The sequence below is a fragment of the Alosa pseudoharengus genome, unplaced genomic scaffold, assembly GCF_046254945.1.
Source record: "Alosa pseudoharengus isolate Yale_2024_CS ecotype anadromous, Long Island Sound unplaced genomic scaffold, YU_APseudo_1.1 YU_APseudo_1.1_scf_18, whole genome shotgun sequence".
NCBI lineage: Eukaryota > Metazoa > Chordata > Actinopteri > Clupeiformes > Clupeidae > Alosa > Alosa pseudoharengus.
Window position 1 is genome coordinate 1,400,965 of NW_027468650.1, and position 144,179 is coordinate 1,545,143.

Genomic DNA, 144,179 nt, shown 5'->3' on the forward strand with positions numbered 1-144,179 from the left:
TGTTTGTATTTACATCGTGTTACATCAAAGTTGATCAAAGATGTGGTGGTTGCTGCTATTTGATGTTGCCCTGATGAACTCGGGAAAGGTCGTAGGTCATACTAACTACATGGTAAGGTCGTAGGTAGGGTTGGGTATCGTTTCAATTTGAACGATTCCAATTCAAATTTCTTATTTCGGTTCCGGTTCCTAACAATTCTCGATTCTGATTTTTTTTTTTTTTTTTTTTTTTTTTTTAAAGGCAGGGTCAAAAAAAGTTTAGGATATTTTAAATGAGCTAGCTAACCAACGGCCTTTCTCAGCGTATCTGCACATTTTCCAAGTGCAAATTTAAAGACTTTTAAGACCTTTTCAAGACATCTAAATGAAAATTAAGACTATACCACGGCAAAAAGATATATATGGCTGTTTATGCAATAGTTTTTTTTTCCTACTAATTTTAACCCCTACCCCATTTTGGATGTCTACAGAAGTTACCAAATATATTTTGGCGAAAGAAAAATTATTGTGTGAATTACCTTCACAGCTATATATGCCCAATTTTAGGGTCTGGGCTGCTTGCTTTTGAAGCTGGCTGTACATATTTGGTTTTGCTTACTGCTGAGGCTGACTTCTTCACCTGTGTCTGTAGTAGCCTAGGGCCACTTGCCAAAGACATGTGCACTGGACTGGATTCCCTTCAATATTTTTTTCAAAGTTAGACTAAGCTATTTACATATTTTAATAAGCCTACTTTATATAATTTACTATGTGCATCTATTGTCCAATATGCACCACAGCAAATTAAAGTTAATCTACTACTTTATATGTTGCATTCCAGTTGTAATTAAACCAACCAAAGCTTGACTGAAACATTGTAAAACCATTGACTTGTTTTAAATTAAGAGACAGGTCCTCCTTGCATGATCCTGCTGAAAACTGCTGGTTTCATCTCAAGCACGCACTTATTATTTAATTTTTTTTATGTAGCAGTTGCCGACATTCAAAAAACATGCGGTTATATTTCACAACTTTTGCGAAGTAGGCCTAGCCTACTGGAAAAACGCTGGCAAGCAAGCTGCTGGCAGATATTACAGGTAGGCTATTATAATTTAGACAGATATTTTCTTCCCTAGGCTAGGCCAGCAACACACGCTGGAAAGATGCAAACAGATCAACTTAACATATACAGTATTTCCTCCTGATTGTGAAGCACTGCACATACAGTGATGGCCAAAAGTATTGGCACCCATGCTAAAGTTGACTGAAAAGAGGAATATAAAATCATCTTTTGGAAATTGATCTTAATGCCTTAAGTGAAAAATGAGGAAATATCTAACCTTTAAGGACACCAATTTTCTTAGTGAATAAATAATGTATCATAAATAAATAAATGTTCTTCCTTAAAATACAGGGGTCATAAGTATTCCGACCCCTATGTTAAATTCCCATAGAGACAGGCAGATTTTTATTTTTAAAGGCCAGTTATTTCATGGATCCAGAATACTGTGCATCCTGATAAAGTTACCTTGGCCTTTGGAATTAAAATAGCCCCACATCACATACCCTTCACCATACCTAAGATTGGCATGATGTTATTTGAGTTAGCCTATTAGCTGGTTTGATTTGCATTGAGCTCAATGAGCATCAAACCAGCTAATAGGCTAACTGAAATAACACCCATCTAACACTAAATCTGCCTGTCTCTATGGGAATTTAACATAGGGGTGGGAATAAAAAAAAAAAGAATCGCAAAGATAGTCCCGGTTCCAACCAATACTCGATATTCGATACCCAAGCCTAGTCGTAGGTCATACTAACTACATGGTAAGGTCGTAGGTCATACTAACTACATGGAAAGGTCGTAGGTCATACTATCTACATGGTAATGTGGGGAAATGTTTGTTTGTGTGGAGACTGAAGTCCAGCACACCGAGGACATCCATGCCTCCCTCTCCCTCTGTCCGCACAGCAGCAGGAGCATCAGGCTGAGTTAAGAGCGTGTTCAGTTAAGAGAATCAGCGCAGAATGGCCCTCACCAGGATCCTGATTGCTGGAGGGCTGCTACTCTGCCTCTACACACTCTGCTCCTCCACAGCAACGCCAGAGCCGTGAGTGTATATATATATATATACATACACACACACACCGCAACGCCAGAGCCGTGAGTGTATATACACACACACACACACACACACACACACACACACACACACACACACACACACACACACACAGCAACACCAGAGCCGTAAGTATACACCCCCCCCCCCCCCCCCACACACACACACAGGAACACCAGAGCCGTGAGTATACACCCCCCCCCACACACACACCGCAACGCCAGAGCCGTGAGTATACACCCCCCCCACACACACACACACACACACACCGCAACGCCAGAGCCGTGAGTATACACCCCCCCCCCACACACACACACACACCGCAACGCCAGAGCCGTGAGTATTACCCCCCCCCACACACACACACACACCGCAACGGCAGAGCCGTGACTATACACCCACCCCCCCCCCCACACACACACACACACACACACACACACACACACACAGCCACGCCAGAGCCGTGAGTATACACACCCCTCGAGGCTAGTGGGGGCATCTATCAGATGGAGGGGGTAGTGGGAACCAATTGAGAGATAAAGGACTATAAGAAAATAGATGCTTTGTGGTTCCCTTTTGGAGGTGGGATGTGTAGTCTTTGGCACGCGGACAGGGTTCCGTGTAGTGCTGGGCGGTATCACCAAAAATGTATATGACGATGATGATGGTTTCACGGTATATGACGGTATTTTTTTTTTCATGCCTAATCAGGTGTTTTCTACTGAACAGAACAGAATTCATGTGGATGTCTTGTTAGCCAACCATGACAGTCAGGATCTCTGCTAGTCGGCTAGTATTGTTCAGTTCATGTCTAGAACATGCTTTACTTGCTACCTGGATAATTTCAGCGAATATTTTTAAGGTGAGATGAATGATAAGCCTACTAGCCAAATAGTTACAGCTGTGGAACAATCTTTATGGTATTCCGTGGTATTCCCCTAAATAAATCCCTTACTTAAGAAGAAATTAAGCCTTAAGGGTCACAAACAGGGGTCCTGTCTGAAACCGTGTCGTGCGGTGCAGCGTTCCAAACGTTGTCTAATCAAATGCACCGGTATGGCGGTATATCAAACATTCATATCATAACGAAAATATACACCGGTATTCTGTGTGAACGGTATACCGCCCAGCACTAGTTCCATGTATACTGCAGGTGTGCTCTCATTTGCAAGCATGAGTGGCATTAAAACATCCCCTTAGTCCTGGGCTTGCCAACCTTTTTTGGCAGGTAAGCCTATTTTGATGTCACAAAATGTTGGTGACCCATACTTATTCACAATATGAGCGCGCATCTCATCTCTGGTGTAACATCCAGTCGAGAGCGATACTTTGATTTTTTAAGCACATCAATCAAATATATCGCGCTGTCTTAAGTTTATTTTTACGTTGCTAGATTGTAATGAACAATCCATACTAGTTTCAAGAGGTTTTTATAAATATATATTCTTATGTAACATGCTAGTACATTTTAAGATGCCTTATACTCAGCCGACCCCATTTGAATTTCAGGCGACATGGGGTCCTGACCCCAAGGTTGGAAAACGATGCCTTAGTCATTTAATGGTCATTTAATCTGTACGAATGCTCAGAGGGAGTGTGGGGAAACACATTGCTGTAATCTGTACGAATGCTCAGAGGGAGTGTGGGGAAACACATTGCTGTAATCTGTACGAATGCTCAGAGGGAGTGTGGGGAAACACATTGCTGTAATCTGTACGAATGCTCAGAGGGAGTGTGGGGAAACACATTGCTGTAATCTGTACGAATGCTCAAAGGGAGTGTGGGGTAACACATTGCTGTAATCTGTACGAATGCTCAGAGGGAGTGTGGGGAAACACATTGCTGTAATCTGTACGAATGCTCAGAGGGGGTGTGGGGAAACACCTTGCATCTCTGTAGGTCGTTCCTGGTGACCTTCCCTGCCCAGATGAGGTCAGCATCCGAAGCCAAACTGTGTGCCAGCCTCCAGAGTCCTAACGAGACTCTGCGCATGTCCATATATCTGACCAGCGGAGACGAGAAGAAGATGCTGCACCAGGAGACCTCAGACACAGACTTCCACCGCTGCGTCCACTTCCAGGTCAGTAGCTCACCTGCAGGGCAGGGGCCAGGTACATACACACCTGTACATACACACCTGGAGAGCAGGGGCCAGGTTATTTAACCAGGTTATTTTTGTTATTTAAAAGGCCCCATCGGTAAATAAAGACTCTGTGCAGAGTATCAAAGTAGAGGTCGAGGGTCGTACATCTCATTGGACTTCAGAGAGTCGGGTGAAGTTCAGGCCAAAACCTGATCCCGTGACCTTCATCCAGACAGATAAACCCATATACAGCCCAGGCCAAACAGGTACGTCCTCCTATAGACGCTTTATACAGCCCAGACCAAACAGGTACGTCCTCCTATAGACGCTTGATACAGCCCAGGCCAAACAGGTACGTCCTCCTATAGACGCTTGATACAGCCCAGGCCAAACAGGTACGTCCTCCTATAGACGCTTGCATATACAGCCCAGGTATGTCCTCCTATTGACGCTTGCATATACAGCCCAGGCCAAACAGGTACGTCCTCCTATAGACGCTTGCATATACAGCCCAGGTCAAACGGGTACGTCCTCCTATAGACGCTTGCATATACAGCCCAGGTATGTCCTCCTATAGATGCTTGATACAGCCCAGGTCAAACGGGTACGTCCTCCTATAGACGCTTGCATATACAGCCCAGGTATGTCCTCCTATAGATGCTTGATACAGCCCAGGCCAAACAGGTACGTCCTCCTATAGACGCTTGCATGTACAGCCCAGGTATGTCCTCCTATACACGCTTGCATGTGGTCGCAGAGTCAGTTGTAAACACCCAGATGGTCCAGTTCGAGGTCTGATTCTAACTCTGATTCTCACTTGCAGTGTATTTCAGAGTGGTTACCATGGATACGGAGTTCATTCCCCTTCAGCAGAAGGTGAGTCCTGCTGAGTTTTCTGACTGTTTGTGTAGTGAGATAGACGTCCTCTAAGGAGCTGTACTGTAGTGAAGTAGACTTCCTCTGAGGTAGACGTCCTCTAAGGAGCTGTACTGTAGTAAAGTAGACGTCCTCTGAGGAGCTGTACTGTAGTGAAGTAGACGTCCCCTCAGGAGCTGTACTGTAGTGAGGTAGACGTCCTCTAGGGAGCTGTACTGTAGTGAGGTAGACGTCCCCTCAGGAGCTGTACTGTAGTGAAGTAGACGTCCTCTAAGGAGCTGTACTGTAGTGAAGTAGACGTCCTCTAAGGAGCTGTACTGTAGTGAAGTAGACGTCCCCTCAGGAGCTGTACTGTAGTGAGGTAGACGTCCTCTAGGGAGCTGTACTGTAGTAAGGTAGACGTCCCCTCAGGGACTTGTGTAGTGAGGTAGACGTCCCCTCAGGGACTTGTGTAGTGAGGTAGACGTCCCCTCAGGGACTGTTGTGTAGTGAGGTAGACGTCCCTTCAGGGACTACTGTGTAGTGAGGTAGACGTCCCCTCAGGGACTTGTGTAGTGAGGTAGACGTCCCCTCAGGGACAGTTGTGTAGTGAGGTAGACGTCCTCTCGGGGACTTGTGTTGTGAGGTAGACGTCCCCTCAGGAACTGTTGTGTAGTGAAGTACTCCCTCTTATTAAGCCTGATAATAAGCCTATCATTGGTCCTTAATGGTGTCTGTTAGTCACTTGGGGCGGAGCAAACCAGAAGTCTGGGTATTTCTCATGTTTCTGATATTCTAATTGACACATACTGCCCATGTTCTGCTCTTGACTTTAAAATAAGAAATGCCAGATTTTGAAGCTGCTCTGCCTCAAGCTCATAACTGCCTACCTGGCATGTGAATTACTTTAGTCAACGGAAATGTACGTGTGTGGGCTGAATCTCTTAGCTGAGTGCTTTTTTTCTCTATTTTTTTGCTCATATTGGGGAGTTTGGCCCTCTCTCAGTTTGTATGTTGAATTACGCCTCAGAGAATGTCTGGCTCCCTCTACTGGTAGGTCCTAGTAACTGTAACTGCCAACGGCTCAGAGCAGTTCAATGCACTGCTATGTAATCGATAGATAGATAGATAGATAGATAGATAGATACTTTATTGATCCCCAAGGGGAAATCCACCATCCATTCCAAATATTCTGGTCTCTGTGTTTAAAAACCAACACTAGAAAGCACTCATCATTTAAATAAAAAAGCACTAATCATTTCTCTTCTGTCTCCACAGTACAGCCTGGTGACACTTGAGGTGTGTACATAACGGTGTTTTATATTATATTTATCTATCTTACGTGCCTTTATGTTTACTCCCCCACACCATGCTGTGTTTCTCCCTCGGAATTATTCTGTAGATTAATACAGTAGTCATCTCATATTCCACTTGAAAATATCCTTTATTAAAGGAGAATTCCGGTGTGATTTTGACCTAAAGTGTGTTGAAACATGATATGAGTGTGAACGTATGTCTCATAGCTCACAAAAATAATTCCGTGGAAATGCATGGATTCCAGTTGCTGCTACTGGAAGCAACTAAATCCATGCATTTCCACTGAATTATTTTTGGAATCTGATCCCTTATCATACCTGTTCGTTTGTACTCGTCGCTCGACTTATCGTGACTAAATTCAAGATGGTGATCGAACGGTAAAATTCCTTAAGGTACTGTCTGTATAAATCGTCTTGTAAATAAACTACCAGTGCTTTTTCAAAGTTCTCCATGTCTCGTTTTAAATGTCAAGGCCCTCATAAGTCTACCAATGAAGTATGGAGCTACTTTGAACCTCGTAAATGGTGTAAAACAGTGATTTATTTGCATGGCTAGGCCGATGCCCGAGGCACCGCAACGAAACACTGTTGGTAGCATTGGCTAACTAGCGCCAGATTTCTGAGTGCAGGGGACAAGCCGAGGTGAGCTATGAGACATACGTTCACACTCGGTATCATGTTTCAACACACTTTAGGTCAATATCACACCGGAATTCTCCTTTAAATTCCTTTATTAAATATCCTTTATTAAATTCCTTTGAACTTGACCATACATATTGTGTGAGTCTAAGGAAAAGGTGCTTGTAGACTGAAATTGCAACAGCAGCACAAGTTTTAGAGTTCTGTTTTCTCAAAATGTGCGGTTTCATCAGAGTATTAAACTCTGTCGCTTGTTGGCTGTTCTCAGGATCCCCGTGGCAACACCATTGGCCAGTGGCTGAACGTGTCGTCGGAGCGTAAGATGCTGCAGCTGTCTCACGCCCTCAACCCAGAGGCTGACCAGGGCTACTACATGCTGTCTGTGACCGGAGAGCAGGGCGCAGGGTCGCACCAGTTTCAAGTGAAACAATATGGTATGTTGTTGTTGTTGTTGTTGTCTAGCGTGACACGTGTGTGTTGTGTGCTGGTAGCCCGGCATGGACAGAGGCTTCTTGTCCCAAAGTGGGCGTGTCCCTTCGTGCTAGTCCTTCTCCAGAGTCCCACTTTCATTCCAAACTGATGTACATTCCACACTCATATTCATGTGCAGATGTACATTCAACACTCATATTCATGTGCAGATGAACATTCCACACTCATATTCATGTGCAGATGAACATTCCACACTCATATTCATGTGCAGATGTACATTCCACACTCGTATTAATGTGCAGATGAACATTCCACACTCGTATTAATGTGCAGATGAACATTCCACACTCATATTCATGTGCAGATGTACATTCCACACTCATATTCATGTACAGATGAACATTCCACACTAGGGATCGACCGATATGTTTTTTTCAGGGCTGATACCGATATCAAATTTTACCAAAACAGGAGGCCGATAACCGATATGTAAAACCGATATGTCGGTTGTCAAAAAGGGAGATAGATAATAAAGGCGATATGCTGCAAAAATTTAATTCAAAAGTATTTAATTATGCAAACTTTTCTTTCTTCTTTTGATACACAATTGTCTATCAACTTGCATCACTTGCAAGTGTATATTCTGTGTATCATGTTAATCCAAGAGCTGAGTGATAGCAATTATTTTCATAGAGTAGGCCTACACAATGGGCTATGTGGGACCTGTCAGAAAAAGGATGCTTTGCCATCGTGTGTGTGAGTGCACGGGAGAGGGAGAGGAAGAGGTGCATGCGTGATGGCAAGTGTTAGGGTTGAATAGTTTAACAAAACCGTTTTAAAATAGTTTGTAGGCTATTTAAGCATGCAATTTGTGTCCATATGCTATAAGCTACACTTTTGAGAGCCTAAAAGGCACGTTAATAGCCAGCTCAGGACGCGATTTAGTTCAGGTCGGATTAAATTACGGCTGGCCCTGGGTGCATGTAGTCTTTTCTGACAGTCCGTTTCAAAAAGGAGCTATTAGACTTTTTGACGTTCGCTATCGCATAATTTAGGACTTGTCTGTAGGCTACTATGTCCGCCGAGGTGTCCCGTTATTCACAATTAACTCACAAGGCGGAGGCAGAGAACTCCCGACGCGCAGCACCCGGGTTTGTAGGCTAACTAGTAGCCTAAACATCACTAACGTGCATCAATCGGGAATTCGCTAAATGAAGGAAGTGGGTGCTTTACTTATTGATCCAGATCAAAGAGACAATAGCTTACAAAGTGGTGTTTTTTTTAACTTCAGTGTAGATGATTGTGATTCATTGCAACTTCAGCAATGTAGGCTACCTTCCTTACCTTCGAAAAATAGCTCCGTACGTACAGCTGAAGCCCAGTCAGTCTGCCTCAGTGAGAATCCTAAACTTTCTCTGTGTTCAGTCTTCGATGCTGATTGGCTGCATTCGTGCTAACTAACAAATCAGACGGTGTAGTGGGCGGGACAATGCTCTTGACCACAGAGTAGCAAATGCAGGGAGTGAGAGACTCTTTACAGAGAAAGTAGCCCGTTTCAATATTTATCCATTTCAATATCGGCTTATCGGTGGAAAAAATGACCGATACAGATTATTATAAAAATGCTAAATATCGGCCCTAATCGGCCAGGCCGATAATTGGTCGACCCCTATTCCACACTCATATTCATGTGCAGATAAACATTCCACACTCATATTCATGTATCTGTACATTCCACACACATATTCATGTGCAGATGTACATTCCACACTCATATTCGTGTATCTGTACATTCCACACTCATATTCATGTGCAGATGTACATTCCACACTCGTATTCATGTGCAGATGAACATTCCACACTCATATTCATGTGCAGATGTACATTACATACAAAAGGTTGTGTATTTAGCACAAGAATATGTCTGTTATAAAGTCATCCATGTATTTAGACATTGGTTGGTTGGAAAACTGTCTTGGTGGACAGCCACCAAATCCATGAAGTGATGAGTCTGACATTTTCACTCGATACACATTTGGCCTACAATCTTTTTAGTTTGTTCTTGTCAGATGAGCAATACTTCAAGATGACACGCTATACAGCTTTGTTTGTGTTTATATATAATATGTTATACATATAAACACAAACAAACCTGTACAGCTATACATATTATATATGTTATACATATATAATATGTATAGCTATACAGGTTTGTCAGTATGTTTTTTAGGATGTTTAAGAATAGTGTAAAGCCAACTGGCACGTTTAGGATAGTTTGGAAGTTTTTTTGTTACCATGGCGTCTCTTCCTCCTTTCAGTTTTGCCCAAGTTCGACGTGACGCTCAACAGCCCAGAGTCAGTGAGTGTGGGAGCAGCAGAGATCCGACTGCAAGCATGTGCCAAGTGAGTGACACGGGGACGGGTCATTCTCAGGAAGTGACATGGGGATGTGTAGAATTCTGGGGTAGACCTCTAAAGTTCATGGCCATGCTGCTGGAGGTCCCACGGCTGCTGGAGGCCTTATGGCACCTGGAGTATCAGGGACCGCCCCCGTGATCACGCTGTTTTCCCCACTGAGAGTGTTCATGTGCTTTGCCGTCAGAATGTGTGAAAAACATGGATGCCACAACAAAGGTTAAAACATACGCTCACTAATCTTCAATACAACTGTGTTTGCTTAAAAATATGGTGGAATATGCAGATTTCAAGTGACAAAAATGGCAAATTCCCAAGTTCACATTAAAATTGCTGGACATGAAAGTTAGGGGTGTAACGGTTCATGTATTCGTATTGAACCGAAACGGTACGGGCGTCACGGTTCGGTGCATGAATTTACACTGAGAATACACGGTATAAAAATACATAAAACTCGTGTGCGGATTAATTAATGTCATGCGCAATTACTGTTAAGTAGCGAGAGTTACGGGAGTTCTTTAGCGACACCTAACGCTAATCTGTAGCCTTGCCTTAGCTCTGAAGCTCTGATTGGCGCCTATGCTTTTTTTGTCAGGTCGTCGGTCGAGTCCGTCAGTCATTAGCAGCACTAAGGTTAGACCCACAAGAGTTAGAGGATCCGCTGGTTTACAGTTCAGTTACAGTAACGTTAGTACAGGCGAAAGAGTGGTGGATAAGATGAAACTGTGTGTCGGCGTTGTTCAGCAGTTGTTGGGTATGTGAGTGGAAAAAATGCTACACATATTCGAAGCCATCACCCAGATGATGTAGGCTACCAATCACTGAAACGAGGGGAAAAAACTTCCCCTGCGCTTCAGCAGCCTTTGGATACACATACAAATAGGGCCAAAACCTATGGCTTAAATTAAATGATTTCGTAATGACAGAAAGCTATGTAAATCGCGTGGTAATTACCTTTATGTTGGGGTAACTTGTAACTTCTCACATGAGGTAGTGTTAAGTGCATAGACAGTAAAATAAAGTGACAACGCTAACCAGGCTAATAAACAAACCATGCTAAAGTGAGTTAACGTCAAAGGGCAAAGTCACGTGACTTCTAGTTGTAGGCCTAGTCTGTTTATGAAATGAAAGGAGCAATTTCGTTTTTTAAAAAAAGGCAAAATAGTGTGATATTTTCACAGTTAGTAGGCTAGATTATTACTTTACACACAATAAAAAAAATAGTGAGGCAAATTGTAGACCCCTTCCATATACAACTAAACACAGATGTTGAAGGTCTTGCTTAAGTGGATTTTTAAAAATCATTTTTCTATGTAATTTGCACTTTCAGAAATAAGAGATGCTCTAGGCCTATTTTCAGTTTTAGAGCTGATTGTCTTATTTTGTTTACAAGTTACAGATGGAGTCTGGGTACTTATTGTACTGTTTACCCTACATCTTACACACTTCAGGCTGTTGCAGATAGCTCAGGGAAGAGACTGTATGACACTAGGTGGTACAGCCTGAGACATGCACAAAAAAAATGCTTTCTGCATTTTTGTTTTGCTTTTCCCTCCATTGTACCGAACTCGTACCGAACCGTGATGTCCGAACCGAGGTATGAACCGAACCGTGACTTCTGTGTACCGTTACACCCCTAATGAAAGTCCACATGGACTACAGATGAACTACGTGATGACAAAAGTGACGACGAGCCCCCAACTGGGCAACTCCGGTGAAGTACAACAATAACATCTTCAAATAAAGTGATCCGGTGAAGTACAGCGGCCATTAAATGGATACATCTTCACACAGTGATCCGGGCTGCATCCCAAAGCGCTCCTCGCTCCTCCTGCTAGTGCCCCGGAAATCGTTGAAAGCTCGATGTCATCGAGGACGTCTCATTTATCTAATTGTTCCAAGCTCGATGTCATCGAGGACGTCTCATTTATCTAAATGCAACCAGAGGAGGAGAGAATGAGGAGAGGAGAGAGGCGACAGCGCCGATACAGCAGGAAATACGAGAGCATCCTATGGGGAAGCGTTTTCGGACGAAATTGTGCGATCATGGTCAAAGTCAAGTCAACTTTATTTATATAGCGCATTTCATACAGAGCTCATTCAATGTGCTTTACATAAACAAAAGCAAACAGGAATAGCTGATAAAAGCATAGAAGGGCAATAGTCAAAGAATAGTTTAAAAAGTAAAGAATAATAAAAAGAAAATATAAAACGCACAAGGTAAAATCATTTAAAAATAAAGAACAATTAATAAGAAAAAAAGTAAAGTAATAAACGACAAGGTAGAATAAATATGTAGAAACAGTTTGGTCTTAAATCTATATTTAAAACTGGCTACAGTTGGGGCCTTTTTTGATGTCAAAAACCAGTAGGTTTTACTAACAGGTTTTTCACCTGGGACCATGGAGACATGTCTGATGGGTATTTAGGTCCGGCTCCATTTACTGATTTAGAAACAAGTAGTAGTGCTTTAAAGTCAAGTCCCTGCACTGGCTTCCAGTAAGTCACAGAATTAAGAATTGGAGTAATGTGGCCAGTTCTTTTAGTTTTTGTTAGAATCCTAGCTGCATTTTTGTATCACCTGAAGCTGTTTGATAGTCTTTTTAGGAAGGCCTGTGAACAGTCCATTGCAGTAATCAACCCTGCTGGAGATAAATGCATGAATGAGTTTTTCTAAATCATGTTTTGACATCAGCCCTCTAAGTTTGGCAATATTTTTGAGGTGGTAAAAAGCTGATTTGGCTATCGCTTTCATGTGGCTGTTGAAATTTAGATCACTGTCAATTAATACACCAAGATTTGTAACCGTACCCTTTGCTTTCAACCCTTTTGTGTCAAGGAGAGTGGCAAAGTCTTTCTTCCTTTTTACCAAATATAATTACTTCAATTTTTTCTTTGTTCAGCTGAAGAAAAATTTGAGACATCCAGGTGTTGATTTGTTCTATACACTGACACATAGATTCAAGAGGACCATAGTCGTTTGGTGACGGAGCTAAGTAAATGTGTGTCATCTGCCATCACCCATCTTGCAGTACAGCTGCAGTTGATGGAGGTTGTTTTCACCTGTTAAGCATTGTGATTGTGTTGGTTTGTAGCCTTTAAGCGTTGTGATTGTGTGGTCTTTTAGCCTTTAAGCGTTGTGCTGTGTGACCTTGTAGGCCGTGACCTTGACCTTGTAGGCCGTGACCTTGTATCCCGTGTTGTCCCTGTTCTCAGATACACGTTTGGGGCGCCTGTGCCAGGGAAGGCTACTCTGTCTTTGTGTCGAGAGTCGGATATCCAAGGAGGCGATGGCGTTGATCCCACACTATCAGTATGTTGGGAAGAACTGGTGGAGGTAAAGATATACTTCCAAACTAAATGATCAACATCCTAGTTATTCACTCTTCTGTAAATGTTGCCTCAATATGATTGATTTCTATATTACCTAAATTAACATTAAAATGTAAAATAACATTTGTTATGTTTGCCACACATTTATTTCATTAAGCATTTAAAATGAAGTTATAACAGTAGGGATTAAAGGGCCAAGTAGACCATACTTGTCAACCCTCCTGTTTTTTCTGGGTTTCTGACCTATTTTAACTTTTTTCCCACTGCCTTCCCATCTTAATATTTTTTTCCCGTAAAATATCCTAATATTTTAATAACATTAGCCCTACCACCGGACCTGTCAGTCTATGTAGCCTACTGTTGTCCTGTTGCTACCCCCTTGCCCTTCCAGCGAAGCAGATGTTTTCAAAGCATTGTTTTGCTTGCTTGAAGGCGACCTAGTGATATTAGTCTATTTAAGATAACAGCGTGGTTGTTGTGAGCATGATTTTGATGCCAATCTGTAAGCCAAATAACGGTAGACCTAGCTCTACACCTTGTTTAGCTAGTGCAGCAGTTTTGTTGTCTGATCTTCCTGTTGCTATCAGCAAGAATTCTATGTTGATGTTCTCGTATTTTGGGTGAGACCAGGGGGATCTCCCTTATTTTCAACGCTCAATGTTTGACAGCTATGAAGTAGACTGACAAACACTTCCTGAGGCTGTGATGCAGGTTTGTGGAGTGTTTAATTGTAACTGTGCTTGTTTTGCCCACAGATGGACAAGTCTGGCTGTGGCTGTTATGCATTCTATATGGCAACATTTACACAGCAAGACTTGAACAAAAAACTGAGAGATATCCTAATATTCAAGGCCACAGTAGTTGAAGAAGGAACAGGTAAGCCAAAGCGACCCTTTTGTAAACTGTTTGTCCACCAAAGGTTCCTTGTCTATATTTCATTTTGTCTTCAGGTATCAGTAATTCAGAGGTCAAAAACATAGATTTGGACTTCTCTCTTGGGAAACTCTCCTTTGTTGATACACCAGACGTAATTGAGGACGGGGCAGTTATGGAGGGCAAGGTAGGTGAAAAGGTCGTCTCTGCAAACACATCTGCCATGCATGCACTACGGTCATTTAAAATTCTTCTCCATCTTTCAAATGCCTCTCCGTAAACTGTAGTCTTATTCCTCCCCTGCACATGGAGCTTGTTCAAAATATGGTGAGGGTTTTTAGTTTTGGTTGAATATAACGTTAGCACATGTCTAGGTCTGTACTTGCTGTATTATTGGGTAATGGGGACTGAGTTTGGGGAAAGTTTCCTCTCTGATGTTTTCTTTGTGTTTGGTTCAAATACCATCGAATGTGACATCATCTAGAATTGCTGACGATACCTTTGAGTTTTGACCACCAGCCTCCGGTATCTTGCCAAACAACCTTTCACTAGACTTATGGACTGTACCTTTTTAAGTATTTTCACATACTGATCTTGGTGCTGTGTGAGTGTGAGGGGAAAGTGATTCAGATACTGACCTTGGTGTTGCAGGATTTGATCGAAAAAAGGAGATTCAGCCAGTTGTCTTGTCTGATCAGTGCTATGAGGTACATTTCTGGAACCAGCGGCAAAGACTAGCCAGCGGAAAGCACAAAGTCACACTGCGTTTCCTTTCTCTACAGATCGATCAAAGCGACCCATTACAATGACACTGGCATCGCTAGGAGGATGGTCCATCTGTTCAAAGGTCCGAGATGGAATGCAGAGCTTCTGCTGAACCTGACCACAGACTCCGCTGGAGTAGCCCAGTTCTCCCTCAACACAGCTCCTTTCCCAGGGGACTTTGAGCTCTTTGTAAGCTGGTCACTAGAGTCAGTTCTCCCTCAACACGACTACTTTCCCAGGGGACTTTGAGCTCTTTGTAAGCTGGTCTTCTGGAAAAATCAGTGAATGCACTGCAGAAAAGCTACGTCTAGTGTCTATGTGGACGTGTTCTGTATAGATTGTGCACAAGCTAATGCTAGTATATTTGAGTCTCTGCGTGTGAGTGCATGATGTGTATATTCTACACAAGCTAGTGCTAGTGTAGTTGAATCTTTGTGTGAGTGTGTCATGTGTATATTGTACACAAGCTCATGCTAGTGTAGTTGAATCTTTGTGTTGGCGTGTGATGTGTAGGTCGTACACAAGCTAGTGCTAGTGTAGTTGTGACGGTGCTTTGTGGAAGATCCAGGCATTCCTCCTTTCTCGTCTCTAATGCTTCTTCCTTTCCAGGCCAGCCTAACTACAGACACCGACACATACAGACCATATAACACCCCATACTATGACTCGGAATCAAAGTCTGTGTCCAGATTAAGAACAGCATCTCCAGACTCGGCGTCATCCAGCTCTCTGTCCATAATAGATGACAAAATAAATGGTGCTCTTCAGTGTGGCAAAGACGTACCCATCACCATTAAGTACACCTTCACTGGGGAGACTTTCAACGCAGACTCTGTGGATGTCATTTATATGGTATGTGGAATACAGGTTCCATTCCAGACATCTAAAGTCATTTGAATACTTTATGTCATTAGTTTTCCTTGTTTGTTGCAGGTTTTATCAAGAGGACAGATTGTTCATCATGGCTTTGCTGAAGCTTCAGTGAAGGGTTCTCCACCAGTAACTCAGGGTGAGGTTTCCTTCCGGTTGTCCGTCAGTGTTGAGATGGCCCCCTCAGTGCAGGTCCTGGCCTACTGTGTCTTACCCAGTGAGACTTTCCTGGCTGACAGCAAAACCTTCTCAACGGAGAAGTGCTTCGTAAACAAGGTACCACACTACAGCATGATGTTGTCATGGTAGCACACTACAGTGCAATGGTGTAATAGGAGCACACTACAGCATGTTGTCATGGTAGCGCACTATAACATGTTGTCGTCATGGTAGCGCACTACAGCATGATGTTGTCATGGTAGCACACTACAGTGCAATGTTTTAATGGTACCACACTACAGCATGATGTTGTCATGGTAGCGCACTACAGCATGATGTTGTCATGGTAGCGCACTACAGCATGTTGTTGTCATAGTAGCACACTACAGCATGTTGTTGTCATGGTAGCACAGTAGAGCATGTCATGGTAGCACAGTAGAGCACGATGTTGTCATGGTAGCACAGTTGAGCATGTTGTTGTCATAGTAGCACAGTAGAGCATGTTGTTGTCATGGTAGCACGCTAGATCAAGGTTGTGGAAAGTTGTCTTTGTCCTCCTCTGCTGCTCTGTGATTGGTTGATAATATGCTGTTGTGTACACAGGTGTCGGTGCAGTTCTCCCCCCCTAAATCGGTTCCTGGAGAGAAGAGCTCCCTGCAGCTGTCTGCTCAGCCTGGCTCTCTCTGCGGCCTCAGCGCTGTGGATCAGAGCATCTACATCCTGGAACCTGGGAAACGACTGAACGCTGACAAGGTTACCAGCACCATGATGACATAGATCTGACCCAGAGGGGACCGGGCCTCTGATGCCCATATGTGTTATTGCCCATTACTGCCTGAAGAGAGGAGGGGGGTGATAATGATGCCTGATGAGAGGAGGGGGTGATGATGCCCATATGTGTTACTGCCCATTACTGCCTGAAGAGAGGAGGGGGGTGATAATGATGCCTGATGAGAGGAGGGGGGTGATGATGCGTTCCTCTTCCCCTCTAGGTTTTTGATCTGTTACCACCGATGGACTCATTTGTTGATTATGAAGTTGAAGATCCAGTAGAGTGTCTGAAAGTGAGACCTCGGAGATCTTCTCCGTACTATCCTCCGAAACGCTCTGCAACTGATGCCTTTGCAGTTTTCCAGGTCTGAAAAATAAGCACTTGAACACAGAATAAGTCCATATCCTAATGTCCATAATATCTGTGAAGGAGGAGTCTATCTGCGTCTGTGTCTGTTTTAGAGGTTGGGGCTGAAGGCTGCAACTAACCTGGTTTTGCGTCTTTGTCTGTTTTAGAGGTTGGGGCTGAAGGCTGCAACTAACCTGGTTTTAGGGACACCAGACTGCTTACTGTACCGGGGGGAGACGTACCACAAGGGATTCCGTAAGAGCACTTAAACATGAAACACACTGTAGACCTTGAATTGAGACACTGTAACCTAATTTAACAATGAGGCTCATTTTACTTGGTGTTTGTAGACCTGACCAATGAGGCTCATTTTACTTGGTTTTTGTAGACCTGACCATTGACCAAGGCCTCTGATTACGTCAGCTGCTCTGGCCTCTTTTTCCTCCGCATGAACGCGTGATGCATGAACATCACCTGCATGTCTTCCATTTCCGCGGCCTTTGATCGATCCATACAGGGCGTATGCTGGAGGGACGGTGTCCCAAACTCTGACGTACTCCAGAGGACAGGACCTCTACAGTCCTGTGTCCATGCCATCGCCATAGCAATTAACACTACACAGTCCTGTGTCCATGCCATCTCCATAGCAATTAACACTACACAGTCCTGTGTCCATGCCATCGCCATAGCAATTAACACTACACAGTCCTGTGTTAATGCCATCTCCATAGCAATTAACACTACACAGTCCTGTGTCAATGCCATCTCCATAGCAATTAACACTACACAGTCCTGTGTCAATGCCATCTCCATAGCAATTAACAATGGCTCCCAAGCCTCTCAGAAGGCCTCCAAGCCATTTGTAAAGCAGAGAGCAGTTTGCTGCTTGCGCTGTGGATGGCAGTAGTAGCACCTTATTTTCAGATCAGCGTAGCATCACAGAGATATATGGCACATTCACTGCCTTCAGATCAGCGTAGCATCACAGAGAGATATGGCACATTCACTGCCTTCAATATCAATGGGATCAGATCTCTTACGAAATTCTTGCCTTTATGTCAGCAATAATTGTTCAGGCGCAAACACAAATTCACCATTTAACAATCGAGGGACATTTTCTAAATCAGTGAACCCCATTTTAATACCTTAATGCTGTCTGTGTCTGTCTGTCTGTCGTTGTAAAGGATTTGGTCAGCGTCAGTAGGTCAGTAGGTATGGGAACCTCTACCTTTCATGTCCACAGATGCAGGTAGACCATTACCTCAAGCCTCTGCTGCTGACGTGGGGGGTTAATCGTGATGAGCACCGGTGCCCTGACAGGTGGGGGGGGGGTGGTGTGAGACTGGACTGGTTACTACAGGACTCTGCTGCACAGGAGCAGAGAGGGCAGTTACTACAGGACTCTGCTGCACAGGAGCAGAGAGGGCAGTTACTGCAGGACTCTGCTACACATGTTGTAGGAGTTTGTTTCTCCTTAATAGGGTATCCCATGGCAAATGCTGCACCAGGTGCTCCAGTGCTGTTGGAAAAACAAAATGTTGGTGTGACTGTTCGTACAATCTTCCCTGAGACGTGGATCTGGGAACTGGCAGAGGTTGGGTAAGTGGCCACGTAGAATCAGGTATCTTGTTTCCAGCACTAGATCCCCATATCCAGCCCCATCACCGTTGCTCTAACGTTGCTCTAACGTGTCTCTTCACAGGGGGTCTGGAGAAACACAAGTCCCTCTCACTGTCCCTGACACCATCACCACCTGGGAGATGGAGGCGTTCTGCCTGTCCCCCCAGGGCTTCGGTCTGGCCCCCCCAGTTCAGCTCACTGTGTTCCAGCCCTTCTTCCTGGAGCTCTCCCTGCCCTACTCCATCATCCGTGGAGAGACCTTTGAGCTCAAAGCAACAGTTTTCAACTACCTGCCCAAGTGCATCATGGTATTGCAACAGATCATGCTCTGAGCATAAGGACTTTGAACCTTCTGGTAGCCAAAGTGTGTTCTGATTGAATTACTTAATTGTGTGTGTGTGTGTGTGTGTGTGTGTGTGTGTGTGTGTGTGTGTGTGTGTGTGTGTGTGTGTGTGTGTGTGTGTGTGTGTGTGTGTGTGTGTGTGTGTGTGTGTGTGTGTGTGTGTGTGTGTGTGTGTGTGTGTGTGTGTGTGTGTGTGTGTGTGTGTGTGTGTGTGTGTGTGTGTGTGTGTGTGTGTGTGTGTGTGTGTGTGTGTGTGTGTGTGTCGATTCCCTCTCTAGCTAACATACCGTATTCGCCCCACAGGGTTACATTGTACAATCATCCGACGATGCTATGAAACATGGTGCCCATGATTTGAGTTGTCCGAACTCTTTTTATATATATATATATATCTGTAAAATACTGTGTACCGTTGCATCTCGTGTGTGTGTTAAACGAGTCCCTCTCTGGTAGGTCACAGTGTGTGTTAAACTCAAATCCCTCTCTGGTAGGTCACAGTGACTCCAACCCCTTCATCAGACTTCACTCTGACCCCCTCCTCTGATGGCCAGTACTCGTCCTGTCTGTGTGCAGATGGGAGAAAGACCTTCAAATGGACACTGGTGCCCTCTGTATTAGGTGAGTAACGCTGAGAGAGTTAAAGGAAAGTGGGTAACTTTATTAGACACTGGTGCCCTCTGTATTAGGTGAGTAACGCTGAGAGAGTTAAAGGAAAGTGGGTAACTTTATTAGACACTGGTGCCCTCTGTATTAGGTGAGTAATGCTGAGAGAGTAGAGACACTGTAGTAGTGGACACTGCTGAAGCTGACCTGGGAAACTTGCCTGCAGGAGAGATGAGCGTGACGGTGAGTGCGGCCACTGGGCCGTCCCAGACTCGGTGTGGCAATGAAGTGGTGACCGTCCCAGAGAGAGGCCGCGTAGACACAGTCACTCGCTCCCTCAAGGTCAAGGTAGGCCTGCCAGTAGTCCTGCACAAGATCAGTCATTTTGAAGTCCCAAGAAAATCTCCAAAGAACCTCTAGAGCTAAAATCACACTTCTAACATCTGTAACTTCTCTTTTGTAAGGCGGAAGGAACTGAGAAGGCAAGAAGTTTCAGCTGGCTCTTATGTCCAAAGGGTGAGCTCCAATCTTCTGTATCTATAGTTCACGTGTTGTCCTTATGCATACTCTATGGAATGCATTAATAGATTCTTGTGTTAAAAGGAAACTGATGCTATTCTTGCATGCACTGTTATGTCCATGTAATTTGCCCAGACCTTTATTCATATTAGACCACTGGCCATTGGCCTGCTTGGCCCTCAACTCAGTTCCATGTTGTATCCACAGGGGGCACCCTGACGGAGGAGGTGGAGCTGACCCTCCCAGGGGATGTAGTTAAGGGATCAGCCAGAGCCTCTGTGTCTGTGCTAGGTACCAACAGTCACATACAACACACGCTTCTTATGCACAGCAGAGCCTTACATTGGCTCACTGACTGCTGAAACCCTAACCATGTTTGTCCATGTTTGTCCAAGAGAGCCTTACATTGGCTCACTGACTGCTGAAACCCTAACCATGTTTGTCCAACACTCCATGCCTCCTGCAGGGGACATCTTAGGTCGCGCTCTGAAGAACATCGACAGCCTCCTGCAGATGCCTTATGGTTGTGGGGAGCAAAATATGGCCATCCTCTCCCCAAATATCTACATTCTGCAGTACCTGCAGAACACTGGCCAGCTCACTGCAGACATTAAGGAGAAGGCCACCAATTTCCTCAGGAGTGGTGAGATGTTCTCTTCCTTTTGACAGTAGAGGGCAGTAGAGGGCACATGTCTATGTTCATTATTATGTATCCATCCTGGATAGTAAACTCCTGAACAAGATTAGAGTTCTGTGTGGTAGGCATGACTAATGACTATTTCCCATTTACCTTTGTAGCACCGGGTTGAACCCCTTTTGCCTTCAGAATTGCCTTAATTCTTAATAGCATACACTACCACTACCTCACAGGATCAAAAGAGTATATATACTTATATATACCCGTCAAAAGTATGGACACACACACACACACACACACACACACACACACACACACACACTACATAGTACAACAATACCTACAACATCCAAACTATGACAGAAGACAAAGCTCTCTAGAAATATATTATTTCCATGTGCCACATTTCATATTCTTCACTGTTTACCTCTATATCAAATTTGTTGATAATTGATAATTTTATTGATTTGATATTATTAAAGCCAACTTCATTCTTTTGAAGCAGTGCCTCCCCATGGCCACGCCCCTGGACACGCCCCTGATCTTTAGTTACTGCCATGTGATTGGCTGAATAGATATCTGTTAATGAGCAGTTGAACACATGTGCCTAATAAAGTGGCTGGTGATTTGGAACATAATGATGCGTAATCAACAGGATACCAGAGGCAGCTGAACTACAAGCTTCCTAATGGAGCATACAGCACGTTTGGAACAGGAGATGGAAACACATGGTGAGTCCATCCTGGTTCACAAAGTAAGACACCTGTAGACCACAAGACTGTTAATGTTGATGTTGTTCTATCACATGGTTTTAATCTGAACATGGTTGATGTAATAGATACTGCATGCTCCGACCACAAATCAGTAACGTTTAATGCGCCGTTTCCCATGATGCAACACATGGCTACTAAAACGTCACAGTGCCACTCAAGGAGGTCCTCCCCCTCTACGGCCTCAAGTGCATCCTCCCCGATCCTCATCTGCACTGAGCACTGAACAGGTGGCTGTTTTTAAAGCTAATTGTGTTTCTGCATTAAAGCGTAACTCACCAAAATGCAACCTAGGGTCGTCTTGTGAATGTACCCGAGTCAAACTTTCATTTAAAAGCATAATTAGGATATAAATATTGTAATGTCCTTTATACTAGAGTTGATGAATCAGCTCTTCAAGAGTTGGTACAAAATGCAACCGCTAGACTGCTTACCAGGACAAGGAAACAGGAACACATCACTCCAGTACTGCCGTACTGCACTGGCTTCCTGTTAAATTTACAATCCAGTATATATCCAGTGTTTTTAAATCACTAAATGAGCGTGCTCCCGGTTATGTCCCAAACATGCTGAACTTTTCCACTCCATCACGAGCACTAGGATCTGCATCCCACGCAGAGCTGCAGAGCCCGAGCGAGGAGCGGAGCGGATGGAATTTTGTTGGAGCGCGTTTTCATTTGGAGGCCGGAGCGGCCCCTCTGTTGTGCTCCAATTTCGCTCCGATTCCGCTCACACCAAGAGTCTGAGGCATGCCCAAATCCACCCAGATTTCATGTCTTCGGAATCAAACCAAGACCGTTATATAGATATTGGCCATAGTAAGTTCATTAGGGATGGAGTTGCTAAATATTTTAGAAAGAAAACTGAAAGTCATAGCCTAGGGCCTGCTGTACAAGCGTACTATTCCTACAAAACAACTAGATGCTAATAATGTAGAGCAAGAACAACCATGTGGTGGTTCCAGTGAGTAAAGATTCATTTTGGAATTTAAGGAGATGTGGAATTTTGCAGAAACATGAGTTACGGAGAGCAAAAACGTGAGCAATTAGAATATGCTTCATATCAAGTAGCCTAAGGCTGAAGTATAACTTGGATGCTAAACCTGTATTATTTAGGCAATTAATCCCACTGATCCTTTTAGTTTTAGGTTTATGTGTATTGACGTTACCAAGCTTGTTCGTTGTTGCACTGTCGGTGTTGCATTATCTTTTACAATAAATGTTCTATGAGTGACATTGCCGTTGCTCTTAGATCTTTGGGATTTACGTTTTCTAAGGTGACAATTCGGCTTGTAGATTATTTCTCCCTCTTTTAAATTGGAGCGAGCGTGGAGCGATTTCACTGGAGCGGGAGGATTTTGAAGTGGAGCGAGATTGAGCGGAGCGACCTGATGTGAATTTGAGCGAGGAGCGGCCGAGTGGACAGCCACCTGAGCGAGGAGCGGCCGAGTGAACAGCCACCTGAGCGAGGAGCGGCCGACTGGACAGCCACCTGAGCGAGGAGCGGCCGAGTGGACAGCCACCGGAGCGAGGAGCGGCCGAGTGAACAGCCACCGGAGCGAGGAGCGGCCGAGTGGACAGCCACCTGAGCGAGGAGCGGGATATTCGCACCGCTCAGCTCCACTCACTAGCTCTGATTCCACGCACGCCTGGACACACCCCCTTCCCGCAAACAGAAAGGTGACTGTGCTCTCAGTATCCATGCAACGCCTCTGGAACAGCTTACCACCGGAACTCTAATCGGCATCACCTGTGACAGGTTTTTAGTAAAGATTTAAAAACAATCTCTTCAGCCCCAGCTGTGGCGCAACTGGCTGGGGCACCTGCACCGTACGGTGGCGGCCCGGGTTCGATTCCCGCCCCGTGGTCCTTTCCGGATCCCACCCCTGCTCTCTCTCCCATTCACTTCCTGTCACTCTCCACTGTCCTATCATTAAACGCATAAAAAGACAAAAAAATTAATTATATAATTAAAAAAAAAACATCTCTTCAGACTTGCTTTTAATAGCCACTGAGCCCGTGGAACTATGGATTTGATGCCACTTGTATTTTGTCTGTATATTTATACGTCTGTCTCTCTCTTGTTTTGTTTTTGTCTGGAGGTGTCAGCTGTAGTTGATGCTTGAATCATCTTTTAAACTCTGTCTTTTTTAACTGTGAAGCACTTTGGAATGTAATGTGCTATAGAAATTAAAATGACTTGCATACAATGCTTAGACCACAGCTCTTACCTCTGGACAGAAGCAAACTCAGCGTTGTGTCCATCTCTTCTCCCAGGCTCACTGCATTTGTGTTGAGGTCGTTTGGAAAAGCAAAGTCCTTTATCTACATTGATCCAAAAGTTATAACGGATGCGAGCACTTGGCTTGGAGGAAACCTTCGACCAGATGGTGTTTTCAATATGCAGGGGAAACTCTTCAACAACAGAATGAAGGTCTGACCTGTATGATACTACTCATAAACAAACTCCTTATTTGGGATGGATGCTGAATTTTCAGTGTTGATGAGGGTTTTTCATTGTTTTCTAGGGGGGTGTAAGCGATGATGTAACAATAACAGCTTACATCGCTGCATCAATGCTTGAGCTGAATATGAGCACTGTTACGGTAGGTAAATCTGTCTCAAACCATCTCTATCAAAGGTTTCATTCAGATGCTTTATCTTTTCCATAGCTGTCTGAACATGACTAGAAAGTCATACCCCTTTGTACCACTCATGAGAAATATAACCTTTGACCAGAATGTTTAAAAAAAGAATCTATTTTTATTACTTCAGCAAGAAACCATGAGGTTCCTGAAGTCCTCCGCCAATAACCGCTCCAACACCTACACCACCGCTCTGCTGGCCTACACCTTCAGCCTCGCTGGGGAAGCAGACCTCCGAGCTGAGCTGCTGAAACACTTGGACAGTGTAGCGACCTCTGCTGGTAGGACACATTGTGCAGTGTGCCAGAACCGACATTGATGAGCAAACACGTGCACCTGCTCCCTTCATCTCCTACGGCTCATGTCTTTATCTCATATACGGCTCATGTCTTTATCTCATACGGCTCATGTCTTTATCTCATATACGGCTCATGTCTTCATCTCCTAATCTCATACGGCTCATGTCTTTATCTCCTACGGCTCATGTCTTTATCTCCTACGGCTCATGTCTTTATCTCCTACGGCTCATGTCTTTATCTCATACGGCTCATGTCTTTATCTCATACGGCTCATGTCTTCTCAGGGAGTCTCCTGCACTGGTCTCAGTCCTCATCAGAGCAAGCTGATTCCCTGGCGGTGGAGACGAGCGCTTATGTGCTGTTAGCTGTTCTCACCAAACCCGCGCTGACGGCTGCAGACTTGGGCTATGCTTCCAGGATCGTCAACTGGCTGGTGAAGCAGCAGAATCCGTATGGAGGCTTCTCTTCCACACAGGTGCTCCACACACCTTTCTTTTCTAAGCTTCGTGTGTGTGTGTGTGTGTGTGAGCTGGTCTCCAGCTTCAGTGTTTGCCCGTGCTGACGGCTGTGTGTGTGTGTGTGTGTGTGGGTGTGTGTGCTGACGGCTGGGTGTGTGTGCTGACGGCTGGTTGTGTGTGTGTGTGTGTTCTCTCAGGACACGGTGGTGGCGCTGCAGGCTCTGGCTCTGTACGCCACCAAGGTCTTCAGCCCACATGGGTCCAGCACAGTGACCGTGCGGTCAGCAGGGGGCGACACACACCAGTTTGATGTGAACCAGCACAACACACTGCTGTACCAGGAGGGGGCGCTGCGCCACGTTCCTGGGAAGTACAGAGTGGACGTGAAGGGCTCTGCATGCGCTTCTGTGGGGGTCAGTGGAAAAGAACTTCTCCTCTGTTTCTAAACTATTGATGATGGATACTCTGTCCGTGACATTTCTTCACATCTCTTCTGTAACAGGTCGCGCTCTTCTACAACATCCCCACTCCCAGTAAACATACAACCCTGAGCATTACGACTCAAGCCAAGCCTCTGACTGAGGGACAGTGCAACAAGGCCAATGGGCAGCAGGCCTTCAGCCTCCACATCACAGTCCAGTATGTGTGTGTGTGTGTGAGCTGGTCTGTGCTGACGGCTGTGTGTGTGTGTGTGTGTGTGGGCAGCAGGCCTTCAGCCTCCACATCACAGTCCAGTGTGTGTGTGTGTGTGTGTGAGCTGGTCTGTGCTGACGGCTGTGTGTGTGTGTGTGTGGGCAGCAGGCCTTCAGCCTCCACATCACAGTCCAGTGTGTGTGTGTGTGTGTGTGTGAGCTGGTCTGTGCTGACGGCTGTGTGTGTGTGTGTGTGTGTGTGTGTGTGTGGGCAGCAGGCCTTCAGCCTCCACATCACAGTCCAGTGTGTGTGTGTGTGTGTGTGAGCTGGTCTGTGCTGACGGCTGTGTGTGTGTGTGTGTGTGAGCTGGTCTGTGCTGACGGCTGTGTGTGTGTGTGTGTGTGTGTGGGCAGCAGGCCTTCAGCCTCCACATCACAGTCCAGTGTGTGTGTGTGTGTGTGTGTGTGAGCTGGTCTGTGCTGACGGCTGTGTGTGTGTGTGTGTGTGTGTGGGCAGCAGGCCTTCAGCCTCCACATCACAGTCCAGTGTGTGTGTGTGTGTGTGTGTGTGAGCTGGTCTGTGCTGACGGCTGTGTGTGTGTGTGTGTGTGTGTGTGTGTGTGGGCAGCAGGCCTTCAGCCTCCACATCACAGTCCAGTGTGTGTGTGTGTGTGTGTGTGTGAGCTGGTCTGTGCTGACGGCTGTGTGTGTGTGTGTGTGTGTGTGTGTGTGTGAGCTGGTCTGTGCTGACGGCTGTGTGTGTGTGTGTGTGTGTGTGTGTGGGCAGCAGGCCTTCAGCCTCCACATCACAGTCCAGTATGGAGCTCCATGCAGCGCCTGCTTCTGTTCTCTTTGACTGAACTAGTCTGACCGCATCCGTTCTAATAGTTATTCCTCCTTTCTTGTGCAGATACACATCTGTTCTAATAGTTATTCCTCCTTTCTTGTGCAGATATAACGGACCACTGCAGAGCACCAACATGGCGATAATAGATGTGAAAATCTTATCTGGGTTCACTGCTGACACTGAAAAAGTAAGTTGTCCAATGTCCATCCTACGTCTGTGTGCACCATCCATAATGTTGCTGATGGAGGCTGTGTGTGTGTGCACCATCCATAATGTTGGTCTGTGTGCACCATCCATAATCTTGCTGATGGAGGCTGTGTGTGTGCACCATCCATAATGTTGCTGATGGAAGCTGTGTTGGTGTGTGTGCACCATCCATAATGTTGCTGATGGAAGCTGTGTTGGTGTGTGTGCACCATCCATAATGTTGCTGATGGAAGCTGTGTTGGTGTGTGTGCACCATCCATAATGTTGCTGATGGAAGCTGTGTTGGTGTGTGTGCACCATCCATAATGTTGCTGATGGAAGCTGTGTTGGTGTGTGTGTGCACCATCCATAATGTTGCTGATGGAGGCTGTGTGCACCATCCATAATGTTGCTGATGGAGGCTGTGTTGGTGTGTGTGTGTGCACCATCCATAATATTGCTGATTGAGGCTGTGTTGGTGTGTGTGTGCACCATCCATAATGTTCTGTGTTTTAACAGCTTCAGGGCAGCAGGTTTGTGGACCGAGTCGACAGGAAAGATGACCACATCCTTGTGTATCTGTCAGAGGTAAGGCCATCTGTAAGAATCCTGGTTTTCACTGAAACATGCTGCACCTACTTGCGCTCTGGCCATCTGATGTGATGTGATGTGTTTCTTTTGATTTCCAAACAGGTTCCAAAGGATATACCTGTTCACTGCGAACTGACCATCCGACAGGATTTGCCAGTCACCAACCTGAAGCCAGCAGGGGTCAAGGTGTATGACTACTACCAGACCAGTAAGACTCCATAGACCAAGACCAGCATTACATATATGTATAATTACATTGCCATGGATACAGCAGTGCTAGTAAGCCCCTGACCAATGAAATCTCTCTCTCTCTCTCAATCAGGTGACCAAGCTGAGGCTGAGTACTCCTCCCCTTGTGCAGGTCAGTTAGTCTGCCGAGTCCTCTAAAGAACGATCACAACAACAGGTCCCAATATTCTATTTAACGTGTGTGTGTGTCCTCCCCTTGTGCAGGTCAGGGGACAGCTGAAGGAAGAGGTCATTAAGTGGAAATTATTTTGACATTTCAACCCTTTAACTTGCTGTTGTGTTGACATGATGATTTTGATTGTATATCTGTAATAAATACTGCTATCCTAGCATTTGTCTCATGTTCATACTGTTCGGAGGATTGTCAGTTGAAGACAATGTTTATGAAAGAATATGAATGAAAACAATATTACCGTACATCCCTGCTGAAAGAAACAGCTAGAAACCAGCTTATGCTGGTTTTAGCTGGTCTTTGCTGGTGTAGCTGCTTGGGCCACCAGTTGTATATGCTGGCGTGACCATCTGAGGAAGCTGGTCATGCTGGTGTGACCAGCCTGTCTTGTGGGATACAGCTGGTGCAAGATGGTCGTGCTGGTGACCAGCCTGTCAAGCCGGTCATGCTGGTTTGCTAGAATGACCAACATAAGCTGGAATGGCCAGTTAAACCAGCACTATAGACCAGTAACACCAGCTAAAATGACCAGCTTGAGGTGGTACGACAAGCAAAACCAGCCGAATTACCATCATAAGCTGGGAAAACCAGCCGAAGGTATGTTTTCGCAAGAGTTTTGCTGGTCTAGCAGGTCAACCATCATAGGGTGGTCAAACAAGCTGGTTAACAAGCTGGTCAACCAGCAAACCACCTTTAGCTGGTCAGGCTGTTTTTTTTTTTCAACAGGGATGTAGAGCTCAGCATTGTCATTTTATGAAGGAATATGGTTGAAAACAATATCATGAAACAAGGAACATTGTTATATATGGCTTCACGGCATCCTGATAAAAAAAACCCCATAATATCCACAAGTGGTGATCATCAGGGACTTGAGATGATATCAAAATGTATCAGTAGCAGCTCCCGCTACGGACAGGTGGTTTTTATTATGATTTTAAATTTGCCTTGCAACTTTAGCTTAATAGAAGAGGTTGAGAAGAGGGCAAGTGTGCCGCGCTGCTGAGAAGTGGCTTTGACGTCACGTGACATGGCAATGTTTGCAGTGATTTGGTATTTTCTTCAAGCTGTGGTTCCTAGGTTTAAGAAGAAACACATTAACAGCAAATCTACTCCTTCCCATTGTACTTGGTACAACTCCTTTTAACCTGGATCTTTGTTTAACCTTCTATACTAATGAGCCCATGAGTGCATTCACATCTTTATTTGTAACCTGGGGTACTTCTATACTAATGAGACCACAGAAAATTTCGACGACACACAGTGCACAGCTACAGTAGTCCCTAGATGCAGAGGCGATTCTAGAGTCTGGGGGCCCCAAGCAAAAATTTCAAGGGGGCCCTACCGGCCAGTGTTGATCACCATTATGTTAGGCTATAAATAATCTGATACCAACAGAAAATGTATTAAATAAAACCTTTTTTTTTTTATTCCAAATGTTCCAAACATGAAAAACTTCTTTGGATAAAGTCCTATCTTTTATTCTTAAATAAGCTACTTGGTTGACCCATCTCCTGACAATGTTACAATGTGTATTGTTTGCTTACAAGAATTATTAGCATGCAGAGTGAGAAGCGAACTAAAGGAGTTGGAGCTGGGAGAAAAATAGCTGGGCCTATAAACAGGATTTGAAAGAAAAAATTGCGTTCATCTTACCCGGTTTCACAAATGCAAAACCTGTGTATCAGATATGCAACAACGCTGTCACGATAAATAATATCATACCACACTACAAAACGCAGCTATTTGCTCCAAACAAGCACAAAGGCGCAATATTGAAGCGCTGGCCAAGGGCTATGCAGAGCTAGCAGGATCCAGTGCGATCTGGTGTTCTTTCTCATATTTGTTAAGCACCAACTCACAGTCTGATTGGTGAATAGGCTATTTGTAAATCAATATCGTAAAATAAAAGATGCCAGAATAATTTGACTGGGCCAAACAAATATCAGTGGCGGCAGCTTTGGCCGCCTGTTGCCGACCCATGTCGTAGATTATAGTTTAAACTCGAGGTGTGTCAATGATATTTTAATTCCATGTCGACTGAGCCGACAGGGATTTTATTTTTTTTTAAGTATAACGCCCATTCAGCCAACCGGGAGTTTAGAACTGCGTTAGTGTATCTTCATGACTAGGCTAAGGCTTACAGGAGGAAGGCAGACAGAAGTATAGCCTAGCCCAGGGGTCCCCAACCTTTTATGTACCATGGACCGGTTTGATTTCTATTTTTTTTTCACGGACCGGCGGGGGGGGGTTCGGGGGTTCCATGTTCCATATGTGTTGTGCATGCATTACTTGAAAAGAACTAGCTCCAGTTATGTATGAACAGTGAAGGTAACGATCTCTTGTGAAAAACGTGAACTTGAAGAAGTGAAAATTGAACAATAGGCTATGAACTATGAAAATTGAACAACTTGAAGCTACATCTATAAGCGTGAACATGCTTAACAAAATATAGGAACAAAACATGGGAACTAAACGTGCATTACGAATATAATCAGTGGGAGCCCCGCTTGTTTCCCTGCAACAAGAAGCTTCCATCTGGGGGTGATGGAAGACAGTGACACCCTCAGTGTGTTTGAAATGTCCAGTCGATTGCGCAATTTGGTCTTAGTTGCAGTCATTGCCGAAAACCCGGCCTCGCATAGATACATGGTGGGAAACGTTTTTAGCGCTTTTACGGCTATCTCGGGATATTCTGCTTTGGTTTTGATCTAAAAACCCGCCAGAGAGGTTTCCTTATACACACTCTTAAGACCACCGTCATTTGCAATTTCGATCAACTGCTCTTCCTCCTGCGCTGACAAGTTAGGACTATTCGGGATATTGACAAATGGGTTGCGGACCCACTCATTGGTTTGCCGTGGATCTTTGGAGGATGGGAAGTAACGCTCAAACTCATTTCAAAGCGCAACAAGGTGATTGCGCACCAGCTGCGAGAGAAAGGGCCCTGCCTCAGTCTCTCCCAAAACCCCCACTACTGTTTGGAACATATTAAATACACCCCGGTCCACTCGTCGTCCCCACAAATCAAGCTTGGCTTTAAATGCAGTGACTTTATCTGCCAGTCGTCATTCTCCCCTGGAGTGACAGGTTGAGGTCATTAAGCAACCCGAATATGTCACACAGGTAAGCGAGTTTTGACACCCAGTCCTCATCACTAAAATGTGCAGCTAACGGTGACTTTTTTTCTGTAAGAAATCTCTGCAGCGGCTCTCGCAACTCAAACACTCTGGCCAGTGACCTGATAAAGATGCTTGTTTTTTGTTGCTCATTCTAGCAGTTTAGCTAACTTCGTGTGACACTACCGTTCGCCAAGAACTGATCAAGTGAAGTGAGCTGACCTGAGGCCGCGCAGCGCTGAAGGCAATACTGTATGTAAAAGGGTTGAAGGCGGGACAGACAGACGTAAGAAAATAGACCTTGCAAAATGCAAACATGCGTGCAATCAAACAACTGCATATAGGCCTATTCCATGTAAAAACGTCACATTATTGCGAATTAAATTTAGTTTAGTTTGCATGCATTTTTTTTTTAACTCATGTCGTAGGCTACGGCCCGGTTAGGAATGTCCTGCGGCCCGGTGGTTGGGGACCGCTGGCCTAGCCTACTGGGTGTCTGTGTCAGTTTGAGGATAAACGATGCATCAAAGAGTCAAAATATTGGCAGCCAAAGAGAATTGTTGATAACAGAACAAGTGACGGTGTAAAATTAAAAATCTTTGGCGGCACAAATTAATGTGATTAAAAAAATTAACGTGTATGATTGATCCTTACTCAAACTCATACTAACACGTTATGCTGACAGCCCTAATACAAACATAAACTTAACCATCTCCTTGCTTAACTAGTTGTAACTGTCGCTAGCTAGCTGAAGTATATTGTCGTATAGATGTAGCAAACCATGTTCAATCTTTCTGCCAATTAACATTAGCCTACTGTATAACTTCATTGAGTAAATGTCAAATTCCGATGTTGATCCGTCATCACTGCACCCTCGTTTGACGTTTACCACAGTAGCCTAAATAAGTGTGGATTCTTTGAACTCTTTTGAACACAGATCATAGCCTAGGGCCTACATGTACAGATGTACTGTTTGTAGCCTACAACAGGACAGGAGCATGCAAAATCTCGCTTGTCCCACCGGCAAACACCTTGAGACCAGGTCAGGGGCCCCCTAGCGGCTCGGGGCTCCAAGCAGTTGCTTGGTTTGCCTGTTGACAAGGTGCGCCTCTGCCTAGATGGTGCCCTCATAACTGTCAAAAAGTTGAGTGTGGAATGGACATTTTTTGCCCTCAACGGCTGCCATCTTGGCCACAGAGCAGAGGAGGAGGAGCGTTTTCAAACTTGTGGTGATTGCGGTGGAAGCTGGAGCAGCAGCAGTGGGAAACACACTTTACAGTAGAAGTATACTCTTTTGATCCCTGTAGAAGTATATATACTCTTTTGATCCCTGTATAAGTATATATACTCTTTTGATCCCTGTAGAAGTATATATACTCTTTTGATCCCTGTAGAAGTATATATACTCTTTTGATCCCTGTATAAGTATATATACTCTTTTGATCCCTGTATAAGTATGTATACTCTTTTGATCCCTACATAAGTATATATACTCTTTTGATCCCTGTATAAGTATATATACTCTTTTGATCCCTGTAGAAGTATATATACTCTTTTGATCCCTGTAGAAGTATATATACTCTTTTGATCCCTGTAGAAGTATATATACTCTTTTGATCCCTACATAAGTATATATACTCTTTTGATCCCTGTATAAGTATATATACTCTTTTGATCCCTGTAGAAGTATATATACTCTTTTGATCCCTGTAGAAGTATATATACTCTTTTGATCCCTGTAGAAGTATATATACTCTTTTGATCCCTACATAAGTATACGTATGTATACTCTTTTGATCCCTGTAGAAGTATATATACTCTTTTGATCCCTACATAAGTATACGTATACTCTTTTGATCCCTGTATAAGTATATATACTCTTTTGATCCCTACATAAGTATATATACTCTTTTGATCCCTGTAGAAGTATATATACTCTTTTGATCCCTACATAAGTATACGTATACTCTTTTGATCCCTGTATAAGTATATATACTCTTTTGATCCCTACATAAGTATACGTATACTCTTTTGATCCCTGTATAAGTATATATACTCTTTTGATCCCTGTATAAGTATATATACTCTTTTGATCCCTGTATAAGTATAAGTATATATACTCTTTTGATCCCTACATAAGTATACGTATACTCTTTTGACCCTGTATAAGTATAAGTATATATACTCTTTTGATCCCTGTATAAGTATATATACTCTTTTGATCCCTGTATAAGTATATATACTCTTTTGATTCCTGTATAAGTATATATACTCTTTTGATCCCTACATAAGTATATATACTCTTTTGATCCCTACATAAGTATACGTATACTCTTTTGACCCTGTATAAGTATAAGTATATATACTCTTTTGATCCCTACATAAGTATAAGTGTATATACTCTTTTGATCCCGTGAGGGAAATTTGGTCTCTGCATTTATCCCAATCCGTGAATTAGTGAAACACGCTCGGCGCAGTGAGCTGCCTGCAACAACAGCGGCGCTCGGGGAGCAGTTGGGTGGGGTTGGGTGCCTTGCTCAAGGGCACTTCAGCCGTGCCTACTGGTCGGGGTTCGAACCGGCAACCCTCCGGTTAAAAGTCCGAAGCGCTAACCAGTAGGCCACGACTGCCCCCTAATCCCGACGCAGTGAGCTGCCTGCTACAGTGGCGCTCGGGTTTACAGGTGTACACACAAGTTAGAACACAGTACGACTATGTCACTGTTGAATAGAGGACACCAATAAGGTTATATTTAAATGTGATTGACATTTCCGTTAAGTGCACGAGTTGGTGTTTGATTGAAGTCTACGCTATCTTGTTGAAGTTCATACGCTATGCGAGCTAGCACACAGTGTACTGATGGAAGTACGCCATCTGAGATGGACGCTGTGTGAAGCCCCGCCTTCCTCCGTGACCCCAAGGGCACAGGTGAGCTCAGGTGCTGCCCAGGGAGGCACAGGGTCAACACGACCACTGAGGCACGGGGTCAACACGACCACGGAGAGAATATTCTGGGGCCCTCACACAACCCTATGGACATACCACAGGTCATTATGGACCCAGGCTACACAACCCTATGGACATACCACAGGTCATTATGGACCCAGGCTACACAACCCTATGGACATACCACAGGTCATTATGGACACAGGCTACACAACCCTATGGAAATACCACAGGTCATTATGGACCCAGGCTGAGGGCTAGGAGCTGTTGGTGCATCTCATTCCCTAGAGGTTGGAAATCCAATAACTGCTTTGCTGCTGTACCCACAGCTGGACACAGCATTCTCATGTAGCAACATTAGTTACATTACTGAAGACACAACATTCTTATTCAGTTCCATCTCTAGAAGTCCCCTGAACATTCTAAAGGGTATGAGAGGCGGGGCCTGTTGGTCACATGGCACTCAAACTAATCAGAGGACTGAATATGATTGGATAAAGGCCTCAAGGCGCTAAGTAGAAATACAGATACGCTCTATAGGGGGCGCTAAGTAGAAATACAGGTACGCTCTATAGGGGGCGCTAAGTAGAAATACATTATAAGCTCTATAGGGGGCGCTGAGTAGAAATACAGATACGCTCTATAGGGGGCGCTAAGTAGAAATACATTATAAGCTCTATAGGGGGCGCTAAGTAGAAATACAGATACGCTCTATAGGGGGCGCTAAGTAGAAATACATTATAAGCTCTATAGGGGGCGCTGAGTAGAAATACAGTATAAGCTCTATACACAAATCCGGCGAAACACGGAAGTAAAGCAGCGCCGCCATTACTGCGTTGCCTTGCTGCTAAGGAAGTAGCAAAATAATGTGTTGGTCCCGTAGGCGGCTGTAGCAGACGTTAGCTGTAGATGCGAAATCTTCTTCTTTTTCTTACTTTTTATTTAGTACGTATGCTGTTCAGTGATGCCGGGAAAAGCGTGTTGTGTGGTCGGCTGTTTTAACAACAGTAGGAATATACAGACCTAGAAGTAAACCGTTTGTGAAATTCACAAACCTTTGTTGCACATTGAGTGCCCATGTTTACAGGCTTACGGATTACACAGAGTTCCTTGTCGAGTGGAGGACCAAGATGTGCGTTAAAAGTGGATGAAATACATACGATTAATAAAATAATCCTGAATACCTGTAAGAACATGTATTTTACTGCTACAAGTGGTCGTGGCTAATAGTTATTTGCAACTTCTGAAGCTTGTGAACATATTAGCAACACAGCTACTAATGATAGCATTCGGTTTATTGTTGTCATTAATTAATACACGTCTTAATACATTATGTTGTCAATAAATTACCTTAATCGGTAAGTTTTGGCCACTGCCTGACATCATCTACCCAATGTTCCCTTTCACCTGACATTTTTTCATGAGCAGGATCTCCTATTTGATATTCTCTGACAGGATGCTTTCATTGAAAAGCCATTAGCAAGTGTCACACCATCACACTCGGCAGGCACGCAGTAATGGCGGCAGGCAAGATGGCAGCGCCCATAAAGTTTGCGGCGGATTGGTGTATAGGGGGCGCTGAATAGAAATACAGATACGCTCTATAGGGGGCGCTAAGTAGAAATACAGTATAAGCTCTATAGGGGGCGCTAAGTAGAAATACAGATACGCTCTATAGGGGGCGCTGAGTAGAAATACAGTATAAACTCTATAGGGGGCGCTAAGTAGAAATACAGAATACGCTTTATAGGGGGCGCTAAGTAGAAATACATTATAAGCTCTATAGAGGGAGCTGAGTAGAAATACAGTATAAGGTCTATAGGGGGAGCTGAATAGAAATACAGAATACGCTTTATAGGGGGCGCTAAGTAGAAATACAGTATAAGGTCTATAGGGGGAGCTAAGTAGAAATACAGTATAAGGTCTATAGGGGAGCTGAGTAGAAATACAGTATAAGGTCTATAGGGGGCGCTGAGTAGAAATACAGTAAAAGGTCTATAGGGGAGCTGAGTAGAAATACAGTATAAACTCTATAGAGGGGGCTGAGTAGAAATAGGCTACAGATAAACTCTACCATGTTACAAAAAAACTCGAAACAAATCATACTGGTCCTAAAAATAAAGTATGATCACCAGAAGCAACAGTGGTGACCCCAATGCATATCATACGGAAGCCATTCCACTAACTTTCCCATGGGGACCGAGATACCTTTTAACATTTGTTAAATGAACCTTACATTTTTCAGTAGCCATACATGTGTAGATTTGAACAAAATCTAGTTTAGTTCTTACCGGGGCTTTTACTGCCTGAAATATCCGATTTTGTTTACCACGCTCGGAGTTTAGTGCTGGGCTGGTGGGTACTTATTCCCAACCTTTCTCGCTGCACATCAACGGTTAGCCCGAGAATTCTCGTCATCGCAATTCAAAATTCCACTGGAGCTCCAAGTGGATTTGTACGCAGCCTTACAACACTGTTTACAGCTCTTCGAGTCACGGTAAAATGTAATTTTTGGTACATACCGTAAAACTCCAAATAATAGCCCGGGCTTTTATTTTCCCAAATCGCCAAACTGCACCGGCTAGTATTAGAGACAGGCGTCTATATGAGACAGGCCTTTAATTCCCTTTACACAAAACTTTTCCTCTGCAAAGATGGAAAATATTATCGAATTAATTATTTCAAACACACTGAATGTCTACCTATATGACTGCTATCTGATGACAATTACGGATCATTCATTTAGTGTTGAGATGTTGTTCATTGAGTGAGATACAGTAAGATCCAAATAGCAGGGATAGCCAGAACAGATGTAACACGTTTTAATTACGTAATTTACAAAGAGATTGCATCACACTGAAAGCTCATATTTTGTCACTAGCAAATAGCCTATATCGGTCCTTTGTCAAATACAGTTGCATTATCAGCCCTGACCAAAACCGTTCAGGAATTATTTACTGTATGCAAAAGTGAAACGTGCTTAATGTTTAATTCTCCCTCCTTTTCGGCACGAATGAAACAGCATGAGCGGTGCATGAACCATATTGTTTCTCCCGTTTTGTATTTGCCAAATTTGACAACAGTCTACATTCAAATCATAGCCTACTGTACTGTACGGGAACATATTTTTGACCAGGGGTTCTGAATAACAAAATAATCATGGATGTCCGACAATTTCTCCCCCAGCATATGATTCGAATTTAGACAGCTAAATACGCCATTTCACCGCTGTGTATGAGTAGGTCTAAGAGTGAGAAGTTTTATAATGCCCTGGGCCGCCACATTCCACTGCAACTATGCGCAGCACTTGCCACTCCGACTCATCAATAAAAAACTGTGCGCGCACACAGCAGTCCCATAGAAGCGCACTTGACTTTACATCATTAACCTATTTCAGTATATAGCCAGAGAAAGTCCGTAGACGGGCTCTGATATAGCCTAGTCTAAGGTAAATTCCTTTTCTGACTTCTTTCTCTGTATCGCCATGGCATTTAGAATAAAGAATAACGTTCGCGAACCGTTCTGGTTTTGTTGCCAGCATGAAACAACCCAACCCAACATGAAAACACGCTTACCATCGGCCTATCCGCAAATTTTAAACACAAGTGATGAATTGAACGATGACAAAGTCGGACATATAGGCATAGTTCATATTGAAAAAAAAAGCTATACAATTTGGAACTCTAGCTTTTCACCGCAGTCTTTTAATGCCATAATCATAACGTGCGCAGTCTGCGCCATACTTAAGCCCAAATCACACCCAAGATTCGCGACGAGATGAGCAGCAACTTGATGCAACATTCTAAAACCTTGCAACTGTGACCAGACAAGGTGAATGCTTTGCGACGGCTTGCAACGACGTGCAACATCTAATTCACACTGCTGTAACCTCCTTTCTGTAACGGTTTCGTGTCATTGCGAATCTTTAAACAGACGATCTGACGGGTTTTAGAAGATTAAATACAACCCGAAACTAAAAAACAGACCAGGCCTCTACTGGAGACCGGCCTTTAACCCAAACCTGTAGCCACGCCAGGCGTTTAAAAGAGACAGGCGTCTCTTAGGGACTCGGCCATTATTTGAAGTTTTACGGTAGCTAATTTAGATAAACTTATGGTGTGGGTCCTTGCGTTTCTTTAGGAATCCGCCGTCTTGGTTTGTATAGAAATCAATATTAAGTGACATACACGTAAGAGGTGACGTTCCTAAAGATTTTTTCTAAAAAACGAGCTATGGAAAATCCATAGACAGCAAAAATCCCATTAATTTTGCCAAACTGTAGGAACGCAACCAGTAGGGGGCGATGAGGTTACTTTTCCTCCCCATGTGCCCCTGTGTTTTGTGTCTGGCACCAGAGACAAATTAACTCCTGCAAGCTCATTTCTCAGTCCAGCAGGGCCCGTAATTCACAAAGAATTTTAAGGCTAAAACAGAGCCCATCTACGGAGAGCCTGGCCACTCCAAGTCCAATTGTACTGAATTTTGGTTGAATTTGAGTTTTGAATTTCTTGAATCAATAAAGTATCTATCTATCTATCTATCTAGTTCCACTGGGGGCGATCGCCATGAGTGCAAAATGAATGGGAGTCTATGGAGCTAGGCAGCTAAATTTGTCTCCTTCACCTGATTGTCGTTGAGAAATCTCAGATTTGATTGTAGTTTTTACAACAACATGGGTTATAGGTTGAAAGTACTTGTCCTTTCTATTTCTTACAGGTTGGGTCGTTGTTGCCCATAACACGCTAGCATTGTGCTAATGAATGACATCATTAACACGTTTGAAAGGCTTTTTAGAACAATTAAGTGACTTTAAACAATATAATAGTCAATAGTGTGTAGGCCTATTTTATTTGCCCCCCCCCCCGAAATATAACAAAAAATGATTTCATATCCCGAGAAAAGTGGATTTTGAGGGGTACAGCTCCATAGACCTCCATTCATTCTGCACTCGTGGACGAGCACCCTCACGTGGAACCAGAGAAGGAACTGCAACCAGTTCAGAAACCGGAAGTTTCGCCTTATTCACCCAGCCGGCGGCGGCTACACTTGCCAGTTTGCAAACAGAGTGCATTACCACCATCTGCTGGACTGAGGCGTAGTGGCAAGTGTACCCTGTAGCCTCGTTCTGGCCGCCGGGTGAATAAGGCGAATTAGACATTCTCTAAAAAATAATGGGCGTGTCACTCGTAGGCCTAACTTTAGGACTCCTAATTTTTTTGACTCACGGCTCGTGTCCATTATTGCGGCGCGTAGACGCTTGCAGACGCCTCGCCCTCCCTCCCGTCGCCGCTTGTGGGCGTGTATAGGCTAAAGTGTATGCTTTTCAAGTTGTTTTTATTACACAATGCCAGCTAACGTAGGCTACTAAAGTGGAGGTAGCCTACTACTGTTAACATATTTTATTGAAACACTCAGAAATAGCACTGACATGTTCCTCCAAAGCACATTCTGGGCTGTATTTTGGGCCACCAGCGCATGGCGTAATACTCGTTATTCACCCGCGGAAAGTTGAATTCGGTATTTTGCACGTTTATTTTTTAAGCATTGCGCCCAGGGGTGTGGCAATTAACAACCTAGGGAGGGACCTAGCGCGTTGTCTAAAAATCGCTATCATACACCACCTAAACCTGGTCAGAAGTCAATGGCGAGTTGTTCATATGCTATTTTAAGAGCGCATGTCAACAGTCATATTGGCAGGTGCACGCACCATCCTTCTATCATTCATGAACGCACACCAGCGCACGTCCATGCAAAGCATTACAAATTGCACGATTACAATGGGAAACATAATTAGAACAAAGATATTACGAAATACTGTAAATCTCATAATGAGTAGTTATTCACCATCATTTGCAAATTGGTAATGACGGTTAAAAGTGATTAGGGGAGAGGCGAGAGACACGTATGGAGCACAGCTGAAGACGCACTGTCACGAGATATAAGCAACTCCTCTGCAGGATAAATGTTGTTTTATCAGTCATTTGAGCAATATTAGGGTAAGTATTGCTTTTTCCAGCCTATGTTTTCGGTGGTAACCCATTGTCAGTCAATAGTGACAGTAACTGCATATAACTGTCTTGTCGTTGACTGACTCCTTGGTGAAGTTAGTTTTTACTTTGCCAATGAGTTCAAATAGACGAGTGCAAATGCGTGAGGGCTATGCTAGGTTTTAGCATGGTTTAAGAATGACTATTCTATACGGTCTCGCAAGCAGCCACCTTCAAATGAGCCTTTGAATGCCAAAATACCGATGCATTTATTTGACATATCGCGCGTTGCGCCGTTAAAGGGAATGACAGATGTCATTCTCATTGGTTTAAAATGATGTTACGCCCCAGACACACCCATATGACTGATTAAAAGACCTAGGAACACCTTGTTACGCCATGCGCTCCACTTTTGATAGCGAAACTCCTCCCAATGTGAACTGGACAGCCTACTAAATTTGAATAGACTTTTGACGAGTCTTCTGTCTTGGTTCAAGTTGCCAACAAGGTCTTTTTTGATAGGGTGCAGTGGCGAACTTGTTCTAAACTTAACTTCTTCGCCACTATATAGCTTAATATATTTTCATAAAACCTACACGATTATCAGGCGAAACAAATCTTTCTGGCAGGCTATTGTTCCGGACCAGAAGACTAGAGCAAAGGACAGAACTTGTTTACCGAAGATGTACTTTAATTGGCTAACCGCCTCGCGTTAACCGCTCTCGTTTGCATAAAGTTCAGCTGAGCCAAACTTCCTGACGCGCCGCCTCGAATGGCCGCGCCGCCTTCCCAAGGTGCATTGCAGAAGCGTAAACCACGCCTTGCCGCTCTCCATAGGAAATCAATGGGCTATGTGCGGCGCGGTGGGCTATGTGCGGCGCGGTGGGCTTTGCCGCGATAATGGACACGAGCTGTAAGAGTAATTCACGAAGCATTTTAACCCTAAATGCAGCACCTAAGTCTGGGACAGCTTAAAAGAAGATGAGAGGACTCCTAGACCTAATCCTGTAATGTCTTTTGGTTGTTGGTGGCGCATCCCTTAGTTACAATGCACAATTATTCCCTCGCAATTGAGTGCTCTGCAAAACAAATACATTTCATACCTGTGTAGCAGCATGTAGCCTAGCTGCCTGCCTGGCTAGGTTTACAATGAAATCCAATGTCTGAACATATTTAGCAGTTGGCCTGTCGGCTAGCTGAAAAGTTTGAGTGTTTAACTTTAAACCATAGGTTCTCAAAGTGCGGCCCGGGGCCAATGGCGGCCCGCGGAAACATTTCTGGCGGCCCGCGATAACATCTTTGCAAATTCACAATTTCGTCGCCGTTTAAAAAAAAAAAAAAAAAAACATAGTCCAGTATTTATTTTGAAATTGAAATGAAGTTGTATGGTCTGGACTATGTTTTTTTTTTTTTTTTTAAACGGCGACGAAATTGTGAATTTCCAGAGCGTGTTACTCCACACTTGGCGATCGACTCCTACGGACTTTCCCCTAAAGATGGCAGCAAAGATGGCAACATTTCCGGAAAGGTACTGGCTTGATGAAATTTATTCTGGACTCTCTATCCAACCACATAAAGACCTCGGGATACTTCGGTTTGGCTTTAGGGACCCTCTACTCACTACCACGTAAGTGTTATGTTGTTTGGAACTGTAGAAGAGGTATAAAAATAGCGTTTTGTAGCGGCGAAATAATATGCCCTTCTCACTTCCACGCTAACGAGTTTTGACTAAAAACGGTAAAATCGAACTTTCTCAAAACACATCCGAATGACATGATTTTGATGTCAACTCAACGTATGTACTCCCAATCATCCGTAAATAAGTCCTTTAAGTAAAAGACACCACCACTGAATTGATGAAAGAATTCTCATTCTATTTTTCTCTTTATTATTTCATTACATCTAAGAAATCTCTTTGCTCTGAGTAAAGCATTCCTGTGTGAATTAACTGATCTTTTCCTCCAAAAATCTTAATGTAGCCCCTTGTGTTAGTGTTACCATTTACTTTGAGATCACCAGGTCCCATTGTCTGAAAAACACCCAAAACTAATAGGCCTACATTTCTATAGCTATTCTCCACTTTGGGGGTGATGTTTTGGTGGTTGAAATTTTCACCCCATCCCAAAATTGATCACTTAGTCATCATGGATGTGATCATGGATCACTATTCTCCAAACATGCACAACTCAGCTTAACCTTTATAAGGGCACACCTGGACAATGAATTTAGCTTTCGCTGGATTTTTTTTGACCCAGGGACATGGCCTGAGATTGAATGACACCATGTCCATTTCAATTGTGGGGCTGAGAAAATTATTCCTTTGGGATGTTTTTCAACCAGGGGGATCTGCTGACTTTCTCAGAGTAAACGGTAACACTAAAACAAGAGGCTACATTAAGATTAGGAGGAAAATATCAGGCAGTGTGCCGAGAGACCTGCCCCAATAGTAAATAAGTTAGTAATAAGTATAGATACTCTTTTGATCCCGTGAGGGAAATTTGGTCTCCCAATCCGTAAATTAGTGAAGCACACAGAGCACACAGTGAACACACAGTGAGATGAAGCACACAATGAGCACACAGTGAGGTGAAGCACATACTAACCCGGAGCAGTGAGCTGTCTGGAGCGGCGCTCGGGGATCAGTGAGGGGTTAGGTGCCTTACTCAAGGGCACTTCAGCCGTGGATGTGGGCAATGGGCATGGGAGAGCAGTGCTCAACCACTTCCCCCGCCCACATTTTTTCTACTGGTCGGGGATCCAACCGGCAAGCCCGAAGCTTGTCTTAGGCTATCATAAAAAAGTTGCATTGTTTGCATGATAAAATGTAATCAGGTAATCCCCAACAATGTAACTGTAGTCTGATTACACTTTTTTTTTTATTGTAATCTGGGCTGATTATAGTTACTTGATTGTTACATGTAATCCGTTACTACCCAACCCTGGCTGCACGTGGCATTTTACATTAAGTCGTCCACTCTCAAGTGAAGGGAATACATTTCTTACACATCAGACAGCCAGTAAGTCTCGCAGAGAAGGACGTTGCTGAGCACGCCCACATTCCGTTTTTCTAATGTGGCGCAGGTGCAGCACAGCACCGAACACTTATTTCTTGGCAGACGCGGTCCCGTTCCCCAACGCCGCACTCTCTACAGGTGAGACTCTCTACACGTTCAACTTAAGGCTCTGCCGCGGTGCGACGCCAGCCTCATAGTTATTGGAGCCTACTCAGGTAAAGCATAGCCTCTACTTCAGACTCACTCGGGAAAAGTCGGTAAATAGTTTGATAAAACAATTCACATTGTGGATTTCATACTTGTGATATGTAGATGGAATGGACGCATTAACATTAATCTTAACATTATCTGGACCACAAACGAGCTCTTTCCTTTATAATTTACATTAAATCCGTCCAAATGTTTGGGACAGTTGCGTTGTGTTCAGCCGCGCAAGAGGAGCGATGTGGAGGCGTTTACCTGCATGCTGGTTAAAACTCTGCGTCCTCAGACTGCGCAGCAAAGCCTGCCCTCCGCAAACATCGCGCACATGTTGAGATGGGGTGGGGGCAAGGAGATTCAAATGGAGAAGTTTATGTTTGCGAGCTTTAACAATTTAAAACCCAACGGTTTATCCATTGTGGCTACTTTTATCTCTGCAGAATCTTTAAAAAGTAAGCTACTACCAGTCAGCCATTCAAGTCCTTTGTGTATCTTTGTTACAATCCTGGTCCTTTTTGGGACAAAAGTATTGATCATAGGCCAAGTCATCCCACGCAGCTATTGATATCTGACGACATGCTGACAGGGATCCGATTGGTATGATTGCATTCATTCTTTCCTTAGGTGTGAACAAACATTACACTACCAGCACACACACGTTTATTACATTAAGCACATTGGAGGCTCTACTTATTTACCATGATTCCCCTAACCCAGTGATTTTCAACCAGTGTGCCGTGAGGGATCAGGTGTACCGCGGGAAATTGTCCAATTTCACTTAATTGGTCCTAAAACATTAACTATTTAGTTGTTGCAAAGTAGGCTAAGATATTGTTGAGTAGGCTATCTGTGCCTGCAATGTAGCCTTGAGAACTGGCGATGAAAAATAGATATTAGAAAGCTAGATACCATTCGGCTCCAGAACGTAATCATGGTGGCGGCAACAATCAAGGCCAATTGAGCAACAGGTGTCTCTGATTGTCGGCAAGTGTTGCCCAAAGACAATAAGGGCCCGTCTACACGACTCTGGTTTTTTGAAACCGGTGAATTTATTTGATCGGTTAATTATTTCACACAAGCATACGGGTATTTGCGAGGTAACCAGGTAGGCTACGCCATGTTTTTGGAGGTGCAAACAAACGCTGCATTGCCATTGAGATCACATAGTAAAGGAGCTGGCTCAAAGGTTATAAATGTATTTTGTCGTGTTTAGTTGTATAATGAAAGCATAGCTTTTATAGCCATCCATGCGTCTTTCCTTCTGGCTCTTTGGCTATGAATTTGGTAACTATAGCGGACTATCTTTAGAAGGTGTCAAATGTTGAGTTTCTCCAGTCTAGATTTTTTTGACGTTAATCACTCCTATGATGTATTTCTATTGTCTATTCAAAGTAAAATGATGATGAAAACAATCTTTAAAGAATCTTTCCCAAATCTTGTCAAAGTTGTTTTTTGTAAGGTGGCCATTAGGTGTTTGCCTCAAGCAATATGACGGCCGATGAGAGCGATAGATAAGTAGGCCTATACTTGAAAAGCAAAAAATGCAGAATCTGAACTGATCTGTAAACAAATGAGATTACACTGTGTATTCTGTTACATTTTTGGTTGATGGTGTGCCGCTGGATTTAAAAAAAAATAAAATGTAGCCTACCATGGCTCAAAAAAGGTTGAAAAACCCTAACTGCAATCCCAAATGTATTGGTATGCTGTGTTAGTAAAAGGTAGATGGGTAACATCGTGTTTGTATTTACATCGTGTTACATCAAAGTTGATCAAAGATGTGGTGGTTGCTGCTATTTGATGTTGCCCTGATGAACTCGGGAAAGGTCGTAGGTCATACTAACTACATGGTAAGGTCGTAGGTAGGGTTGGGTATCGTTTCAATTTGAACGATTCCAATTCAAATTTCTTATTTCGGTTCCGGTTCCTAACAATTCTCGATTCTGATTTTTTTTTTTTTTTTTTTTTTTTTAAAGGCAGGGTCAAAAAAAGTTTAGGATATTTTAAATGAGCTAGCTAACCAACGGCCTTTCTCAGCGTATCTGCACATTTTCCAAGTGCAAATTTAAAGACTTTCAAGACCTTTTCAAGACATCTAAATGAAAATTAAGACTATACCACGGCAAAAAGATATATATGGCTGTTTATGCAATAGTTTTTTTTTTCCTACTAATTTTAACCCCTACCCCATTTTGGATGTCTACAGAAGTTACCAAATATATTTTGGCGAAAGAAAAATAATTGTGTGAATTACCTTCACAGCTATATATGCCCAATTTTAGGGTCTGGGCTGCTTGCTTTTGAAGCTGGCTGTACATATTTGGTTTTGCTTACTGCTGAGGCTGACTTCTTCACCTGTGTCTGTAGTAGCCTAGGGCCACTTGCCAAAGACATGTGCACTGGACTGGATTCCCTTCAATATTTTTTTCAAAGTTAGACTAAGCTATTTACATATTTTAATAAGCCTACTTTATATAATTTACTATGTGCATCTATTGTCCAATATGCACCACAGCAAATTAAAGTTAATCTACTACTTTATATGTTGCATTCCAGTTGTATCTAAACCAACCAAAGCTTGACTGAAACATTGTAAAACTATTGACTTGTTTTAAATTAAGAGACAGGTCCTCCTTGCATGATCCTGCTGAAAACTGCTGGTTTCATCTCAAGCACGCACGTGTTATGAACGCACTTATTATTTATTTTTTTTTAAGTAGCAGTTGCCGACATTCAAAAAACATGCGGTTATATTTCACAACTTTTGCGAAGTAGGCCTAGCCTACTGGAAAAACGCTGGCAAGCAAGCTGCTGGCAGATATTACAGGTAGGCTATTATAACTTAGACAGATATTTTCTTCCCTAGGCTAGGCCAGCAACACACGCTGGAAAGATGCAAACAGATCAACTTAACATATACAGTATTTCCTCCTGATTGTGAAGCACTGCACATACAGTGATGGCCAAAAGTATTGGCACCCATGCTAAAGTTGACTGAAAAGAGGAATATAAAATCATCTTTTGGAAATTGATCTTAATGCCTTAAGTGAAAAATGAGGAAATATCTAACCTTTAAGGACACCAATTTTCTTAGTGAATAAATAATGTATCATAAATAAATAAATGTTCTTCCTTAAAATACAGGGGTCATAAGTATTCCCACCCCTATGTTAAATTCCCATAGAGACAGGCAGATTTTTGGATTTTTGGATGGATCCAGAATACTGTGCATCCTGATAAAGTTACCTTGGCCTTTGGAATTAAAATAGCCCCACATCATCACATACCCTTCACCATACCTAAGATTGGCATGATGTTATTTGATTTAGCCTATTAGCTGGTTTGATTTGCATTGAGCTCAATGAGCATCAAACCAGCTAATAGGCTAACTGAAATAACACCCATCTAACACTAAATCTGCCTGTCTCTATGGGAATTTAACATAGGGGTGGGAATAAAAAAAAAAGAATTGCAAAGATAGTCCCGGTTCCAACCAATACTCGATATATTCGATACCCAAGCCTAGTCGTAGGTCATACTAACTACATGGAAAGGTCGTAGGTCATACTAACTACATGGTAAGGTCGTAGGTCATACTATCTACATGGTAATGTGGGGAAATGTTTGTTTGTGTGGAGACTGAAGTCCAGCACACCGAGGACATCCATGCCTCCCTCTCCCTCTGTCCGCACAGCAGCAGGAGCATCAGGCTGAGTTAAGAGCGTGTTCAGTTAAGAGAATCAGCGCAGAATGGCCCTCACCAGGATCCTGATTGCTGGAGGGCTGCTACTCTGCCTCTACACACTCTGCTCCTCCACAGCAACGCCAGAGCCGTGAGTGTATAAACACACACACACACACACACACACACACACACACACCGCAACGCCAGAGCCGTGAGTGTATATACACACACACACGCGCACACACACACACACACCGCAACGCCAGAGCCGTGAGTGTATATACACACACACACGCGCACACACACACACACACCGCAACGCCAGAGCCGTGAGTATACACCCCCCTCCCCCACAGATCACCTCTCATACCTCCAGACAGATCACCTCTCATACCTCCAGACAGATCACCTCTCATACCTCCACACAGATCACCAGAGGGTAATGGGAACAGAGGGTAGTGGGAACCAATTGAGAGATAAAGGACTATAAGAAAATAGATGCTTTGTGGTTCCCTTTTTGAGGTGGGATGTGTAGTCTTTGGCACGCTGACAGGGTTCCGTGTATACTGCAGGTCTTCTTTGGCATGCTGACAGGGTTCCGTGTATACTGCAGGTCTTCTTTGGCACGCGGACAGGGTTCCGTGTATACCGCAGGGGTTATTTGGCACGCGGACAGGGTTCTGTGTAGTGCTGGGCGGCATGACCAAAAATGTATATGACTGTATTTTTCAAAATTCGGTTTCACGGTATATGACTATTTTTTTTCCCATGCCTAATCAGGTGTTTAGCATTTTCTACTGAACAGAACAGAATTCATGTGGATGTCTTGTTAGCCAACCATGACAGTCAGGATCTCTGCTAGCCAGCTAGTATTGTTCAGTTCATGTCTAGAACATGCTTTACTTGCTACCTGGATAATTTCAGCGAATATTTTTAAGGTGAAATGAAAGATCGCCTACTAGCCAAATAGTCACAGATGTGGAAAAATCTCTGTGGAAACTATAGAAATTTCGTGCCGGGAAATCCCTTAACGTTTTTCCTTAACTAAGGAAACCATTTAAGGTATTCTGTGCAACACCCTTAAATAAATCCCTTACCCTTTACTTTTAGGGGGCAGCTGTGGCCTACTGGTTAGTGCTTTGGACTTGTAACCGGAGGGTTGCCGGTTCGAACGCCGACCAATAGGCACGGCTGAAGTGCCCTTGAGGAAGGCACCTAACCCCTCACTGCTCCCCGAGCGCCGCTGTTGTTGCAGGCAGCTCACTGCGCCGGGATTAGTGTGTGCTTCACCTCACTGTGTGCTGAGTGTGTTTCACCAATTCACGGATTGGGATAAATGCAGAGACCAAATTTCCCTCACGGGATCAAAAGAGTATATATACTTATACTTATACCTAAGGAGAAATTAAGCCTTAAGGGTCGTTGAACATTGAAACAGGGGTCCTGTCTGAAACAGTGTCGTGCGGTGTAGAGTTCCGAACATTGTCTAATCAAATGCACCGGTATGGCGGTACAGTATATCAAACATTCATATCATAACGAAAATATACACCGGTATTTGGTGTGAACCGGTATACCGCACAGCACTAGTTCCATGTATACTGCAGGTGTTCTATCTCCTCATTTGCAAGCATGAGTGAGTGGCATTAAAACATCCCCTTAGTCATTTTAATGGTCATTTAATCTGTACAAACGCTCAGAGGGAGTGTGGGGAAACACATTGCTGTAATCTGTACGAATGCTCAGAGGGAGTGTGGGGAAACACATTGCTGTAATCTGTACGAATGCTCAGAGGGGGTGTGGGGAAACACCTTGCATCTCTGTAGGTCGTTCCTGGTGACCTTCCCTGCCCAGATGAGGTCAGCATCCGAAGCCAAACTGTGTGCCAGCCTCCAGAGTCCTAACGAGACTCTGCGCATGTCCATATATCTGACCAGCGGAGACGAGAAGAAGATGCTGCACCAGGAGACCTCAGACACAGACTTCCACCGCTGCGTCCACTTCCAGGTCAGTAGCTCACCTGCAGGGCAGGGGCCAGGTACATTACATTACATTACATTTGGCTGACGCATTTTTAGCCAAAGCGACTAACAACATGGTAAACAGTTTAAGTTTTAGAGCAATTCTCAACAATATTAGGACAATTTAAAAAACATTAGAGTACAGTAAGAATAAGTGCATCAGTGAGTGCTGTTTTTAACAGTTTTTAAAAACTGTTTTTAACAGTTACGTGTCAGTTTAAGACGGCTGGTGAGTGCTAGGATCAGCAAGACTTGTTGTAAGTGTTGCTATGAGAGGAGATGTTCTCTAAAGAGCTGGGTCTTCAGGAGTTTTTTGAAAATGGAGAGGGATGTCCCTGCCCTTGTAGGAACTGGCAGTGTGTTCCACCAGCGAGGAACAACAGATGAGAAAAGTTTGGATTGGCCTGAGCGTACCGGAGGTAGAGCTAGACGTCGTTCGTCTGAGGAGCGCAGCGGTCTGGAGGTAGCGTATGTCTGTATGAAGGCATTCAAGTAGGGGGGAGCAGAACCGGAGACTACTTTGTAGGCAAGCGTTAGAGCCTTGTATTTGATGCGGGCCGCCATAGGTAGCCAATGTAGCTGGATGAGTAGCGGGGTAACATGTGCCCTCTTGGGTTGGTTGTAGACCAGGCGCGCCGCCGCGTTCTGGATCATCTGAAGTGGTTTCACTGCGCAGGCTGGGAGACCTGTCAGGAGGGCGTTGCAGTAGTCGAGTCGTGAGATGACTATTGCCTGAACCAGAAGTTGGGTGGCATCTTGATTTAAGTAAGTCCTGATTTTCCGTATATTGTAGAGTGCGAAACGGCATGACCAGTATCCTGTACATGCACACCTGTACATGCACACCTGTACATGCACACCTGTACATACACACCTGGAGAGCAGGGGCCAGGTACATACACACCTGTACATACACAACTGGAGAGCAGGGGCCTGTACATACACACCTGGAGAGCAGGGCCCAGGTACATATACACCTGGAGAGCAGGGGCCAGGTACATACACACCTGGAGAGCAGGGGCCAGGTACATACACACCTTTACATACACACTTGGAGAGCAGGGGCCAGGTACCCCCACACCTGGAGAGCAGGGGCCAGGTACCTCCACACCTGCAGGTCCAACTACAAGCACAGGTAGACTGGGCCACAGCGTGCTCTCCTCAAGCTCCAGATAGCAGACCGGATGAAGTGTGTGTGTGTGTGTGTGTGAGAAATGAGCAGGCGATTGTGCTGCCCCCTTCTGCTTATATGTAGAGTGGCCACTCTACCTGCTGTAGGTTAGCCAGTGATTGTGGTCACTCTACCTGCTGTAGGTTAGCCAGTGATTGTGGTCACTACCTGCTATAGGTTAGCCTGTGATTGTGGTCACTACCTGCTGTAGGTTAGCCAGTGGTTGTGGTCACTACCTGCTCTAGGTTAGCCAGTGATCTTGTGATCTTGTGTTTACAGGCCCCATCGGTAAATAAAGACTCTGTGCAGAGTATCAAAGTAGAGGTCGAGGGTCGTACATCTCACTGGACATCAGAGAGACGGGTGAAGTTCAGGCCAAAACCTGATCCCGTGACCTTCATCCAGACAGATAAACCCATATACAGCCCAGGCCAAACAGGTATGTCCTCCTATAGACGCTTGATACAGCCCAGGTACGTCCTCCTATAGACGCTTGATACAGCCCAGGTACGTCCTCCTATAGACGCTTGATACAGCCCAGGTATGTCCTCCTATAGACGATTGATACAGCCCAGGTCAAACAGGTACGTCCTCCTATAGATGCTTGCATATACAGCCCAGGTACGTCCTCCTATAGACGCTTGCATATACAGCCCAGGCTAAACAGGTACGTCCTCCTATAGACGCTTGCATATACAGCCCAGGCTAAACGGGTACGTCCTCCTATAGACGCTTGCATGTACAGCCCAGGTACGTCCTCCTATAGACGCTTGCATATACAGCCCAGGCTAAACAGGTACGTCGTCCTATAGACGCTTGCATATACAGCCCAGGTATGTCCTCCTATAGACGCTTGCATATACAGCCCAGGCTAAACAGGTACGTCCTCCTATAGACGCTTGCATATACAGCCCAGGCTAAACAGGTACGTCCTCCTATAGACGCTTGCATATACAGCCCAGGCTAAATAGGTACGTCCTCCTATAGACGCTTGCATGTACAGCCCAGGTACGTCCTCCTATAGACGCTTGCATATACAGCCCAGGCTAAACAGGTACGTCCTCCTATAGACGCTTGCATGTGGTCGCAGAGTCAGTTGTTGTACACACCCAGATGGTCCAGTTCGAGGTCTGATTCTAACTCTGATTCTCACTTGCAGTGCATTTCAGAGTTGTTACCATGGATACAGAGTTCATTCCCCTTCAGCAAAAGGTGAGTCCTGCTGAGTTTTCTGACTGTTTGTGTAGTGAGGTAGACGTCCTCTAAGGAGCTGTACTGTAGTGAAGTATACGTCCTCTAAGGAGCTGTACTGTAGTGAAGTAGACGTCCTCTGAGGTAGACGTCCTCTAAGGAGCTGTACTGTAGTGAGGTAGACGTCCTCTAAGGAGCTGTACTGTAGTGAAGTAGACGTCTCCTCAGGAACTGTTGTGTAGTGAGGTAGACGTCTCCTCAGGGACTTGTGTAGTGAGGTACTCCCTCTTATTAAGCCTGATAATAAGCCTATCATTGGTCCTTAATGGTGTCTGTTAGTCACTTAGTGCGGAGCAAACCAGAAGTCTATTATCTATTATTATTCTAATTGACACATACTGCCCATGTTCTGCTCTTGACTTTAAAATAAGAAATGCCAGATTTTGAAGCTGCTCTGCCTGAAGCTCATAACTGCCTACCTGGCATGTGAATTACTTTAGTCAACGGAAATGTACGTGTGTGGGCTGAATCTCTTAGCTGAGTGCTTTTTTTTTCTCTGTATTTTGTTGCTCATATTGGGGAGTTTGGCCCGCTCTCTCTGAGGCGTAATTCAACATACAAACTAAATGTCTGTGGCTCCCTCTACTGGTAGGTCCTAGTACCTGTAACTGCCAACGGCTCGGAGCAGTTCCATGCACTGCTATGGAATCGATAGATAGAGAGAGAGAGATAGATAGATAGATAGATAGATAGATAGAAACTTTATTGATCCCCAAGGGGAAATCCACCATCCATTCCAAATATTCTGGTCTCTGTGTTTAAAAACCAACACTATAAAGCACTAATCATCATTTAAATAAAAATAAAAAAGCACTAATAATTTCTCTTCTGTCTCCACAGTACAGCCTGGTGACACTTGAGGTGTGTACATAACGGTGTTTTATATTATATTTATCTATCTTACGTGCCTTTATGTTTACTCCCCCACACCATGCTGTGTTTCTCCCTCGGAATTATTCTGTAGATTAATACAGTAGTCATCTCATATTCCACTTAAAAATATCCTTTATTAAAGGAGAATTCCGGTGTGATTTTGAACTAAAGTGTGTTGAAACATGATAACGAGTGTGAACGTATGTCTCATAGCTCACAAAAATAATTCCGTGGAAATGCATGGATTCCAGTTGCTGCTACTGGAAGCAACTGAATCCATGCATTTCCACTGAATTATTTTTGGAATCTGATCCCTTATCATACCTGTTCGTTCGTACTCGTTGCTCGACTTATCGTGACTAAATTCAAGATGGTGATCGAACGGTAAAATTCCTTAAGGTACTGTCTGTATAAATCGTCTTGTAAATAAACTACCAGTGCTTTTTCAAAGTTCTCCATGTCTCGTTTTAAATGTCAAGGTCCTCGGAAGTCTACCAATGAAGTATGGAGCTACTTTGAGCCTCGTAAATGGTGTAAAACAGTGATTTATTTGCATGGCTAGGCCGATGCCCGAGGCACCGCAACGAAACACTGTTGGTAGCATTGGCTAACTAGCGCCAGAGTTCTGAGTGCAGGGGACAAGCCGAGGTGAGCTATGAGACATACGTTCACACTCGGTATCATGTTTCAACACACTTTAGGTCAATATCACACCAGAATTCTCCTTTCAATTCCTTTATTAAATATCCTTTATTAAATTCCTTTGAACTTGACCATACATATTGTGTGAGTCTAAGGAAAAAGTGCTTGTAGACTGAAGTTGAACTGGTGCAACAGCAGCACAAGTGTTAGAGTTCTGTTTTCTCAAAATGTGCGCTTTCATCAGAGTATTAAACTCTGTCGCTTGTTGGCCGTTCTCAGGATCCTCGTGGCAACACCATTGGCCAGTGGCTGAACGTGTCGTCGGAGCGTAAGATGCTGCAGCTGTCTCACACCCTCAACCCAGAGGCTGACCAGGGCTACTACATGCTGTCTGTGACCGGAGAGCAGGGCGCAGGGTCGCACCAGTTTCAAGTGAAACAATATGGTATGTTGTTGTTGTTGTTGTCTAGCGTGACACGTGTGTGTTGTGTGCTGGTAGCCCGGCATGGACAGAGGCTTCTTGTCCCAAAGTGGGCGTGTCCCTTCGTGCTAGTCCTTCTCCAGAGTCCCACTTTCATTCCAAACTGATGTACATTCCACACTCATATTCATGTGCAGATGTACATTCAACACTCATATTCATGTGCAGATGAACATTCCACACTCATATTCATGTGCAGATGTACATTCCACACTCATATTTATGTGCAGATGAACATTCCACACTCATATTCATGAACATTCCACACTCGTATTAATGTGCAGATGAACATTCCACACTCGTATTCATGTGCAGATGAACATTCCACACTCATATTCATGTGCAGATGTACATTACATACAAAAGGTTGTGTATTTAGCACAAGAATATATCTGTTATAAAGTCATCCATGTATTTAGACATTGGTTGGTTGGAAAACTGTCTTGGTGGACAGCCACCAAATCCATGAAGTGATGAGTCTGACATTTTCACTCGATACACATTTGGCCTACAATCTTTTTAGTCTATTCTTGTCAGATGAGCAATCCTTCAAGATGACACGCTATACAGCTTTGTTTGTGTTTATATATAATATGTTATACATATATAATATGTATAGCTATACAGGTTTGTCAGTATGTTTTTTAGGATGTTTAAGAATAGTGTAAAGCCAACTGGCACGTTTAGGATAATAACGTTTTTGGTTACCATGGCGTCTCTTCCTCCTTTCAGTTTTGCCCAAGTTTGACGTGACGCTCAACAGCCCAGAGTCAGTGAGTGTGGGAGCAGCAGAGATCCGACTGCAAGCATGTGCCAAGTAAGTGACATGGGGACGGGTCATTCTCAGGAAGTGACATGGGGACGGGTCATTCTCAGGAAGTGACACGGGGACGGGTCATTCTCAGGAAGTTCATGTGCTTTGCCTTCAGAATGTGTGAAAAACATGGATGCCACAACAAAGGTTAAAACATACGCTCACTTATCTTCAATACAACTGTGTTTGCTTAAAAATATGGTGTAAGACGCTGGTGAAAGGATATGCAGATTTCAAGTGACAAAAATGGCAAATTCCCAAGTTCACATTAAAATTGCTGGACATGAAAGTCCACATGGACTACAAATGAACTACGTGATGACAAAAGTGACAACGAGCCCCCAACTGGGCAACTCCGGTGAAGTACAACAATAACATCTTCAAATAAAGTGATCCGGTGAAGTACAGCGGCCATTAAACGGATACATCTTCACACAGAGTGATCCGGGCTGCATCCCAAAGCTCTCCTCGCTCCTCCTGCTAGTGCCCCGGAAATCGTTCAAAGCTCGACGTCATCGAGGACGTCTCGTTTATCTAATTGTTCCAAGCTCGATGTCATCGAGGACGTCTCATTTATCTAAATGCAACCAGAGGAGGAGAGAATGAGGAGAGGAGAGAGGCGACAGCGCCGATACAGCAGGAAATACGAGAGCATCCTATGGGGAAGCGTTTTCGGCCGAAATTTGGCGATCATGGTCCAAGTCAAGTCAACTTTATTTATATAGCGCATTTCATACAGAGGTCATTCAATGTGCTTTACATAAACAAAAGCAAACAGGAATAGCTGATAAAAGCATAGAAGGGCAATAGTCAATGAATGGTTTAAAAAGTAAAGAATAATAACTAGAAAAGCATTTCCTGAAGGAAATGCAGTGCTTGAAAATGCAAAAATATGAGGTAAAATTAGCCTGGGTGTTCCCATGCTGCCTTGCGTGCGATTTGATTCACGCTGCTAAGGCAGCCTGGAGACCATGGAGCAAAATTTTCGCCTGAGATAGGAGACCAATCACAGAACAAGGGGGAAAGCAAGACGATGATGACCTATGCACAGACGCATTTGATAGACATCCGTGGCACCCAATAAACGGATCTGGGCATTTTTTTCAAATACGAGAAAATGAACGTTTGGTTCCCAGACCACGTCTCATTGAGAAGTGGTGGCGCTAGCCAGGCTAAGCTAAAATATCATACAGAGTAAAAACAAACTATATTGGTTGCTAGGTAGATGAGGTTTAATATAGTTGGAATGACGGAACAGTTAAATAGGTGGATAGTTTATATGGTTAAATTATTTGCTAGGTAGATGAGGTTTAATATAGGTGGAATGACTGAACAGTTAAATAGGTGAATAGTTTAAATGGTTAAATTATTTAGGTAGATAGTTGACGATAACTAACAGTTGGAATGGCTCTAATGTTTCCTAGCAGTTATGTTAAAGGAGAATTCCGTTGTGATATTGACCTAAAGTGTGTTGAAACATGATACCGAGTGTGAACGTATGTCTCGTAGCCCATCTCGGCTTGTCCCCTGCACTCCAAAATCTGGCGCTAGTTAGCCGATGCTACCAACAACTTTTTCAATGGTGGTGCTTCGGCATCGGGCTAGCCGTGCAAATAAATCACTGTTTTACACCATTTACGAGGCTCAATGTATCTCCACACTTCATTGGTAGACTTCCGAGGGTCCTGACATTTAAAACGAGACATTGAGAACTTTGAAAAAGCACTGGTAGTTTACTTACAAGACTATTTATACAGACCGTATCTTCACGAAGTTTAGCGTTTGCAGCCATCAAAAATAATTCTGTGGAAATGCATGGATTCCAGTTGCTGCTACTGGAAGAAACTGGAATCCATGCATTTCCACAGAATTATTTTTGGAATCTGATCCCTTATCATACCTGTTCATTCTTACTCGTCGCTTGACTTATCGTGACTAAATTCAAGATGGCTGCAAACGCTAAACTTCGTGAAGATACTGTCTGTATAAATCGTCTTGTAAGTAAAATACCAGTGCTTTTTCAAAGTTCTCAATGTCTCGTTTTAAATGTCAGGGCCCTCGGAAGTTTACCAATGAAGTGTGGAGATACATTGAGCCTCGTAAATGGTGTACAACAGTGATTTATTTGCATGGCTAGCCCGATGCCGAAGCACCACCATTGAAAAAGCTGTTAGTAGCATCGGCTAACTAGCGCCAGATTTTGGAGTGCAGGGGACAAGCCGAGATGGGCTATGAGACATACATTCACACTTGGTATCATGTTTCAACATACTTTAGGTCAATATCACACCGGAATTCTCCTTTAACTATGTTAAAGATAATAATGCTAACCAAGTTACTTAGTTAATTTAGCTAATGTTTTCTAGCAGTTTTTTTAAAAATGTTAATGTTAATGCTGTTAACTATGCTAACTATGTGACTTAGCTAACTTAAGCTAATAATTTATAGCAGTTGTGCTATAATATTAAGAATGCTAACCATGGGACTTAGCTATTCATATTTAGCAGTTATGTTAACTATGTTAACATGCTAACTATACTAACCATGTGACTTAGCTAACCTAGCTAATCATTTTTAGTGGTTATGTTAACTATGTTAACTAGCATGTTAACATGTTAACTATGTTAACCATGTGACTTAGTTAACTTAGCTAATCATTTTTAGCAATTTTGTTAAAAATGCTAACAAATTTAGCAATGCTAACTATGCTAACCATGCTAACTAGCTACAGTAGGTAGGAGTCATAGTTGATGACAAGTGTTGACATAGTTGATGACAAGTTAAAAGTTGTTGATAGACAGCTAGTTTAATAGATAGATAGTTTAATGATAGTTTAAAAGTTGAATGTAAAAAGTTCAGTAGTTTAATGGGTTACATTGTTTAACAGTGGATTATTGTAGTGAGGACTTATTTTGACAGTTTTGGGCAGAGGAAACAGTTGAATAGGATGTGTAGTGTTAATTGACCCAGATTGTATGCTTAAAGCCTGAGGCTGCAGGTGGCCTGAACACCTGCCATAGGATTCTAATTGCTTAACGGCCGTATTATGATGTCATAATCGGCAATGTTAAGTCTATGCAGATTTTTTAGAAGTTTTTCTTTAATAGTTTAAAAAGTATAAAAGTTTCAAAGTTGAAAAGACATAGCAGCTTGGTCCGTTTGAAGACCTACGTTACGAAGTTTGAATGAAGTTTCTAAGTTAAACTGTTCAAGAGAAATAGCGTACGGAAAAAGTGGTAAGCAAATAATAATAATAAGAAGTTGTTGCCTAGGAAGAACAGTACAGTGCATTTTCATGCACTGTAATAAATATGTAGAAACAGTTTGGTCTATATTTAAGTCTATATTTAAAACTGGCTACAGTTGGGGCCTTTTTTGATGTCAAAAACCTGACAGTAGGTTTTACTAACAGGTTTTTCACCTGGGACCATGGAAGCATGCCTGATGGGTATTTAGGTCCTGCTCCATTTACTGATTTATAAACAAGTAGTAGTGCTTTAAAGTCAAGTCCCTGCAGTGGCTTCCAGTAAGTCACAGAATTAAGAATTGGAATAATGTGGTCAGTTCTTTTAGTTTTTGTTAGAATCCTAGCTGCACTTTTGTATCACCTGAAGCTGTTTGATAGTCTTTTTAGGAAGCCCTGTGAACAGTCCATTGCAGTAATCAACCCTGCTGGAGATAAATGCATGAATGAGTTTTTCTAAATCATGTTTTGACATCAGCCTTCTAAGTTTGGCAATATTTTTGAAGTGGTAAAAAGCTGATTTAGCTATCGCTTTCATGTGGCTGTTGAAATTTAGATCACTGTCAATTAATACACCAAGATTTGTAATCGTATTCTTTGCGTTCAACCCTTTTGTGTCAAGGAGAGTGGCAACCCTAAGTCTTTCCTCCTTTTTAACAAATATAATTACTTCAATTTTTTCTTTGTTCAGCTGAAGACAAATTTGAAACATCCAGGTGTCGATTTGTTCTATACACTGATACATAGATTCAAGAGGACCATAATTGTTTGGTGACGAAGCGTGTCATCTTCCACACCACCCATCTTGCAGTACAGCTGCAGTTGATGGAGGTTGTTTTCACCTGTTAAGCATTGTGATTGTGTTGGTTTGTAGCCTTTAAGCGTTGTGCTACTGTGTGGTCTTTTAGCCTTTAAGCGTTGTGCTGCTGTGTGGGCTTTTAGCCTTTAAGCGTTGTGCTGTGTGACCTTGTAGGCCGTGTTGACCTTGTATCCCGTGTTGACCTTGACCTTGTAGGCCGTGACCTTGTATCCAGTGTTGTCCCTGTTCTCAGATACACGTTTGGGGCGCCTGTGCCAGGGAAGGCTACTCTGTCTTTGTGTCGAGAGTCGGATATCCGAGGAGGCGATGCCGTTGATCCCACACTATCAGTATGTTGGGAAGAACTGGTGGAGGTAAGGATATACTTCCAAACTAAATGATCAACCTCATAGTTATTCACTCTTCTGTAAATGTTGCCTCAATATGATTGATTTCTATATTAACTAAATTAACATTAAAATGTAAAATAACATTTGTTATGTTTGCCACACATTTATTTCATTTCTGCATTTAAAATGAAGTTATAACAGTAGGGATTAAAGGGCCAAGTAGACCATACTTGTCAACCCTCCTGTTTTTTCTGGGTTTCTGACCTATTTTAACTTTTTTCCCACTGCCTTCCCATCTTAATATTTTTTTCCCGTAAAATATCCCATATTTTAATACTCTCATAACATTAGCCCTACCACCGCACCTGTCAGTCTATGTAGCCTACTGTTGTCCTGTTGCTACCCCCTTGCCCTTCCAGCAAAGCAGATGTTTTCAAAGCATTGTTTTGCTTGCTTGAAGGCAACCTAGTGATATTAGTCTATTTAAGATAACAGCGTGGTTGTTGTGAGCATGATTTTGATGCCAATCTGTAAGCCAAATAACGGTAGACCTAGCTCTACACCTTGTTTAGCTAGTGCAGCAGTTTTGTTGTCTGATCTTCCTGTTGCTATCAGCAAGAATTCTATGTTGATGTTCTCGTATTTTGGGTGAGACCTGGGGGATCTCCCTTATTTTCAACGCTCAATGTTTGACAGCTATGAAGTAGACTGACAAACACTTCCTGAGGCTGTGATGATGCAGGTTTGTGGAGTGTTTAATTGTAACTGTGCTTGTTTTGCCCACAGATGGACAAGTCTGGCTGTGGCTGTTATGCATTCTATATGGCAACATTTACACAGCAAGACTTGAACAAAAAACTGAGAGATATCCTAATATTCAAGGCCACAGTAGTTGAAGAAGGAACAGGTAAGCCAAAGCGACCCTTTTGTAAACTGTTTGTCCACCAAAGGTTCCTTGTCTATATTTCATTTTGTATTCAGGTATCAGTCGTTCAGAGGTCAAAAACATAGATTTGGACTTCTCTCTTGGGAAACTCTCCTTTGCTGATACACCAGACGTAATTGAGGACGGGGCAGTTATGGAGGGCAAGGTAGGTGAAAAGGTTGTCTCTGCTAACACATCTGCCATGCATGCACTACGGTCATTTAAAATTCTTCTCCATCTTTCAAATGCCTCTCCGTAAACTGTAGTCTTATTCCTCCCCTGCACATGGAGCTTGTTCAAAATATGGTGAGGGTTTTTAGTTTTGGTTGAATATAACGTTAGCACATGTCTAGGTCTGTACTTGCTGTATTATTGGGTAATGGGGACTGAGTTTGGGGAAAGTTTCCTCTCTGATGTTTTGTTTGTGTTTGGTTCAAATACCATCGAATGTGACATCATCTAGAATTGCTGACGATACCTTTGAGTTTTGACCACCAGCCTCCGGTATCTTGCCATACAACCTTTCACTAGACTTATGGACTGTACCTTTTTAAGTATTTTCACATACTGATCTTGGTGCTGTGTGAGTGTGAGGGGAAAGTGATTCAGATACTGACCTTGGTGTTGCAGGATTTGATCGAAAAAAGGAGATTCAGCCAGTTGTCTTGTCTGATCAGTGCTATGAGGTACATTTCTGGAACCAGTGGCAAAGACTAGCCAGCGGAAAGCACAAAGTCACACTGCGTTTCCTTTCTCTACAGATCAAAGCGACCCATTACAATGACACTGGCATCGCTAGGAGGATGGTCCATCTGTTCAAAGGTCCGAGATGGAATGCAGAGCTTCTGCTGAACCTGACCACAGACTCCGCTGGAGTAGCCCAGTTCTCCCTCAACACAGCTCCTTTCCCAGGGGACTTTGAGCTCTTTGTAAGCTGGTCACTACAGTCAGTTCTCCCTCAACACAGCTCCTTTCCCAGGGGACTTTGAGCTCTTTGTAAGCTGGTCACTATAGTCTTCTGGTCAAATTAGTAAATGCACTGCAGAAAAGCTACGTCTAGTGTCTATGTGAACGTGTTATGTATAGATTGTGCACAAGCTAATGCTAGTATATTTGAGTCTCTGCGTGTGAGTGCATGATGTGTATATTCTACACAAGCTAGTGCTAGTGTAGTTGAATCTTTGTGTGAGTGTGTCATGTGTATATTGTACACAAGCTAGCGCTAGTGTAGTTGTGACGGTGCTTTGTGGAAGATCCAGGCATTCCTCCTTTCTCGTCTCTAATGCCTCTTCCTTTCCAGGCCAGCCTAACTACAGACACCGACACATACAGACCATATAACACCCCATACTATGACTCGGAATCAAAGTCTGTGTCCAGATTAAGAACAGCATCTCCAGACTCGGCGTCATCCAGCTCTCTGGCCATAATAGATGACAAAATAGATGGTGCTCTTCAGTGTGGCAAAGACGTACCCATCACCATTAAGTACACCTTCACTGGGGAGACTTTCAACGCAGACTCTGTGGATGTCATTTATATGGTATGTGGAATACAGGTTCCATTCCAGACATCTAAAGTCATTTGAATACTGTATGTCATTAGTTTTCCTTGTTTGTTGCAGGTTTTATCAAGAGGACAGATTGTTCATCATGGCTTTGCTGAAGCTTCAGTGAAGGGTTCTCCACCAGTAACTCAGGGTGAGGTTTCCTTCCGGTTGTCCGTCAGTGCTGAGATGGCCCCCTCAGTGCAGGTCCTGGCCTACTGTGTCTTACCCAGTGAGACTTTCCTGGCTGACAGCAAAACCTTCTCAACGGAGAAGTGCTTCGTAAACAAGGTACCACACTACAGCATGATGTTGTCATTGTAGCACACTACAGTGCAATGGTGTAATAGGAGCACACTACAGCATGATGTTGTCATGGTAGCGCACTATAGCATGTTGTTGTCATGGTAGCGCACTACGGTGTAATGGGAGCACACTACAGCATGTTTTTGTCATGGTAGCGCACTATACCATGTTGTTGTCATGGTAGCGCACTACAGTGCAATGGTGTAATGGGAGCACACTACAGCATGTTGTTGTCATGGTAGCGCACTATAGCATGTTGTTGTTATGGTAGCGCACTACAGTGCAATGGTGTAATGGGAGCACACTACAGCATGTTGTTGTCATGGTAGCGCACTATAGCATGTTGTTGTTATGGTAGCGCACTACAGTGCAATGGTGTAATGGGAGCACACTACAGCATGTTGTTGTCATGGTAGCACAGTTGAGCATGTCATGGTAGCACGCTAGATCAAGGTTGTGGAAAGTTTTCTTTGTCCTCCTCTGCTGCTCTGTGATTGGTTGATAATATGCTGTTGTGTACACAGGTGTCGGTGCAGTTCTCCCCCCCTAAATCGGTTCCTGGAGAGAAGAGCTCCCTGCAGCTGTCTGCTCAGCCTGGCTCTCTCTGCGGCCTCAGCGCTGTGGATCAGAGCATCTACATCCTGGAACCTGGGAAACGCCTGAACGCTGACAAGGTTACCAGCACCATGACGACATAGATCTGACCCAGAGGGGACCGGGCCTCTGATGCCCATATGTGTTACTGCCCATTACGGCCTGAAGAGAGGAGGGGGGTGATAATGATGCCTGATGAGAGGAGGGGGGTGATGATGATGCGTTCCTCTTCCCCTCTAGGTTTTTGATTTGTTACCACCGATGGACTCGTTTGTTGATTATGAAGTTGAAGATCCAGTAGAGTGTCTGAAAGTGAGACCTCGGCGATCTCGGTACTATCCTCCGCAACACTCTGCAACTGATGCCTTTGCAGTTTTCCAGGTCTGAAAAATAAACACTTGAACACAGAATAAGTCCATATCCTAATGTCCATAATATCTGTGAAGGAGGAGTCTATCTGCGTCTGTGTCTGTTTTAGAGGTTGGGGCTGAAGGCTGCAACTAACCTGGTTTTGCGTCTTTGTCTGTTTTAGAGGTTGGGGCTGAAGGCTGTAACTAACCTGGTTTTAGGGACACCAGACTGCTTACTGTACCGGGGGGAGACGTACCACAAGGGATTTGGTAAGAGCACTTCAACATGAAACACACTGTAGACCTTGAATTGAGACACTGTAACCTAATTTAACAATGAGGCTCATTTTACTTGGTGTTTGTAGACCTGACCAATGAGGCTCATTTTACTTGGTGTTTGTAGACCTGACCATTGACCAAGGCCTCTGATTACGTCAGCTGCTCTGGCCTCTTTTTCCTCCGCATGAACGCGTGATGCATGAACATCACCTGAATGTCTTCCATTTCCGCGGCCTTTGATCCATACAGGGCGTATGCTGGAGGGACGGTGTCCCAAACTCTGACGTACTCCAGAGGACAGGACCTCTACAGTCCTGTGTCCATGCCATCGCCATAGCAATTAACACTACACAGTCCTGTGTCCATGCCATCTCCATAGCAATTAACACTACACAGTCCTGTGTCCATGCCATCTCCATAGCAATTAACACTACACAGTCCTGTGTCAATTGTGGGTTAATCGTGATTAGCACCGGTGCCCTGACGGGGGTGAGACTGGGGAGGGAGCAGAGAGGGCAGTTACTACAGGACTCTGCTGCACAGGAGCAGAGAGGGCAGTTACTACAGGACTCTGCTGCACAGGAGCAGAGAGGGCAGTTACTACAGGACTCTGCTGCACAGGAGCAGAGAGGGCAGTCACGTGATCCGTTGCCCAACTGAATTGTGGGTCCGTCGCGTCGCGTTTCTCCCGCCGCTCGCGTTGAGGAGTTCAGCTGTTGCTGCACCGACAGAAGGCACCGGCCAATCAAGCCAATCTACGGACGCACCAACCAATCACATTACGGCTTTACTTTAAGTCATTTGCATAGCTACCGTCGGGAACACCCACTGGAATGCGTTGACTGAACGCAGCTGTGTGTGGGAGCCGTTACTGCAGGACTCTGCTGCACATGAGTTTGTTTCTCCCTGATGGGGTATCCCGAGCTGGCCTATGAGTTTGTTTCTCCCTGATGGGGTATCCCGAGCTGGCCTATGAGTTTGTTTCTCCCTGATGGGGTATCCCGAGCTGGCCTATGAGTTTGTTTCTCCTTAATAGGGTATCCCATTGCAATTGATGCTGTACTACGTGCTCCAGTGCCGGAAAATGTTGGTGTGACTGTTCGTACAATCTTCCCTGAGACGTGGATCTGGGAACTGGCAGAGGTCGGGTAAGTGGCCACGTAGAATCAGGGATCCTGTTTCCAGCACTAGTCTCCAGCCCCATCACCATTGCTCCCCATATCCAGCCCCATCACCATTGCTCCCCATATCCAGCCCCATCACCATTGCTCCCCATATCCAGCCCCATCACCGTTGCTCCCCATATCCAGCCCCATCACCATTGCTCCCCATATCCAGCCCCATCACCATTGCTCCCCATATCCAGCCCCATCACCGTTGCTCTAACGTTGCTCTAACGTGTCTCTTCACAGGGGGTCTGGAGAAACACAAGTCCCTCTCACTGTCCCTGACACCATCACCACCTGGGAGATGGAGGCGTTCTGCCTGTCCCCCCAGGGCTTCGGTCTGGCCCCCCCAGTTCAGCTCACTGTGTTCCAGCCCTTCTTCCTGGAGCTCTCCCTGCCCTACTCCATCATCCGTGGAGAGACCTTTGAGCTCAAAGCAACAGTTTTCAACTACCTGCCCCAGTGCATCATGGTATTACAACAGTTTTCAACTACCTGCCCCAGTGCATCACGGTATAGCAACAGATCATGCTCTGAGCATAAGGACTTTGAACCTTCTGGTAGCCAAAGTGTGTTCTGATTGAATTACTTAATTAGCTGTGTATGTGTGTGTGTGTGTGTGTGTGTGTGTGTGTGTGTGAAACTCGATTCCCTCTCTAGCTTTTTATTTCAACATACCGTATTCGCCCCACAGGGTTACATTGTAGAATCATCCGACGTTGGTATGAAACATGGTGCCCATGATTTGAGTTGTCCGAACTCTTTTTTTATATATATATATATATATATATATATGGCTCTGTTCAATAATATACTGTGTAATTCAATTCAATTTATTGTGCTTATAGAGCGCCAAAACATTACACATGCATCATGGCGCTTTACAGAATGTAGGCAATCAGAGAAACAGGACAGAAAGAAAAGAAAGAGAGAGAGGCCCATGGGTAACAGGGAAAAACTCCCTAGAATTGGAGATACATATAGGAAGAAACCTCGAGCAGATCCACGACTCAAGGGCCTGACCCATCTGCCTAGGGTCAATACAGGACAGTAAGGTCTGTGTACATGACAAATGCATATGATAGTCAGATGTAGAGAATAAGACATGGTGTTAAAAGCACTTGAGCTAGTGCTTGAGCTTGAGCTGTGTACCGTTGCATCTCGTGTGTGTGTGTGTGTGTTAAACGAGTCCCTCTCTGGTAGGTCACAGTGTGTGTTAAACTCAAATCCCTCTCTGGTAGGTCACAGTGACTCCAACCCCTTCATCAGACTTCACTCTGACCCCCTCCTCTGATGGCCAGTACTCCTCCTGTCTGTGTGCAGATGGGAGAAAGACCTTCAAATGGACACTGGTGCCCTCTGTATTAGGTGAGTAACGCTGAGAGAGTTAAAGGAAAGTGGGTAACTTTATTAGACACTGGTGCCCTCTGTATTAGGTGAGTAACGCTGAGAGAGTTAAAGGAAAGTGGGTAACTTTATTAGACTCTGGTGCCCTCTGTATTAGGTGAGTAACGCTGAGAGAGTTAAAGGAAAGTGGGTAACTTTATTAGACTCTGGTGCTCTCTGTACTCTGTGAGTAACGCTGAGAGAGTTAAAGGAAAGTGGGTAACTTTAGTAGACACTGGTGCTCTCTGTACTCTGTGAGTAATGCTGAGAGCGTAGAGACACTGTAGTAGTGGACACTGCTGAAGCTGACCTGGGAAACTTGCCTGCAGGAGAGATGAACGTGACTGTGAGTGCGGCCGCTGGGCCGTCCCAGACTCGGTATGGCAATGAAGTGGTGACCGTCCCAGAGAGAGGCCGCATAGACGCAGTCACTCGCTCCCTCAAGGTCAAGGTAGGCCTGCCAGTAGTCCTGCACAAGATCAGTCATTTTGAAGTCCCAAGAAAATCTCCAAAGAACCTCTAGAGCTAAAATCACACTTCTAACATCTGTAACTTCTCTTCTGTAAGGCTGAAGGAACCGAGAGGGTTCGAAGTTTCAGCTGGCTCTTATGTCCAAAGGGTGAGCTCCAATCTTCTGTATCTATAGTTCACGTGTTGTCCTTATGCATACTCTATGGAATGTATTAATAGATTCTTGTGTTAAATGGAAACTGATGCTATTCTTGCATGCACTGTTATGTCCATATAATTTGCCCAGACCTTTAAACATGTTAGACCACTGGCCATTGGCCTGCTTGGCCCCCAACTCAGTTCCATGTTGTATCCACAGGGGGCGCCCTGACAGAGGAGGTGGAGCTGACACTCCCAGGGGATGTAGTTAAGGGATCAGCCAGAGCCTCTGTGTCTGTGCTAGGTACCAACAGTCACATACAACACACGCTTCATATGCACAACAGAGCCTTACTTTGGCTGGCTGACTGCTGAAACCCTAACCATGTTTGTCCAAGAGAGCCTTACATTTGCTGACTGACTGCTGACACCCTAACCATGTTTGTCCAAGAGAGCCTTACATTGGCTCACTGACTGCTGAAACCCTAACCATGTTTGTCCAACACTCCATGCCTCCTGCAGGGGACATCTTAGGTCGCGCTCTGAAGAACATCGACAGCCTCCTGCAGATGCCTTATGGTTGTGGGGAGCAAAATATGGCCATCCTCTCCCCAAATATCTACATTCTGCAGTACCTGCAGAACACTGGCCAGCTCACTGCAGACATTAAGGAGAAGGCCACCAATTTCCTCAGGAGTGGTGAGATGTTCTCTTCCTTTTGACAGTAGAGGGCAGTAGAGGGCACATGTCTATGTTCATTATTATGTATCCATCCTGGGGGTCGTTTCTAGAAAGCGTCGTTTGCTAACTTGCGTCGCAACCTTGGTAGTACGCTCCATCGTTCTTGGATTTGGTGTTTCTAGAAAGGGTAGTTCGAACTCTCAATTGCAAACAAGGACGCAAAGTTTGGTCGTTTGAACTACTGCCCCTAGGCAGTCGCACTTGTGTCGTTCCTTGGTAGTTCCTGTTGGTGTCCAGAGCGCCTAACCAAAAATCAATACCGCCTAAACAAAAATTGCGAAGTGGATGTTTATCTCGTGACTCAATGATTGATATATCCTGTTGCTTAATTTTGATTAAGACACTGACTCCCCTACTTGGCTCATTCTTGCTATTTATGTTAATTCGAGTATTGCCTTGCCTTTAGTATTATAATCTTCATAGACTCTTACAACAGCAGTGATAAATGGTGTAGTGGCTAGAGCAGAAGACTTGTTATCCCAACGTTGTAGGTTCGATTTTCTTATGATGTGAGATTGTCCTCTTGCTTCTCGCTACCTGCAGGTGAACTGTGTGATACGTAGATTAAATTGTTTTTGACTGATGTCTTGTACCTATGGTCTCTCGATGTAGAGTAACTATATACATAAATATGTATGGTCAAATCCTATTGTTGTGTCTCGTAGGCCTACTCTTACTCAGAGATGAAAAGAAGAGGATGCGAACTCCGGCCGAGCGCGCAGTGCACCAACGCGCTGCCGTTAAGCCACGAGACAGTTAATAACCTATGGGATACCCAGATATTTGTCCAGGCTATATATTTTTTCCAACACAGATATTTAACACAAATAATGACTCATATGGGTCTGCTTAAGTTAACTGTTTTATATGCTTGCAATAGGTTTAGGTTTTGGCTGATGGCAATGCCAGCATTAATCACTCGGTTTAGATTAGATAAATGTCGACATAGGCCGTGACAGAACATTTCTAGGGGGTGGGGTATTACACGTTTCCACTGTTTCCACCAATGATGTGTATCGCTGCATCATCAACAACGTTGTTGGAACTACGGTGTTCGAACTTCGGAGGTAGCGAATTGCGACACAGGTACGATGCTTTCTGGAAACAGGTGTAACCGTGTCGTTGTTTGGTCGCAAGTTGCGTCGTACCATGGTGGTTGAGCAACGTCGTTGCTAACTTTTCTAGAAACGACCCCCTGGATAGTGAACCCCTGAACAAGATGGCACCTCTAACTTTAGAGTTCTGTGTGGTAGGCATGACTAATGACTATTTCCCATTTATCTTTGTAGCACCGGGTTGAACCCCTTTTGCCTTCAGAATTGCCTTAATTCTTTATAGCATACACTACCAGTCAAAAGTATGGACACACACACACACACACACACTACATGGTACAACAATACCTACAACATCCAAAGTATGACCGAAGACAAAGCTCTCTAGAAATATATTTCCATGTGCCACATTTCATATTCTTCACTGTTTACCTCTATATCAAATTTGTTGATAATTGATCATTTTATTGATTTGATATTATTAAAGCCAACTTCATTCTTTTGAAGCAGTGCCTCCCCGTGGCCACGCCCCTGATCTTTAGCAGATCTCGATCACGTCTAAATGCATTGAGTTGCTGCCATGTGATTGGCTGAATAGATATCTGTTAATGAGCAGTTGAACACATGTGCCTAATAAAGTGGCTGGTGATTTGGAACATAATGATGCGTAATCAACAGGATACCAGAGGCAGCTGAACTACAAGCTTCCTAATGGAGCATACAGCACGTTTGGAACAGGAGAGGGAAACACATGGTGAGTCCATCCTGGTTCACAAAGTAAGACACCTGTAGACCACAAGACTGTTGATGTTGTTCTATCACATGGTTTTAATCTGGACGTGGTTGATGTAATAGATACTGCATGCTCCGACCACAAATCAGTAACGTTTAATGCGCCGTTTCCCATGATGCAACACATGGCTACTAAAACGTCACAGTGCCACTCAAGGAGGTCCTCCCCCTCTACGGCCTCAAGTGCATCCTCCCCGATCCTCATCTGCACTGAGCACTGAACAGGTGGCTGTGTTTAAAGCTAATTGTGTTTCTGCATTAAAGCGTAACTCTCACCAAAATGCAACCTAGGGTCGTCTTGTGAATGTACCCCGAGTCAAACTTTCATTTAAAAGCATAATTAGGATATAAATATTGTAATGTCCTTTATACTGGAGTTGATGAATCATCTCTTGCAAGAGTTGGTACAAAACGCAACCGCTAGACTGCTTACCAGGACAAGGAAACAGGAACACATCACTCCAGTACTGCCGGCCGTGCACTGGCTTCCTGTTAAATTTACAATCCAGTATATATCCAGTGTTTTTAAATGACTAAATGAGCGTGCTCCCGGTTATGTCCCAAACATGCTGAACTTTTCCACTCCATCACGAGCACTAGGATCTGCATCCCACGCAGAGCTGCAGAGCCCGAGCGAGGAGCGGAGCGGATGGGACTTTGTTGGAGCGCTTTTTCCCCTCTGTTGTGCTCATGTCATGTCTTCGGAATCAAACCAAGACCGTTACATTTTTAAAGATATTGGCCATAGTACGTTCGTTAGGGATGGAGTTGCTAAATATTTTAGAAAGGAAACTGAAAGTCATAGCCTAGGGCCTACTGTACAAGCGTACTATTCCTACAAAACAACTAGATGCTAATAATGTAGAGCAAGAACAACCATGTGATGGTTCCAGTGAGTAAAGATTCATTTTGGAATTTAAGGAGATGTGGAATTTTGCGAAAACATGAGCGTTACGGAGAGCAAAAACGTGAGCAATTAGAATATGCTTCATATCAAGTAGCCTAAGGCTGAAGTATAACTTGGATGCTAAACCTGTGTTATTTAGGCAATTAATCCCACTGATCCTTTTAGTTTTAGGTTTATGTGTATTGACGTTACCAAGCTTGTTCTGTCGGTGTGGCATTATCTTTTACAATAAATGTTCTATGAGTGACATTGCCGTAGCTCTAAGATCTTTGGGATTTACGTTTTCTAAGGTGACAATTCGGCTTGTAGATTATTTCTTCCTCTTTTAAATTGGAGCGAGCGTGGAGCGATTTCACTGGAGCGGGAGGATTTTGAAGTGGAGCGAGATTGAGCGGAGCGGCCTGATGTGAATTTGAGCGGAGGAGCAGAAGAGTGGACAGCCACCTGAGCGAGGAGCGGCCGAGTGAACAGCCACCTGAGCGAGGAGCGGGATATTCGCACCGCTCAGCTCCACTCACTATCTCTGATTCCACGCACACTTGGACACACCCCCTTCCTGCAAACAGAAAGGTGACTGTGCTTTCAGTATCCATGCAACGCCTCTGGAACAGCTTACCACCGGAACTCTAATCGGCATCACCTATGACTGTTTTTAAATCTTTACTAAAAACCCATCTCTAGTCTTCAGCCCCAGCTGTGGCGCAACTGGCTGGGGCACCTGCACCGTACGGCGGCGGCCCGGGTTCGATTCCCGCCCCGTGGTCCTTTCCGGATCCCACCCCTGCTCTCTCTCCCATTCACTTCCTGTCACTCTCCACTGTCCTATCATTAAACACATAAAAAGACCAAAAAAATATTTAAAAAAATGTAATATAATAAAAAAAAAACATCTCTTCAGACTTGCTTTTAATAGCCACTGAGCCTGTGGAACTATGGATTTGATGCCACTTGTATTTTGTCTGTATATTTATACGTCTGTCTCTCTCTTGTTTTGTTTTTGTCTGGAGGTGTCAGCTGTAGTTGATGCTTGAATCATCTTTTAAACTCTGTCTTTTTTAACTGTGAAGCACTTTGGAATGTAATGTGCTATAGAAATTAAAATGACTTCGTACAATGCTTAGACCACAGCTCTTACCTCTGGACAGAAGCAAAGTCAGCGTTGTGTTCATCTCTTCTCCCAGGCTCACTGCATTTGTGTTGAGGTCGTTTGGAAAAGCAAAGTCCTTTGTCTACATTGATCCAAAAGTTATAACGGATGCGAGCACTTGGCTTGGAGGAAACCTTCGACCAGATGGTGCTTTCAATATGCAGGGGAAACTCTTCCACAACAGAATGAAGGTCTGACCTGTATGATGCTACTCATAAACAAACTCCTTATTTGGGATGGATGCTGAATTTTCAGTGTTGATGAGGGTTTTTCATTGTTTTCTAGGGGGGTGTAAGCGATGATGTAACAATAACAGCTTACATCGCTGCATCAATGCTTGAGCTGAATATGAGCACTGTTACGGTAGGTAAATCTGTCTCAAACCATCTCTATCAAAGGTTTCATTCAGATGCTTTATCTTTTCCATAGCTGTCTGAACATGACTAGAAAGTCATACCCCTTTGTACCACTCATGAGAAATAGAACCTTTGACCAGAATGTTTAAAAAAAGAATCTATTTTTATTACTTCAGTAAGAAACCATGAGGTTCCTGAAGTCCTCCGCCAGTAACCGCTCCAACACCTACACCACCGCTCTGCTGGCCTACACCTTCAGCCTCGCTGGGGAAGCAGACCTCCGAGCTGAGCTGCTGAAACACTTGGACAGTGTAGCGACCTCTGCTGGTAGGACACATTGTGCAGTGTGCCAGAACCGACATTGATGAGCAAACACGTGCACCTGCTCCCTTCATCTCCTACGGCTCGTGTCTATCTCATACGGCTCGTGTCTTTATCTCATACGGCTCGTGTCTTTATCTCCTACGGCTCATGTCTTTATCTCATACGGCTCATGTCTTCATCTCCTAATCTCATACGGCTCATGTCTTTATCTCCTACGGCTCATGTCTTTATCTCATACGGCTCATGTCTTTCTCATACGGCTCATGTCTTTATCTCATACGGCTCATGTCTTTATCTCATACGGCTCATGTCTTCTCAGGGAGTCTCCTGCACTGGTCTCAGTCCTCATCAGAGCAAGCTGATTCCCTGGCGGTGGAGACGAGCGCTTATGTGCTGTTAGCTGTTCTCACCAAACCCGCGCTGACGGCTGCAGACTTGGGCTATGCTTCCAGGATCGTCAACTGGCTGGTGAAGCAGCAGAATCCGTATGGAGGCTTCTCTTCCACACAGGTGCTCCACACACCTTTCTTTTCTAAACGTCGTGTGTGTGAGCTGGTCTCCAGCTTCAGTGTTTGCCCGTGCTGACGGCTGGGTGTGTGTGTGTGTGTGAGATGGTCTCCAGCTTCACAGTGTTTGCCCGTGGTTGCAAAGGGGCGGAGAATTTCTGGTAAATTTCCCGTTTATTCCTGTTAATTCCCATATATTCCCGTTAATTCCCATGGAAAGTTTCCAACTTTGAAAATTTCTGGAATTTTGCAACCCTACTGATGGCTGTGTGTGTGTGTGTGTGTGAGCTGGTCTCCAGCTTCACTGTTTGCCCGTGCTGACAGCTGGGTGTGTGTGTGTGTGTGCTGACGGCTGGGTGTGTGTGTGTGTGTGTGTGTGTGTGTGCTGACGGCTGGGTGTGTGTGTGTGTGTGTGTGTGCTGACGGCTGGGGGTGTGTGTGTGTGCTGACGGCTGGGGGTGTGTGTGTGTGTGTGTGTGTGTGTGTGTGTGTGCTGACGGCTGGGGGTGTGTGTGTGTGTGTGCTGACGGCTGGGGGTGTGTGTGTGTGTGTGTGTGCTGACGGCTGGGGGTGTGTGTGTGTGTGTGTGTGCTGACGGCTGGGGGTGTGTGTGTGTGTGTGTGCTGACGGCTGGGGGTGTGTGTGTGTGTGTGTGTGTGTGTGCTGACGGCTGGGGGTGTGTGTGTGTGTGTGTGTGCTGACGGCTGGGGGTGTGTGTGTGTGTGTGTGTGCTGACGGCTGGGGGTGTGTGTGTGTGTGTGTGCTGACGGCTGGGGGTGTGTGTGTGTGTGTGTGTGCTGACGGCTGGGGGGGTGTGTGTGTGTGTGTGTGTGTGTGTGTGTGCTGACGGCTGGGTGTGTGTGTGCTGACGGCTGGGTGTGTGGGTGTGTGTGTGCTGACGGCTGGGTGTGTTTGTGCTGACGGCTGTGTGTGTGTGTGTGTGTGCTGACGGCTGGGTGTGTGTGTGTGTGTTCTCTCAGGACACGGTGGTGGCGCTGCAGGCTCTGGCTCTGTACGCCACCAAGGTCTTCAGCCCACATGGGTCCAGCACAGTGACCGTGCGGTCAGCAGGGGGCGACACACACCAGTTTGATGTGAACCAGCACAACACACTGCTGTACCAGGAGGGGGCGCTGCGCCACGTTCCTGGGAAGTACAGAGTGGACGTGAAGGGCTCTGCATGCGCTTCTGTGGGGGTCAGTGGAAAAGAACTTCTCCTCTGTTTCTAAACTATTGATGATGGATACTCTGTCCGTGACATTTCTTCACATCTCTTCTGTAACAGGTCGCGCTCTTCTACAACATCCCCACTCCCAGTAAACATTCAACCCTGAGCATTACGACTCAAGCCAAGCCTCTGACTGAGGGACAGTGCAACAAGGCCAATGGGCAGCAGGCCTTCAGCCTCCACATCACAGTCCAGTATGTGTGTGTGTGTGAGCTGGTCTGTGCTGACGGCTGGGTGTGTGCGTGTGGGCAGCAGGCCTTCAGCCTCCACATCACAGTCCAGTATGGAGCTCCATGCAGCGCCTGCTTCTGTTCTCTTTGACTGAACTAGTCTGACCGCATCCGTTCTAATAGTTATTCCTCCTTTCTTGTGCAGATACACATCTGTTCTAATAGTTATTCCTCCTTTCTTGTGCAGATACACATCTGTTCTAATAGTTATTCCTCCTTTCTTGTGCAGATATAACGGACCACTGCAGAGCACCAACATGGCGATAATAGATGTGAAAATCTTATCTGGGTTCACTGCTGACACTGAAAAAGTAAGTTGTCCAATGTCCATCCTACGTCTGTGTGCACCATCCATAATGTTGCTGATGGAGGCTGTGTGTGTGTGCACCATCCATAATGTTGCTGATGGAGGCTGTGTTGGTGTGTGTGCACCATCCATAATGTTACTGATGGAGGCTGTGTGTGTGTGTGCACCATCCATAATGTTGCTGATGGAAGCTGTGTTGGTGTGTGTGCACCATCCATAATGTTGCTGATGGAAGCTGTGTTGGTGTGTGTGCACCATCCATAATGTTGCTGATGGAGGCTGTGTGTGTGTGCACCATCCATAATGTTGCTGATGGAAGCTGTGTTGGTGTGTGTGTGCACCATCCATAATGTTGGTGTGTGTGCACCATCCATAATGTTGCTGATGGAGGCTGTGTGCACCATCCATAATGTTGCTGATGGAAGCTGTGTTGGTGTGTGTGTGTGCACCATCCATAATGTTGGTGTGTGTGCACCATCCATAATGTTGCTGATGGAGGCTGTGTGCACCATCCATAATGTTGCTGATGGAAGCTGTGTTGGTGTGTGTGTGTGCACCATCCATAATGTTGCTGATGGAGGCTGTGTTGGTGTGTGTGTGTGCACCATCCATAATGTTCTGTGTTTTAACAGCTTCAGGGCAGCAGGTTTGTGGACCGAGTCGACAGGAAAGATGACCACATCCTTGTGTATCTGTCAGAGGTAAGAATCCTGGTTTTCACTGAAACATGCTGCACCTACTTGCGCTCTGTCCATCTGATGTGATGTGATGTGTTTCTTTTGATTTCCAAACAGGTTCCAAAGGATATACCTGTTCACTGCGAACTGACCATCCGACAGGATTTGCCAGTCACCAACCTGAAGCCAGCAGGGGTCAAGGTGTATGACTACTACCAGACCAGTAAGACTACTCCATAGACCAAGACCAGCATTACATATATGTATAATTACATTGCCATGGATACAGCAGTGCTAGTAAGCCCCTGACCAATGAAATCTCTCTCTCTCTCTCAATCAGGTGACCAAGCTGAGGCTGAGTACTCCTCCCCTTGTGCAGGTCAGTTAGTCTGCCGAGTCCTCTAAAGAACGATCACAACAACAGGTCCCAATATTCTATTTAACGTGTGTGTGTGTCCTCCCCTTGTGCAGGTCAGGGGACAGCTGAAGGAAGAGGTCATTAAGTGGAAATTATTTTGACATTTCAACCCTTTAACTTGCTGATGTGTTGACATGATGATTTTGATTGTATATCTGTAATAAATACTGCAATCCTAGCATTTGTCTCATGTTCATACTGTTCGGAGGATTGTCAGTTGAAGACAATATGTTTATGAAAGAATATGAATGAAAACAATATTACCGTACATCCCTGCTGAAAAAAACAGCTAGAAACCAGCTTATGCTGGTTTTAGCTGGTCTTTGCTGGTTTTCTTCCAGCTATTGCTGGTCTTTGCTGGTGTAGCTGGTTGGGCCACCAGCTGGATATGCTGGCGTGACCATCTGAGGAAGCTGCTCATGCTGGTGTGACCAGCCTGTCTTGTGGGATACAGATGGTGCAAGATGGTCATGCTGGTGACCAGCCTGTCAAGCCGGTCATGCTGGTTTGCTAGAATGACCAACATAAGCTGGAATGTCCAGTTTAACCAGCACTGTAGACCAGTAACACCAGCTAAAATGACCAGCTTGAGGTGGTACGACAAGCAAAACCAGCTGAATTACCATCATAAGCTGGGAAAACCAGCCGAAGGTATGTTTTCGCAATAGTTTTGCTGGTCTAGCAGGTCAACCATCATAGTGTGGTCAAACAAGCTGGTTAACAAGCTGGTCAACCAGCAAACCACCTTTAGCTGGTCAGGCTGGGTTTTTTTTCAACAGGGATGTAGAGCTCAGCATTGTCATTTTATGAAGGAATATGGTTGAAAACAATATCATGAAACATGGAACATTGTTATATATGGCTTCACGGCATCCTGATTAAAAAAAAACCCCATAATATCCACAAGTGGTGATCATCAGGGAGATCTCAAAATGTATCAGTAGCAGCTCCCGCTACGAACAGGTGGTTTTTATTATTAATTTTTTTTATGATTATTTTAAATTTGCCTTGCAACTTTAGCTTAATAGAAGTGGTTGAGAAGAGAAGAGGGCAAGTATGCCGCGCTGCTGAGAAGTGGCTTTGATGTCACGTGACATGGGAATGTTTGCAGTGATTTGGTATTTTCTTCAAGCTGTGGTTCCTAGGTTTAAGAAGAAACACATTAACAGCAAATCTACTCCTTCCCATTGTACTTGGTACAACTCCTTTTAACCTGGATCTTTGTTTAACCTTCTATACTAATGAGCCCATGAGTGCATTCACATCTTTATTTGTACTTGGGGTACTTCTATACTAATGAGCCCACAGAAAATTCCGACGACACACAGTGCACAGCTACAGTAGTCCCTAGATGCAGAGGCGATTCTAGAGTCTGGGGGACCCAAGCAAAAATTTCAAGGGGGCCCTACGGACCAGTGTTCATCACCATTATGTTAGGCTATAAATAATCTGATGCCAACGGAAAATTTATTAAATAAAATCCAAATGTTCCAAACATGAAAAACTTCTTTGGATAAAGTCTATCTTTTATTCTTAAATAAGCTACTTGGTTGACCCATCTCCTGACAATGTTTATTGTTCGCTTACAAGAATTATTAGCATGCAGAGTGAGAAGCGAACTAAAGGAGTTGGAGCTGGGAGAAAAATAGCTGGGCCTATAAACAGGAATGGAAAGAAAAAATTGCGTTCATCTTACCCGGTTTCACAAATGCAAAACCTGTGTATCAGATATGCAACAACGCTGTCACGATAAATAATATCATACCACACTACAAAACGCAGCTATTAGCTCCAAACAAGCACAGAGGCGCAATATCGAAGCGCTGGCTGAGGGCTATGCAGAGCTAGCAGGATCCAGTGCGATCTGGTGTTCTTTCTCATATTGTTAAGCACCAACTCACAGTCTGATTGGTGAATAGGCTATTTGTAAATCAATATCGTAAAATAAAATATTTTAAAAATTAGGACTGCCAGAATAATTTGACTGGGCCAAACAATATCAGTGGCGGCAGCTTTGGCCGCCTGTTGCCGACCCATGTCGTAGATTATAGTTTAACTCGAGGTGTGTCAATGATATTGTAACAAACTGCTAGGTTGTCTCAAAATGGTCTTTATTGGTTACGCACCAAAACACACGAACGTCATTAAACAGGCAACACAAGGGAGGTCAATTAAACAAGCACGATACACAAACAGGGTAGTCACATACAATACACGGGGTAAACACATGAGGTACAACATAAAGAAAGACTATACCAGCTAACACATACATGACAAGGTAAACGCCATTACTCATACTAAAACCAACATCAACATTACACACACACACACACACACGCACAGCATTATGGGAGTACAGTCATAACAGCTAGGCTCAGATCATTACAATATTTTAATTCCATGTCGACTGAGCCGACAGGGATTTTATTTATTTTTAAAAAGTATAACGCCCATTCAGCTGACCGGGAGTTCAGAACTGCGTTAGTGTTTATTATCTTCATGACTAGGCTAAGGCTTACAGGAGGAAGGCAGACAGAAGTATAGCCTAGCCTACTGGGTGTCTGTGTCAGTTTGAGGATAAACGATGCATCAAAGAGTCAAAATATTGGCAGCCAAAGAGAATTGTTGATAACAGAACAAGTGACGGTGTAAAATTAAAAATCTTTGGCGGCACAAATTAATGTGATTAAAAAAATGAACGTGTATGATTGATCCTTACTCAAACTCATACTAACACGTTATGCTGACAGCCCTAATACAAACATAAACTTAACCATCTCCTTGCTTAACTAGTTGTAACTGTCGCTAGCTAGCTGAAGTATATTGTCGTATAGATGTAGCAAACCATGTTCAATCTTTCTGCCAATTAACATTAGCCTACTGTATAACTTCATTGAGTAAATGTCAAATTCCGATGTTGATACGTCATCACTGCACCCTCGATTGACGTTTACCACAGTAGCCTAAATATGTGTGGATTCTTTGAACTCTTTTGAACACAGATCATAGCCTAGGGCCTACATGTACAGATGTACTGTTTGTAGCCTACAACAGGACAGGAGCATGCAAAATCTCGCTTGTCCCACCGGCAAACACCTTGAGACCAGGTCAGGGGCCCCCTAGCGGCTCGGGGCTCCAAGCAGTTGCTTGGTTTGCCTGTTGACAAGGTGCGCCTCTGCCTAGATGGTGCCCTCATAACTGTCAAAAAGTTGAGTGTGGAATGGACATTTTTTGCCCTCAACGGCTGCCATCTTGGCCACAGAGCAGAGGAGGAGGAGCGTTTTCAAACTTGTGGTGATTGCGGTGGAAGCTGGAGCAGCAGCAGTGGGAAACACACTTTACAGTAGAAGTATACTCTTTTGATCCCTGTATAAGTATATATACTCTTTTGATCCCTACATAAGTATACGTATGTATACTCTTTTGATCCCTGTAGAAGTATATATACTCTTTTGATCCCTGTATAAGTATATATACTCTTTTGATCCCTGTATAAGTATATATACTCTTTTGATCCCTGTATAAGTATACGTATACTCTTTTGATCCCTGTATAAGTATATATACTCTTTTGATCCCTGTATAAGTATATATACTCTTTTGATCCCTGTATAAGTATACGTATACTCTTTTGATCCCTGTATAAGTATATATACTCTTTTGATCCCTGTATAAGTATATATACTCTTTTGATCCCTGTATAAGTATATATACTCTTTTGATCCCTACATAAGTATACGTATACTCTTTTGATCCCTGTATAAGTATATATACTCTTTTGATCCCTGTATAAGTATATATACTCTTTTGATCCCTACATAAGTATACGTATACTCTTTTGATCCCTGTATAAGTATATATACTCTTTTGATCCCTGTATAAGTATATATACTCTTTTGATCCCTGTATAAGTATAAGTATATATACTCTTTTGATCCCTGTATAAGTATAAGTATATATACTCTTTTGATCCCTGTATAAGTATAAGTATATATACTCTTTTCATCCCTGTATAAGTATATATACTCTTTTGATCCCTGTATAAGTATATATACTCTTGATCCCTGTATAAGTATAAGTATATATACTCTTTTGATCCCTGTATAAGTATAAGTATATATACTCTTTTGATCCCTGTATAAGTATAAGTATATATACTCTTTTGATCCCTACATAAGTATACGTATACTCTTTTGACCCTGTATAACCCTGCTGAAAAAAACAGCTAGAAACCAGCTTATGCTGGTAGCTGGTTTAAGCTGGTCTTTGCTGGTTTTCTTCCAGCTCTTGCTGGTCTTTGCTGGTGTAGCTGGTTGGGCCACCAGCTGGATATGCTGGCGTGACCATCTGAGGAAGCTGGTCATGCTGGTTTGACCAGCCTGTCTTGTGGGATACAGCTGGTACAAGATGGTCATGCTGGTGACCAGCCTGCCAAGCTTGACATTGTTGGTGTAAGATGGTCATGCTGGTTTGACCAACATAAGCTGGCACGGCCAGTTAAACCAGCAGTGTAGACCAGCAACACCAGCTATAATTACCAGCTTGAGGTGGTACGACAAGCAAAACCAGCTGAATTACCATCGTTAGGTGGGTAAACCAGCTGAAGGTATGTTTTCGCAAGAGATTTGCTGGTCTAGCTGGTCAACCATCATAGGGTGGTCAAACAAGCTGGTCAACCAGCAAACCACCTTTAGCTGGTCAGGCTGTTTTTAAGTATAAGTATATATACTCTTTTGATCCCTGTATAAGTATATATACTCTTTTGATTCCTGTATAAGTATATATACTCTTTTGATCCCTGTATAAGTATAAGTATATATACTCTTTTGATCCCTACATAAGTATACGTATACTCTTTTGACCCTGTATAAGTATATATACTCTTTTGATTCCTGTATAAGTATATATACTCTTTTGATCCCTGTATAAGTATAAGTATATATACTCTTTTGATCCCTACATAAGTATACGTATACTCTTTTGACCCTGTATAAGTATAAGTATATATACTCTTTTGATCCCTACATAAGTATAAGTGTATATACTCTTTTGATCCCGTGAGGGAAATTTGGTCTCTGCATTTATCCCAATCCGTGAATTAGTGAAACACGCTCGGCGCAGTGAGCTGCCAGCAACAACAGCGGCGCTCGGGGAGCAGTTGGGTGGGGTTGGGTGCCTTGCTCAAGGGCACTTCAGCCGTGCCTACTGGTCGGGGTTCGAACCGGCAACCCTCCGGTTAAAAGTCCGAAGCGCTAACCAGTAGGCCACGACTGCCCCCTAATCCCGACGCAGTGAGCTGCCTGCTACAGTGGCGCTCGGGTTTACAGGTGTACACACAAGTTAGAATACAGTACGACTATGTCACTGTTGAATAGAGGAGCCAAATAAAGTTATATTTAAATGTGATTGACATTTCCGTTAAGTGCACGAGTTGGTGTTTGATTGAAGTCTACGCTATCTTGTTAAAGTTCATACGCTATGCGAGCTAGCACACAGTGTACTGATGGAAGTACGCCATCTGAGATGGACGCTGTGTGAAGCCCCGCCTTCCTCCGTGACCCCAAGGGCACAGGTGAGCTCAGGTGCTTCCCAGGGAGGCACAGGGTCAACACGACCACTGAGGCACGGGGTCAACACGACCACGGAGAGAATATTCTGGGGCCCTCACACAACCCTATGGACATACCACAGGTCATTATGGACCCAGGCTACACAACCCTATGGACATACCACAGGTCATTATGGACCCAGGCTACACAACCCTATGGACATCTCATTGACATTGGTGCATCTCATTCCCTAGAGGTTGGAAATCCAATAACTGCTTTGCTGCTGTACCCACAGCTGGACACAGCATTCTCATGTAGCAACATTAGTTACATTACTGAGGCCCTTCGCTGGACACAGCATTCTCATGTAGCAACATTAGTTACATTACTGAGTAGAGTTCTCAACGGGTCGGGTCGGCCCGACAAACCCGACGGGACCCGCAGGTTCGGGCCGGGTTCGGGTCGAAAATATAAGCAAATGACTCGGGTCAGGTCGGACCTTGGGCTTAATCTTTTCTGCTCAGTGAAAAAAAAACATTTATTAATCATCGCAGCTGTTCACCGTAAAGAAAGTCTGCTGCTGCGTGCAACGTGCATCATGGAGAGGGGCAGGGGCAGACGCTGCGTGCACGCCTTTAGCCTGGAGAAGAAGATGGAGTTGGTGAAGAGTAGGCTGAACTTGCCGCAGGTGAATTCACCGTCGCTACTACAGGAGTGGGGAAATCAGAGGTCTGGAAAGTGTTTGGAGTGGTGCTGGATTCTGATGAAAATTCTGCAGGTTATGTGCAATGCTCAAAATGCAAGGTGCTGATTAAATATGTGACCCTGCAAGGCGAAACCAGTCGCTTTGGTAAAATTTACAAAATTAAGTTATTGTGCTCACATTAACGGCCATGAACTAAGCTTTCCAACGGTATATCGAGGGTAGGCCTATTGCAAAAAGTATCGCTAAGATAACCGCATCCAAAGTTGGCATGGTTCTTCCGTCACGATACGCCAGAAGAGGAGAAAATTACCGTTTTAAGTAAATTGTCACGCTAATGTGTTGAATCTTCACCTAAATAAAGTCAGGGTTTAACAGTCAAAACGTAGCCTATGTTTTACGTCGGGCCGCGGGCCGGGTTCGGGCAGATAATTCATGTTGATGTGTCGGGTTACATCGGGTCCGGGCTTTAAAAGCCACGGGCCGGGTCGGGTCGGGTTGTAATTTTCAGGCCCGTTGAGAACTCTATTACTGAGGCCCTTCGCTGGACACAGCATTCTCATGTAGCAACATTAGTTACATTACTGAGGCCCTTCGCTGGACACAACATTCTTATTCAGTTCCATCTCTAGAAGTCCCCTGAACATTCTAAAGGGTATGAGAGGCGGGGCCTGTTGGTCACATGGCACTCAAACTAATCAGAGGGCTGAATATGATTGGATAAAGGCCTCGGGTGCCACATTTGAACGGAAGAGTGTATAGAGCAGCAGAATGAGCAAGAACAATTAAAGGGATTATCATCAAGAAATACAGTATAAGCTCTATAGGGGGCGCTAAGTAGAAATACAGATACGCTCTATAGGGGGTGCTAAGTAGAAATACAGAATACGGTTTATAGGGGGCGCTAAGTAGAAATAAAGTATACGCTCTATAGGGGGCGCTAAGTAGAAATACAGATATGCTCTATAGGGGGCGCTAAGTAGAAATACAGATACGCTTTATGGGGGGCGCTAAGTAGAAATACAGAATACGCTTTATAGGGAGCGCTAAGTAGAAATACAGTATAAGCTCTACAGGGGGCGCTAAGTAGAAATACAGATACGCTCTATAGGGGGCGCTAAGTAGAAATACAGTATAAGGTCTATAGAGGGAGCTGAGTAGAAATACAGTATAAGGTCTATAGGGGGCGCTAAGTAGAAATACAGTATAAACTCTATAGAGAGAGTTGAGTAGAAATACAGTATAAGGTCTATAAGGGGAGCTGAGTAGAAATACAATATAAACTCTATAGAGGGAGCTGAGTAGAAATACAGTATAAGGTCTATAGGGGGAGCTGAGTAGAAATACAATATAAACTCTATAGAGGGAGCTGAGTAGAAATACAGTATAAACTCTATAGAGGGAGCTGAGTAGAAATAGGCTACAGATAAACTCTACCATGTTACAAAAAAACTCGAAACAAATCATACTGGTCCTAAAAATAAAGTATGATCGATCACCAGAAACAACAGTGGTGACCCCAATGCATATCATACGGAAGCCATTCCACTAACTTTCCCATGGGGACCGAGATACCTATCGTAAACATGCTAATTACCAACCATTTCGTTCGAAAATTCTAAAACAACAATGTTTTTTAATACTTCAAAATAACATTTGTTAAATGAACCTTACATTTTTCAGTAGCCATAGATGTGTAGATTTGAACAAAATCTAGTTTAGTTCTTACCCGGGCTTTTACTGCCTGAAATATCCGATTTTGTTTACCACGCTCGGAGTTTAGTGCTGGGCTGGTGGGTACTTATTCCCAACCTTTCTCGCTGCACATCAACGGTTAGCCCGAGAATTCTCGTCGTCGCAATTCAAAATTCCACTGGAGCTCCAAGTGGATTTGTACGCAGCCTTACAACACTGTTTACAGCTCTTCAAGTCACGGTAAAATGTAATTTTTGGTACATAGCTATTTTAGATAAACTTATGGTGTGGGTGCTTGCGTTTCTTTAGGAATCCGCCGTCTTGGTTTGTATAGAAATTAATATTAAGTGACATACACGTAAGAGGTGACGTTCCTAAACATTTTTTCTAAAAAGACTCCCTAAGTTATATGTTTATTATTAATATATTGTTTCTTATTCTTTAATGTACATTTACTTTTTAACCGCCACAAAGTCCTTTGAGAAGAAAGTGCTGCAAAGAAATTGCAGGATTCTATGGCTGTCACCAAACCACGCCCAGTTTACCTGCTGGGAAACCCCGTAGCTCCAGAGCAGGGGCTCAGACTAGATAAATTGTTTGCTCGCCCTGCATTCACTCTTTTGTTCATCAATCCAGCACTCCAGTGTGTCCTGTGTCGTGTGCGTCTTTTGAGTTAACGTAAGTTATCATTTAATGACCTTCACTTTGACTTATGTGATGTTTATGAGTTAGCTCTGCCAGCCCATATTGTGTAAAGTTAAGGTCTTTGTTTGTTGGTTCAATGTGTTTGTGTTTGAGTCCCATGTGAGAGATGGGATGATGCTGGTTGATTTGGGATGTCAAGTATTGTTTAGTTGTACCTTATATAGCCATATGATTTAGTTTATTGTTTAAATATCAATTGTTTGTTTGTGAGTTGGGATCTGTACTGATTTCTCCCTTCTCTGTTTATTTCCTCTTTGGTGCAGCACACACGCAAACCCCAGTGAAGAACAAAGAACTAAATTGAAAATCAAAATAAACTGCTTGTGTTGCACCGAAACCCTGCCATCTCCGTGTCAATCACTCCATACCAGTGAGCCTTCTAACCGGGGCTCTGCCTGCTCACCACACACTCACTCTCCTCGACCCACATCGCCCCCTACAGTTCCTTCAATGGTCCTTCGAGCCGGAGGACTGAGTGAGTGATACCATGGCAGGCAATGGTATGGAGTTACCAGAGGGAGGTGCAATGGATAGGAACACTCCTTCAATCAAGTCCCAGAGTGCATCAGAGACCACCAAGTCTGTGCGAGAGAGGCGCCAACCGGACCGCTATGGCTTCCCGGCTCCTGAAAGGGAACTCTCCAGTAAGCCCAAGAGCCTCACTCATCACAGCCAAGCAGCCGAACCATGTCCTATCACGACTGCTGCTGCGCAGGCAGCTACCCTGGGACACCCCGATCAGCAGCCTGAGGAGGAACTGGGCACTTCCTAAGAAGATTAGGTTCTCTATCGCCAATGCCTTTACTGCCCCGGTCCTCAATTTGGCTGAGCATTCTTGTCATGCCTCTGACCTGCAGAGGGAGTATTCCCACTTGAGAGGCTTACCTTTACCGGACTTTGTCCATGCTCGGCCATTAATCCTAATAGGCTCAGATCATTCCCATTTGTTGGTGCCCAAAGAGCCTGTCCGCATTGGACCTTATGGGGGACCCATCGCTGTCCATACTGCTCTGGGATGGGCTGTCCAAGGCCCAGCCAATGCCTTACCTCGATCTCCCACTTCAGAGGCACAAGCCTTGTTCACTCTCTGTGACCGTGTATCATGCCCAGCTACTGCGGAATTGATGGAAAATGTGGAGAGACTGTGGAGGCTGGATTCCTTCCCACACCGTAAGGACAAGGAAGTAACCCGATCTAAACAGGATCATTATTGCCTGGAATTGCTTGAGACTAAGACTGCCGTCAACAAAGTAGGTGAGGTCTTGCGGTATGCTACCCCACTGCTCAGAGCACCCAACAGTCCACAATTATTCTCCTCAGTCCATACCTTGTTGCCATGGCTCCGGGGAACTGAGCGCAGACTGAAGAAGGACCAAGAGCTAATTGAGATCTACAACCAGGAGATCCAGAAGCTTGTTGATATGGAGTATGTAAAGGAGGTGGATCCCAAAGATGACCAGCCAGGGTCAGAATCTTGGCTAGTTCCACATCACGTCATCAAACAAGCCAGTGGGAAACATCGACTGGTTTTCAATTGCTCTTTCCAACTTCGTGGTCTTAACCTGAATCGCGGCCTCCTTCCTGGCCCAACTCTCGGTCCCTCTCTTCTTGGCGTGCTCCTCCGTTTCCGTGAGCATAGTTTGGCCATCAGTGGTGACATAAAGTCTATGTTCCACCAAGTACATCTACTCCCTGCTGACAGACCACTACTCAGGTTTATCTGGCGGGCCATGGCTCAGGCAACTTACCCAAAGACCTATGAGTGGCAAGTGTTACCTTTTGGCACAACTTGTAGCCCTTGTTGCGCCATTTACGCCCTACAGCGTCATGCCAAAGAGCACCCGGAGAGTGACCCTGAAGTGTTGAATTCTGTCCTCAGAGCTTTCTATGTTGATAATTGCCTGCAAAGCTTCGACACATCAGCCGCTGCCAAAACCCTGCTGGACAGACTCCGGGCCACACTGTCCAAAGGGGGATTCGAAATCCGCCAGTGGGCAAGTAATGACTCCAGGGTGGTTGAACACCTCCCCCCTGAGGCAAGATCTATGAGCACTGACTTGTGGCTCTCACAAGCAGGCGTTGATCCCCAAGAATCCACCTTAGGCTTGCGTTGGAGCTGCCTTCCTGATAGCCTGGGATACAAGCACCGGGTGACGGCCATCAAGATTCCCACACTCCGCCTCATCTACCGCACTCTTGCCAGTCAGTATGACCCATTAGGATACATCTTACCTTATACCACCCGGGCCAAAGTGCTGGTACAGGATTTGTGGAAAACCAAACAAGGCTGGGATGACCCCATCACTCCATCCGAACTGGCTGATCAGTGGCTGAAGTGGGAAAGTGAACTGTCTGTCCTCCCAAGCATCAGACTGCCTCGCTGTTATGTGCCCCCTTGTGCCGACCAGTCGGATGTGTACCGAGAGCTTCATGTCTTCTGTGATGCCGCAGAACGGGCCTATGGCGCTGTGGCTTACTTACGTGTCCATGACGACCAAAATCACATTCATGTGGCCTTCATCATGGCCCGCTCCCGAGTGTCACCAAAGAGACAGTTGTCGATGCCCCGACTCGAATTGAGTGCTGCCTTATTAGGGGCACAGTTAGCCACTACCTTGAGGTGTGAACTCACCTTACCCTTGGCCCGAACGATCCTTTGGAGCGATTCCACCACAGTGCTGACTTGGTTGAAATCCGAGTCATGCCACTACAAGGTTTTTGTCGGCACCCGGATCGCAGAGATCCAGGAACTCACAGACTCTGATAAATGGAGGTACGTTGACAGTCCAAACAACCCAGCGGATGCCCTGACCCGAGGCAAGAAACTGTGTGACTTGGCTCAACCCAACTGCTGGACGACGGGGCCGCTCTTCCTGCAGAAGCCTGAAAATTGCTGGCCTGTTGCACCTGATGTTGCCCACTCATCACCACCCGCAGACAGCACGGAATTGAAGAAAGCTGCTCTGTGCCTGAATGTCTCTGCTACTGTCAGTGCACTGCCAGATGCCTCCCAGCATCAAAGTTGGGGTGACCTTATCGCCGCCACTGAGCAGGCATTGACACAGTCCAACAAATCCTACACAGCAGCAGCTGAAGCCTTGCTCCTGCAGCAAGCCCAGGCGTCATGTTTCCCTGAAGAACTTGACGCACTCCAGAAAGGGAGACCTCTGCATAGGCACAGTCGTCTCCTCTCACTGTCTCCGGAACTGGATCCAGATGTTGGGCTGATGAGAGTAGGAGGAAGGTTACGTCGAGCCCAGGACCTGGATCCCGACGTTATTCACCCAATTATCCTGGACCCGAAGCATCCAACTACACAGCTCATCATTAAGGACTATGATGAGTCCCTGCTGCATCCGGGCCCAGAAAGGGTCTTTGGAGAATTGAGACGCAGGTATTGGATCGTAGGAGGAAGACCAGCCATCCGTAAACATCAGTACAGCTGTAGGGAGTGTCAAAGATGGAAATCCTCTCCTGAAGTGCCAAAAATGGCCGATCTACCACCAGCGAGGCTGCGTCTTTTCAAACCACCATTCTGGTCCACTGGTGTAGACTGCTTCGGACCTTTTGTCATCCTCCATGGCCGTAGAACAGAGAAGCGATGGGGAATCATATTTAAGTGCTTAACTACTCGTTGCTTGCATCTTGACCTGCTGGGAAGTCTGGATGTTGATGCCTTTCTCCTAGCTCTCCGTCGTTTCAGATCACGTCGTGGCCAGCCCTTTGAGATCTGGGCAGATAGAGGAACGAACTTCCGCGCTGGGGACAGAGAGCTGAGGGAATGCTTCCAGGCGATGGAACCCAAGCTCCAGGAACACTTGGCCAATCAACAGATTTCATTCAACTTCCATCCACCAGGGGCTCCACACTTTGGTGGAGTCTGGGAGCGTGAAATCCGATCAATAAAGAATGCCCTGCGAGTGATTCTGGGAAAGCAAACCACTTCCGAAGCTGTCCTCCAAACTGTTTTGATCGAGGTAGAAGGCATCATGAATTCAAAGCCTCTAGGCTATCTTTCCTCAAACGCCGCTGATTCTGATCCGGTCACTCCCAATTTGCTCCTGATGGGGCGGCGGGATGCCTCTCTACCACAAGCCATGTTTGCCAACAGTAAGCTCCTTGGGCGAAGAAAGTGGCGTCATAGCCAGATGTTGGCTGACCACTTCTGGACGCGGTTCATTCGTGACTACTTGCCTAACCTACAACCCAGAGGAAAGTGGCTGAAGGAAGTCCAGAATCTGGAAGTAGGGAGGACTGTTCTGATTCTTGACCCACAACTGCCTCGGGCCTCTTGGCCGACAGGGCGCGTCACAGCTGTCACGGCCGGTAGAGATGGGCGTGTCCGATCCGCTGATGTCCAAGTCGGCAGTCAGACTTACACCAGACCAGTGTCACGTCTGATGATACTTCCTGAGCTGACTGATGACTGAGTCTTTTCCGGGAGGAATTGACTCCAATTCCGGGCGGCTATGAAAAGACTCCCTAAGTTATATGTTTATTATTAATATATTGTTTCTTATTCTTTAATGTACATTTACTTTTTAACCGCCACAAAGTCCTTTGAGAAGAAAGTGCTGCAAAGAAATTGCAGGATTCTATGGCTGTCACCAAACCACGCCCAGTTTACCTGCTGGGAAACCCCGTAGCTCCAGAGCAGGGGCTCAGACTAGATAAATTGTTTGCTCGCCCTGCATTCACTCTTTTGTTCATCAATCCAGCACTCCAGTGTGTCCTGTGTCGTGTGCGTCTTTTGAGTTAACGTAAGTTATCATTTAATGACCTTCACTTTGACTTATGTGATGTTTATGAGTTAGCTCTGCCAGCCCATATTGTGTAAAGTTAAGGTCTTTGTTTGTTGGTTCAATGTGTTTGTGTTTGAGTCCCATGTGAGAGATGGGATGATGCTGGTTGATTTGGGATGTCAAGTATTGTTTAGTTGTACCTTATATAGCCATATGATTTAGTTTATTGTTTAAATATCAATTGTTTGTTTGTGAGTTGGGATCTGTACTGATTTCTCCCTTCTCTGTTTATTTCCTCTTTGGTGCAGCACACACGCAAACCCCAGTGAAGAACAAAGAACTAAATTGAAAATCAAAATAAACTGCTTGTGTTGCACCGAAACCCTGCCATCTCCGTGTCAATCACTCCATACCAGTGAGCCTTCTAACCGGGGCTCTGCCTGCTCACCACACACTCACTCTCCTCGACCCACATCGCCCCCTACAGTTCCTTCACTCTATAGGGGGTGCTAAGTAGAAATACAGAATACGGTTTATAGGGGGCGCTAAGTAGAAATAAAGTATACGCTCTATAGGGGGCGCTAAGTAGAAATACAGATATGCTCTATAGGGGGCGCTAAGTAGAAATACAGATACGCTTTATGGGGGGCGCTAAGTAGAAATACAGAATACGCTTTATAGGGAGCGCTAAGTAGAAATACAGTATAAGCTCTACAGGGGGCGCTAAGTAGAAATACAGATACGCTCTATAGGGGGCGCTAAGTAGAAATACAGTATAAGGTCTATAGAGGGAGCTGAGTAGAAATACAGTATAAGGTCTATAGGGGGCGCTAAGTAGAAATACAGTATAAACTCTATAGAGAGAGTTGAGTAGAAATACAGTATAAGGTCTATAAGGGGAGCTGAGTAGAAATACAATATAAACTCTATAGAGGGAGCTGAGTAGAAATACAGTATAAGGTCTATAGGGGGAGCTGAGTAGAAATACAATATAAACTCTATAGAGGGAGCTGAGTAGAAATACAGTATAAACTCTATAGAGGGAGCTGAGTAGAAATAGGCTACAGATAAACTCTACCATGTTACAAAAAAACTCGAAACAAATCATACTGGTCCTAAAAATAAAGTATGATCACCAGAAACAACAGTGGTGACCCCAATGCATATCATACGGAAGCCATTCCACTAACTTTCCCATGGGGACCGAGATACCTATCGTAAACATGCTAATTACCAACCATTTCGTTCGAAAATTCTAAAACAACAATGTTTTTTAATACTTCAAAATAACATTTGTTAAATGAACCTTACATTTTTCAGTAGCCATAGATGTGTAGATTTGAACAAAATCTAGTTTAGTTCTTACCGGGGCTTTTACTGCCTGAAATATCCGATTTTGTTTACCACGCTCGGAGTTTAGTGCTGGGCTGGTGGGTACTTATTCCCAACCTTTCTCGCTGCACATCAACGGTTAGCCCGAGAATTCTCGTCGTCGCAATTCAAAATTCCACTGGAGCTCCAAGTGGATTTGTACGCAGCCTTACAACACTGTTTACAGCTCTTCAAGTCACGGTAAAATGTAATTTTTGGTACATAGCTATTTTAGATAAACTTATGGTGTGGGTGCTTGCGTTTCTTTAGGAATCCGCCGTCTTGGTTTGTATAGAAATTAATATTAAGTGACATACACGTAAGAGGTGACGTTCCTAAAAATTTTTTCTAAAAAACGAGCTATGGAAAATCCATAGACAGCAAAAATTCCATTAATTTTGCCAAACTGTAGGAACGCAACCAGTAGGGGGCGATGAGGTTACTTTTCCTCCCCATGTGCCCCTGTGTTTTGTGTCTGGCACCAGAGACAAATTAACAACAGCAAGCTCATTTCTCAGTCCAGCAGGGCCCGTATTCACAAAGAATTTTAAGGCTAAAACAGAGCCCATCTACGGAGAGCCTGGCCACTCCCTATTAAGTCCCATTGTACTGAATTTTGGTTGCAGTTTTGAATTTCTTGAATTTGAATTTGAGTTTTGAATTTCTTGAATTTCCCCTTGGGGATCAATCTATCTATCTGTCTAGTTCCACCAGAGTTCCACTGGGGACGATCGCCATGAGTGAAAAATGAATGGGAGTCTATGGAGCTAGGCAGCTAAATTTGTCTCCTTCACCTGATTGTCGTTGAGAAATCTCAGATTTGATTGTAGCTTTTACAACAACATGCGTTATAGGTCGAAAGTACTTGTCCTTTCTATTTCTTACAGGTTGGGTCGTTGTTGCCCATAACACGCTAGCATTGTGCTAATGAATGACATCATTAACACGTTTGAAAGGCTTTTTAGAACAATTAAGTGACTTTAAACAATATAATAGTCAACAGTGTGTAGACCTATTTTATTTGCCCCCCCCCGAAATATAACAAAAAATGATTTCATATCCCGAGAAAAGTGGATTTTGAGGGGTACAGCTCCATAGACCTCCATTCATTCTGCACTCGTGGACGAGCGACCTCACGTGGAACCAGAGAAGGAACTGCAACCAGTTCAGAAACCGGAAGTTTCGCCTTATTCACCCAGCCGGCGGCGGCTACACTTGCCAGTTCGCAAACAGAGTGCATTACCACCATCTGCTGGACTGAGGCGTAGTGGCAAGTGTACCCTGTAGCCTCGTTCTGGCCGCCGGGTGAATAAGGCGAATTAGACATTCTCTAAAAAATAATGGGCGTGTCACTCGTAGGCCTAACTTTAGGACTCCTAATTTTTTTGACTAAGAGTAATTCACGAAGCATTTTAACCCTAAAAGCAGCACCTAAGTCTGGGACAGCTTAAAAGAAGATGAGAGGACTCCTAGACCTAATCCTGTAATGTCTTTTGGTTGTTGGTGGCGCATCCCTTAGTTACAATGCACAATTATTCCCTCGCAATTGAGAGCTCTGCAAAAAAATATATTTCATACCTGTGTTGCAGCATGTAGCCTAGCTGCCTGCCTGGCTAGGTTTATAATGAAATCCAATGTCTGAACATATTTAGCAGTTGGCCTGTCGGCTAGTTGAAAAGTTTGAGTGTTTAACTTTTAAACTAACATAATGTAGTCTATTTGGTGGTGTGTGTATGTGCCCTGACTAAGTTCGTGTGGCATATAAATCACAATTCGTGTTGATACAAGTACCAATGCTAAAAGTAGCTCCTAACTGGCGAATTCAGGAGCAACTCCTAAAAATAACGGGTAGTCACTCCTAACTTTAGGACTCTATTTGTTTTGCAGAGCTCTCCATTGCGAGGGTATAATTGTGCATTGTAACTAAGGGATGCACCACCAACAACCAAAACCATCATTGCATGTAATGTAAACTAAATGTAACTCATGGTAAATCAAATTAAATTGTGCGTCAAATTGTCTTTGTACGTGTTTTCATACAGATTAATTTAAAACATGTTGCAAAGCTGCTTCAATCTGTAGTGTATTTCATTATGCTACTAGGCTATTTGCTTAGTACTCTATTCATTTAGGCCATTTATTCCTCATCTTCTATCCTTCACAGTACTTATAGCTAGCAGGTTATCCTGCTACAACGAGTGTGGTGTAGTGGTGTGTTAGTGGTGTGTAAGTGGTGTAGTGGTGTGTTAGTGGTGTGTAAGTGGTGTAGTGGTGTGTTAGTGGTGTAGTGGTGGTGTAGTGGTGTGTAAGTGGTGTGTAAGTGGTGTAGTGGTGTGTAAGTGGTGTGTAAGTGGTGTAGTGGTGTGTAAGTGGTGTGTAAGTGGTGTAGTGGTGTGTAAGTGGTGTAGTGGTGTGTTAGTGGTGTGTGTGCTGTGGTCAGGGTTGGGTCAGATTACTTTGAAATGTAATCCATTACTGACTACAAATTACATGGCAATTTTTGTAATCAGTAACGTAATCAGTTGGATTACCAAAAACATGGAGTAATCGGATTACTTTAGGATTACTTTTAGATTACTTCAATAAATATGTCCCTTAAGGAAAAGACACCACCACTGAATTGATGAAAGAATTCTCATTCTATTTTTCTCTTTATTATTTCATTACATCTAAAAAATCTCTTTGCTCTGAGTAAAGCATTCCTGTGTAAATTAAAGCAACACCAAAGAGTTTTTTGTACCTTAAAATAATGTTTCCAAAATCGTTTCAGTGGTTCATCAACTTGTAACAGGGTGAACGGCACTTCTGCATTCGCTTCACAGCCCTCTATCGGCTATAACCACACTATTTAAGTTTGCCCGATCGGGTAGCTGATCTGTAGTTCGATGGAATGAGACATAAGAAACTATAAATTTGACTTGCATCTGATGTCGCAATACATCGTACTTTCATAAATCGTGCAACATATTCTACCTTGTCTATGGACATCGTTATTTGCAAAGCCGGTGCTGGATAAACAAATAGCATGCGTGCGACAGAGGGAAAGTTCTTTGGTGTTGCTTTAACTGATCTTTTCCTCCAAAATCTTAATGTAGCCCCTTGTTTTAGTGTTACCATTTACTTTGAGGTCACCAGGTCCCATTGTCTGAAAAACACCCAAAACTAATACATTTCTATAGCTATTCTCCACTTTGGGGGTGATGTTTTGGTGGTTGAAATTTTCACCCCATCCCAAAATTGATCATTTAGTCATCATGGATGTGATCATGGATCACTATTCTCCAAACATGCACAACTCAGCTTAACCTTTATAAGGGCACACCTGGACAATGAATTTAACTTTCGATGGATTTTTTTGACCCAGGGACATGGCCTGAGATTGAATGACACAATGTCCATTTCTATTGTGGGGCTGAGAAAATTATTCCTTTGGGATGTTTTTCAACCAGGGGGACCTGCTGACTTTCTCAAAGTAAACGGTAACACTAAAACAAGCGGCTACATTAAGATTAGGAGGAAAATATCAGGCAGTGTGTCGAGAGACCTGCCCCAATAGTAAATAAATTAGTAAATAAGTATAGATACTCTTTTGATCCCGTGAGGGAAATTTGGTCTCCCAATCCGTGAATTAGTGAAGCACACAGAACACACAGTGAACACACAGTGAGATGAAGCACACAATGAGCACACAGTGAGGTGAAGCACATACTAACCTGGAGCAGTGAGCTGTCTGGAGCGGCGCTCGGGGATCAGTGAGGGGTTAGGTGCCTTACTCAAGGGCACTTCAGCCGTGGATGTGGGCAATGGGCATGGGAGAGCAGTGCTCAACCACTTCCCCTGCCCACATTTTTTCTGCTGGTCGGGGATCGAACCGGCAAGCCCGAAGCTTATCATATAAAAAGATAGCTAGGCTATCATAAAAAAGTTGCATTGTTTGCATGATAAAATGTAATCAGGTAATCCCCAACAATGTAACTGTAATCTGATTACACATTTTTTTTATTGTAATCTGGGCTGATTATAGTTACTTGATTTTTGTAATCTGATTACATAATCCAGATTACATGTAATCCGTTACTACCCAACCCTGGCTGCCAGTGATGGACTGGGATTAAAAAACGGCCCTGGCATTTTCACCAACCAGCGGCTCACACGGGGACGCGCATGCACAGATATAACTTCACATGCACGGATATAACACGTTTGTAGCCCCATTGGTGATGAACTTTAACTTTAATATGCATAAAGACTGAACCAAGAACATGGATCAATTCACAACTCCAAAAAAATGAATGCAATATGAAATATGAAAATGAAAAAAGAATAGCCTAGAATACATGGATTTCTATGCAACGTCACGAAAACATGCGTGCGCAAGAGGCAGAAAGCACCATAGAACATAGAGCAGTGCTCTCCAAGAAAAGAATAAAATGAGCTTTTGTGCTGAAAACTGCACCAATTCGAAATCACGATGGTTAGAGAATGTTCAATATGTTCAATATCCCTAAAGGAATGCATGTCTTCAAGGTTTAACTGCTGGAGAAGGAAATAGCAACAGATTGCACAATTCTTGCAGGTAGCACATTTCTTGCTCACCAGGTTTATTTCTGTATCTTCCTATATCTCCGCGGCATCATCAAAGTCCGACGCTTTGACTGTATACTCGTTTAGAGGAGACTTTTTCAGGCTGTCCCAGTGCGTATAGCGAGGTGTGTCAATTCCGACTGTAGATTTTCAACCATAGCATCTTCACTGAATTTAAGCAGACATTCTCTTATGTTTCGAAGTGCATTTGGGGGCAGTTTATTAGCTTTTATAAGGGGACAATTCCGAGGATCAAGGCATGCTAGATCGGCATACAATTCCCCGTGCTGAAGGAAGTAGACGCATTCGGTTTTTAAATTCCCAGAAGTCATTCCTTCATGTACCTTTTGTAAACCAATAATAAAATAAAAGATACAGGCATATTTATTGTATTTCAATGTATTTCAAACAATGCACTTTTTAATCATTTTATTGTATAAGGTTACAAAAGAATGTAGACTGATGTAAATATCGAGGGTCACCATGACTGTAGTACAGAGACTCATATCTGGTATAAATACTGATTAGTTTCCCACTGTAGAGGAGGAGGAGAGAGAGATAAATTGCTGATTCGAAGCCGTTTAACACCATTGATGTTTGATAGTGGGCCGAGAGATAATGTGAAACCGGCCTTGCAATGAATGGGCCGCACAAACCCGACAAGCATGCCGCTCCGTGATTGGCCGGCTCAAACGGCCCTCGAGAGGCCGCGGCCCTTCTGGCATCTGCCCAAATGCCAGACCGTCCAGTCCGTCACTGATCGTTTAACTGGTCCATTCAATCCCCTAACATTCCATGAAACAAAACGTACTTGAGAGTTACAGTTCAATTTATCAGAAGCAGCCATAGGAGTATAATGGCGTACGGTAATGTTTTAAAGCTATAACTTGCTTGGATAGGGAGTTAAAGAGACATGAGAATGGTGTACGGTAATGTTTTAAAGCTATAACTTGCTTGGATAGGGAGTTAAAGAGACATGAGAATGGTGTACGGTAATGTTTTAAAGCTATAACTTGCTTGGATAGGGAGTTAAAGAGACGTGAGAATGGTGTACGGTAATGTTTTAAAGCTATAACTTGCTTGGATAGGGAGTTAAAGAGACGTGAGAATGGTGTACGGTAATGTTTTAAAGCTATAACTTGCTTGGATAGGGAGTTAAAGAGACGTGAGAATGGTGTACGGTAATGTTTTAAAGCTATAACTTGCTTGTATAGGGAGTTAAAGAGACATGAGAATGGTGTACGGTAATGTTTTAAAGCTATAACAGAAGTGCTTGGATAGGGAGTTAAAGAGACGTGAGAAAGGCGGTGAAATACATAAGGCTGGGGTAAATAGGGCTTGTGTCCTGGGCGGGAGGGACAAAAGGGGAAAAAAAACAAGAAAGAAAAACAACAACAACTAGAAAAGCATTTCCTGAAGGAAATATAGTGCATGAAAATGCAAAAAATATGATGTAAAATATCATATAGAGTAAAAACAAACTATACTGGTTGCTAAGTAGATGAGGTTTAATATAGTTGGAATGACTGAACAGTTAAATAGGTGGATAGTTTAAATGGTTAAATTATTTAGGTAGATAGTTGACGATAACTGACAGTTGGAATGGCTCTAATGTTTGCTATAAGTTATGCTAACTATGTTATCAAAGATAATAATGTTAACCAAGTTACTATGCTAACTAGCATGCTAACAATGTTAAAATGATAATTTTTAGTAGTTATGCTAACTAGCATGCTAACATGTTAGCATGCTAACTATGTTAAACATGTTACTTAGCTAACTTAGTTAATCATTTTTAATAGTTTTGCTAAAAATGCTAACTAGCATGCTAACATGTTAGCATGCTAACTATGCTAACCATGTTACTTAGCTAACTTAACTAATCATTTTTAACAGTTTTGCTAAAAATGCTAACTAGCATGCTAGCATGCTAACTATGCTAACCATGTGACTTAGCTAACTTAGCTAATCATTTTTAGCAGTTTTGTTAAAAATGCTAACTAGCATGCTAACTATGATAACCATGCTAACTAGCTACAGTGGGTAGGAGTCATAGTTGATGACAAGTAACAGTTAGAATGGCTGAACAGTTAAAAAGTTCAGTAGTTTAAAGGGTTAAATTGTTTAACAGTGAAATATTGTAGTGAGGACTTTATTTTGAAACAGTTTTTGGCAGAGGAAGCAGTTTAACAGGATGTGTAGTCTTAATAGGGCCAGTTTGTATGCTTAAAGCCTGAGACTGGCAGTTGAGATCCAGGTGGCCTGAACACCTGCCATAGGATTCTAATTGCTTAACGGCTCTATTGTGATGTCATCAGCCCATGTTAAGTCTATGGGGAAATTTTGAACAGTTTTTAATTAATAGTTTAAAAAGTATAAAAGTTACAAAGATGAAAAATACAAAGCCCACATGTCCTAAGTAAGACCTACGCAACGCAGTTTGAATGAAGTTTCTACGTTAAACGGTTGAAGCTGCATTAACTGCGTTAGAAGAAGAAGAATAATAACTAGAAAAGCATTTCCTGAAGGAAATACAGTGCATGAAAATGCAAAAAATATGATGTAAAATATCATACAGAGTAAAAACAAACTATATTGGTTGCTAGGTAGATGAGGTTTAATATAGTTGGAGTGACTGAACAGTTAAATAGGTGGATAGTTTATATGGTTAAATGATTTGCTTGGTAGATAAGGTTTAATATAGTTGGAATGATTGAACGGTTAAATAGGTGGATAATACTTAACTTAGTTAACTTAGCTAATGTTTTCATATTTAGTAGTTATGTTAACTAGCATGTTAGCAATGCTAACATGCTAACTATGTTAACCATGTTACTTAGCTAACTTAGCTAATAATTTGCTAAAAATTCTAACTAGCATGCTAACACATTAGCATGCTAACCACGTTACTTAGCTAACTTAGCTAATCATTTTTAGCAGTTTTGTAAAAAATGCTAACTAGCATGCTAACATGTTAGCATGCTAACTATGCTAACCATGTGACTTAGCTAACTTAGCTAATAATTTTTAGCAGTTTTGTAAAAAATGCTAACTAGCATGCTAACATGCTAGCATGCTAACTATGCTAACCATGTGACTTAGCTAACTTAGCTAATCATTTTTAGCAGTTTTGCAAAAAATGCTAACTAGCATGCTAACATGCTAGCATGCTAACTATGCTAACCATGTGACTTAGCTAACTTAGCTAATCATTTTTAGCAGTTTTGCAAAAAATGCTAACTAGCATGCTAACATGCTAGCATGCTAACTATGCTAACCATGTGACTTAGCTAACTTAGCTAATCATTTTTAGCAGTTTTGCAAAAAATGCTAACTAGCATGCTAACATGTTAGCATGCTAACATGCTAACTATGTTAACCATGCTAACTAGCTACAGTGGGTAGGAGTCATAGTTGATGACAAGTAACAGTTACAATGGCTGAACAGTTAAAAAGTTCAGTAGTTTAAAGGGTTAAATTGTTTAACAGTGAAATATTGTAGTGAGGACTTTTATTTTGAAACAGTTTTTGGCAGAGGAAGCAGTTGAACAGGATGTGTAGTCTTAATAGGGCCAGTTTGTATGCTTAAAGCCTGAGACTGGCAGTTGAAACAGGTGGCCCGAACACCTGCCGTAGGATTCTAATTGCTTAACGGCCGTATTGTGATGTCATAATCATAATGTTAAGTCAATGGGGAAATTTTGATTCGTTTTTAATTAATAGTTTAAAAAGTATAAAAGTTACAAAGTTGAAAAATACAAAGCTCACATGTCCTAAGTAAGACCTACGTAACATAGTTTGAATGAAGTTTCTACGTTAAACGGTTGAAGCTGCATTAAGTGCGTTAGAAGAAGAATAATAATAACTAGAAAAGCATTTCCTGAAGGAAATACAGTGCATGAAAATGCAAAAAATATGATGTAAAATATCATACAGAGTAAAAACAAACTATATTGGTTGCTAGGTAGATGAGGTTTAATATAGTTGGAGTGACTGAACAGTTAAATAGGTGGATAGTTTATATGGTTAAATGATTTGCTTGGAAGATAAGGTTTAATAAAGTTGGAATGATTGAACGGTTAAATAGGTGGACAATACTTAACTTAGTTAACTTAGCTAATGCATTTTTAGTAGTTAGCAATGCTAACATGCTAACTATGTTAACCATGTGACTTAGCTAATCTAGCTAATCATTTTTAGCAGTTTTGCTAACTATGCTAACTAGCATGCTAACATGTTAGCATGCTAACTATGCTAGCATGCTAACTATGCTAACCATGTGACTTAGCTAACTTAGCTAATCATTTTTAGCAGTTTTGTAAAAAATGCTAACTAGCATGCTAACATGTTAGCATGCTAACTATGCTAACCATGTGACTTAGCTAACTTAGCTAATCATTTTTAGCAGTTTTGTAAAAAATGCTAACTAACATGCTAACATGCTAGCATGCTAACTATGCTAACCATATGACTTAGCTAACTTAGCTAATCATTTTTAGCAGTTTTATAAAAAATGCTAACTAGCATGCTAACATGTTAGCATGCTAACTATGCTAACCATGTGACTTAGCTAACTTAGCTAATCATTTTTAGCAGTTTTGTAAAAAATGCTAACTAGCATGCTAACATGTTAGCATGCTAACTATGCTAACCATGTGACTTAGCTAACTTAGCTAATCATTTTTAGCAGTTTTGTAAAAAATGCTAACTAGCATGCTAACATGCTAGCATGCTAACTATGCTAACCATGCTAACTAGCTACAGTGGGTAGGAGTCATAGTTGATGACAAGTAACAGTTACAATGGCTGAACAGTTAAAAAGTTCAGTAGTTTAAAGGGTTAAATTGTTTAACAGTGAAATATTGTAGTGAGGACTTTTATTTTGAAACAGTTTTTGGCAGAGGAAGCAGTTGAACAGGATGTGTAGTCTTAATAGGGCCAGTTTGTATGCTTAAAGCCTGAGACTGGCAGTTGAAACAGGTGGCCCGAACACCTGCCATAGGATTCTAATTGCTTAACGGCCGTATTGTGATGTCATAATCATAATGTTAAGTCAATGGGGAAATTTTGATTAGTTTTTAATTAATAGTTTAAAAAGTATAAAAGTTACAAAGTTGAAAAATACAAAGCTCACATGTCCTAATTAAGACCTACGTAACATAGTTTGAATGAAGTTTCTACGTTAAACGGTTGAAGCTGCATTAAGTGCGTTAGAAGAAGAATAATAATAATAATAATAAAATGCCTTGGAATAACAGTACAGTGCATTTTCATGCACTGTAACTAGAAAAGCATTTCCTGAAGGAAATACAGTGCATGAAAATGCAAAAAATATGATGTAAAATATCATACAGAGTAAAAACAAACTATATTGGTTGCTAGGTAGATGAGGTTTAATATAGTTGGAGTGACTGAACAGTTAAATAGGTGGATAGTTTATATGGTTAAATGATTTGCTTGGAAGATAAGGTTTAATATAGTTGGAATGATTGAACGGTTAAATAGGTGGACAATACTTAACTTAGTTAACTTAGCTAATGTATTTTTAGTAGTTAGCAATGCTAACATGCTAACTATGTTAACCATGTGACTTAGCTAATCTAGCTAATCATTTTTAGCAGTTTTGCTAACTATGCTAACTAGCATGTTAACATGCTAACTATGCTAACCATGTGACTTAGCTAATCATTTTTAGTAGTTTTGTAAAAAATGCTAACTAGCATGCTAACATGCTAGCATGCTAACTTTGCTAACCATGTGACTTAGCTAACTTAGCTAATCATTTTTAGCAGTTTTGTAAAAAATGCTAACTAGCATGCTAACATGTTAGCATGCTAACTATGCTAACCATGTGACTTAGCTAACTTAGCTAATCATTTTTAGCAGTTTTGTAAAAAATGCTAACTAGCATGCTAACATGTTAGCATGCTAACTATGTTAACCATGTGACTTAGCTAACTTAGCTAATCATTTTTAGCAGTTTTGTAAAAAATGCTAACTAGCATGCTAACATGTTAGCATGCTAACTATGCTAACCATGTGACTTAGCTAACTTAGCTAATCATTTTTAGCAGTTTTGTAAAAAATGCTAACTAGCATGCTAACATGCTAGCATGCTAACCATGCTAACTAGCTACAGTGGGTAGGAGTCATAGTTGATGACAAGTAACAGTTACAATGGCTGAACAGTTAAAAAGTTCAGTAGTTTAAAGGGTTAAATTGTTTAACAGTGAAATATTGTAGTGAGGACTTTTATTTTGAAACAGTTTTTGGCAGAGGAAGCAGTTGAACAGGATGTGTAGTCTTAATAGGGCCAGTTTGTATGCTTAAAGCCTGAGACTGGCAGTTGAAACAGGTGGCCCGAACACCTGCCATAGGATTCTAATTGCTTAACGGCCGTATTGTGATGTCATAATCATAATGTTAAGTCAATGGGGAAATTTTGATTAGTTTTTAATTAATAGTTTAAAAAGTATAAAAGTTACAAAGTTGAAAAATACAAAGCTCACATGTCCTAATTAAGACCTACGTAACATAGTTTGAATGAAGTTTCTACGTTAAACGGTTGAAGCTGCATTAAGTGCGTTAGAAGAATAATAATAATAATAATAATAATAATAATAAAATGCCTTGGAATAACAGTACAGTGCATTTTCATGCACTGTAACTAGAAAAGCATTTCCTGAAGGAAATACAGTGCATGAAAATGCAAAAAATATGATGTAAAATATCATACAGAGTAAAAACAAACTATATTGGTTGCTAGGTAGATGAGGTTTAATATAGTTGGAGTGACTGAACAGTTAAATAGGTGGATAGTTTATATGGTTAAATGATTTGCTTGGAAGATAAGGTTTAATAAAGTTGGAATGATTGAACGGTTAAATAGGTGGACAATACTTAACTTAGTTAACTTAGCTAATGCATTTTTAGTAGTTAGCAATGCTAACATGCTAACTATGTTAACCATGTGACTTAGCTAATCTAGCTAATCATTTTTAGCAGTTTTGCTAACTAGCATGCTAACATGTTAGCATGCTAACTATGCTAACCATGTGACTTAGCTAACTTAGCTAATCATTTTTAGCAGTTTTGTAAAAAATGCTAACTAGCATGCTAACATGCTAGCATGCTAACTATGCTAACCATGTGACTTAGCTAACTTAGCTAATCATTTTTAGCAGTTTTGTAAAAAATGCTAACTAGCATGCTAACATGCTAGCATGCTAACTATGCTAACCATATGACTTAGCTAACTTAGCTAATCATTTTTAGCAGTTTTGTAAAAAATGCTAACTAGCATGCTAACATGTTAGCATGCTAACTATGCTAACCATGCTAACTAGCTACAGTGGGTAGGAGTCATAGTTGATGACAAGTAACAGTTACAATGGCTGAACAGTTAAAAAGTTCAGTAGTTTAAAGGGTTAAATTGTTTAACAGTGAAATATTGTAGTGAGGACTTTTATTTTGAAACAGTTTCTGGCAGAGGAAGCAGTTGAACAGGATGTGTAGTCTTAATAGGGCCAGTTTGTATGCTTAAAGCCTGAGACTGGCAGTTGAAACAGGTGGCCCGAACACCTGCCATAGGATTCTAATTGCTTAACGGCCGTATTGTGATGTCATAATCATAATGTTAAGTCAATGGGGAAATTTTGATTAGTTTTTAATTAATAGTTTAAAAAGTATAAAAGTTACAAAGTTGAAAAATACAAAGCTCACATGTCCTAAGTAAGACCTACGTAACATAGTTTGAATGAAGTTTCTACGTTAAACGGTTGAAGCTGCATTAAGTGCGTTAGAAGAAGAATAATAATAACTAGAAAAGCATTTCCTGAAGGAAATACAGTGCATGAAAATGCAAAAAATATGATGTAAAATATCATACAGAGTAAAAACAAACTATATTGGTTGCTAGGTAGATGAGGTTTAATATAGTTGGAGTGACTGAACAGTTAAATAGGTGGATAGTTTATATGGTTAAATGATTTGCTTGGAAGATAAGGTTTAATATAGTTGGAATGATTGAACGGTTAAATAGGTGGACAATACTTAACTTAGTTAACTTAGCTAATGCATTTTTAGTAGTTAGCAATGCTAACATGCTAACTATGTTAACCATGTGACTTAGCTAATCATTTTTAGCAGTTTTGCTAACTATGCTAATTAGCATGCTAACATGTTAGCATGCTAACTATGCTAACCATGTGACTTAGCTAACTTAGCTAATCATTTTAGCAGTTTTGTAAAAAATGCTAACTAGCATGCTAACATGCTAGCATGCTAACTATGCTAACCATGTGACTTAGCTAACTTAGCTAATCATTTTTAGCAGTTTTGTAAAAAATGCTAACTAGCATGCTAACATGTTAGCATGCTAACTATGCTAACCATGTGACTTAGCTAACTTAGCTAATCATTTTTAGCAGTTTTGTAAAAAATGCTAACTAGCATGCTAACATGCTAGCATGCTAACTATGCTAACCATGTGACTTAGCTAACTTAGCTAATCATTTTTAGCAGTTTTGTAAAAAATGCTAACTAGCATGCTAACATGTTAGCATGCTAACTATGCTAACCATGTGACTTAGCTAACTTAGCTAATCATTTTTAGCAGTTTTGTAAAAAATGCTAACTAGCATGCTAACATGCTAGCATGCTAACATGTTAGCATGCTAACTATGCTAACCATGCTAACTAGCTACAGTGGGTAGGAGTCATAGTTGATGACAAGTAACAGTTACAATGGCTGAACAGTTAAAAAGTTCAGTAGTTTAAAGGGTTAAATTGTTTAACAGTGAAATATTGTAGTGAGGACTTTTATTTTGAAACAGTTTTTGGCAGAGGAAGCAGTTGAACAGGATGTGTAGTCTTAATAGGGCCAGTTTGTATGCTTAAAGCCTGAGAATGGCAGTTGAAACAGATGGCCGAACACCTGCCACAGGATTCTATTTGCTGTGATGTCATAAAGGGCAATGTTAAGTCAATGGGAAAATTTTGATAGTTTTTAATTAATAGTTTAAAAAGTATAAAAGTTACAAAGTTGAAAAATACAAAGCCCACATGTCCTAATTAAGACCTACGCGTCAATGTTTGAATGAAGTTTCTACGTTAAACGGTTGAAGCTGCATTAACTGCGTTAGAAGAAGAGGAATAATAAGAACTAGAAAAGCATTTCCTGAAGGAAATATAGTGCATGAAAATGCAAAAATATGATGAGTTCATATGGTTAAATTATTTGCCTTGTAGATAAGGTTTACTATAGTTGGAATGACTGAACAGTTAAATAGGTTGATAATTGAAATGGTTAAATTATTTAGGCAGATAGTTGACGATAACTAACAGTTGGAATGGCTCCAATGTTTGCTAGTAGTTATGCTAACTATATTAAAGATAATAATGTTAACCAAGTAACTATGCTAACTAGCATGCTAACAATGTCAAAATGTTAACTATGCTAACCATATGACTTAGCTAACCTAGCTAATCATTTTTATTAGTTATGATAACTATGCTAATTAGCATGCTAACATGTTAATTATGTTAACCATGTGACTTAGCTAACTTTGCTAATCATTTTTAACAGTTATGTAAACTATGCTAACTAGCATGCTAACATGCTAGCATGTTAACTATGCTAACCATGTGACTTAGCTAACTTAGCTAATCATTTTTAGCAGTTTTGTAAAAAATGCTAACTAGCATGCTAACATGTTAGCATGCTAACTATGCTAACCATGTGACTTAGCTAACTTAGCTAATCATTTTTAGCAGTTTTTTTAGCAGTTTTGATAAAAATGCTAACTAGCATGCTAACATGCTAGCATGCTAACTATGCTAACCATATGACTTAGCTAACTTAGCTAATCATTTTTAGCAGTTTTGTAAAAAATGCTAACTAGCATGCTAACATGTTAGCATGCTAACTATGCTAACCATGTGACTTAGCTAACTTAGCTAATCATTTTTAGCAGTTTTGCAAAAAATGCTAACTAGCATGCTAACATGTTAGCATGCTAACTATGCTAACCATGTGACTTAGCTAACTTAGCTAATCGTTTTTAACAGTTTTGCTAAAAATGCTAACTAGCATGCTAACTAGCATGCTAACATGCTAGCATGCTAACTATGCTAACCAAGTTACTTAGCTATCTTAGCTAACTAGCTACAGTGGGTAGGAGTCATAGTTGATGACAAGTAACAGTTACAATGGCTGAACAGATAAAAGTTCAGTAGTTTAAAGGGTTAAATTGTTTAACAGTGAAATATTGTAGTGAGGACTTTTATTTTGAAACAGTTTTTGGCAGAGGAAGCAGTTGAACAGGATGTGTAGTCTTAATAGGGCCAGTTTGTATGCTTAAAGCCTGAGACTGGCAGTTGATGCAGCTGGCCCGAACACCTGCCATAGGATTCTAATTGCTTAACGGCTCTATTGTGATGTCATCAGCCCATGTTAAGTCTATGGGGAAATTTTGAACAGTTTTTAATTAATAGTTTAAAAAGTATAAAAGTTACAAAGCTGAAAAATACAAAGCACCCATGTCCTAAGTAAGACCTACGTAACATAGTTTGAATGAAGTTTCTACGTTAAGCGGTTGAAGCTGCATTAATTGCGTTAGAAGAAGAATAAGAAGCCTAGGAAGAACAGTACAGTGCATTTTCATGCACTGTAATAATGTTAACCAAGTAACCATGCTAACTAGCATGCTAACAATGTTAAAATGTTAACTATGCTAACCATATGACTTAGCTAACCTAGCTAATCATTGTTATTAGTTATGATAACTATGTTAATTAGCATGCTAACATGCTAATTATATTAACCATGTGACTTAGCTAACTTCACTAAACATTTTTAACAGTTATGCTAACTAGCATGTTAACATGCTAACATGCTAACTATGCTAACCATGTGACTTAGCTAACTTAGCTAATTATTTTTAGCAGTTTTGCCAAAAATGCTAACTAGCATGCTAAAATGTTAGCATGCTAACTATGCTAACCATGTGACTTAGCTAACTTAGCTAATCATTTCTAGCAGTTTTGCAAAACATGCTAACTAGCATGCTAACATGTTAGCATGCTAACTATGCTAACCATGTGACTTAGCTAACTTAGCTAATCATTTTTAGCAGTTTTGCAAAAAATGCTAACTAGCATGCTAACATGTTAGCATGCTAACTATGCTAACCATGTGACTTAGCTAACTTAGCTAATCATTTTTAGCAGTTTTGCTAAAAATGCTAACTAGCATGCTAACTAGCATGCTAACATGCTAGCATGCTAACTATGCTAACCCTGTTACTTAGCTAACTTAGCTAACTAGCTACAGTGGGTAGGAGTCATAGTTGATGACAAGTAACAGTTACAATGGCTGAACAGTTAAAAAGTTCAGTAGTTTAAAGGGTTAAATTGTTTAACAGTGAAATATTGTAGTGATGACTTTTATTTTTAAACAGTTTTTGGCAGAGGAAGCAGTTGGACAGGATGTGTAGTCTTAATAGGGCCAGTTTGTATGCTTAAAGCCTGAGAATGGCAGTTGGTCCAGGTGGCCAGAACACCTGCCATAGGATTCTAATTGCTTAACTGCCGTATTGTGATGTCATAATCATAATGTTAAGTCAATGGGGAAATTTTGATTAGTTTTTAATTAATAGTTTAAAAAGTATAAAAGTTACAAAGTTGAAAAATACAAAGCTCACATGTCCTAAGTAAGACCTACGTAACATAGTTTGAATGAAGTTTCTACGTTAAACGGTTGAAGCTGCATTAAGTGCGTTAGAAGAAGAATAATAATAACTAGAAAAGCATTTCCTGAAGGAAATACAGTGCATGAAAATGCAAAAATATGATGAGTTCATATGGTTAAATTATTTGCTTGGTAGATAAGGTTTACTATAGTTGGAATGACTGAACAGTTAAATAGGTTGATAATTGAAATGGTTAAATTATTTAGGCAGATAGTTGACGATAACTAACAATTGGAATGGCTCCAATGTTTGCTAGTAGTTATGCTAACTATGTTAAAGATAATAATGCTAACCAAGTAACTACGCTAACTAGCATGCTAACAATATTAAAATGTTAACTATGCTAACCATATGACTTAGCTAACCTAGCTAATCATTTGTATTAGTTATGATAACTATGCTAATTAGCATGCTAACATGCTAATTATGTTAACCATGTGACTTAGTTAACTTCGCTAATAATTTTTAACAGTAATGCTAACTAGCATGCTAACATGCTAGCATGCTAACTATGCTAACCATGTGACTTAGCTAACTTAGCTAATCATTTTTAGCAGTTTTGCAAAAAATGCTAACTAGCATGCTAACATGCTAGCATGCTAACTATGCTAACCATGTGACTTAGCTAACTTAGCTAATCATTTTTAGCAGTTTTGCAAAAAATGCTAACTAGCATGCTAACATGCTAGCATGCTAACTATGCTAACCATGTGACTTAGCTAACTTAGCTAATCATTTTTAGCAGTTTTATAAAAAATGCTAACTAGCATGCTAACATGTTAGCATGCTAACTATGCTAACCATGTGACTTAGCTAACTTAGCTAATCATTTTTAGCAGTTTTGCTAAAAATGCTAACTAGCATGCTAACATGCTAGCATGCTAACATGCAAACTATGCTAACAATGCTAACTAGCTACAGTTGATGACAAGTAACAGTTACAATGGCTGAACAGTTAAAAAGTTCAGTAGTTTAAAGGGTTAAATTGTTTAACAGTGAAATACTGTAGTGAGGACTTTTATTTTGAAACAGTTTTTGGCAGAGGAAGCAGTTGAACAGGATGTGTAGTCTTAATAGGGCTAGTTTGTATGCTTAAAGCCTGAGACTGGCAGTTGAAACAGGTGGCCCGAACACCTGCCATAGGATTCTAATTGCTTAACGGCCGTATTGTGATGTCATAATCATAATGTTAAGTCAATGGGGAAATTTTGATTAGTTTTTAATTAATAGTTTAAAAAGTATAAAAGTTACAAAGTTGAAAAATACAAAGCTCACATGTCCTAAGTAAGACCTACGTAACATAGTTTGAATGAAGTTTCTACGTTAAACGGTTGAAGCTGCATTAAGTGCGTTAGAAGAAGAATAATAATAATAACTAGAAAAGCATTTCCTGAAGGAAATACAGTGCATGAAAATGCAAAAAATATGATGTAAAATATCATACAGAGTAAAAACAAACTATATTGGTTGCTAGGTAGATGAGGTTTAATATAGTTGGAGTGACTGAACAGTTAAATAGGTGGATAGTTTATATGGTTAAATGATTTGCTTGGTAGATAAGGTTTAATATAGTTGGAATGATTGAACGGTTAAATAGGTGGATAATACTTAACTTAGTTAACTTAGCTAATGCATTTTTAGTAGTTAGCAATACTAACATGCTAACTATGTTAACCATGTGACTTAGCTAATCTAGCTAATCATTTTTAGCAGTTTTGCTAACTATGCTAACTAGCATGTTAACATGCTAGCATGCTAACTATGCTAACCATTTTACTTAGCTAACTTAGCTAATCATTTTTAACAGTTTTGCTAAAAATGCTAACTAGCATGCTAACATGTTAGCATGCTAACTATGCTAACCATGTGACTTAGCTAACTTAGCTAATCATTTTTAGCAGTTTTGTAAAAAATGCTAACTTAGCTAATCATTTTTAGCAGTTTTGTAAAAAATGCTAACTAGCATGCTAACATGTTAGCATGCTAACTATGCTAACCATGTGACTTAGCTAACTTAGCTAATCATTTTTAGCAGTTTTGTAAAAAATGCTAACTAGCATGCTAACATGCTAGCATGCTAACTATGCTAACCATGTGACTTAGCTAACTTAGCTAATCATTTTTAGCAGTTTTGTAAAAAATGCTAATTAGCATGCTAACATGTTAGCATGCTAACTATGCTAACCATGTGACTTAGCTAACTTAGCTAATCATTTTTAGCAGTTTTGTAAAAAATGCTAACTAGCATGCTAACATGCTAGCATGCTAACTATGCTAACCATGTGACTTAGCTAACTTAGCTAATCATTTTTAGCAGTTTTGCTAAAAATGCTAACTAGCATGCTAACATGTTAGCATGCTAACATGCTAACTATGCTAACCATGCTAACTAGCTACAGTGGGTAGGAGTCATAGTTGATGACAAGTAACAGTTACAATGGCTGAACAGTTAAAAAGTTCAGTAGTTTTAAGGGTTAAATTGTTTAACAGTGAAATATTGTAGTGAGGACTTTTATTTTGAAACAGTTTTTGGCAGAGGAAGCAGTTGAACAGGATGTGTAGTCTTAATAGGGCCAGTTTGTATGCTTAAAGCCTGAAACTGGCAGTTGATCCAGGTGGCCCGAACACCTGCCATAGGATTCTAATTGCTTAATGGCTGTATTGTGATGTCATAATCATAATGTTAAGTCAATGGGGAAATTTTGATTAGTTTTTAATTAATAGTTTAAAAAGTATAAAAGTTACAAAGATGAAAAATACATAGCACCCATGTCATAAGTAAGACCTACGCAACGCAGTTTGAATGAAGTTTCTACGTTAAACGGTTGAAGCTATATTAAGCGCGTTAGAAGAAGAAGAAGAATAAGAATAAGAAGAAGCCTAGGAAGAACAGTACAGTGCATTTTCATGCACTGTAATAAAATGCCTTGGAATAACAGTACAGTGCATTTTCATGCACTGTAACTAGAAAAGCATTTCCTGAAGGAAATACAGTGCATGAAAATGCAAAAAATATGATGTAAAATATCATACAGCGTAAAAACAAACTATATTGGTTGCTAGGTAGATGAGGTTTAATATAGTTGGAGTGACTGAACAGTTAAATAGGTGGATAGTTTATATGGTTAAATGATTTGCTTGGTAGATAAGGTTTAATATAGTTGGAATGATTGAACGGTTAAATAGGTGGATAATACTTAACTTAGTTAACTTAGCTAATGTTTTCATTTTTAGTAGTTATGCTAACTAGCATGTTAGCAATGCTAACATGCTAACTATGTTAACCATGTGACTTAGCTAACCTAGCTAATCATGTTTAGCAGTTTTGCTAACTAGCATACTAACATGCTAGCATGCTAACCATTTTACTTAGCTAACTTAGCTAATCATTTTTAATAGTTTTGCTAAAAATGCTAACTAGCATGCTAACATGTTAGCATGCTAACTATGCTAACCATGTGACTTAGCTAACTTAGCTAATCATTTTTAGCAGTTTTGCTTAAAATGCTAATTAGCATGCTAACATGCTAGCATGCTAACTATGCTAACCATGTGACTTAGCTAACTTAGCTAATCGTTTTTAGCAGTTTTGCAAAAAATGCTAACTAGCATGCTAACATGCTAACTATGCTAACCATGTGACTTAGCTAACTTAGCTAATCATTTTTAGCAGTTTTATAAAAAATGCTAACTAGCATGCTAACATGCTAGCATGCTAAATATGCTTACCATGTGACTTAGCTAACTTAGCTAATCATTTTTAGCAGTTTTGCAAAAAATGCTAATTAGCATGCTAACATGCTAGCATGCTAACTATGCTAACCATGTGACTTAGCTAACTTAGCTAATCATTTTTAGCAGTTTTATAAAAAATGCTAACTAGCATGCTAACATGTTAGCATGCTAACTATGCTAACCATGTGACGTAGCTAACTTAGCTAATCATTTTTAGCAATTTTGCAAAAAATGCTAACTAGCATGTTAACATGCTAGCATGCTAACTATGCTAACCATGTGACTTAGCTAACTTAGCTAATCATTTTAGCAGTTTTGTAAAAAATGCTAACTAGCATGCTAACATGCTAGCATGCTAACATGCTAGCATGCTAACATGCTAGCATGCTAACTATGCTAACCATGCTAACTAGCTACAGTGGGTAGGAGTCATAGTTGATGACAAGTAACAGTTACAATGGCTGAACAGTTAAAAAGTTCAGTAGTTTAAAGGGTTAAATTGTTTAACAGTGAAATATTGTAGTGAGGACTTTTATTTTGAAACAGTTTTTGGCAGAGGAAGCAGTTGAACAGGATGTGTAGTCTTAATAGGGCCAGTTTGTATGCTTAAAGCCTGAGACTGGCAGTTGAAACAGGTGGCCCGAACACCTGCCATAGGATTCTAATTGCTTAACGGCCGTATTATGATGTCATAATCATAATGTTAAGTCAATGGGGAAATTTTGATTAGTTTTTAATTAATAGTTTAAAAAGTATAAAAGTTACAAAGTTGAAAAATACAAAGCTCACATGTCCTAAGTAAGACCTACGTAACATAGTTTGAATGAAGTTTCTACGTTAAACGGTTGAAGCTGCATTAAGTGCGTTAGAAGAAGAATAATAATAAAATGCCTTGGAATAACAGTACAGTGCATTTTCATGCACTGTAATAATAACTAGAAAAGCATTTCCTGAAGGAAATACAGTGCATGAAAATGCAAAATTGCAAAGATGTGAAATTGAATACAGACGTAATGTAAGAGATTCGATTTCATAATATAGTTCATGCACTAACTAGTACCAATGAGGGAGTAAGTGAAAGAGAGAAATTTAGTTTAAACATCCAATGTCATTTTCCTTCATATGGTATTGAATGAGATGTCACGGTTCGGACAGACAACCAGAGGACCACAATTGTGTCACACCAGAAAATTTATTGAACTTCAGGGGAAAGGGAAGTAGGGAGTGAGTGAAGGCTCCAGGGGTTCCCGGGGTTCCCGGGGTTACAGGGGTTCCATCCAATGTGCTGTGTCTGTGTCCCCCCCCAGTGGCAGCGAGGCGGTCCTATGAAGCCGGTTGGTGGGTGGTCCAGAAGTCCTGGGGGGGGGGGGAAACAGGTTTAGGGTGTGAGCTTTGCAGACGATCTGTCAAAGGAGAGCTGAAAGACAGGGCTTTAAATACTGGGAGAGGTTTAGTGGGTAATGCGGCGCAGCTGGCAGAGTAATCAGAGCAGAGCACAGACAGGGCTTTAAATTCTGGGAGAGGTTAGTGGGTAATGAGGCGCAGCTGGCAGAGTAATCAGAGCAGAGCAGAGACAGGTGGAGCTAGTTAGGCTGAGTAGAGAGAGTGGTGAGCAGAGTGGAAGATAATGGAAACCAATTAAGTTTAGACAAACTTCTGTTTCAAATTGTCAGCGTGTAAAAGGTTTTATGTTTAGATCCCTCCAAAATCATTAGCCTCAAATTCAGGCAGAGACAGTTCATAGAGCACAAATCTATACAAGTAAAATAGCCACTGGAGTGTGAAGTCTTTGACCTTCGATTAAATAGCATTATAATCCTGATCTCAATCTTGATATTGAAAACAAGCAGTCAAAGGTCTATTTCATTATTCAGTTCAGCTAAAAACAGTAAAAACAGTATAAAAACCTGACATTGTCCCAGGTCTGGATGTAATATGTATAAATAAACATCAATCTTAAATATTACTATCAGGCAATACTCTCAAGCACTGTAAAGCTTTAAGTGGGCGAAGATGGAGGAGAATGTAAAATATAATTTGGTGGATATTAAGCTCATGGGGAAGCTTAAATATGCTTAGCTATGATCCAGGTAGACATGCTAGTGGTCTCAGTAGTACAGTCAGGTTTATATTAACCCACCACCACCCCTCCTCTTTGGAGGACAGCTTTATTGTTTCAGTAGCCCAACTTTGAATTATTCAATGTCCATTTGTTCATCTCCCGCTCTAAAAAAGTAAAAGGTTCTTGGACGCTACACAATCTGAAATCATTGGTCGATATATTGTACCATTTGATCTAAAGTAAGTCATTGAAATTCAGTTTTTTGTCTGGGAAAAGTCATGGAATTTTATATTTGACTATGGTACAACCCTGATTTTGGTAACCTGTTTACATTGCACAATTGTTAATCACTTTTTGACAAAAAATGTACATCATATTTCATTAATGTTTTCCCCTCATTCTAAAGTTGATATATAACGAATTAGAGCAGTGTCAAATGATGTATTGAAATTAATTAAGAATACAGAACACAGGATCGATCATGATAACTGTAATATGTTTGTAGAACACCTGAATGGGCACAGTGCTGAGGATCAGAGATAAAGATGTTGTCCAACAATGTGTTCTTCTCAGTGGTGGAGGTGGTAATGAGATTTGTGAATCCTTTAGACTGGAACAACTCATAGATTGGCTTCCTTCCATTGGTCAACATGTCCTCATTAAAATCCCCACAGACTATAACTGGACTATCAGCAATAACATGTAAAGACTCCAGTAAATTACTGAGATTTGGCAAAAATAGGTTTGTGTTGTAATCTGGTGGTCTGTAAATCACTGCAATTAGTAGTGGAACTGGAGCAACAACTTTCAATACTAGGAATTCGAGATCAGTCACACCCTGTATGTATGGCACATGATGGGCTTGAACAAGGTTTTTTACAAACATAGCAACTCCCCCACCATTTTTCTGTGCAAAATGCGAAAGAGTAGAGTATGACACATGTCTGTTGCGCTTATACATTTGATAGTTTTCCAACTGGATATTTTCTGGGACAAATGTGCCAAAAAGGTGTGTTTCAGTAAAACACAAAATGTCTGCGAGGCACAGTTCATGATGTCTCTTCACATCATCAATGTGGGCTGACAGTCCTTCGGTGTTGTGATGGATTAGTGTTAAAGATGGTGATCTCAGAGTGGGGAGGCAGTGAAGAAGGGGCATGGCTTTTCCAAATTCAACTTTTTGCATACTGTCCACAGAAACTGTGACTTCTGGATCAGCATATATTTGGTTTTCATCAAAATCAACTATGCGTAGACCATGTAGTGAGGTAGTTCTGCTGAGAGCAACGTATGCCATACCAGGTTCAAATATACGCTGCATTGAGACCACTGCAGAAACTGTCGTCATGCCTTGACATTTGTGTATGGTACAACCAAAGGCTAGAGTCATCGGAAATTGGTGACGAACTACACCCTTTTTACTAAGAGGTTCCTCTACTCTTTCAATATATACCAAATTGTCTGGTCCTTCTGGTCCCTTATTGCGATGTCTTTGCCCTGCATTGGGACTGTCCAGTTCAACACCAAGCATTTTTACAACTGATCTCCCATCTTGGACGTGATAAACAATTTTACCAATCTTTCCAAATGAACCATTCACCAGTCCATCTTCCACATCTATGTTTCTCATGAGCATCACACGTGCACCGTTAGCAACTTGTAGTCTGTCTGGTTAATCCTCTTTACGTCCTTCAAAAGGTGCTCTCTGCCTTTCCATCTGACCAGTTCGTAGATCTTTCTTATAGTCATGTGCATCAATGTTGACCAGTTCAGAGTATAGAGTAGATATTGTGTTTGCATTGTGTTGGTTTACTTGTTTATTTGTAGCAAAAACATGCAGAATGTCTTTGGGACAGTCATCAGGTTGACATATGGCCTGGCCAAGTAGAGCTCTGTCTGCTTCAGATAATGCCTCTCCTTTACGTTTCACCCTTATCCTGTTGAGCAGCTCAGCAAATGGCACATCGTCTTTCTGGCGCATGATTTCTGTGAGAGTGACTACTTGGAATCGATCCTTCCAGATATCAAGAACATGATCTTCAAACACACAGAGAGGTTTGGCTTTACCGGGGGGACTTATCTGGTTGAAATCACCACAGGCCAGGATTGAGACTCCGCCAAAGGGTTTCTTGCTGCCTTTGATTTCTTGCAGTCTCCAATTGACATATGCAAAGAGTGATTTTGATATCATGGACACTTCATCAATGACAATTATTTCAACATTGGACAAGGTTGCTCTCACTTCATCTAGACGGTTTCCAAGACACTGGTAAGGTGGTTTAAGGCTTCTTGGCAGTTTCAGGACAGAATGCAGTGTCTTGCCAGATATGTTAAAAGCTGCTGTGCCAGTAAATGCTGTGAGAAGGACGGTGGGCATGGACATGTCTCTTTCCTCTGTGATGCGGGGTAACTTCCGGAGTATCTTTGATGCCTTTGTGTAGATGCATTTGATAAGGTGAGATTTGCCAGTTCCAGCTCCACCAGTGACGAAGTAAAAAAACTGATCGGCACTCTGTCCACACACACGTCTTATGCACCACTTACGCACTGTATAGAATATAGATGCCTGTGTTTGATTTAGATTTTGATACATGTTACGGACTACAGTAGGGTCTATTTGAGGAGCCTCAAACATTGGTGCTGCACTTCCTCTGTCTGTGGTACTTGAGCTATATTCAGGAATGTCATCCCGTTCATTCATTTCGTCTGGATTTATTTCCTCACGCTCAGAAATGCACTCAAGCCGAAGAAGCTCTGTCTCAGGTGCAAGTGTTGTCCATGCATCCTCCATAGGTCCATTTTCTTCTATGTTCTCAATAGCTTTCTCTATTGCATCACTGTTCTTTTCAAATTGTGACCTGTTCTCCTTGACAACAGAAACTACTCTCTCATTATAGTCTCTTCCAGGAAGACGTATAGAACCTGATGTGTAAAATGACTCATATGTTGGAAAACCTCTGGGTTTCAGCTGTGAATCTGAACGATAAGGGAGGTACAGCTTGAGCAATGTGCCATAGAATTTCTCTGGAGCTTTTTGCTCAGAAAATCGAGCGTATCTGATAATGGCAGGCTTTCCTTTCGTTCGCTTCTGAATGAAGCCCATTTCATTTTGAAGTGGCAAAACCTTTTTTCCTTGTTTCTGCCTTCCATACACAATTCTATAAGTGGAAGCAAACTCTGCCATAAACATTGTCGCAAACTCTGGTGTATCTGGTCTGTTTTTGTATTTGTCTGCCATTCCGGACATCCAAACATTCTCTGAATCAGGGATTCTGTCACTCAGGTACCTTAAAGGGACGCTCATTTTCAAAGCATTGTCATCAGTGGGTATAAATATCACGTTTCGAGAGCAAGACTTCAGTTTCAAGCTACAGACTCGTGCAACAGCCTCTTGAACACTAACCTCTCTGTTTTTGGAGTATGCTTGCATGATTTGTTTCATTTCCTCACAGTCAGAGGTATTGGATTGAGAAGTATCAGAGACAACTCTTTTCAAATACTCACTCATCTCATGTTCAGCTTTGGAAATGTATGACAAGATGTACATCAGACAGGAATAAGGGTTCAGGATGAACTGAATATCAATGTTTGCATTCCAGGCCCTTAACAAATGTTCATTATAGCCATTAATCCAGCAGTCCTTTGGTTGGCGCTTCATTACTAGCACACTGGATGTTGTTAATGAACTGACACAGTTTAGGTATTCCTCATAGCTTAAGTTGCATTGGGCAAGTAGCTGTGGAATGCTTTCAAATGATGTTGTTGGATTATTCAGCAATTCCCATAAAGGCCTCAGCTTAGTTTTGGCATCTTCAGGAGACATGGAAGAACGGTCATGATCAGATTCATCGTCAGATTCGTCCATGAGCTCTGCTGGCATTGGGCGTGTTATAAATGTGCTCTCGACAGGCTGTTTCGGAAATCCAAACCGACAGTGCTTATTTCCTTTCTTACATGACTTGGAGTGCCTTTTGCTGTGGGTTTGCACCTCTGTCACTATTTTGAAAAGCTCAGGGTCTGTATTTGGGTCAGGCAGCTGACATGTTATGTACTTGTCCACAAATTCACACACTTTCTCATCTGGGTCCTCCTCAAATACAGGCGCGTTCTTACACCAAACCAACATATGTATATGAGGCGAACCTCTAGCTTGATACTCCACTCGAAAAAAATAGTCAATGACCTCACCGATGGGCTGTGCTGGTGACAAAAGTAGGTGTCTGAGAAGTGCATCAACACGCTTGTCAAACATGCGCATGGTGGTGACAGGATTACTACGTAAAATCTCACATTTTGATGCCCAGTCGAGCTCAGAAAAGTCAACCTGCTCTCCTTGCTGTGCCTTTATTGTTTGTATGACCTCTGGCCATCTCATTTCAGCAGCACTAAATGTACAGAAGAATGTTGGGGTACCCAGCTGGCGAAGCATTGCAAAGAGGTCTCTGAGGGTTTTTTCCCAGTAGGCAGGTGTTCCTCTCAAAGGTTGCATGAATCGAGTGGCATCTCTGTTGCGTACCAGTTTTTCCACTTCACGTTTGTCTTGGAGCATTCTTGCAGTGATTTTGCGTCCATCTCTGGTCATAGGTTTTCCTTTACGCAGTTGAATAGACATAGAAGACTTTGCCAAATGCATTTCTGTGATAAATTGTGAGAAAAAAATGTAATTGGAGTCGAGAGCAAATCGATTGTCAACACAAAATAGACGTGCATTGAAATATCTGCTTGGCGATAATTTCATTGGTCTTTGTGTTTCATCCAAAGTGTTCATTCCAGTGGGGAACTGAACAGGGAAAGCCATTGCCTCTAGTTTAGGAACTCTGAAAAAACTCACTGGTCTGTTTCCTTCAGCTGGTGCCACAGTGAATATACCTTCACCAAATGTTATCATTTCCTGTGCAATATCAGCTGGCTGTAAGCATGAATCTATAGAGCATCCACCATTTTGCTGACTTGTGTCCTGCTCAGTGTCAAGTGAATCTTGGTTATCATGTAACTCATGGGTTTCATTATTAAACTGATTGCCTTCACTATTTATTTCTGAATGTCCTGGGTCAGTAATGTCACACTCATCCACTGCATCAGTCTCCATTAGATCAACCTCCCCTGCAGCACTGACATCATTTTCATCTGTCAAGCTACTCATTCCATCCTCAAAAGCTTGTGTTTCATTAGTTATGGTTATGTCCTTGTACTCTGAATGCATATCTTTCAGTTTTGATAAGGCATGTAATACTTTGGTCATGTCTACAGTTTGGAACTGGTAATGCCCTGTATAATTCATTCTTCTTTTCAACTTCACTTTCAAAAGCTGCGACTGGCTGCTAGGTCTAGGCAAAGCATTGACTGTTGATTCAATGTCTGAAGGTACGCAAACAATTCCACCATGTATTAATTTCTGCTGGCCTTTGGGAAGACTGATTATTTTTGCAAATGGTATGTACCGTGCTATGATGTGCCTTTCAAGTATATTAAGATTACTGAGCTCTGGAGGAATTGGTGATAGCTCTAACATATTGTTTACAGCAATGGCTGGCATTTTCCCCATCTTCAAGTTTTCATCACAGCTGTAACAAATCCACTCTGTCTTTTCATCTGGTGCACAACATGATTCAAGTGCACTGCACTGCTCGCTGCATGTATGTAAATATTTGCCTGTTAAGCATCGATCAACCATGGCTCGATTCTTTTTATAACATTCATGATTGCACTCTTTTACCTGATTATAAAACAAAGCTCTGTGACACACTGTGCAAACAAACGTAGGGCCGTTCTGTACATCCATTCGAAAAGATGCGATGGCATCATGCAAAATGGTGCTTTCTGTTGGTGTTGACTGTTGTTCAACCTCATGCTCTGATTGAAGTCCAGACAGGCGTGTAAGATTTCGATATTTACGTTGTATATGTAAAGCACAACGCATTTTGTGAATCATTCTCTGGAAACTGTTATTTAGGCCCACACCTGCATTCTTCTTTTTTTGTAGAGAACGATAATGCCTGAATAAAGGGTCATTTCTGTATCTGTCAGTGAAGGTTTCCTTTTTTTTCTGCCTGTATGTTGGATCATTTGCATAGTGATGTTTCATGGTCAACTTCTGTCTTGAACGAAAATTCGGATCTTGGAAGTATCGCTGCATGTCAGTCTTCTTGGTGCATCGATACGTTATATTCTCGGAATAATGTTTCTGCATGTGACTCTTCTGTTTTAATCGATAGGTCATATTATGGGCATAACGATTCTGTACGTAAGCCTTCTGCCTCGATTTAAATTTGAGGTCAATTAAGTAGCGTTTCCGTATGTAAGCCTGCTTCCTTGATCTAAAATTCGGGTCACAGTACCGGCTTTTGTCGTATAAGTTTTTTTTCAACTTATAGGTAAGATTATGCCTGTAAAGATCTCTGAGGTAAGATGTCTTACTGTGTTGAATGCAGTTTGCATACCTCTTTCTTTCATATTCTATTTTTTTCATTCTATTCTGTTCATAATATTTTCGCTGTCTGATTCTGTTGTTCTCACTGCAGGTCATATCCTTTTGTGCTTTGGCAGCTTTTCTGCGCCTGCGATTCTTATCACATTTAGTAAGTGAATTCTCAGAAATGGCTGGAGCTGGGAACTCTGCAGTCTGAGCAGGTTGCACATTGTCAGTGTGGCTCCCTTGTCCATTATTACACTCAGATGTAAATAACACTGGCATTAACTCATAAACCCATTCATCAGGTGCTTCAAGTAATGTCCAGAATGCAAGCAGATGATCAATCACGTCACTCAAGCTGACAAAGGTCAACATCACAGCAGTGCCATTGTTTGCTAGAAATCCGTGAGGTGTTCTTGAGTGTGGATCAAAAACTCCATATTTATCATCATCTCTAAACAAAGCTATTGTTGTGCTACCTACAGTTAGCAGCGCAAACTTTACATCATTTGACAAACAATGCAGTCTTTCAGAAAGCTGTAGAAAGTCCACACCATCAGGTCCATCTTGCCTAAAATAACCATACCGTGACGGGCACTTCTCAATATGATACATCTGTCCATAGATCTCAACACTATCAGGTAATTCATCAAGAGCCAAGTGGTCGGGTGCTTCATTGCCTCTCACGCTCAACCTTACTAGTGCTTCACTGTACATCAAGTTACCTTTTTGCAAAACATAGTCAAGATCATCACTGTTGAGCTCAGTTCTGTAATGGAGAGTTGCCAGAAATACCAGGGAATTGCAGGTGCACTGCTTGTTACTGTTGTTCCCATACCTTACATCACGTTGGCTATGAGTTGCTTGAACACATGTGATGGCTCTCTGCTCCATGTTCATGCGGAAAACACTAGTAACCTCATTTACCTGTTCTCTCTCATTGAAGTCACTCTGGTCTAATGAAGACTGATGTGGTTCAACTTCAGAGAGGTCCAACTTACGCCAACGTCTCTTTTGAGCCTCTGAACGACGGCCTTTCCTTGGCATGTTTCAAAATGCTATAATCTTTGCTTAATATAGTCTACTGGTCAAGTTAAGTCTAATATTGGTTGTACAAATTATTGCTTATCAGATTATACAATAAAACTTACTGTTCTACTCACAGGTTACTTAATCTGAGTATATAAAACAGTTAGATGAGATCAAATGTTAATAAACTCAATATACAAACACTAGTATTTATTTCAGTGGTTTATTACAATAATTAGTGGGCCCAAAAATGAAATGTTGCTAAGCAAAGAATTAAAACGAATTGATTAGAATATGCTTGACACCCAATAAATAACAAGCTGGCTGTCAAAAGTACAAAATTACAATTTTCACCTTCACACACAATATTTACCTCAGTTTAATTATTAAATTATGAAACTATCCTCAATTTTATCTTAATGCGTATTTTGTTTATCAATGGCAATTCTGAATATGGCACTGGAACTGATAGGTAGAGGTAACACTTGATGACACTGATGAAGAATGAGAGGAAGCTCTTGAGATGATCAGTTTTATGCAGAACTAGGATGGAATCTCAAAAAGTCCTCACACAGCCCAGGTTCAGTCTTGCAGCACAGGCCAGGTCTAAAAGTAGGTATAACAGCAAAAACAACTTTGACAGGTATTATTCAAATATATAAAACGTTTCACAGGTATGTATAATTCACAGTAATAGTTCTGTATGTGAATAGTTCACAATTCACAATGGGCAATTCTTGTAGGAATATTATTCTCAATATTATTCAAAGTAGTATTCAGAAAAGGATTCCGTTTCAAAATGGTTCAGAATTCAAAGGAGGTTTCAGTCTCAAAATGGTTCAGAATTCAAAGGAGGTTTCAGTGTCAAAATGATTCAGAATTTAAAGGCGGTTTCAGTCTCAAAATGGTTCAGAATTCAAAGGAGGTTTCAGTCTCAAAATGATTCAGAATTTAAAGGCGGTTTCAGTCTCAAAATGGTTCAGAATTCAAAGGCGGTTTCAGTCTCACTCTCAAAATGGTTCAGAATTTGAAGGTTTCAGTCTCAAAATGGTTCATAATTGGATTCAAAGGAGGTTTCAGTCTCAAAATGGTTCAGAATTTAAAGGCGGTTTCAGTCTCAAAATGGTTCAGAATTCAAAGGAGGTTTCAGTCTCAAACAGTAATAGTTCTGTATGTGAATAGTTCACAGGTAGTTCTCAGTATGGTTCAGAATCTTTATATAGTTCAGAGTATGTGCTGACAGAAAGTGGTCAATTCTTGTCAGAAATATGTCTGCAGGTATGTTATGTTCTGTTGGTTCAGAGTCTCAATATGATTCAGAGCAGTATTCAGTGTGTGTAGCCAGGTATGTATGATCAGAAAGTGGTCAATTCTTGTCGGTCATATGTTTGCAGGTATGTGTATGAGTGGGATTCAGAGTCTCAATATGATATGATTCAAAGTGCGTTTCAATCTCAAAAGAGTTCAAAGGATTCAAAGGATTCAAAGGAGTCAAAGGGTTCAAAGGAGTCAAGAGTATAGTATGTGCAGTCAGATATGTTCTCAGGAAGTGTTAGGTTCTTGTCGTAGATATGTTTGCAGGTAGGCGTTAGTGGGATATGAGTAGGCTTGTGTATCGAATATCGAGTATTGGTTGGAACCGGGACTATCTTTGCGATTTTCCCGGAATCGTTCAAAAGTTTAAATTTCGATTCCTACTTTCGATTCCCAGTCTGCCGACAGGAAGAAGAAACGGCTGAACACCAACGAAGAAGCGCATAGTTAATAGAATTAAAATTCATGGAGAAGGACTATTTCATTCAGAAAGCAGGGTTCCCGCGGATCCTTAAAAAGTCTTAAATAGGCTACAACTGAATTTTCGAAAGAGGTATTAAATGTGCGTATGGGACCGCCAGCGAGTGCAAGAGAGCGAGTGATGTCTCCATCCAGTTTCGTGTATTTAAAACGCAATTGTATAAGTGATAGGCTATTAGGCTACGGGAGGAAGTGTAGTGGTTGCAGAGTGAAGATGTTTTTCACGGGTTTGGTTAAAGGTGTGAAAACGGTAATAATACAGTAGGCCTATGTACAAAATAATATGCCTGGCGTTTTCGTGGTGTAGCTGAGGCCTGAGAGATGGACAGGGTAGCTTACGTGGAATGAGGGAGCCTACGGTAGAATGAGCGGGAGAAAGACTTGGTAAGCCAGTTAGCGATAGGTTGGCCATATGTTCGAATTTAGGCCGGACATATGGATTTTAAAAGCCCTGTCCGGCGCAGCCTCAAGCCGGACGTTTATTTGCTCTCCTTTTTGGAGTTGCGCTTGGCATCTAAAGTCTTTGCTCGGACGCAGCATCGTTTCACAAACTATGGACGCGAAGACTGCTGGTGAAATTATGTGCAGTGCTTCGCAATCAGGAGGAAATACTGTATACCGGTATGTTAAGTTGATCTGTTTGCATCTTTCCAGCGTGTGTTGCTGGCCTAGCCTAGGGAAGAAAATATCTGTCTAAGTTATAATAGCCTACCTGTAATATCTGCCAGCAGCTTGCTTGCCAGCGTTTCCCAGTAGGCTAGGCCTACTTAGCAAAAGTTGTGAAATATAACCGCATATGTTTTGAATGTCGGCGACTGCTACATAAAAATACGTGCGTTCATAATACGTGCGTGCTTGAGATGAAACCAGCAGTTTTCAGCAGGATCATGCGAAGAGGACCTGTCTCTTAATTAATTTAAAACAAGTAAATGGTTTTACAATGTTTCAGTCAAGCTTTGGTTGGTTTAGATACAACTGGTATGCAAAATGTAAAGTAGTGGATTAACTTTAATTTGCTGTGCTGCATATTGGATTAATAGATGCACATAGTAAATTATATAAAGTAGGCTTATTAAAATATGTAAATAGCTTAGTTAACTTTGAAAAAAATATTTAAGGGAATCCAGTCCAGTGCACATGTCTTTGGCAAGTAGCCCTAGGCTACTACAGACACAGGTGAAGAACAGCCTCAGCAGTAAGCAAAACCAAATATGTACAGTACAGCCAGCTTCAAAAGCAAGCAGTCCAGACCCTAAAATTGGGCATTTATAGCTGTGAAGGTAATTCACACACAATTATTTTCTTTCGCCAAAATATTTTTGGTAACTTCTGTAGACATCCAAAATGGGGTGGGGGTTAAAATTAGTAGGAAAAAAAAACTATTGCATTAAACAGTCTTGTATATCTTTTTGCCGTGGTATAGTCTTAATTTTCATTTAGATGTCTTGAAAAGGTCTTAAAAGTCTTTAAATTTGCACTTGGAAAATGTGCAGATACCCTGAGAAAGACCGTTGGTTAGCTAGCTCATTTAAAATATCCTAAACTTTTTTTGACCCTGCCTTTAAAAAAAATCGGAATCGAGAATCGTTAGGAACCGGAATTGAAATAAGAAATCGGAATTGGAATCGGAATCGTTCAAATTGAAACGATACCCAACCCTAGATATGAGTGTAGTGCAGTGCAGTGCAGTGTAGTGCAGGGTGCTGCAGACAATGACAGGCAGCGTCACAAGTGACACGCAGACACCACTTTAACAGGGCTGGTCTGGAACAAGCCTAAAAGGCAAACAAAGAAGAAGAAAAAAACACACGTTACACACTTCCAAAAATAAGCAGCAACACACACGGCAACATTGCTGCTTTCTTGGTTCTATCAATTTTAATGACGTAGGATGAATTAAGCGAAGGGAGCAAAGAAAACTAATACAAAATTCAGCTGTATATTATACTGTTCAGGACCAGACTTTGTAGGCAGCTACACATTAGATTGTCTGTCGTCACCCTTAGATTTACTGTATGTGATTGTTAATTGTTAAAGAAAAAGTTTGGACACATTTGTAGTTGTCGATGCCGATATGGTAGGCACTTAAGAATATGGAGGACTGAGCATTCTGACATCAAGACAAGCAACCTGCAAATCAACTAGTTTAACTAGCTTGCTAGTTCTGTCATTCAAATTGCCTCCATAGGTTACAATAGGTCTACACCAAATCAGTGAAGTAGCTATTTTTCTTCCCCATCAAGTAAAACACAATTTACATGTTTGTGTAAGCAAAAAAAAAGTGTAAGCAAGCAGCATAGCTGGTCTAGCAGTAAAAAATAATAAAAAGACATACCTTGAAAGTCTGCAGCACAGCAAGGGAAGACAGGATGGGAGAATGGAGTCTTGAGATGCAGTGTTTTTGTGGCAAAGACTGTCGCAGCACAAGGGAAGGTGGAGATGGAGGGAGTCTTTAAAAAGACAATTGCTTTCTGTTTTGAATAAAGAAAATTGTGTGAAACCATGACCACTGCTATAACATTACAATGCAACACAATTATGTTAAATTAAAATAAGCAGCAACACACACGGCAACATTGCTGCTTTCTTGGTTCTATCTATTTTAATGATAGGTTGGTTTTAGTGACGTAGGATGAATTAAGCGAAGGGAGCAAAGAAAACTAATACAAAATTCAGCTGTATATTATACTGTTCAGGACCAGACTTTGTAGGCAGCTGCACATTAGATTGTCTGTCGTCACCCTTAGATTTACTGTATGTGATGGTTAATTGTTAAAGAAAAAGTTTGGACACATTTGTAGTTGTCGATGCCGATATGGTAGGCACTTAAGAATATGGAGGACTGAGCATTCTGACATCAAGACAAGCAACCTGCAAATCAACTAGTTTAACTAGCTTGCTAGTTCTGTCATTCAAATTGCCTCCATAGGTTACAATATGTCTACACCAAATCAGTGAAGTAGCTATGTTTCTTCCCCATCAAGTAAAACACAATTTACATGTTTGTGTAAGCAAAAAAAAAAAAGTGTAAGCAAGCAGCATAGCTGGTCTAGCAGTAAAAAATAATAAAAAGACATACCTTGAAAGTCTGCAGCACAGCAAGGAAAGACAGGATGGGAGATGGGAGTCTTGAGATGCAGTTGTGGCAAAGACTGTCGCAGCACAAGGGAAGGTGGAGATGGAGGGAGTCTTTAAAAAGACAATTGCTTTCTGTTTTGAATAAAGAAAATTGTGTGAAACCGTGACCACTGCTATAACATTACAATGCAACACAATTATGTTAAATTAACAAAATGCAGCACAACCTCTCATCTGTGTGACCAAGTAGTACCTTTAGGTTAAATAGCATAACATGTACTCGACACAAATATTAGGGGCACACTTAGAAATAAGTCTGTAACATTCTAATCAGAAAAGAATTGGGCCAGTATGTTGATAGGCTAAGAATTTCTAGATGTCTTATTTTTCCGCCACTATAAAGTTAGAAAATATGTGATAGCATTGGATTCAGGGTAGATTTTTGTGTTTTATCATCCTGTTGTCCATTGCCCATATGCCTATGGAGGTTCATATTATGGGCATGTTGGCCAAATCTAGCCCTTAGGTCATGTAACGTTAACGTCCTAGCTAGTTCAAGGCATACCGTCAAACGCTTCCGTGCGTTAACGTTAACCCTTTCATTTCGGTCGCGGTTTTGCGTTGTGGCCCTGACCTTTCTGTGTTGCCGCAGTGTTATAGCATAAACTATTGATAGTTTCCAAATGTCAGACTTCACGAGTCAACTATACTACTACCTGACCAACTGTGGGGCATAGTTCATAGACGTTGTTTTTCACAACACATAGAAGCTACGTCGAATAAAAGTGATAACGTTAATGAATGTCACAGAAAGTACATGTCTAGTTAAAGTAGCGCTAGATAATAGCTAGTTCTAGACCTGTTAGTTGGCCACTTTAGCTGCCAAACTTCATTCCAAGACAACGTAACGTTAGCGAGCAATGTACAGTTAGTTTCTAGCTACGTTTCCATTATTTCCAAATGGCAGACTTCACCAGTCAACTATAACGTTAGCTGCTAGCTAGCTACTAGCACCTACTAACGTTACCCGACCAATTGTCGGACATAATTCATAGACGTTGTTTATGTAATAATGAATGTCACACAAATTACATGTCTATTTAAAGTAAATGATAGCTAGACATAACGTTAGCAGCCAAACTTTACCTCAGATACCGAACAATGTATCATAACGTTAGAAGTCCTAACTTCTAACGTTACATTTCGATAATTTCCAAATGACAGACGTTCAGTCAGCTAACGTTATGGTACTACCCTACTAATTGTTCGGAAACAATTGTTTTTGACAACATATACGTCGAATAAAAGTGATATGATTAGAGTAATTAACGTGGTCGTTAAGGTTAACGGTAGCAGTGCTAGCTCGAAAGTTAACGTTAACGTTAGCTAGTCGCGTACCAGGCTCATTTAAGCTATGGATACAAAGAACGCTGTTAACCTTACCAAAATACCTATTGTGTTAACGTTAAGAGAATAAAACTTACGTTTGTGGTAATGTGACAAAGTCCAGGTAAGTTCAGGGCGAAGTTGTTGGGGCTCCAAACTTGACAGAGGCGACGAAACACTCAGTCAGCTCAGGTAGCAGTAACGTTACAACAAGAATGAGGCTGGTGGAGTAGACGAGGGATTCTGCGGATTCTGAGGCAAGCTGTCAAGCGCGAGACTGAGCGACGTCATTGACTGAAAAGCATGGGTAGGTTAAGTCAGGTCACTTAATGCACAACAGAGTTGATCCAAAGTGCTTTAAAATAAACAAAATAGTAAAAACAACAATAATAACATCAATAATAATGAGATTAAAATAAAGTAAAATAAAATAAAACAGTTGTCAGCAATCAAAATGATAGTTTAACGAGACAAAAAGAAAATAATATAGGCCTAGTGTATTATACAATAATCACATCAAATTGAAGGCTGGGCAGTTAAAATAAACGAGGAACATTATCAGAGCATATTAAAGGCTAAGGAAAAAAGTGTCATCACACTTCTTAGTTCCAGTGAGAAATCTAGCAGCAGCATTCTTAACCATTTGTAATCGCTAGTAGAGTTGGGCAAACCAAAATAAAGTGAGGTACAATAGACAAGTCTTGATGTAATAAATGCATATAATTAATGCGAATAGAGAGGCCTGAAGCAGAGCAAAATATTGCATTTGATGCTAACTTTAAACACTCCAGCAGACATTTTGGAAGTGAACATATTGTTATAGGCCTACTTATGAAAGTGTTGTTTAAGAGTTGTAGGGGTAGATTAAGCGAATACGACATTATCTGACTTCATCAAGCCATCTACAGCCGCCAGATGGACTCAGTCAGAGTTCATCTTGAATGCGCCTATTGACACTATGTTCCAACAAGCAGTAGACAACAATGAAATAGGAAAAGATCAAATTATGATTCAGCATGTTATTTCAAACGACTATCTTCTACAATTTCTACATTACCAGTTCTACAATTTCTTTTTTCCCTTGATATTGCACTCAAAATCCTGCAGATAGTGTGTGTAAATTGAAGTTTCTTTCTTTAAATTCTACCTTAATTTTACTACAGTAAACCAGGTATTCCTAAATCACCTATTTAGCTATAGCGTTGAACTTGTGCATTGGTTGCTAGGTAGGTGGTGGTTTAATTTAGCTGTCTGGAGACATAACTGATGACAACTGACAGTTGGAAAGGAATATGATATTTGACATGGTTGCTAGGCTGTTGTTAGGGTACTTGAGGTGCTTGCTAGGCTGTTGCTAGGGTAGTTATAGTGGATGCTATGCTAGTTGCTAGGTTATTAATGTTGGTTGCAATGTTGTCATTGTGGAAGTGGTTGATAGGTTGTTGCTAGGGTACATGAGGTTAGTTGTGCTAGGTTAGTTGTGGTGGTTGCTATGCTGGTTGCTAGATTAATCTCATTGGTTGCTATATTGGTTGCTAGGTTGTAACTGTGGAAGTGGTTGCTAGGCTGTTGCTAGGGTATTTTACATGATTGCTAGGCTGTTGCTATTGTACTTGAGGTGGTTGCTAGGCTGTTGCTAGGGTAGTTATGGTGGTTGCTACTCAGAGGGCTGATGTCAAAATATGACTTGGAAAAACTCATTCATGCATTTATCTCCAGCAGGGTTGATTACTGCAATGGACTGTTCACAGACCTTCCTAAAAAGACTATTAAACAGCTTCAGGTGATACAAAATGCAGCAGCTAGGATTCTAACAAAAACTAAAAGAACTGACCACATTACTCCAATTCTTAAGTCCTTGCACTGGCTTCCAGTAAGTCACAGAATTGACTTTAAAGCACTATTGCTTGTTTATAAATCAGTAAATGGAGCAGGACCTAAATACTTGTCAGACATGCTTCAGCAGTACACACCTTCTCGTCCTCTCAGGTCCCAGGTGAAAAACCTGCTAGTAAAACCTACAGTTAGAACTAAACATGGTGAAGCAGCTTTTAGCTGCTATGCGGCTCAGCTGTGGAACCAACTTTCCCGTTTTAAATCTAGACTTAAGACCAAACTGTTCTCAGATGCTTTCTGCTAACTGTGCCGAGTTACAAATTCTGAATCTGCCTTGATAATTATTCTACTTTGTCTTTTATTACTTTTTTTACTACTTTTGCCTTTGTTTTGCTTACTAATTATTCTTTATTTTATTTTACCTTGTTTTATGTTTCCTTTTTATTATGATCTTTACCTTTTAACTATTCTTTGACTATATTGCCCTTCTATGCTTGTATTTGTTATTATTGTTTGGTTTTGTTTATGTAAAGCACATTGAATGACCTCTGTGTATGAAATGCGCTATATAAATAAACTTGACTTGACTTGACTTGACTTGCTATGCTGGTTGGTAGGTTAATCTCATTGGTTGCTAGGTAGTAACTGGAAGTGGTTGCTTGGCTGTTGCTAGGGTATTTGACATGATTGCTAGGCTGTTGCTAGGGTACTTGAGGTGGTTGCTAGGTTGTTGCTAGGGTAGTTATAGTGGTTGCTATGATAGTTGCTAGGTTAATCTCATTGGTTGCTATATTGGTTGCTAGCTTGTAAATGTGGAAGTGGTTGCTAGGCTGTTGCTAGGCTACTTGAGGTGGTTGCTAGGCTATTGCTAAATTAGTTGTGGTTACTATAATGGTTGCTAGGTTAAACTCATTGGTTGCTATATTGGTTGCTAGGTTGTGACTGTGAAGTGGTTGCTAGGCTGTTGCTAGGGTATTTCACATGGTTGCTAGGCTGTTGCTAGGGTACTGAGGGTGGTTGCTTGGCTGTTGCTAGGGTAGTTATGGTGGTCGCTATGCTGTTGCTAGGGTACTTGAGGTGGTTGCTAGGCTATTGCTAAATTAGTTGTGGTTACTATAATGGTTGCTAGGTTAAACTCATTGGTTGCTATATTGGTTGCTAGGTTGTGACTGTGAAGTGGTTGCTAGGCTGTTGCTAGGGTATTTCACATGGTTGCTAGGCTGTTGCTAGGGTACTGAGGGTGGTTGCTAGGCTGTTGCTAGGGTAGTTATGGTGGTCGCTATGCTGTTGCTAGGGTACTTGAGGTGGTTGCTAGGCTATTGCTAGGTTAGTTGTGGTGGTTGCTATGCTGGTTGCTAGGTTAAACTCATTGGTTGCTATGTTGGTTGCTAGGTTGTAACTGTGAAAGTGGTTGCTAGGCTGTTGCCTGGGTACTTGACATGGTTGCTAGGCTGTTGCTAGGGTACATGAGGTGGTTGCTAGGCTGTTGCTAGGTTAGTTGTGGTGGTTGCTATGCCGGTTGCTAGGTTAAACTGCTATATTAGTTGCTAGGTTGTAACTGTGGAAGTGGTTGCTAAGCTATTGCTAGGGTACTTGAGGTGGTTTCTATATTGGTTGCTAGGTAGATGAGGTTTAATAGTTGGAATGACTGAACAGTTAAATAGATGCATAATTTAAATGGTTAAATTATTTTAGGTAGATAATTGACAATAACTGACAGTTGGAATGGCTCTAATGTTTGCTAGCAGTTATGCTAACTATGTTATCAAAGATAATAATGTTAACTAAGTTACTTAACTTAGTTAACTTAGCTAATGTTTTCATATTAAGTAGTTATGCTAACTAGCATGCTAACTATGCTAACCATGTTACTTAGCTAACTTAGCTAATCATTTTTAGTAGTTTTGCTAAAAATGCTAATTAGCATGCTAACATGCTAACTATGCTAACCATGTGACTTAGCTAACTTAGCTAATCATTTTTAGCAGTTTTGTTAAAAATGCTAAATAGCATGCTAACATATTAGCATGCTAACTATGCTAACCATGTGACTTAGCTAACTTAGCTAATCATTTTTAGTAGTTTTGTTAAAAATGCTAACTAGCATGCTAACATGCTAGCATGCTAACTATGCTAACCATGTGACTTAGCTAACTTAGCTAATCATTTTTAGCAGTTTGGCTAAAAATGCTAAATAGCATGCTAACATGCTAGCATGCTAACTATGCTAACCATGTGACTTAGCTAACTTAGCTAATCATTTTTAGCAGTTTTGTTAAAAATGCTAACTAGCATGCTAACATGCTAGCATGCTAACTATGCTAACCATGTGACTTAGCTAACTTAGCTAATCATTTTTAGCAGTTTTGCAAAAAATGTTAACTAGCATGCTAACATGCTAGCATGCTAACCATGCTAACCATGCTAACTAGCTACAGTGGGTAGGAGTCATAGTTGATGACAAGTAACAGTTACAATGGCTGAACAGTTAAAAAGTTCAGTAGTTTAAAGGGTTAAATTGTTTAACAGTGAAATATTGTAGTGAGGACTTTTATTTTGAAACAGTTTTTGGCAGAGGAAGCAGTTGAACAGGATGTGTAGTCTTAATAGGGCCAGTTTGTATGCTTAAAGCCTGAGACTGGCAGTTGAAACAGGTGGCCCGAACACCTGCCGTAGGATTCTAATTGCTTAACGGCCGTATTGTGATGTCATAATCATAATGTTAAGTCAATGGGGAAATTTTGATTCGTTTTTAATTAATAGTTTAAAAAGTATAAAAGTTACAAAGTTGAAAAATACAAAGCTCACATGTCCTAAGTAAGACCTACGTAACATCGTTTGAATGAAGTTTCTACGTTAAACGGTTGAAGCTGCATTAAGTGCGTTAGAAGAAGAATAATAATAACTAGAAAAGCATTTCCTGAAGGAAATACAGTGCATGAAAATGCAAAAATATGATGAGTTCATATGGTTAAATTATTTGCTTGGTAGATAAGGTTTAATATAGTTGGAATGACTGAACAGTTAAATAGGTTGATAATTGAAATGGTTAAATTATTTAGGCAGATAGTTGACGATAACTAACAGTTGGAATGGCTCCAATTTTTGCTAGCAGTTATGCTAACTATGTTAACAAAGATAATAATGTTAACCAAGTTACTATGCTAACTAGCATGCTAACAATGTTAAAATGTTAACTATGCTAACCATATGACTTAGCTAACTTCGCTAATCATTTTTAGCAGTTATGCTAACATGATAGCATGCTAACTATACTAACTATGTGACTTTGCTAACTTAGCTAATCATTTTTAGCAGTTATGTTAAAAATGCTAACTAGCATGCTAACATGCTAACTATGCTAACCATGTGACTTAGCTAACTTAGCTGATCATTTTTAGCAGTTTTGTAAAAAATGCTAACTAGCATGCTAACATGTTAGCATGCTAACTATGCTAACCACGTGACTTAGCTAACTTAGCTAATCATTTTTAGCAGTTTTGCAAAAAATGCTAACTAGCATGCTAACATGTTAACATGCTAACTATGCTAACCATGGGACTTAGCTAACTTAGCTAATCATTTTTAGCAGTTATGTTAAAAATGCTAACTAGCATGCTAACATGCTAACTATGCTAACCATGTGACTTAGCTAACTTAGCTGATCATTTTTAGCAGTTTTGTAAAAAATGCTAACTAGCATGCTAACATGTTAGCATGCTAACTATGCTAACCACGTGACTTAACTAACTTAGCTAATCATTTTTAGCAGTTTTGCAAAAAATGCTAACTAGCATGCTAACATGCTAGCATGCTAACATGTTAGCATGCTAACTATGCTAACCATGCTAACTAGCTACAGTGGGTAGGAGTCATAGTTGATGACAAGTAACAGTTACAATGGCTGAACAGTTAAAAAGTTCAGTAGTTTAAAGGGTTAAATTGTTTAACAGTGAAATATTGTAGTGAGGACTTTTATTTTGAAACAGTTTCTGGCAGAGGAAGCAGTTGAACAGGATGTGTAGTCTTAATAGGGCCAGTTTGTATGCTTAAAGCCTGAGAATGGCAGTTGAAACAGGTGGCCCGAACACCTGCCATAGGATTCTAATTGCTTAACGGCCGTATTGTGATGTCATAATCATAATGTTAAGTCAATGGGGAAATTTTGATTAGTTTTTAATTAATAGTTTAAAAAGTATAAAAGTTACGAAGCTGAAAAATACATAGCACCCATGTCCTAAGTAAGACCTACGTAACATAGTTTGAATGAAGTTTCTACGTTAAACGGTTGAAGCTGCATTAAGTGCGTTAGAAGAAGAATAATAATAATAATAATAATAACTAGAAAAGCATTTCCTGAAGGAAATACAGTGCATGAAAATGCAAAAATATGATGCGTTCATATGGTTAAATTATTTGCTTGGTAGATAAGGTTTAATATAGTTAGAATGACTGAACAGTTAAATAGGTTGATAATTGAAATGGTTAAATTATTTAGGCAGATAGTTGACGATAACTAACAGTTGGAATGGCTCCAATGTTTGCTAGTAGTTATGCTAACTATGTTAATAAAGATAATAATATTAACCAAGTTACTATGCTAACTAGCATGCTAACAATGTTAAAATGTTAACTATGCTAACCATATGACTTAGCTAACCTAGCTAATCATTTTTATTAGTAATGATAACTATGCTAATTAACATGCTAACTATGCTAACCATGTGACTTAGCTAACTTAGCTAATCATTTTTAGCAGTTTTGCAAAAAATGCTAACTAGCATGCTAACATGCTAGCATGCTAACTATGCTAACCATGAGACTTAGCTAACTTAGCTAATCATTTTTAGCAGTTTTGCAAAAAATGCTAACTAGCATGCTAACATGCTAGCATTCTAACTATGCTAACCATGTGACTTAGCTAACTTAGCTAATCATTTTTAGCAGTTTTGCAAAAAATGCTAACTAGCATGCTAACATGCTAGCATTCTAACTATGCTAACCATGTGACTTAGCTAACTTAGCTAATCATTTTTAGCAGTTTTGCAAAAAATGCTAACTAGCATGCTAACATGTTAGCATGCTAACTATGCTAACCATGTGACTTAGCTAACTTAGCTAATCATTTTTAGCAGTTTTGCAAAAAATGCTAACTAGCATGCTAACATGTTAGCATGCTAACTATGCTAACCATGTGACTTAGCTAACTTAGCTAATCATTTTTAGCAGTTTTGCAAAAAATGCTAACTAGCATGCTAACATGCTAGCATGCTAACTATGCTAACCATGTGACTTAGCTAACTTAGCTAATCATTTTTAGCAGTTTTGCAAAAAATGCTAACTAGCATGCTAACATGCTAGCATTCTAACTATGCTAACCATGTGACTTAGCTAACTTAGCTAATCATTTTTAGCAGTTTTGCAAAAAATGCTAACTAGCATGCTAACATGTTAGCATGCTAACTATGCTAACCATGTGACTTAGCTAACTTAGCTAATCATTTTTAGTAGTTTTGCAAAAAATGCTAACTAGCATGCTAACATGTTAGCATGCTAACTATGCTAACCATGTGACTTAGCTAACTTAGTTAATCATTTTTAGCAGTTTTGTAAAAAATGCTAACTAGCATGCTAACATGCTAACTATGCTAACCATGCTAACTAGCTACAGTGGGTAGGAGTCATAGTTGATGACAAGTAACAGTTACAATGGCTGAACAGTTAAAAAGTTCAGTAGTTTAAAGGGTTAAATTGTTTAACAGTGAAATATTGTAGTGAGGACTTTTATTTTGAAACAGTTTTTGGCAGAGGAAGCAGTTGAACAGGATGTGTAGTCTTAATAGGGCCAGTTTGTATGCTTAAAGCCTGAAAGTGGCAGTTGATCCAGGTGGCCCGAACACCTGCCACAGGATTCTAATTGCTGTGATGTCATAAAGGGCAATGTTAAGTCAATGGGGAAATTTTGATAGTTTTTAATTAATAGTTTAAAAAGTATAAAAGTTACAAAGATGAAAAATACATAGCACTCTTATCCCAAGTAAGACCTACGTAACAAAGTTTGAATGAAGTTTCTACGTTAAATGGTTGAAGCTGCATTAAATGCGTTAGAAGAAGAAGAAGAACTAGAAAAGCATTTCCTGAAGGAAATACAGTGCATGAAAATGCAAAAAATATGATGTAAAATATCATACAGAGTAAAAACAAACTATATTGGTTGCTAGGTAGATGAGGTTTAATATAGTTGGAGTGACTGAACAGTTAAATAGGTGGATAGTTTATATGGTTAAATGATTTGCTTGGTAGATAAGGTTTAATATAGTTGGAATGATTGAACGGTTAAATAGGTGGATAATACTTAACTTAGTTAACTTAGCTAATGTTTTTATATTTAGTAGTTATGCTAACTAGCATGTTAGCAATGCTAACATGCTAACTATGTTAACCATGTTACTTAGCTAACTTAGCTAATAATTTTTAGCAGTTTTGCTAAAAATGCTAACTAGCATGCTAACACATTAGCATGCTAACCACGTTACTTAGCTAACTTAGCTAATCATTTTTAGCAGTTTTGCAAAAAATGCTAACTAGCATGCTAACATGTTAGCATGCTAACTATGCTAACCATGTGACTTAGCTAACTTAGCTAATCATTTTTAGCAGTTTTGAAAAAAATGCTAACTAGCATGTTAACATGCTAGCATGCTAACTATGCTAACCATGTGACTTAGCTAACTTAGCTAATCATTTTTAGCAGTTTTGCAAAAAATGCTAACTAGCATGCTAACATGCTAGCATGCTAACTATGCTAACCATGTGACTTAGCTAACTTAGCTAATCATTTTTAGCAGTTTTGCAAAAAATGCTAACTAGCATGCTAACATGCTAGCATGCTAACTATGCTAACCATGTGACTTAGCTAACTTAGCTAATCATTTTTAGCAGTTTTGCTAAAAATGCTAACTAGCATGCTAACATGCTAGCATGCTAACATGCTAGCATGCTAACTATGCTAACCATGCTAACTAGCTACAGTGGGTAGGAGTCATAGTTGATGACAAGTAACAGTTACAATGGCTGAACAGTTAAAAAGTTCAGTAGTTTAAAGGGTTAAATTGTTTAACAGTGAAATATTGTAGTGAGGACTTTTATTTTGAAACAGTTTTTGGCAGAGGAAGCAGTTGAACAGGATGTGTAGTCTTAATAGGGCCAGTTTGTATGCTTAAAGCCTGAGACTGGCAGTTGAAACAGGTGGCCCGAACACCTGCCGTAGGATTCTAATTGCTTAACGGCCGTATTGTGATGTCATAATCATAATGTTAAGTCAATGGGGAAATTTTGATTAGTTTTTAATTAATAGTTTAAAAAGTATAAAAGTTACAAAGTTGAAAAATACAAAGCTCACATGTCCTAATTAAGACCTACGTAACATAGTTTGAATGAAGTTTCTACGTTAAACGGTTGAAGCTGCATTAAGTGCGTTAGAAGAAGAATAATAATAATAACTAGAAAAGCATTTCCTGAAGGAAATACAGTGCATGAAAATGCAAAAAATATGATGTAAAATATCATACAGAGTAAAAACAAACTATATTGGTTGCTAGGTAGATGAGGTTTAATATAGTTGGAGTGACTGAACAGTTAAATAGGTGGATAGTTTATATGGTTAAATGATTTGCTTGGAAGATAAGGTTTAATAAAGTTGGAATGATTGAACGGTTAAATAGGTGGACAATACTTAACTTAGTTAACTTAGCTAATGCATTTTTAGTAGTTAGCAATGCTAACATGCTAACTATGTTAACCATGTGACTTAGCTAATCTAGCTAATCATTTTTAGCAGTTTTGCTAACTATGCTAACTAGCATGCTAACATGTTAGCATGCTAACTATGCTAACCATGTGACTTAGCTAACTTAGCTAATCATTTTTAGCAGTTTTGTTAAAAAATGCTAACTAGCATGCTAACATGCTAGCATGCTAACTATGCTAACCATGTGACTTAGCTAACTTAGCTAATCATTTTTAGCAGTTTTGTAAAAAATGCTAACTAGCATGCTAACATGTTAGCATGCTAACTATGCTAACCATGTGACTTAGCTAACTTAGCTAATCATTTTTAGCAGTTTTGTAAAAAATGCTAACTAGCATGCTAACATGCTAGCATGCTAACTATGCTAACCATGTGACTTAGCTAACTTAGCTAATCATTTTTAGCAGTTTTGTAAAAAATGCTAACTAGCATGCTAACATGTTAGCATGCTAACATGCTAACCATGTTACTTAGCTAACTTAGCTAATCATTTTTAGCAGTTTTACAAAAAATGCTAACTAGCATGCTAACATGCTAGCATGCTAACTATGCTAACCATGTGACTTAGCTAACTTAGCTAATCATTTTTAGCAGTTTTGCTAAAAATGCTAACTAGCATGCTAACTATGCTAACCATGCTAACTAGCTACAGTGGGTAGGAGTCATAGTTGATGACAAGTAACAGTTACAATGGCTGAACAGTTAAAAAGTTCAGTAGTTTAAAGGGTTAAATTGTTTAACAGTGAAATATTGTAGTGAGGACTTTTATTTTGAAACAGTTTTTGGCAGAGGAAGCAGTTGGACAGGATGTGTAGTCTTAATAGGGCCAGTTTGTATGCTTAAAGCCTGAGACTGGCAGTTGATGCAGCTGGCCCGAACATCTGCCATAGGATTCTAATTGCTTAACGGCAGTCTTAATAGACTTAGCTAATGTTTTCATTTTTAGTAGTTATGCTAAAAATGTTAACTAGCATGCTAACATGCTAGCATGCTAACTATGTTAACCATGTGACTTAGCTAACCTAGCTAATCATTTTTAGCAGTTTTGCTAAAAATGCTAACTAGCATGCTAACATGCTAGCATGCTAACTATGCTAACCATGTGACTTAGCTAACTTAGCTAATCATTTTTAGTAGTTTTGCTAAAAATGTTAACTAGCATGCTAACATGCTACCATGCTAACTATGCTAACCATGTGACTTAGCTAACTTAGCTAATCATTTTTAGCAGTTTTGCTAAAAATGCTAACTAGCATGCTAACATGCTAGCATGCTAACTATGCTAACCATGTGACTTAGCTAACTTAGCTAATCATTTTTAGCAGTTTTGCTAAAATGCTAACTAGCATGCTAACATGCTAGCATGCTAATTATGCTAACCACATGACTTAGCTAACTTAGCTAATCATTTTTAGCAGTTTTGCTAAAAATGGTAACTAGCATGCTAACATGCTAGCATGCTAACTATGCTAACCATGCTAACTAGCTACAGTGGGTAGGAGTCATAGTTGATGACAAGTAACAGTTACAATGGCTGAACAGTTAAAAAGTTCAGTAGTTTAAAGGGTTAAATTGTTTAACAGTGAAATATTGTAGTGAGGACTTTTATTTTGAAACAGTTTTTGGCAGAGGAAGCAGTTGGACAGGATGTGTAGTCTTAATAGGGCCAGTTTGTATGCTTAAAGCCTGAGACTGGCAGTTGATGCAGCTGGCCCGAACACCTGCCATAGGATTCTAATTGCTTAACGGCAGTCTTAATAGAGCCATATTGTATGCTTAAAGCCTGAGACAGAATATATAGTTTAAAAGTTAAATGTAGATAGTGTAATGGATGTTGATAGACAGAAAGTTGAATGGATGTTGATAGGCAGATTGTTTAATGGATGTTGATGGATAGTTTAATGGGTGGATGAGTGAATGGTTTGAAGAGGATGAATGGATAGAAAGTTGGAGGAAATGTGTCTTATATCCTTGTAGAATGGAGAGACAGAGAGAGTTGGTCTAGTTCAGTAGAAAGCAGTTGATACAGGTGCAATCAGTTGAACTGATTCTTTGATGGGGCCTAGATGAGCAGCTGGAAGATGATACCAGATGCAAATCAAGTTAATTAGTCCATTGTGATGTCATCAGCCCATGTTAAGTCTATGGGGAAATTTTGAGTAGTTTTTAATTAATAGTTTAAAAAGTATAAAAGTTACAAAGATGAAAAATACATAGCCCACATGTCCTGAGTAAGACCTACGCAACATAGTTTGAATGAAGTTTCTACGTTAAACGGTTGAAGCTGCATTAACTGCGTTAGAAGAAGAAGAATAACTAGAAAAGCATTTCCTGAAGGAAATACAGTGCATGAAAATGCAAAAAATATGATGTAAAATTTCATACAGAGTAAAAAGAAACTATATTGGTTGCTAGGTAGATGAGGTTTAATATAGTTGGAATGACTGAACAGTTAAATATGTGGATAGTTTATACAGTTAAATGATTTGCTTGGTAGATAAGGTTTAATATAGTTGGAATGATTGAACAGTTAAATAGGTGGATAATACTTAACTTAGTTAAATTAGCTAATGTTTTCATTTTTAGTAGTTATGCTAACTAGCATGTTAGCGATGCTAACATGCTAACTATATTAACCATGTGACTTAGCTAACCTAGCTAATCATTTTTAGCAGTTTTGCTAAAAATGCTAACTAGCATGTTAACTATGCTAACCATGTGACTTAGCTAACTTAGCTAATCATTTTTAGCAGTTTTGTAAAAAATGCTAACTAGCATGCTAACTATGCTAACCATGTGACTTAGCTAACATAGCTAATCATTTTTAGCAGTTTTGCTAAAAATGCTAACTAGCATGCTAACATGTTAGCATGCTAACTATGCTAACCATGTGACTTAGCTAACTTAGCTAATCATTTTTAGCAGTTTTGTAAAAAATGCTAACTAGCATGCTAACATGCTAACATGCTAACTATGCTAACCATATTATTTAGCTAACATAGCTAATCGCATGCTAACATGCTAGCATGCTAACTATGCTAACCATGTGACTTAGCTAACTTAGCTAATCGTTTTTAGCAGTTTTGCTAAAAATGCTAACTAGCATGCTAACTAGCATGCTAACATGCTAGCATGCTAACTATGTTAACCAAGTTACTTAGCTAACTTAGCTAACTAGCTACAGTGGGTAGGAGTCATAGTTGATGACAAGTAACAGTTACAATGGCTGAACAGTTAAAAAGTTCAGTAGTTTAAAGGGTTAAATTGTTTAACAGTGAAATATTGTAGTGAGGACTTTTATTTTGAAACAGTTTTTGGCAGAGGAAGCAGTTGAACAGGATGTGTAGTCTTAATAGGGCCAGTTTGTATGCTTAAAGCCTGAGACTGGCAGTTGAAACAGGTGGCCGAAACACCTGCCACAGGATTCTAATTGCTGTGATGTCATAAAGGACAATGTTAAGTCAATGGGGAAATTTTGATAGTTTTTAATTAATAGTTTAAAAAGTATGAAAGTTACAAAGTTGAAAAATACATAGCACCCATGTCCTAAGTAAGACCTACGTAACATAGTTTGAATGAAGTTTCTACGTTAAACGGTTGAAGCTGCATTAAACGCGTTAGAAGAAGAATAAGAACTAGAAAAGCATTTCCTGAAGGAAATACAGTGCATGAAAATGCAAAAAATATGATGTAAAATATCATACAGAGTAAAAACAAACTATATTAGTTGCTAGGTAGATGAGGTTTAATATAGTTGGAGTGACTGAACAGTTAAATAGGTGGATAGTTTATATGGTTAAATGATTTGCTTGGAAGATAAGGTTTAATATAGTTGGAATGATTGAACGGTTAAATAGGTGGACAATACTTAACTTAGTTAACTTAGCTAATGCATTTTTAGTAGTTAGCAATGCTAACATGCTAACTATGTTAACCATGTGACTTAGCTAATCTAGCTAATCATTTTTAGCAGTTTTGCTAACTATGCTAATTAGCATGTTAACATGCTAGCATGCTAACTATGCTAACCATGTGACTTAGCTAACTTAGCTAATCATTTTTAGCAGTTTTGCAAAAAATGCTAACTAGCATGCTAACTATGCTAACCATGTGACTTAGCTAACTTAGCTAATCATTTTTAGCAGTTTTATAAAAAATGCTAACTAGCATGCTAACATGTTAGCATGCTAACTATGCTAACCATGTGACTTAGCTAACTTAGCTAATCATTTTTAGCAATTTTATAAAAAATGCTAACTAGCATGCTAACATGCTAGCATGCTAACTATGCTAACCATGTGACTTAGCTAACTTAGCTAATCATTTTTAGCAGTTTTGTAAAAATGCTAACTAGCATGCTAACTAGCATGCTAACATGCTAGCATGCTAACTATGCTAACCAAGTTACTTAGCTAACTTAGCTAACTAGATAGACAGTAAAAGAAATGGACGAACAGACTCCGTCGTTTTCAATGGGAGGGCACTGAGTCAAATAGAACGATTTTTCAGTTGGTCCCCCCAGTACTGCGCAGACTCACACTTAACTTCGTGACGTTAGCCATCGAACTGAATCTTGTAACTCATATGATAGATACACAGAAATTATTCTTACACTTCCTTCGCCTTCAAAGTCATCAAAGTTAAACATTTATTTATGTATTATTATTAATATCATCCTCACCAAGTCGAGTTAATGTTGAAGCTACCATAGCCTACATGATCATCTTCAAAAACAGTCATGCTAAAACAAAACAAAGTTTTAGCCTTGAAGCTAATCTTTTTTCCACTTTTCCGACCTACGGTCAATCCATCGAAAACCTCTGAAATGATTAGTGCCCTTTTTTTAAAAATTAGGTTTACTTTTTTATTATTATTAGGTTCCCTCTGTGTAATGCTTTACCTTAACATACGGTCGTGTATGCTAGGTTTTGCTTATGAGTTACCGTCATAGGCAAGGTGGACTGAGCTTCTTATCCAAACAATACGGTTATCTCCCTACGGCGCGAAAGAGAGATTACGTCAAAGCTAGCTTCCCTCCAACCGAACAAGCTAACCGTTCTTCTTACGGGTAACCAACGTTACGGACGAGCTAGTGGAGTCTGTTTAGCCTTTGTAGTGTTTATGTGGATTACACAGAAGCTACAATATCGGCACATGATATATGTTATATGAAGTTATGGTATTTCAAAAAAATCTTACAATGAATGGACTTCTATGGGAGTTAGCAGAGAGGTGGTCCCTCCAGCCTACGTCGATTCTTCTACTTCCGGGAATTCGCCTGCCCCCTTGGGTAGGAGTCATAGTTGATGACAAGTAACAGTTACAATGGCTGAACAGTTAAAAAGTTCAGCAGTTTAAAGGGTTAAATTGTTTAACAGTGAAATATTGTAGTGAGGACTTTTATTTTGAAACAGTTTTTGGCAGAGGAAGCAGTTGAATAGGGTGTGTAGTCTTAATAGGGCCAGTTTGTATGCTTAAAGCCTGAGAATGGCAGTTGGGCCAGCTGGCCTGGCCACCTGCCACAAGATTCTAATTGCGATGATGTCATAAAGGGCAATGTTAAGTCAATGGGGATTTTTTAAAAGTTAATAATTAATAGTTTAAAAAGTATAAAAGTTACAAAGTTGAAAAATACATAGCCCCTATGACACAAGTAAGACCTACGTAACAAAGTTTGAATGAAGTTTCTACGTTAAACGGTTGAAGCTGCATTAAACGCGTTAGAAGAAGAAGTATAATAAGAACTAGAAAAGCATTTCCTGAAGGAAATACAGTGCATGAAAATGCAAAAAATATGATGTAAAATATCATACAGAGTAAAAACAAACTATATTGGTTGCTAGGTAGATGAGGTTTAATATAGTTGGAGTGACTGAACAGTTAAATAGGTGGATAGTTTATATGGTTAAATGATTTGCTTGGAAGATAAGGTTTAATATAGTTGGAATGATTGAACGGTTAAATAGGTGGACAATACTTAACTTAGTTAACTTAGCTAATGCATTTTTAGTAGTTAGCAATGCTAACATGCTAACTATGTTAACCATGTGACTTAGCTAATCTAGCTAATCATTTTTAGCAGTTTTGCTAACTATGCTAACTAGCATGCTAACATGTTAACATGCTAACTATGCTAACCATGTGACTTAGCTAACTTAGCTAATCATTTTTAGCAGTTTTGTAAAAAATGCTAACTAGCATGCTAACATGCTAGCATGCTAACATGGTAGCATGCTAACTATGCTAACCATGTGACTTAGCTAACTTAGCTAATCATTTTTAGCAGTTTTGTAAAAAATGCTAACTAGCATGCTAACATGCTAGCATGCTAACTATGCTAACCATGTGACTTAGCTAACTTAGCTAATCATTTTTAGCAGTTTTGTAAAAAATGCTAACTAGCATGCTAACATGCTAGCATGCTAACTATGCTAACCATGTGACTTAGCTAACTTAGCTAATCATTTTTAGCAGTTTTGTAAAAAATGCTAACTAGCATGCTAACATGTTAACATGCTAACTATGCTAACCATGTGACTTAGCTAACTTAGCTAATCATTTTTAGCAGTTTTGTAAAAAATGCTAACTAGCATGCTAACATGCTAGCATGCTAACATGCTAGCATGCTAACTATGCTAACCATGCTAACTAGCTACAGTGGGTAGGAGTCATAGTTGATGACAAGTAACAGTTACAATGGCTGAACAGTTAAAAAGTTCAGTAGTTTAAAGGGTTAAATTGTTTAACAGTGAAATATTGTAGTGAGGACTTTTATTTTGAAACGGTTTTTGGCAGAGGAAGCAGTTGGACAGGATGTGTAGTCTTAATAGGGCCAGTTTGTATGCTTAAAGCCTGAGACTGGCAGTTGAAACAGGTGGCCCGAACACCTGCCGTAGGATTCTAATTGCTTAACGGCCGTATTGTGATGTCATAATCATAATGTTAAGTCAATGGGGAAATTTTGATTCGTTTTTAATTAATAGTTTAAAAAGTATAAAAGTTACAAAGTTGAAAAATACAAAGCTCACATGTCCTAAGTAAGACCTACGTAACATAGTTTGAATGAAGTTTCTACGTTAAACGGTTGAAGCTGCATTAAGTGCGTTAGAAGAAGAATAATAATAATAATAACTAGAAAAGCATTTCCTGAAGGAAATACAGTGCATGAAAATGCAAAAATAGCATGCTAATAATGTTAAAATGCTAACAATGTTAACCATGAGACTTAGCTTACCTAGCTAATCATTTTTAGTAGTTTTGCAAAAAATGCTAACTAGCATGCTAACATGCTAGCATGCTAACTATGTGACTTAGCTAACTTAGCTAATCATTTTTAGGAGTTTTGCAAAAAATGCTAACTAGCATGCTAACATGCTAGCATGCTAACTATGCTAACCATGTGACTTAGCTAACTTAGCTAATCATTTTTAGTAGTTTTGCAAAAAATGCTAACTAGCATGCTAGCATGCTAACTATGCTAACTATGTGACTTAGCTAACTTAGCTAATCATTTTTAACAGTTTTGCAAAAAATGCTAACTAGCATGCTAACATGCTAGCATGCTAACTATGCTAACCATGTGACTTAGCTAACTTAGCTAATCATTTTTAGCAGTTTTGCAAAAAATGCTAACTAGCATGCTAACATGCTAGCATGCTAGCATGCTAACATGCTAACTATGCTAACCATGCTAACTAGCTACAGTGGGTAGGAGTCATAGTTGATGACAAGTAACAGTTACAATGGCTGAACAGTTAAAAAGTTCAGTAGTTTAAAGGGTTAAATTGTTTAACAGTGAAATATTGTAGTGAGGACTTTTATTTTGAAACAGTTTTTGGCAGAGGAAGCAGTTGAACAGGATGTGTAGTCTTAATAGGGCTAGTTTGTATGCTTAAAGCCTGAGACTGGCAGTTGAAACAGGTGGCCCGAACACCTGCCATAGGATTCTAATTGCTTAACGGCCGTATTGTGATGTCATAATCATAATGTTAAGTCAATGGGGAAATTTTGATTAGTTTTTAATTAATAGTTTAAAAAGTATAAAAGTTACAAAGTTGAAAAATACAAAGCTCACATGTCCTAAGTAAGACCTACGTAACATAGTTTGAATGAAGTTTCTACGTTAAACGGTTGAAGCTGCATTAAGTGCGTTAGAAGAAGAATAATAATAACTAGAAAAGCATTTCCTGAAGGAAATACAGTGCATGAAAATGCTAAAAATATGATGTAAAATATCATACAGAGTAAAAACAAACTATATTGGTTGCTAGGTAGATGAGGTTTAATATAGTTGGAGTGACTGAACAGTTAAATAGGTGGATAGTTTATATGGTTAAATGATTTGCTTGGAAGATAAGGTTTAATATAGTTGGAATGATTGAACGGTTAAATAGGTGGACAATACTTAACTTAGTTAACTTAGCTAATGCATTTTTAGTAGTTAGCAATGCTAACATGCTAACTATGTTAACCATGTGACTTAGCTAATCTAGCTAATCATTTTTAGCAGTTTTGCTAACTATGCTAACTAGCATGCTAACATGTTAACATGCTAACTATGCTAACCATGTGACTTAGCTAACTTAGCTAATCATTTTTAGCAGTTTTGTAAAAAATGCTAACTAGCATGCTAACATGCTAGCATGCTAACTATGCTAACCATGTGACTTAGCTAACTTAGCTAATCATTTTTAGCAGTTTTGTAAAAAAATGCTAACTAGCATGCTAACATGCTAGCATGCTAACTATGTTAACCATGTGACTTAGCTAACTTAGCTAATCATTTTTAGCAGTTTTGTAAAAAATGCTAACTAGCATGCTAACATGCTAGCATGCTAACATGCTAGCATGCTAACTATGCTAACCATGCTAACTAGCTACAGTGGGTAGGAGTCATAGTTGATGACAAGTAACAGTTACAATGGCTGAACAGTTAAAAAGTTCAGTAGTTTAAAGGGTTAAATTGTTTAACAGTGAAATATTGTAGTGAGGACTTTTATTTTGAAACGATTTTTGGCAGAGGAAGCAGTTGGACAGGATGTGTAGTCTTAATAGGGCCAGTTTGTATGCTTAAAGCCTGAGACTGGCAGTTGAAACAGGTGGCCCGAACACCTGCCGTAGGATTCTAATTGCTTAACGGCCGTATTGTGATGTCATAATCATAATGTTAAGTCAATGGGGAAATTTTGATTCGTTTTTAATTAATAGTTTAAAAAGTATAAAAGTTACAAAGTTGAAAAATACAAAGCTCACATGTCCTAAGTAAGACCTACGTAACATAGTTTGAATGAAGTTTCTACGTTAAACGGTTGAAGCTGCATTAAGTGCGTTAGAAGAAGAAGAATAATAATAATAATAATAAAATGCCTTGGAATAACAGTACAGTGCATTTTCATGCACTGTAATAACTAGAAAAGCATTTCCTGAAGGAAATACAGTGCATGAAAATGCAAAAAATATGATGTAAAATATCATACAGAGTAAAAACAAACTATATTGGTTGCTAAGTAGATGAGGTTTAATATAGTTGGAATGACTGAACAGTTAAATAGGTGGATAGTTTAAATGGTTAAATTATTAAAGTAGATAGTTGACGATAACTGACAGTTGGAATGGCTCTAATGTTTGCTAGTAGTTATGCTAACTATGTTAACAAAGATAATAATATTAACCAAGTTACTATGCTAACTAGCATGTTAACAATGTTAAAATGCTAATTATGTTAACCATGTTACTTAGCTAACTTAGCTAATCGTTTTTAGCTGTTTTGGAAAAAATGCTAACTAGCATGCTAACATGCTAGCATGCTAACTATGCTAACCATGTGACTTAGCTAACTTAGCTAATCATTTTTAGCAGTTTTGCAAAAAATGCTAACTAGCATGCTAACATGCTAGCATGCTAACTATGCTAACCATGTGACTTAGCTAACTTAGCTAATCATTTTTAGCTGTTTTGCAAAAA

At 41.3% G+C, this 144,179-nt stretch overlaps 2 protein-coding genes, 4 long non-coding RNA genes and 1 pseudogene across 6 annotated transcripts; 6 read left to right on the forward strand and 1 right to left on the reverse strand.

Annotated features, from left to right (window-relative positions):
- Positions 1–1,852: 1,852 nt before the first annotated feature.
- On the forward strand, positions 1,853–7,671 carry LOC143131803 (alpha-2-macroglobulin-like protein 1). The gene is made up of 9 exons (XM_076291393.1): positions 1,853–2,090; positions 4,002–4,182; positions 4,292–4,451; positions 4,650–4,663; positions 4,843–4,906; positions 5,009–5,061; positions 7,264–7,400; positions 7,487–7,576; positions 7,668–7,671. Exons 1-9 carry the CDS (start codon positions 2,008–2,010, stop codon positions 7,669–7,671), a joined length of 786 nt encoding a protein of 261 aa, XP_076147508.1. The 5' UTR covers positions 1,853–2,007.
- A 2,097-nt stretch (positions 7,672–9,768) lies between these two features.
- LOC143130818 (uncharacterized) lies at positions 9,769–14,253 on the forward strand. Its single transcript, XR_012988003.1, has 3 exons — positions 9,769–9,830; positions 13,059–13,179; positions 13,931–14,253. It is a non-coding gene; the product is annotated as an uncharacterized LOC143130818 (long non-coding RNA).
- Positions 14,254–14,862: 609 nt separating this feature from the next.
- Positions 14,863–27,635, forward strand: LOC143131804 (alpha-2-macroglobulin-like). The gene is made up of 27 exons (XM_076291394.1): positions 14,863–15,002; positions 15,423–15,665; positions 15,747–15,959; positions 16,446–16,595; positions 16,835–16,978; positions 17,130–17,217; positions 17,610–17,824; positions 18,206–18,561; positions 18,665–18,890; positions 19,417–19,543; positions 19,755–19,876; positions 19,993–20,044; positions 20,255–20,338; positions 20,514–20,690; positions 21,340–21,415; positions 23,731–23,887; positions 23,982–24,071; positions 24,229–24,379; positions 24,682–24,872; positions 25,053–25,268; positions 25,358–25,498; positions 26,275–26,303; positions 26,440–26,521; positions 27,040–27,108; positions 27,214–27,319; positions 27,434–27,472; positions 27,565–27,635. The coding sequence occupies exons 1-27, from the start codon at positions 14,877–14,879 to the stop codon at positions 27,594–27,596; spliced, it is 3,702 nt and encodes a 1,233-aa protein (XP_076147509.1). The 5' UTR covers positions 14,863–14,876; the 3' UTR covers positions 27,597–27,635.
- An 18,756-nt stretch (positions 27,636–46,391) lies between these two features.
- Positions 46,392–74,106, forward strand: LOC143131805 (pregnancy zone protein-like; annotated as a pseudogene).
- LOC143130821 (uncharacterized) lies at positions 58,099–59,201 on the forward strand. Its single transcript, XR_012988006.1, has 3 exons — positions 58,099–58,151; positions 58,914–59,034; positions 59,109–59,201. It is a non-coding gene; the product is annotated as an uncharacterized LOC143130821 (long non-coding RNA).
- Positions 72,590–73,578, forward strand: LOC143130820 (uncharacterized). The gene is made up of 3 exons (XR_012988005.1): positions 72,590–72,625; positions 72,804–72,885; positions 73,514–73,578. It is a non-coding gene; the product is annotated as an uncharacterized LOC143130820 (long non-coding RNA).
- A 47,755-nt stretch (positions 74,107–121,861) lies between the features above and the next one.
- Positions 121,862–126,373, reverse strand: LOC143130819 (uncharacterized). Its single transcript, XR_012988004.1, has 4 exons — positions 124,669–126,373; positions 123,186–123,316; positions 122,442–122,577; positions 121,862–121,881 (listed from the first exon to the last, which is right to left on the reverse strand). It is a non-coding gene; the product is annotated as an uncharacterized LOC143130819 (long non-coding RNA).
- Positions 126,374–144,179: the final 17,806 nt, after the last annotated feature.

What these genes read in the sequence shown, in the direction of transcription:
- LOC143131803 (XM_076291393.1), top strand. Translation starts at nt 2,008, where the DNA reads ATGGCCCTCACCAGGATCCTGATTGCTGGAGGGCTGCTACTCTGCCTC. An exon ending in ACCGCTGCGTCCACTTCCAG is followed by an intron (nt 4,183 to 4,291) that starts GTCAGTAGCTCA and finishes GTTATTTAAAAG; the next exon opens with GCCCCATCGGTAAATAAAGA. An exon ending in ACCGGAGAGCAGGGCGCAGG is followed by an intron (nt 7,401 to 7,486) that starts GTCGCACCAGTT and finishes GTGTGCTGGTAG; the next exon opens with CCCGGCATGGACAGAGGCTT.
- LOC143131804 (XM_076291394.1), top strand. Translation starts at nt 14,877, where the DNA reads ATGGTCCATCTGTTCAAAGGTCCGAGATGGAATGCAGAGCTTCTGCTG. An exon ending in AGAAGTGCTTCGTAAACAAG is followed by an intron (nt 15,960 to 16,445) that starts GTACCACACTAC and finishes TTGTGTACACAG; the next exon opens with GTGTCGGTGCAGTTCTCCCC. An exon ending in CACCAATTTCCTCAGGAGTG is followed by an intron (nt 20,691 to 21,339) that starts GTGAGATGTTCT and finishes CGTAATCAACAG; the next exon opens with GATACCAGAGGCAGCTGAAC.